The sequence below is a fragment of the Ictidomys tridecemlineatus genome, chromosome 3 (assembly GCF_052094955.1).
Source record: "Ictidomys tridecemlineatus isolate mIctTri1 chromosome 3, mIctTri1.hap1, whole genome shotgun sequence".
Lineage (NCBI taxonomy): Eukaryota > Metazoa > Chordata > Mammalia > Rodentia > Sciuridae > Ictidomys > Ictidomys tridecemlineatus.
Window position 1 is genome coordinate 113,036,612 of NC_135479.1, and position 121,896 is coordinate 113,158,507.

General features: G+C 38.3%; 1 protein-coding gene and 1 pseudogene across 5 annotated transcripts; both read right to left on the bottom strand.

Annotated features, from left to right (window-relative positions):
- Positions 1 to 44,625: 44,625 nt before the first annotated feature.
- Positions 44,626 to 121,575, bottom strand: Golim4 (golgi integral membrane protein 4). 5 transcript variants are annotated; one of them, XM_005332507.5, is made up of 17 exons: positions 121,504 to 121,575; positions 120,693 to 121,010; positions 79,894 to 79,968; positions 78,587 to 78,636; positions 76,926 to 76,979; positions 74,846 to 74,996; positions 70,208 to 70,290; positions 69,622 to 69,705; positions 66,137 to 66,301; positions 63,704 to 64,033; positions 61,298 to 61,551; positions 60,760 to 60,842; positions 58,673 to 58,782; positions 55,470 to 55,637; positions 55,079 to 55,147; positions 46,730 to 46,810; positions 44,626 to 46,397 (listed from the first exon to the last, which is right to left on the bottom strand). In XM_005332507.5, the coding sequence occupies exons 2-17, from the start codon at positions 120,877 to 120,879 to the stop codon at positions 46,248 to 46,250; spliced, it is 2,094 nt and encodes a 697-aa protein (XP_005332564.2). In that variant the 5' UTR covers positions 120,880 to 121,010; positions 121,504 to 121,575; the 3' UTR covers positions 44,626 to 46,247. The 5 variants fall into 5 exon arrangements, with proteins under 5 accessions (XP_005332564.2, XP_077899730.1, XP_077899731.1 ...); XM_078043604.1 differs by having other exon boundaries at positions 60,763 to 60,842; positions 120,693 to 121,531; XM_078043605.1 differs by lacking the exon at positions 46,730 to 46,810 and having other exon boundaries at positions 120,693 to 121,532.
- On the bottom strand, positions 109,711 to 109,913 carry LOC120884692 (U2 spliceosomal RNA; annotated as a pseudogene).
- Positions 121,576 to 121,896: the final 321 nt, after the last annotated feature.

Sequence of the window (121,896 nt, forward strand, 5' to 3'; positions counted from 1 at the left end):
TAGACTTCTGATGCTAAACTCAGGGATTCTTAACCACTAAACTACATCCCTAACATTTTTTATTTTGAGGCAGGGTGTGAGGCTGGCTTGGAACTTGTCATCCTCCTATCTCAACCTCCTGAGCTGCTAGGATTACAGGTGTACACCACCACATCCGGCTCTGAAGGAATTTTTAATTCAAGACAACATATATCTGCTGCCTCCAGCAACTATCCCACTCCACCTCCTGGGGGGTAAGAAGTGTACTCATCTCTACTTAAGTTTTGATAAAGTTGCCTTCCAATATGAAGGAGAGAATAGTTTAAATATAAATATGTAGTGGTACAGTGGTGATCTGTATGATCCACAGTAGTAAAAACTCAATTCTTAACTGATTGTTAGAAATCTTACAAGCACTTGAAGAAGTCATGAACAAAGTTCTTTATAAGGTGGGAAGATCTCTGTTGCTATGTTTGCAACTTAGACACCAAAGAAGAAAATATTGACATATTGTCTTCATAAAACATTGACTATCTATACACTGCAACATATATCCAAGTATTTATCTATTTATTCAATTGTTTAACACATATTACTGAATCTCTACTGTTTTAGGGTTTGTGCTAGCTACAGAGTCAGTTCATCTTTGGATGGACTAGCAAGATAAGGAGACTGGCAATCTTTATCCCAATCAGTAGTAATTTGCTCTGGATTGCTCCAGCGTTTGAGGATTAAGTGTAACCTCCTGGACAATAGGCACCTGTTTTTCTAAGGTCATTATTTAGACAAGGCTGCAGCTGTGACCTCTTAAGAGCCAACATTTACAACAGCTGGGGTATGGGTCATCTGGAACACTACAAGGTATAAATTAATCTTGTATAACAAATATAGTACAACTCTGGGGTAAGCAAGGGTCTGATTAGCATAATTATTGTGTGAGTGGACAAGGATACACTATATTGCAAAACACTAATTTCAACACTAGTTAACTTGTGGCAACAGAAGCTACAGCCCCAACTACAGTCAAATGGGTTGGTCACTTTCAAATGTTTTTTCTATTGAGCCTTCAGAAGCAAGAGTGGCTTCTTTGGATTGAGTGAGCTCTTAGGGTTCTGGATTGATTTGTGGAATAGAAAGGGATATTGAATCTGTTGGAAATCCATTACATGAGGCATGCAGAGGAATAAAACACTAATAAAACTGAGAGACCTCACCATGCTTGTACCATTAAGCTAGCAAGAAGCCCCACCAAGTATAGGTTGAAGAGGAGGAAATCATGCTTGGAAAGACCCCCTGAATATGCTTTTTACCCCTGTATGTGGGGATGAGAATCAATAACTTTGGAAATGGTGAAAGTACATAGTTTTACTACGTAAAACTAGTAGTCAAGTTTTACATAGTGCCAATCTTCAGGCCTGAAAAAGGAAAGAAAAAGCAGATGAAAGGATTCCTTATTGATTGACCTACTAAGATAATTTTCTGTATTTGTGCAGTGATTGTTTAAAATGTCAAACACTGGTGAAACCAGAATCCTCACAAACTTTCCAAAAGTATGATGATTTTATTTATTTATTTATTTTTGGTATTTTGGGTAGCACTAGTAGTAACAGTTAATGTTGAGCAAAATGATACTTATTTTTTCCTAAGTCTGTTTCTTGATGCCTACTAAGATGCCTTGGTTTTAAACTTTAAAATCTCTGGTTATTAAATTGCAAATAGTTGAGCATGATCATATATTTTGTGTTTTACATATTTTTTTAAATGACTAATACATTCACATAGCTCAAAATCCAACATCTGTGACATGGTAAATGGAGACAGAGAGTTTTGCTAGAGCTGGATTGCACAGGCTCATAAGAGCCACTGTGCACAGCTTCTCCCAACTCTGCTTTCAGTGGCATCACACTGGTATCTTGAAAATAGACATTGTGGCATATTTACACCACAGAGATTGGCAGGTGCTACAAATCAAGTCTCCCCTCACTCCAGCTAGTTATTAAACATCTACCAGAACCCTATGGTTCTTATCCCCATTTCTTACCCCTGGCGTCCTAATTTTGCCCCCCACTAGCAACTACTATTATTTGGGATTACTGAGATACATTTACAAACATATTTTGAGCATAAATAAGCAATATATAAATATATACTTATATATTTATCCTTCTATGATACAAATAGTAACTTTCTTTTTTTTTTTTTTTGATATTGGAAATTAAACCCAGGGGCATTTAACCACTGAGCCACATGCCTAGAGTCTCACTAAGCTCCTTAGGACTTCACTAAGTTGCTGAGGCTGGCTTTGAACTCCTGATCCTCCTGCCTCAACCTCCCAAGCTGCTAGCATTACAGGCATGTGCCACCATGCCCAGCAATAGTAACATTTTATACAGGCTGTTCTACTCTTCGGTTTTTCATTTAGATCACTTCATCATTGGTGCATACAGCATTTCCTCATCTAGTTTTAAGTGGCTGCAAGGACATCTTTTAAATGTGTACACCATATTTTTAAAATTTAAGCCAACATATGAACATGTAGATTGTTTTCCAACCTGATGGAGAGACAGCATTCAGCAATTACTCTGTTCATTGGTCATGTTGCACATGAAGCACATATACACAGAGTAAATTTCTACAAGTGGAATTGTTGCATATAAAACAAAAAAAATTAAATTTTAGTGAAGAATATCATATTATCCTCCAATTGAAAGTGTTCCAATTTGCATTCCATCAGTGGTATATAAAATAAACATTTATAATTAAGGGATAGCCATTTTATCATTCAGCTAATATAAAGTCTGTGTTACTGAGAGATTTGTTTTTCTATTATTCTTCAATAAACTAGGGTAGACACAGAATAGCATCAGATCATTAAGTGAAAGCCTTCTTCAACTACAAGTCTCTTCTGCAACTTTATTCTCACTTGTAGTGCTCTGTATAAAATGGTTTCTCTTGAAACTCTTAAGGAGAAAAATCATAAGACTTGACATGAGAAATATTTTTATATTCACTTTTCCAAATTTATATCTTATTATTACCACAGTCAGAAAAAAAAATGTATGAAATGATGTGGAGAACTTAAATCAGGCATTGATTTATCAGAAAGAGCAGGAGCATGCATTTAAAATGTTCATCTTTAAGGAAAAAGAAGGAACAAGTTTTTAAAAATTACTTTGCTGTAGTGCTAACAAAAGAATCAATATCTGGATTTTGCAGGAGCAATCCTATAGAGAAAACAAAATCATTCACCCTTGTAGCTTTAAACAATAAGCTTCTGTGCCTAAGGAGAAAAGGGCATCTTCTAGCGAAGCTTTAAAAAATAATGAGAAGCAGAAATTACTCATGGTCCATTCTTTTAAAAGACTTGTTTCATGAACATGAAATAATTAATGCACCACTCCTACTGCCCAAAAGCCTTAAAGTAATTCCTCACAAAGTTTACCAAGTAGATTTTTAAAAGCACATTTTAGCCAAGAAAACTTAAAAAGCAGAGAGTGTGTGTCTTCCTTTCATAAACTATTATTTTACTTGAAGACTTTAACAGGCAAAATGCCAACAGAGTTGTCAGATAGAATAAGCTTTTCAAAAGCTACAGGAAAGAGACTAAAGAAAAGGCACTCAGTTTACCCTTCAAGGAAATAAAGTGAAATGCAAAGGGGACAAAGCATTTTACAACCACTAGTGGCCTTTAGGCTGTGTGCTCCAAGTCTCTGAACCCTCTTGGTGTCTTGAAAGACTATAATATTTATTATAATGAAAAAGTCAAAGCTAACACAATGTTCTATGTTTATCCTTCATCTAAAACACTTCCATATATGCTTAAAGTCCTCTCTGTTGGTGTTTGCTGTTGTTTTTTGTAGTAGTGGGGATTGAACCCTGGGTGCTTTACCACTGAGCTATTTCCCTGGTCCTTTTGAGACAGGGTGTCTCTAAGTTGAATGCACAATCCTCCTGCCTCAGCCTTCTGAGTTGCTGGAATTACAGGAGTGTACTCCACCATGCCTGGCTGTTGGTTCTGATAACCACATTTTTGGCACATTGAAAATCTGCTGTCCAGCCCTCAGGACAGAGTTCTCTTTAACTCACATATCTTACGAGTTTCCTTTTACTGCAGGAAACTATAGAACAAGAGGTAAAGTTATATGACAAACCATGAAATGACTGATAGAATGAGACTATGAACAGGGAATTCTGGAAATGTGGTCAGATCTGGCGAGAACCATTGCTGGGAATGCTATCAAAACTTTCAGGTCAAATCACCTACGCAGAAACACCACAGCAAGAAATAAATAAGTCTTTGTTTAGTGGGAAGTTTTTGAGTGAAATAAGTCATATGCAGAGTGTTAGTCATATTTTCATCGTCTAGACGAAAATATTTGACAAGAACAACTTAAAAGAGCAACAGTTTATTTTGGCTCATGATTTCAGAGGGTCATTCCATGGTCAGCCAACTCTATTGCTCTAGGCCCAAGATGTGGCACAATATCCTGGTGGGCGAAGGGCTCGGCAAAGGAAAGCTGTTAGGTCATGGCAACCAGATGCAGAGAGAGCAAGAGACGACAAAAAATAAAAGCCCCAAGGGCACACTCTCAGTGACTGGTTTCCTCTAGTTACACCCCACCTGCCTACAATTATCACCTGTGGATTAATCCATTTGAATTGTTAATCCATCAAGTGGATTAATCTACCAATCAGGTCACAGCTCTTATGATCTAATCATTTCATCTCTGAACATTCCTGCATTGTCTGACATGAACTTTTGGGTGACGTCTCACATCTGAACTATGACAGAGAGAAAAATTATCTTGCTTTCTTTCATATGTGGAAGCTAGATTGAAAACAGAGAAGAAGGAGAAAGAGAAAGAGACAGGGAAGGAGAAAAGAGCCATGAAATTGGAAGTGAGACCACTTGGGTATAGAATGAGGATTAGGGGAGGGAGAGGGTATCGGGTAGTGAAATTGGTCAAATTACATTTTTATGTACATAGGGACATCCCACAAAGAAACCCACCATTCTATATAAGTAGTATGCAGGAAAAAAAACCTAAATGATTAATTAATTATGTTTAGTGTGTTAGATCAGAATCAGAACATCTTATCTTTTAAAATAATTGTTTTTTAAAAACCCATTTCCAAGTGAAACATGATAGCCATGTTGTTGTCTCAGGAGACCTGTTGAAAACAAAAACTCAGAAAACAAGGTGGTGAGAACATGTCCCAAGAGACCTTATCTAAAGATGCTAAATATAGGTGACAAGGTTAGCTTTAAGATAAAGAATCACTTAAAAAAAAGAATTGCATCACCTTAGATTGGGTAGAGAGAAGTGATGGGAGGGGAGGGGAAGGGAGGAAAGGAAGGACAGTAGAATGAAATAGACATTATTATTCTGTGTGTATATAGTGACTGCATGACCAATGTGATTCTGCAACCTGTACACTCAGAATAATGAGAAATTATACCCCATCTGATTCAAATGTATGAAATGTCAAGGCCATTGTACTGTCATGTGTAACTAATTAAAACAAATAATTTTTTTTTTTTAAAAATCCCCTTATTTTTACATCAGAAAGAAGTGTTGCTTCTGCACTGGAAACAAGTCTTTTTCTCAGCCAGGAAGTTTAAAATGCAGATCTGACATTCAAATGCATGTAAATATGAAACTCTTCAACATAAAGATCAGGGTTGAAAGATGGGGTGAGGTAGATGCAATCACTGGGTTCATGCAACACCCACTTCAACACCTATTTGCTTGTCTTCTTGTACTGTGGCTCAGGAACTCTACCAAAGTTCCCTGGTGTGTGGCCCCATTCCAACAAGATTTGGAGGTTAAAGTGGGCAACAAGAGGCAGCTGCCAGTCATTTTCACACAGGCAGGTGGAGTGGCAGAGGTGCTTGGGTCTTCTAGAACAGCTGTCAGGGAGCTCCTAGCATGCTTTCCCAGCATCAGGAACTCCGTGGTGATCAGTCCTGACTGTTCTCTTCTGGGCTTTTCTGCTGGCTGTGTCCCTGCTGGTTTTACATTTTAGCTTAGGGCTCAGGAAACTTGGAGTTCCTCTGAGTTTCCTTATGCAGTTTTGTGAGCCTTTTTATGTTTACATTTACTGAAGTAGGTTTTGTGATGTGCAAATAGGAATAAATTACCTAAGAAAGAAATATCTGAGAAATATCTGTAGTACTCCTACATCAGTGTGATGGAAGTTTATGTACTATTCTGTCATAATGGATGTTAGGTCTCTGCCTAAGAATCTTCTCCTGCTACATCCTCTGTCTTCCTCACTTGGCCCAGGAGAATACATTCTACACAGCCACCTTTCAGGTCCCGTCAAGTCTTGTGGTGTCCCTAGTATCTGCAGACCTGACTATCACTGCTGATTAAGGGTTTCTGTCTTCTATGGCCCTCCTGGTCCCAAATCCAGTCCTCTTCTCTTCCACTGTCCTCTCAGTATTACCAAAGTTTAAGGGGGTTCCATAAACCCTCATGTGCTTCTTTCTCCCTTCAAAGTTGCCCTCCGACCCATGGAAAGATTCTATAATCTTTCCCTGACCCTGCCACTAATGCCATGTAGAATGCTAATCCACTTCCAGCTGGGTACTCTGGAGCCTTGTCACCTCAGCAGGAAATGCCGGGCAAGGGAACATCAGTCTCTAGGCCTTATTTCAGTGATCATTCCGTTGTACCCGCCCCACTCTTTTTCAAAATTTTCAAAGTTGGGGAAGCCCCCAGACTGATGTTTGCTGTAGATTTATTTTAAACATCTGTTTGGAAGAATTCTCATATATTTCCAGTTGGAGTTTAAATTAGTAACACCTCTATGGGGGGTAATTTTGCAATATTTAATAAGTTTTAAATATACTTGAACTTGAGCAGCAATTCTACCTTTAGAAATTGATACTCTAGCAACAATCATGCTCTCACAGAATGCCCTTTTTAAGAGGTTATTCATTGTGGGACTGAAGGAGTAAAAGATTGAATACTACATTCATGCCCATTAATAAAAGACTAGCTAATAAAAATTATCCTAAATCCACATGATGGAATATTATAAAGGTATGAAAATAATGAAGTGGCTCTTTGTGCATTGATTTGTAAAATCTCCAATATATACCTGGAAGGTTAGACCAAAACCTGAAACACTGGTTGTCAGAATGGAAAGAAAAAAAGTAGGTATGGGTAGGAAATAGATGGATTTGGAAAAGAAGAGGCAGAGAGAATTTCCACCAGATATCTTTAATACTTCTTGAATTTTGGGCCTTGTGACTGCAGAACCTATACATACCCAAAATGTACTTTTTAATCTTGAAATACATTTGTTTTATGTTTTAAATCTATCCTGTTCCTTAAAATTATAAAACAAAAAACTTTTATAATAATATAATTTTTTTTCTAAGCTGAGAAATTACTTCTTTGTTCACTGGATTTTCTTTCTTCTCCCTAAAAATACAATTGCTTCAGTTTTAATGAGAGAAGAGTCTTAAGGCAAAAAGGAAGCAATTCTTAGTTCGCTAGAAAAAGCAATTACTGATAACTAGGATTAAATGATATCAATTTAACTTTTTCAAAACTACCATCTCTATACGTGGATAATAACTGAGATTTGCATTGTTCCTCATTTTGATTGTTGTGGGTTGGGTATCTATTTTCAGTTCATTCAGTATTTACAACAAAACTCATTCTAAACCTGACTTTCTAAGGTTTTATAGATTCCATAAAATTATATCACTGGGAGGGAAAATGACGAAACAACTTTTTGGTGGTTTTTAGATAATAGGTACTTGTTTTAGAGTGCTTAGTACATATCAAGCATGTCCTAAGTTAATTATTTGTTTATTCATTTGCTGATTTAATAACTCTGTTAAGCTGATATTTTTTATTATCAGCATTATACACATGGGGTAACTGAGGCACAGAGAAGTTCATCAGAGTCACACAGATAAGGTGAAAGGAAAGGGAAGATTCAAACCCTAGATCCTGCCTCATTAAATAAAGGATGATGGTTCTAGTATGTTCAGTCACCATCATAAACACTTCTATTGATCAATCTTTCTTGGAGGGCTTAACCAATTAAATCCTTACAACAATTCCATGAGTAGATACTGTTACTTTCCTATGAGAAATAAGCACAGAACATTTAGGAATTTTACAGTGAGAACTGGGAATGTAGCTCAATCACTTGTACAGTACTTCCCTAGAGTGCATGTGACACAGGGTTCACCAAAAAACAAAAAACAAAAACACCAAGAACTTCATCATGTTCTTAACTACTATTCTATAGTATTTCATCCCCCCAAAAAACTTATGGGACAAATAAACTTATCTCTGTCTTTAAAGAGATGACTCCAACTCAGTGCAGTTCCCTAGTTCATATAGTAATAAGTATACAGACAGGGTTTGAACCAAGCCCTGCCTGCCTTCCACAATCTAGGCTCTTCTCAGTGATAATGCTCTACATCTCCCTCAAAAAAGATACCTGGACCACTTAGCAGGAAGAGTAGGGTCTGGGCTTAGCTTGGTTACTAACTCTCTATTGCTATTGATAAACTTGTCTAACCTCTCTGAACTTTAATTTGAACATATTTGGTTTTGGGTTTGTTTTTTTTTTGTTTTGTTTCTGTACTCAGGATTGAACCCAGAAGTGCTTAAACACTGAGCCACATCTCCAGCACTTCTTTATATTTTATTTAGAAACGGGGCCTTGCTGAGTTGCTTAGGACCTTGCCAAGTTGCTGAGGCTGACTTTGAACCACAATACTCCTGCCTCAGCCTCCAGAGCTGCTGGGATTACAGACATGCACCACCATACCCAGCTAACTGACACACTTTAAAAAGAGGTGTGGGGTGGGGTAGATGGGATGGGGATATAGCTCAGTTGGAAGAGTGCTTGCCTTGCATGCACAAGGCCCTGGGTTCAATCCCCAGCAGACTGAATAAATAAATAAAATAAAAGGAAGTGGGGGGAATGATTTCTAATACAAATGATTTCTAAATACAGTTACATCCCTGAGAAGCTCTACCATCAGCTTTCCATCTCTATCTTTTCTATCCATTTAGAAAGTCTATACAAAGAAATTTCTATTTAGCCTTCATATTTTGATTTTAAAGGCCCAGGAAAACCACATAGTTCATGTATAGGCAGCTAAGGGCAAAGTTTGATGTTTTAAAAGAGAAAAGAGATTCCTCTAACAAAACTTAGGTTCAAATTCAGACCTGGGTTCAAATCTTGACTCTCTTAAGGATCAGTTGCTCCTGATTCAAACCTGTACCATTGCTCCTGCAGATCCTTATTCCTCCAATGCTTTCTCTTTTCTCTTCTTCTCCTTTGAAATCCCAAACCCATAGTACTCTTCAAATCCCATTTTAATGCTCCTTCTCTATGAATCCTTCCTGTTCCCCGTGCTCCCCACATATGAAACAACTCCTCTAGCATCCAGTCCATTCCTTTTCCTAAATAATTTACAGGATACTGTAAATGGGGTAGTTTTCTTCATTTCCCTTTCAGAGCACAAAGACATTTTGTTTATTTTGTTATATTTTAGCAATTTCTCTGTATCTTAGATCAATTTTGCCTCAATACTGGAACCCCATCTTTTACTTTCACTTGTTTTTTTTACATGTGAAACCTATAACACATGGTTATTTCTTCAAATAACAAAATAATACAACACTTTGATCTTTTCTAAAATAACATTCCCCTCTCTATTAAATATTTTCATTACTTTCCTCTGCCTTTCTGAACCCCCTCTCTCTTTTTCCATTCTTCCTTTTTTAAAATTTATGCTAATTTGTTGTATCTGACAGCAGAATGCATTCCAATTCATATTACACATATATAGCACAATTTTTCATATCTGGTTGTACACAACATAGAGTCACACCATTCATGTCTTCATATATAGAGAGTGATGATGTCCATCTCATTTCACTGCCTTTCCTACCCTCATGGCCCACTTCCCTTCCCCTCCTCCCTTGTGCCCTATCTAGATTTCGTCTATTCCTCCTATGCTCACCACAATCCCCATTATGAATCAGCATCCATATATCAGAGAAAACACTTGGCATTTGATTTTTTGAGATTGCCTTACTTCACTTAGCATTGTACTCTTCAACTCCATCCATTTACCTGCAAATGCCATGATTATATGCTCTTCTAATGCTGAGTAATATTCCAGTGTGTGTGTGTGTGTGTGTGTGTGTGTGTGTGTGTATCTCACATTTTCTTTATCCATTCATCTACTGAAGGATATCTAGGTTGGTTCCACAGTTTAGCAATTATGAATTGTGCTGATATAAACACTGATGTGGCTGTGTCCCTATAACATGCTATTTTTAAGTCCTTTGGGTATACACCAAGGAGTAGGATAGCTGGGTCAAATGGTGATTCAATTCCCAATTTTCTAAAGAGTCTCCATAGTGCTTTCCAGATTGGCTGCATCAATTTGCAGTCCCATCAGGAATGTATGAGTGTGACTTTTTCTCCACATCCTTGCCAACACTTATTGTTGTTTGTATTCTTCATAACTTCCATTCTGACTGGAGTAAGATGAAATCTTAAGAGTGGTTTTGATTTGCATTTCTCTAATTGCTAGAGATGTTGAACATTTTTTCATACATTTGTTGATTGATTTTTTATCGCCTTCTGAAAAGTGTCTATTCTGTTCCTTGGCCCATTTATTGATTGGGTTATTTGGTTTTTTGGTGTTAAGGTTTTTGAGATCTTTATATATCCTAGAAATTAGTGCTTTATCTGATATGCATTTGCAAAAAACAAAAATTGCGCTCATTCTGTAGGCTCTCTATTCACCTCCCTGATTGTGTCTTTTGCTGAGAAGAAGCCTTTTTTTAATCCATCTCATTTATTGATTCTTGATTTTAATTCTTGAACTATAGGAGTCTTATTAAGGAAGTCAGGGCCTAATCTAAACAAGAGCACAGAGTCTCTAGTTTAATTCCTAGGTCCTTCATCCACTTTGAGTTGAGTTTTGTGTATGGTGAGAGGTAGGGATTTAATTTTATTTTGTTGTATATGGATTTCCAGTTTTCCCAGGACCATTTGTTGAAAAGGCTATCTTTACTCCAATATATGTTTTTGGCACCTTTGTCTAATATAACTGTGATTATGTGGGTTTGTCTCTGTGTCCTCTATTCTGTATCATTGGTCTACAAGTCTATTTTGGTGCCAATACCATGATGTTTTTGTTACTATTACTCTGTAGTATGATTTAAGTTCTGGTATTGTGATGCCACCTGCTTCACTCTTCTTGCAAAGGATTGCTTTAACTGTTCTGGGTTTCTTATTTTTCCAGATGAATTTCATGATGACTTTTTCTATATCTATGAGGAATGTCATTTTGATTGGAATTGCATTAAATCTGTACAGTGCTTTTGGTTGTATGACCTATTTGATAATATTAATTCTGCCTATCCAAGAACAAGGGAGATCTTTCCATCTTCTAAGGTCTTCTTTAATTTCTTTCTTTAGGGTTCTGTAATTTTCATTGTAATTTCATTTCACCTTTTTTGTTGATTTCCAAGTATTTTATTTTATTTTATGATACTGTAAATGGAGTAGTGTTCCTCATTTGTCACTGATGTACAGAGAATTTGTCACTGATGTACAGAAATGCCTTTGATTTATGAGTGTTGATTTTATATCCAGCTACCTTGCTGAATTCATTTACTAGTTATAGAAGTTCTCTGATAGATTTTTGGGGGGTCTTCTAGATATAGAATCATATCATCGGCAAATAGTGCTAATTTGAGTTCTTCTTTTCCTATCTATATCCCTTTAATTTGTTTCATCTGTCTAATTGCTGTAGCTAGTGTTTAAGAACACTAGAAGGGTGAAAGAGGGATCCTTGTCTTGTTCCCACTTTTAGAGGGAATGCTTTCAATTTTTCTTCATTTAGAATGATGTTGGCCCAGGACTTAGCATAAATAGCTTTCACAATGTTGAGATATATTGTTATCCCTAGTTTTTCTAGTGTTTTGAACATGAAGGAGTACTGTATTTTGTCAAATGTTTTCTCTGCATCTATTGAGATGATCATATGATTCTTATCTTTAAGTCTGTTGATGTAATGAATTACATTTTTTTTGATCTCCATATGTAGAACCAACCTTACATCCCTTGAATGAACCCCACTTGCTCGTGGTGCACTATCTTTTTGATATTTTTTGTACTCAATTTCCCAGAATTTTATTGAGAATTTTTGCATCTATGTTCATTAGAGATATTGAGGGTTTTTTTTTTCATTGATGTGTCTTTGCCTGGTTTTAAAATCAGAATGATATTGACCTCATAGAATAAGTTTGGAGTGTTCCCTCTTTTCCTATTTCATAAAATAATTTTAAGAGTATTGGTATTAGTTCTTCTTTAAAGGTCTTGTAGAACTCAGCTGTGTATCCATCCGGTCCCGGGCTTTTATTGCTTGGTAGGCTTCTGATGGAGTCTTCTATTTCATTACTTGAAATTGATTTGTTTAAATTGTGTACATCACCCTGATTCAGTTTTGGCCAATTGATTGAATCTAGAAATTTGTCAATGCCTTCAATATTTTCTATTTTATTGGAGTACAAATTTTCAAAATATTTTCTAATAATCATCTGTATCTCTGCAGTGTCTGTTGTGATATTTCTTTTTCTATTACATGTGATAGTAATTTGAGTTTTCTCTCTCTTTCTCTTTGTTAGCATGGCTAAGGGTTTATCAATTTTAGTTTTTTCAACAAACCAACTTTTTGTTTTGTCAATTTCTTCAATTGTTTCTTTTGTTTTGATTTCATTGATTTCAGCTCTGATTTTAATTATTTCCTGTCTCCTACTGTTTGGGGTGTTGATTTCTTCTTCTTTTTCTAGGGCTTTGAGATGTAATGTTATCATTTATTATTTATTTATTTGTTGACTTTTTCTTCTTTTAAAGAATGAACACCATGCAATGAACTTACCTCTTAGTCCTGCCTTCATAGTGTCCCAGAAATGTTAATATATTATATCAGTGTTCTCATTTACCTCTAAGAACTTTTCAATCTCTTATTTGTTGTCCTCTGCAACCCTTTCTTCATTCAATAGTATATTATTTAGTCTTCAAGTGTTGGAGTAGCTTTTATTTTTTATTTCATCATTAATTTTTAATTTCATTCCATTATGATCTGATAGAATGCAAGGTAATAGCTCTAATTTTTTTGTATTTGCTAAGAGTTACTTTGTGGCATAATATATGGTCTATTTTAGAGAAGGATCCATGTGCTGCTGAGAATAAAGTATATTTACTCATTGAAGGATGAAATATTCTATCTATGTTAGTTAAGTCTAAGTTATTGATTGTATTATTGAGTTCTATAATTTCTTTGTTCATCTTTTGTTTGGAAACTCTATCCAGTGGTAAAAGTATTGTGTTAAAGTCAACCAGAATTATTGTGTTGTGGTCTATTTGACTATTAAACTTGAGAAGAGTTTGATGAATGTAAATGCTCCATTGTTTGGGGCATATATAACTGTTATGTCTTGTTGGTGTATGATTCCCTTGAGCAGTATGTAGTGTCCTTCTTTATCCTTTTTGATTGACTTTAGTTTGAAGTCTACTTTATTTGATATGTGGATGGAAACCCCTGCTTGCTTCCGCAGTTCATGTGAGTGGTATGATTGTTCCCCATCCTTTCACCTTCAGTTTGTGGGTGTCTTTTCCTATGAGATGAGTCATATTGTTGAGCCTTTTATAAAATCCAATCTGATAGTCTATGTCTTTTTATTGGTGAGTTTAGGTCACTAACTTTCAGGGTTATTACTGAGACATGATTTGTATTCCCAAGTAATTTTTGTTTATTTTTGTATTTAACTTGACTTTCTTTCTACTTTGATTAGTTTTTTTAGGGTAATACCTTCCTATGCTCATTTTAATTGTTGTTTTTCATTTCCTCCTCCTGGAATATTTCGTTGAGGATGTTCTATAGTGCAGGCTTCCTATTTGTAAATTCTTTTAACATTTGTTTATCAGGGAAGGTTTTTATTTCATCATCAAATGTCAAGCTTAATTTTGCTGGATATAAGATTCTTGGTTGGCATCCATTTGCTTTTAGAGGTTGGTATATGTTGTTCTTGGATCTTTTAGCTTTCAGGGTCTGGGTTAAGAAATCGGCAGATATTCTAATTGGTTTCCCCATATATGTAATCTGATTCCTTTCTCTTGTGGCTTTTAAAATTCTCTCCTTATTTTGTATGCTAGGAATTTTCATTATAATGTGCCTTGGTGTGGATCTGTTGTGATTTTGTACATTTGGTGTCCTGTAAGCCTGTTATAGTTGGTTTTCCAATTCATTACTTATGTTGAAAATTTTTCTGATATTATTTCAGGGAATAGATTGTTCATTCCTTTGATTTGGAATTCTATGCCTTCCTCTATCCCAATAACTTAAATTTTGGTGTGTGCGTGTGTGAGGTTTTTTTTTTATCCCATATTTCATGAATGTTCTGCTCAAGGTTTCCTACTATCTTTATTACGTGGTCTACATTCTTTTCAAGAATATATATTTTGTCTTCATTGTCTGAGGTCCTGTCTTCCAAGTAGTCTAATCTGTTGATAATGCTTTCAATTGAGCTTTTAATTTGATTTATTGTTTCCTTCATTTCAAGGATTTGGTTTTTTTCCCAAAATCTCCCTCTCCTTATTGAAGTAATATTTTGCTTTCTTTATTTGCTTATGAAGTTCTTTCTCAAAATGATCTTTTGTTGCCCATATTTGCTCTCTTTTATCATTTTTTAATTCACAGAACATCCTGAACTCCTTCTCTGTATTTTTTTCTGCTGTGCCGGCAATAGACTCTAATAATGTAGCATCATGGGGTTTTTTTGTGGGGGGGGGCACTTTCTTCCCTTGTTTTTTTCATGTTGGCTGTTTGTCTTCCTTTCTAGCACTGTGGATCTGAGGAATTACCATTTTTACCCTCTAGGCTTATAGTGTCCCTGCAGGGTTCCAATATCTCCTTTGATGGGAAGAACAATGTTAACAGATCCCAATACAAACAATATACAACCTTAAACCAAATAGTTGCTATTAAGACATTTATAGTTTGGTCACAATATACAGAAATGGTGAGTTCAGTTATTATCTACAATAATCAGTAGGTTTGCAAAAGAGTTTGCTGTTTCTTATGGTGGACAAAAAACTGGGGATGAAGTATAGGATGAGATGTTGAGGGGGTAGGAGCTGGGGATATAGACTTAGTAGATCTTAGGAAGTGTGAACGAGGAATCTAAAGAAGATGGTTAGTAGAAGGAGAAAAGAGAGAAAATGATTTGGGTTAAACAACTAAGTGGGAAGACAGTAGAGTTCATAAAACAAACACATAAATATTGAGAAAAATTTTACAAATGTAAAAGAATGAGAAAAGAGATTACACAACACAACTGTAATATACTATTCTGACATTCCAGTCCTCATATCCTAATTCATGCAAAGCACTTGGTTTCATATATGTTGTGGATGTGAGGGTGGGAGAATATAGAGGGGGGAAAAAAGATGAAAACAAAACAAAACAAAAGCCTCAAATGAAGAAACAAGGATTGTTTTGGTTGGAGATCAGTATCTTTCCTGCTTCCCTTCTCATCCAATAGGTGGGGTCATCTGTTGTTAGCTGGTATCTCCACCCTCAGGATGGTGAAGGTAACCAGGGTGGGAGGGTTGGTCTTGGGTGCAGGGTATTTGGAAGTTGGGTATGGCATTTGCTGGTCCCTGATGGGAGACTGCACCCCAAGGATCTCCTTTGGGGCCCACTAATGTGATACAGGCTCCTGGTCTGATCTCCTTATATCACTTGTAAACCTCACAATTCCTGGTCTCTAAATTAGTCTCTAAACTGTATCTCACTCACCCTCTCCCTTTCTACTTCCAAATGGGAACCTTTCTCTCTAGAAGGCTTGTGGGTTGTGCTCTGAGGGAGGCGCCCCTGTCTTGGAGAGCTGTTTTGTATTGGGAAGTCTGTGTGTGGGGTTAGCAGCTTCGAGGAGAGGAGGGTGTTGTGGATTTTAGGTACCTGCCCAGCAGGTGTTCCAAACTGGGAGTTGCCCCAAGTAAAGATGATGAGGATAGTGATCTAAAGTGGAGGTGACTGCTTTCAGCAATGGGGAGTCGAATCCGGTGGGGAAGGGGCCAGGCGGTGGAGTTAGGAAATGTGTTCAGAGATGCAGCTGTATGGTGGGTAGTACTGTGGCTTCAGAGCCTGTAGGATGTCTCCAGGCGCAGACAGGCGCATAGGGGACTATGGCAGTGGCTGCAGTCTCAAGATGGTGGCGACCGGGGAGCCCCACATTGGTAGATGGGAGTTCATATGGGAGTGGCATGAGTAGTGGACAGGTGTCCTGTGCAGCAATGGCCTCTGGGAATACTGTGCAGGCAGACAGCCAGGAGTCCTATAGGGTGCTGATGTCAGTGGTCCCCCTTGGGCACCTGGAAACTTTGTGTGGGTGAGTAGTCGGGGTCCTGCAGGGATACTGAGGCCTGGAGCCCTGAGCGGGCACAGAGGCTGCGATTCCTATGTGGGAGTCTTCTATCACTCCCATTAAAGCATTATTCCCACTACTTGAGTCACAGGTCATGGAATTACACAGAATGCTGCTTCCCTCTAGCATACCCTCATGGATCTCCTCTAGTCCTTTCTTTCTTTTTAAATATGTAAATTTAATTAATTTAACAAAGGTTTTTTTGAAGTCCAGCTTCAAAATGTTCAGGACTCTATCCCTGTAGGACAGAGGTTGAAATTCTCAGAAATAATCTCTCCCCTCAAGGAATTCATAATCTACTCAGAAAGAATATGCAACACAACACAGTTTAAGAAATATAATTGCAACACAACACAGTTTAAGAAATGCTTGAAGAATAGGAGATTAATCTTAATTTAAAACAAATAATGCAATACACACATACACAAAAGCTATCTTGAAAGCAAACTAACAAAACTTATAACACATTTTTAAGACAGTGTTTTTAACTTTACTAAAAGAGAACCCAAGGTGCAAATTAATTATAATTTGAAAGTTCTTCCAATTTTAATAAAACAGGAAACAAGGTATTTATTACTGTTAGTTTGATAACTAATCAGATAAATTTATATCTAAATATCAAGGGACTTTATTCAATATTTATTTAAGAAAAAATTTCATTATAGCATAAAACTTCTTTTTGTTTTGTTTTTAAGACAGGTTAAGCATTAAGCTGTTTTTAATGGACACCCAAGTCCATTATCTTATTTATAAGATAATGTTAACTTTATGTGGAAAATTTTCAAAGGAGTCCACTTCAGTTAAATGATCAGAAGCTATTTATCATCCTAAGCAATCAGTGGATACTTTAGACTCAAACAGATAAAAGACTGCTTTCACCTGGCTAGTATTCCTATGGTTTCAGAACAAGTGGCTTTAAAATCTTTGGCATCTAAACTCTGGTGAATAATGAATGATCCAACTTGGCCAGAGCTACCTTTCTAGCCCACAAGAGGCTACAGCCTCTTTCCCTGGAAGAGCCAAAAAGCAATTTAATTAATTTCGTCATTAGTCTCAAAAGAGCTGCTATATATTTTATAAGCACAACCATAAAAATAGTTGTTCATAGTCCCATTAACATATTAGGTTGAAGATATAATCAATGCATTAATTTACTCTTCTATTGAAGAAATAGAAATAGTGTAGAGGGCAATGCCTAAGTAATATAGTGCAATTCCAGCAGATGGCATATATAACATTTTTTGTTAGTGAGATTAGAATAAATTAAATTAATTCAAACCTTGCACCAGTCACACACATACAAACAAACATGAATAACTATATACATACTGGAGTATAGAGAAATGAATCAGAGAGGCTGTTGTTCCATGACCCTTTGCAAAATTTTACACATTAGCTGACATATTTTTCTTAACCAAAAGCCAACGTATTAAAATATCTCACACATTGAAAAGTAACTTACTACAAAGCTCAGTGAACAACTGCTTTACTGAAAACCATTTTAGGACTAAGTGTCACTATACTAGAGTTATTTATCCATAAAGCCAGTCAGATGCATATTTATCATGTTCTAATTCATCAGCATTAAAAACTCAGACAGTATATAAGTGAAGCACACTAGAGCTTTCCCATTATTAACAACAACAAGGAAACATAAATACCACCTCCTGTTTCATCCAGGGTATGCTTAGCAAGATTTGTAATGCATTTTATTATTATATTCACATAAACTATGCAAAAGGAAATTTAAAGTAGAACATAAAGTTTTTATTTATTCCTATTCATTTTCAACATTTCTTCTGATATGGCTTTGAAATAATGATAACATTTTATTTTAGTCAATAAAACCAATATTCTGTTTTTAAGAAAGGAATTATTTAAAAAATTAAAATAATAGAAAATAATGCATTGGTTGAGTTCTTTGTATTTTAAAAATTTTGTATCTACAGCACAAACATATTTTAAAACTATGACATAAAAAGAACTGCTTGGCCTGTGAATATATTGTAATCTCTATAAATCCTATTTTGAGGAATACTGAAAGAAAGTTTGCTTTAACCAGGAATGTCTTTTAAAAAGGAAACAAACAAAAAAGTTTTGGTTTTCTTTCTTTCTTTCTTTCTTTCTTTCTTTCTTTCTTTCTTTCTTTCTTTCTTTCTTTCTTTCTTTCTTCCTTTCTTTCTTTCGTCTTTATAAATGTTAGCTGTAAGAATTTTGTGTAGTTATGTAGTATTAAAAAGTAGAAAGAAAACAGATCAGCTATAATACCACTATTAGTAATATATTAGTGTAATTTCTTTTAGGTTTTTAAAAAATTTTTTTAAAAAAATTTTTAGTTGTAGTTGGACACAATACCTTAATTTGTTTGTTTGTTTATACATGGTGCTGAGGATCCAACCCAGCACCCTGCACATGCTGGGTGAGCACTCTACCGATGAGCCACAATCTCAGCCCATTCTTTTAGGTTTTTTAATGCACAATTTTTGGTTTGGTGCTGTTTTTCTCCCATGGTTATTTTGTTGGTTTTTTTTAGCCTGCTTTAAATTCAGGGAAAGGAATGTTAGAATGATACCCAGATTTCCATCCTGGTTCTACCTCTAACTAGTTTTTGACATTTTTTTTCTCTAAACTATAAGTTACTCATCTATAAAATGGAGATGATATTGATATTTCTCTGTTGCAATCTGACTTAAGCATATATGGTTCTCACAATTGTCATATTCTTTAGGTGGAAGATGGTACCTGCCATAATCAGGACTCTTTTTAAACTCTCTCTTTGCTAGAGAACCTGCTGCCATGAAAGATAGCAAGGCTTAAGCTGATTTCTACCATCGTACAAACATTCCATTGGTGTCAAGAATGCTAACTCAATATCTTCAGATAACTTCACAGCAATATTCTTCAAAATTCTCACTCAGAAGCAAAGATATTAGCAATATTTTAAGATCCTTCTAAGAGGATCCTTCTAGCTAGAATAGATGATGAAATCTTATGTACAAACTCAGAGCTATTAGGCCACGGGGTTTTCCAGATCCAAATATAACACTCAAGCAAGTTTGCAGGTATCTATGAAGTATTTCTAGCTGATCAACATATTTGGAACATCACTTATTTCACCAATAAGAAATCACAACTAAATGTTTCTTATGCTAATAATTAGTGAAAAACCACATAGTGATATTTGAAACACTGATATAAACCCTCTGGCATATGGATTCCTGATGGATGACTTTCGAATTTCAACTAATCATCTCCAAAATGAGTATTTCTTCATTAGAATACTTGAATTGTTGATGAAATGTCTTTGTATTATAAATAAAAACTAGCATACAAATATCTATGATAAAATATTTTAAAGATGACTAGGAATAATTAAAAACTATCTCATATGCTATTGCAAAAATTTAATGATTAATAATTTTTATTGAAATACAAAACTGTAAGAATTATTCTAGGTTTGAGGAATATGGAAATGAACAAGAAAAATCCCTGCTCTCTTGGACACCATATCAACATTGTTAGCATCCAGGTACTGTGCTCTCAGTAAATTATCTATTAGAATGAATAGATGGTTGATATTTCTGCTATTATCATGAATAGATGATGATGTTGACAATTTGCTTTGTTCCTATTGACATGCTCTCATACACACATGAACATTTTCTCTGAATACTGTCAGTTTGCAATAGTGTTCCAGAGTCTGAATATGCTGCAATTTGCTTAACTACTCTTTTCAATGGCATTTAAACTGCTTTAAAGTTGTTTTAAATAGTTAAGATAATACTGTGAGAACCATCTAAGTGCAAGGAAGCTCTTTAAATCTTCTTCTTTTATTCCTCCCCCTGATCTTATTCTCCCTCCTACTATTCTTTTTTATTTGTTTGTTTTTCCTTCTTCTTTTAAGAAGTTTTTCCCTAGAGAAGGTTCCCAGAAACTCATGCATTCTTCCCCCCCACCCCCCAATGATACTTACAGGATGTCAAAGAGGTTTCTGGGCCTCGTCATTCAAGCAGCAGAGCTCCTTGTACCACAGGTTTATATTGCAGAAAACTTTTCTGTGCCACGTTTCACTCAGTGAGGGCAACCTTTGGTGTCCCCTGGTAAACGAGTGAGAATCATTTTCCAACTGTGGAAAGTACTTCCTCCAGAACACGAAGTGGCACCCCACCAACCCCTAACAAGGGACATGTTCTAGTCAGCTTTTTCCCTGCTGTAACTTAAAGACTCAACCAGAACAACTATAGAGGAGGAAAAGCTTATTTGCAGACTCACAGTTTCAGGAGTCTTGTCCATAGAAGGCCGGCTCCATTCCTCAGGGCTTGAGGTGAGGCTGAACATCCTGATGGAAGAGGGAGGCGGAGAGAAGCAGCTCACTCCGACATTCAGAAGCTCAGAGACTCCACCTGCTAGATGCAAATATATACCCGTAGCCACGGCCCCATGAACCATTTCCTCCAGCCACGCCCCACCAGCCTCCAGTCACCACTCAGTTAATCCCATCAGGGATTTGTTCACTGATAAAGTTAACCAGTGAATCATGTCTCCTCCAAACCTTGCATTTTCTCACAGGTGAGCTCTTGGGGGACCCCATATCAAATCACAACAGGACATTATATTGCTACTTTACATGTGCCTTTGCGAAAGGACTGGTAATTGTTACTATGTCCTTCTTTGCCTTTTCTTAAGGGAATTCAACTTTCCTTCATTAAGCGGATTCTAGGTTATAAAATTAGCTAATTTCTGGAAACTAGGGAAAGAATCATGAATTTTTGAGGGGAAGCTGACCCAAGTGTTTGGACTATCTTTGATTTATTTTAGCTGTTTATGTTGAAAATGTCTATGTTGACTTCCATCCATCTTAATTCTTAAAATACTGTGTTCTAGTAATCATCTTTATAGATTGCTGTATTCCTAAATTAGCAAAATTTAAAAAAGGTTATTTAAATGAATTATTGATTGACATGAACTGTAAAAGGTCTAAGATTTTAATTTATTCACAAGCTAACAAGTTATAACACCAACATTTCATGAATGCCTGTAGAAGATGCAAGACTTATGGATCAGAGACACAGCATAGTTTATTGATCAGAGCAATAGAGGTACTAACCAGAGTACTGATATATTTTGTGCTGGTTCCTCAAACTCCAGTTCCCAAAAGCCAATGCAAAGATGAGATGATACCTGAACATGCAGCTGGTTATATTATAGGAAACCACAGGAGATACACTCTTGAGATTAGGAAATGAGTCTTTCATAATGGCCAATAAGCATGCCTGCCCCTTACTTTACAGGAAACATTATTTCCATCTTTCAAGACTGTTTGCAAAACCGACACCCTTATAAAGATGGCTGAAACAAAGGGCAGTCAGTGTGCCAATTCTCAAAATGTGGAGAAATATGAGAGATTCATGGAGAATTGTGTCCAAAATGTATAACAACCATTTTAAAAATTCACAGTGTTTGTTTAACAAAATATGTAGGATCTACAGAGGGGCTACAATGTTGGTTTGGGAATGTAAGACCTGGTAAATAATCCCTTAATGACTGCTTTGTTAGCTGAAATTTTTAACTTTGGATTATTTGACTTGATATTTTGTTGATTGTGAAGAGTTGATTTCCTTGACTTTATCTGGTGCTTCATTGAATTTAAAATATAGATTATAAGATGCAGCATTATTTTGTTTACAGTTAAGAAAAAAACATAATAACTATGTTACAGTGTTTCTTATCGCATCCACTGTAAAATGTGTGTAAAATATTAGAGATATTTAATCATGGAAAATGTGTGTCTTAAGATCAATAAGATATAAAAGAAGAAATACAAATAGCAAATAGGCATCTAAAAAAATACTCAGTCTCATTAGTCATCAGTGAAATGCAAATTAAAAACACAATGAGATATCATATCACCCTTGTCAGTATGTCTACTACCAGTATGTGCAGAAGAATGAACTCCTGCACACTGATGGTGGTAATGGAAATAAATATATTCCTGATGGAAAATAATCTGGAAGTTCCTAATAGATAAAATAGAACCAGCAGGTAATCCATCAATTCCACTTCTGGGTATATATCCAAAGGAAATGATACCGGTGTGTCAAAGACATATCTGAACTCCTATGTTCTTTGCATTGCAATTCACAATAGACAAAAATGAAACCAACTGAAGTGTCAACCAATGAATAAATGGATAAAGATAACATAATGTATATATTTGTACATGTACAAGGTAATATATAAATAAATATATAATGATTTATGTATAAATTTATACATAATAGTATTGATAATATAAACTACACATTTAGTCAACCACAGAAGGTGAATGAAGCCCAACACAGAAAGACATGCTCTCACTTCTATAGGAAATCCAAAGAATTTAAACTCATATAAGCAGGGAATAGAATGGCTTTTGCCATTCAATGGTGAGATGTTGGTCAAAGGCTATAAAGTTTTAGTTACATAAGAGCAATAAGTTCTGAAGATCTATTGTATAGCTTGATGGCTACAGGTAATGGGTGATATAGTTGAATATTGCTTTGCAGATCATAAATGTTCTTAGCCCAACAAAGGGTAAGTATGTGAGATGCTGACTCTGTTACTTCATTTAATCAGTGCCCGGTGTGTGTGTGTGTTTGTGTGTGTGTGTGTGTGTGTGTGTGTGTGTATACATATATCAAAACATTATGTTGTATATCATAAATATATGTGATTTTTGTATTTTAAATCTTAAAAAACCTGAAAATCAGTGAGATATGTATGTTTTTATTGTCTGCCTTTCTAAATAAATTACAAACTCAAGAAGGTAGAGACTTTCTATATTGATCATAAATATGTATCCAGTGCCCAGAACAGTGCCTGGCATATAATAGACATTAGGTAAATAATTGATAAATTAATATAGAAAAAAATTGTGTGCTCTAGCTTCCTCCTTCTTTCTTTTTTTGCTTCTCCCCACACCCAACTTTGTCTTACAATAGAATTCAGTTCCACTTACGTATAGAATCGTCTGGGGAGCATTAAAAACATACAAAATGCATTGGCCTCATCCATACTAATTAAATAAGAATTTCTTGGAGCAAGGCAGAGACATGGATGTGTTATAAAAACTGCCTAGGTGAATCTAAAGCACATTGAGAAAGTCTGAACCACTGATCCATGCTATGTATTAATTGCATATATACATGCAGCAGCCATGCATCTCTGCATTACAGATTCTCTGTCTATAGATACTTGATGCAAAGGAAATCATTGATATTCCCTTAGAGAGAAATAATCCAGAATGCTTGCTTAATACATTCATATCAGTTATATCATTTTATTCTTAAATAGTCGGTTGAGAAAGGTAAACCAAATGTTACATCAAATTGGAAAGAATTTGAATCTCAATTATTTACTCAAGTGAAAAGTGAAGGATAAGCACAATTTTTCCTCCTCTGTTTCATGATTTCGAAAGAATCAGAAACATGGTTCTAAATTATCCTTAAATCTCTATATTCAAATGACTTTTTAACACAGGTATTAGCATTAACACTGAGAAAGACCTAATTCCTGTGAGCCGTTCATTCATTTAACAAATATTCACTGAATGCTTAATCTCTTTGTTGAGTGTGTACAATATTCCAGATGTTATTCTAAGGCAAGCTGAGCTTCCCCTGTTACTGTTACTCCTCACAAGCAACCAGTACATTTTTCCACCTTACTGATTCTTAGCACTCTCTGGACCTTCCTTTACCTTCCTGGTTTAACCCAGTTCTCTAGGGTTAAACCAGGTTACCGAACAACACAAGTCCATTCATACTGTTCCTTTGTTTGAAAGACTGGTTAAATTTTATTTTAAACTATAGTGCCCTGCCTTCTTCACACTTCAAACAGTGATTCTTTCCTCTTTTCTTCCTCCAGTTAATTTTAATCACTTAGTTTGGGACCCCCTGAAAACAGATTGAAACATGCTAAGAAATAATGTCCAATTAACCATTGGAGAATTTAAACTTGAGAACTAAGTTCGTGTTTCTTTTTTTCTTTCTTTCTTTTTTTCAGGGAAAGTAAGTCTTTATCTCTAATGTGCTAGAAACCATTTTTCCTTGAGGGTAAAGATAATCATTAAACTCTCATTATCATTTTATAAAGTTGAAAACATTTTCTAGAATTATAAGAGAGAGAGTTTCAACAACAAGGAATCTGCACTTAAATGATCTTATGTCCATAAACGAAAAGGACTTAAAATAAGGCATTTCCTGAAACAACTGTTAATGACTCTTTTAAAATCAAAAGTCACCATGATGAAAGTTTAGGCAAAGTAGATACACTGTTCTAAGGATCTTAGGGACAGACCAATTTCCTCCTGGGGATTTATTACATTATTAGAAAACTAATAAGATATCAACCATCCTTAGAAATCTTTAATCCCAAGGATTTATATTACACAATTAAAGACCTCATTAAGGAATTTCATCCATAGGCATTTAAACTGATATGAAAATGATAATGCCCTCTTTTTGTTTTATTTCTTTTTGAATTTGAAGTGAGAGTGTGAAGAATCTATTGCTTCTAAATACAACCAACATTCACAAACTGTTCAGCCCAGACCTTAACATGATCCAAACATAGTTTTGGGAAATGCTATATACTATTTCTTTCCTAAGCAATCATTTGCTAATCATCCTGAAGATTCTCAAGTGACATGCAATAAATTGGGTAACTATATATTTGTATTTGCCCAATTTTTTATTTACTTTTAACCTTTGTTCCATGTAATTATCAATAGTGTTCCCTTTCTCTCTCACATGTATTCTACTTTTGACCATAAGTTATATGGAACTGTAACAATTTTAGCTTTCCATAGTGTAACCTAATGTTCTCAACCTTATTTTACCAAGGAAGCTATTTATCCTGTAGCACTTATCAACCTCCTTGGGAAATTCTATTTTATAGCTTTTCTAATTAATACTTAAGATAATATCTGTCATTAGTTTAATTTTATGAGAATTTATTCCTGTCCTTCTTTTAGCAGTAACCATAAAATTCAGTTGCAGGAAACAGATGTGGTAGAAGAAATGAAGGCACATTGAGGCTTGTGAGAGAAGGTTGCAATCCACAGCTTCTTTTTCAGGTAGAACATTTGCTAAATTGTAGCTGGAGGACATCTGGTCTGTCCTTCTTCTTAGCAGGGTAGTACCAACTCAGCTGTACCACAGTAAGTGGATTATAGCTAGGATTTGTAGCAGCAGGTGTTGCATGTCCCTTGTTAGTCCCCAAACTCTCTCCTTCCCACCACCTGTCACCAATTATCCCTCTTGAATATTGGTGATCAAAACAAATGAACCAACAAAAATACACTGCCCAGTGGCCAGGGTAGAGTTGAACTCCTAGGAGCTTTGTGATCACTCAGTGTCCATTCAATGTCCACACCAGCTTTGACTGAGTTTGGGGGAAGAAACAATCAATATCAGAGGAATCTAGCTGCTCTGGGGAGGTAGCTTTTTGTCTGGGACAGCAAATATTGAAAGAAATATGGCTGACCTGAGAGGTCCATAGCAGAAGAGGAATCCTCTTTAGAAGCAGAAACCTATAACTAAGGTGCATTCAAAGTGACTATGTCATTTTGTTTGGAACAGTATTAGTTTTTATGGGATATGAGAGGGAGTTCAGACTTTTATTATGACCATTGTTATAGGACTTCACAAAGGAGATCATTCAAATCTACGTATATCAAAAACACACCCACGCCTTTAATTTTCTTCAAATATATACTTTTTCCACTTGACTCCCTTTTAACAGCAAATTCACATAAAAATAAATCATTATACTATCCAGGCAAAAAATACTCATTACATTGAAATAGACACAGGATTCCTGCCAATAAGAAAATCAATTGCAATTTCAAAAAATTTGTTTCTAACTACCAACATACCCAGTGTTCTATGGAAGCCATTTTCTGGGGACTATTGGGGTCCCCAAAAGACTTTGCAATACTCTCCCACACCATTTTTAAATATTCATATGCAGTATTTTTCTTATAAAAATAGCTAACATCTATACATATATTTCATGTGTTCAGGCACCATTCTAAGCACTTTCCATGGATCTGTTCACTTAATCCTTGTACGGTTTAGATATGAGGTGTTCCCTCAAAGTTCATTTGTAACACAATGCAAAAAAAATGTTCAGAGGTAAAAATTATCAGATTATGAGAGCTGTAACCTACTGGTGAATTAATGGATTGACTATATGACAGGAGAGTTAGGTCACTTTGGATGTGCCTCATTCTCCTTCTCACTCCCTCGCTCTTAGGGTCTCTCACTTTTCCCCTGGCTATTGTGAACTACTTTCCTCCACCACACCCTTCCGTCATGATGTTCTGTCTCATCTCAATCCCAGAGTTATGGAGTTGATTGACCATGGACTGAACCTCATGAAATCATGAGCCAAAATAAACTTTTCCTTATCTATGTTGTTCTTTTGGATATTTTGATCACAGTGAAAAAAAGCTAATTAATAAAATCCTCACAATGATCTTCTGAGATAGATACAAATATTACCAACCCCATTTACACATGAGGAAACAGACTCGGAGTTTACTAACCTACCCATGATTACCTCTCTGGTAAGTAGCAGCTAGTAATGTCCTCACCAACTACCTCTCTCTCTTTTTATAATATACTGTATCTTTATGTGAAAGCTTTTGAGGAGAAGTACTGTCTTTTATGTTTATTTCCAATATCTTATGGCTTTCTTTAGATGCTGCAAGAAGTGAAGGATATGATAAATATTTTAATCACTAGTAATTATGTTTCAGATAAATGAAAGACCAATGTTCTATGCATATGTGTCAGACAGATTAAGGATTTACTAAATATTTGGTGAATTTTTTTCTGCTAAAGTATATAAAGACTATACCAACATTTCCTAAAAATAGTAAATACTGAGTTATTTTCTAATTCTGTAGTCTATAAAATTAAATAGCAATTAAGCAACTGAAATTATATTCAATACATGTGTGGTTATGTCCAAATGAACTCCATTATCAATGTATAACTATAATGCACTAATAAAAACATTAAAAAATTAAACATTTCTTCCTAAATAAATATATATGAACACTAAAAAGTATATTTTGATATATTAAAAACAACATTAAACAACATTTCTCCCTAAATAAATATATATATAAACACTAAAAGTATATTTTGAACAGCTTTTTTTTTGGGGGGGGGGGGAGTGGAAAGGGAGTACCAGGGATGGAACTCAGGGGTACTTGAACACTGAGCTACATCTCCAGCCCTATTTTGTATTTTATTAGAGACAAGGTCTCACTGAGTTGCAAAGGGCCTTGCTAAATTGCTGAGGCTTTCTTTGAACTCGTGATCCTCCTGTCTCAGCCTCCTGAGCCACTGGGATTACAGGTGTGTGACATTGCACCCGGTTTGAGCAGCTTTTTTGAACTCTCAATTCTCTCCTTGCACATATAAAGACACTGTATTAGGTTTAAATAGTTTTCACTTAAAATTTACGTCTCACTAGATACCTGGAATATAACCTTACTTAGAAATAGGGTCTTTTATGTGAATGAGTCACATAGATGTTGGCTATGGTTCTTGTGAAAATTAAATGGTTGTATCACATTTAAAAAAATAAAAATTTGGCCTGAATGAAAAAAAAAAAAAAAGAAATAGGGTCTTTGCACAAGTAAATGATTAAGTTAAGATAAAGTCATATTGGGTTAAATTAAGCTCTATATCTATATCTTCAGTCTTTTTTTCTTTTTCTTTTAAATTTTATTTATTTATTTTTGTAAATACCAATGTGATTTAGCTTTTAATGGCTTTTACATATATATAAGAGTGGAATGCATTACAATTCATATTACACATGCACAGCACATTTTTTCATATCTCTGGCTGTAAATAAAGATATTCACATTAATTTGTGGCTTCATATGTATACTTTGGATAATGATGGTCATTGCATTCAACCGTCATTTCTATCCCCTGCCCCCTCCCTTCCCCTCCCACTCCTCTACCCTATCTAGAGTTCCTCTATTCCTCCCATGCTCCCCCTCCCTATCCCACTATGAATCAGTCTCCTTATATTGTTTTTTGGGGATTGGCTAACTTCACTTAGCATTATATTCTCCAACTTCATCCACTTACCTGCAAATGCCATGATTTTATTCTCTTTTATTGCTGAGTAATATTCCATTGTGTATATATGCCACATTTTTTTTATCCATTCATCTTTTGAAGGGCATCTAGGTTGGCTCTACAGTTTAGCTATTGTGAACTGTGCTGCTGTAAATATTGATGTGGCTGTGTCCCTGTAGTATGCTGTTTTTAAGTCCTTTGGATATAGAGCAAGGAGAGGGATAGCTGGGTCAAATGGTGGTTCCATTCCCAGTTTTCCAAAGAATCTCCATACAGTAGACCATTGGTACAAAATAGAAGACACAGAGACGAACCCACAAAATTACAATTATCTTATAAAAGACAAAGGTGCCAAAAACATACGTTGGAGAAAAGATAGCTTCTTTAACAAATGGTGCTGGAAAACCGGAAATTCAAATGAAACAAAATGAAATTAAACCCCTATCTCTAACTATGCACAAAACTCAACTCAAAGTGGATCAAGGACCTAGGAATTAAACAAGAGACCCTGAGTCTAATAGAAGAAAAAGTAGGCCATAATCTTCATCATGTGGGATTAGGCCCCAACTTCTTTAATAAGACTCCTATAGCACAAGAATTAAAATCAAGAATCAATAAATGGGATGTTTCAAACCAAAAGGTTTCTTCTCAGCAAAAGTAACAATCTGTGAAGTGAACAGAGAGCATACATCTTGGGAACAAATCTTTACCCCTCACACATCAGATAGAGCACTAAACTCTAGGGTTTATAAAGGACTCAAAAAGCTAAGCACCAAAAAAACAAATAACCCAATCAATAAATGGGTCAAGGACCTGAACAAACACTTCTAAGAAGAAGATATACAATTAATTAACAAATTTATGAAAAAAATGTTCATCATCTCTAGCAATTAGAGAAATGCAAATTGAAACTACTCTAAGATTTCATCCCACTCCAGTCAGATTGGCAGCTATCAAGAATACAAACTGCGAAACTGATGTGACTCCATTTTTGAAAATAAATAAATAACACCAGCTCCTACCTCAAGGCCTGTCCTAAGGAATGGGGCTTGACCCTTGTCTTTGGAAAAACCCACAGAGCCTTTCTAGGCACATACCCAACCTGCTGAGTTGTCTGCAAATAACAGAAGAGATCTGCTGCACCAGGTGTCCCTGACTCAGTTAGGTTAGGTGAAGACCCATAGCAATGCCCTAGCAACCACCAATCAGCATGAGACAGGGAAAATACCTGGGTTGCCAGATGACCCCCCAGTAGTTTATGGTGGTTGGGAAACCATGTAGTTTAGCACGTACACCCCCCGTGGCTTAAACCAATCAATTCAAAGAAATCCCCCCTTGTACTAACCAATCACCCCTACCAACTTATTCCTGTCAGTGAATGTGCTAATCAATGTTAAGAGTTGTTGTTTTATTTTCCTGCGGTATGGAATGATTTGCTGTGTGATGTTGTGATGCATAGATATCCCCCCAAACCTATAAAATCTCACTGAACAAAGGACCAGGACTCACTCCCTGGGACCGCTGCGTCAGGAACGGTGTGAGTCCAGGCTCAAACTTGCAATAAAGACTCTTGTGTGATTGCATCAGATTTGGCTCCTGGAGGTCTCTTGGTGTCCCACGAATCTGGCATTACAAAACAACAATAAGTGTTGGCGAGGATGTGGGGGAAAAGGCACACTCATACATTGCTGGTGGGACTGCAAATGACTGCAGTTTTATTAAAAAAAAAAACTATCCGGAAGTCATGGCACATGCCTGTAATCTCAGTGTCTCAGGAGGCTGAGGCAGAAGGATGGTGAGTTCAAAGCCAGCCTCAGCAAAAGCAATGTGCTAAGCAGCTGAGTGAGACCCTGTATCTAAATAAAACATAAAATAGGGCTTAGGATGTGGCTCAGTAGTGGAGTGCCCCTGAGTTTAATCCCAGAACCCCTCCCCCCCAAAAAAGACTATGTGCCACCAGAGAGACACAGAAACAGAGACTGAGACAATGCAGCTACAAGCCAAGGAGCATCAGGTGCTGCCAGTAACCTCCAGGAGAGGTGTGCCGCAGATCTTCCCATCAAATCTCTGCAGGGAAGAAGCTTGCTGACACCTAGATTTCAGACCTCTATCCTCCATCACTGTTCGGGGATTATTTCTATTTTTTAAGACCCCCAGTTTGCATTGTTGCATGGCAGCTCTAGGAAAGGAATATAGACACAAATGTTAATTTTTAAAATTTGTTCTTTCTTAGAAATTTTCTAATACATCAGTTGTTTGGACATTAGCAAGAAAAAAATGATAAACATCACTATTCCTATTTTAAACAAATATGGTCTTAATTTATCTAAAATGGCCACTTTTTGAAGCAATATTTAAATATTTCAGCCTTTGAGTAAGCTTAATCTCTGCAGTTATTTGTCACTATAAAGTGATGTGAAGCTAGTATTGTATTTTCTCCAATAGCATCAGTATGAATTGTTTCATTCCTATCTGACATATAATGCTTCTCATATTGTACAATTAATTTCATAGGACTTTTGGTTAAGGGCAAGTCAGACCTATTACCATTGTCTTTTCAAAACAATGACCTTGCCTTCATAGAAGGTAAAGATCAGACAAGAGTTTTGAAAATAATTCCAAGTATCATAAATGGTTTTGGAAGTAATATGTTATATTTAATCCATTAATTAAATTTGAAATTACTGGACAATAAATCTGGTAATTATTTTTTAAGTAGCCAAAATTTAAAAACCTGCTCAAGTCAGTTCTGATTCTATGAAGCTATTTTGTAAATTCTACAAAAATGTTTTAATCCTTTGTTTTATTTCCTCATGTAAGTCCCTCCCTTTTTACAGTAGGATCTTCAGTTTGAAATAAAAGGAATGAGAAAAATTTCATGTTTATAATTTGCCTTTGGTGCCACTTGGCAACTATATTAAACTCCGAAAATATAACTCAATTAATTATACTTAAAATATAATGGTGATGTTAATTGGAACCTAGTGCTACCAAGTTTTTTCTTACTTTAACAGTTTCTTGATTTTCTAATAAGACTTAAGAGACTAAGTGTATTTCCCAGCATCAGGAGGGAGACGTATGTGACTTTAATTTGTTATAAAAGTAATATTTACAGTTTGAACTTTTTTCAAATTTTACATTGGGGACTTAAGTACTTGAATCACTGGAAGAGTTTGGTTGCTACAGCCTTTAAGTAGCTCTGGAATTGTATCCTTGGAGAAACAACTAGAGAAAGAAATGAGAGAAGAGTGTGAGGTGAAGGTGCTGACTAGTTCTTTATTCTAGCCATGAAAATATAATTGACAGCACATTAATTTTTCATATGTAAGATAAACATATGACTATAGTTTCTCAGTAGAGAAAAAGGCACTTGGAGAGGCAGTATAATAATCAAATGATTTCCCTTCAAACTTTAGGCTGGTGCATATATACAAATAGATGTTGCACTCCAACTTCATTCATCAAAGATACAAAGATGCTGAGTTACCTTTTCATTTAAACAGATCCTGAGTTCATATGGGGTCCTCAGCTACATGCCAAGTCAATACAGTACTATTTAGTTCTCATGGAATATATTTATTAATGTCTATGGCAATCTTGAATGGTAATTGAAATTTCTATATAAGGTAATTCTCAATAACAAAGATTACTAGTGGCATCAAGCCATACAATGTTTGCTTTTCTAAGCTATCTAAAAACAGAAAAAGAAGTCAGTCCCTGGCTTAGTGTTAGACTTTTCTTTATTTGGTACTCTTATGATATCAATTAAAAAAAAAAAAGTCAGGAAACCATGGGATGTTGACCTGTGGCCAGCTGGTCCTCCACCCTGAGTCTTGGTTCACAATATCTTGAATCCAGCCTGGTAAACTGGCCTAATAGTGTTAAGAGAAGGGATGGTCAGGTGGAGAAGCAGGTGGCCAAAGCCAAGCCTGACTATATGGAGGGAGTATATGTCACTTTAAGAGCTGAGAATAAAAAACAGAGGAATACCAAAAAGGATTAAAACTCACATGCACCTTGTTCCATGTGCAGATACAAAGGTATTTATTAATTTAGGTCTTCTGTCCCCCAAAACCAGGGACATTTGTAGACATGGAGCTGAAGGAGGAAAATGGAGACAAAATCATTGGCATCACGGTCTCCATTCCATTACCCTTGATGTGCCTGGGTGCCTTCTTCAGTGATCAGGAAATGGAAGCCAAGAGGCTGTGAACTGGGAGGACAGAGAGGCTTTAGGAACTGCTCTATCCGCTCCAAAGTAGAGGTGCAGAATAAAACTACCTAAGCATTTAATAAATCAGGATCAGCCTGGTGTGGTGGCACATACCTGTAATCCCAGCAGCTTGAGAAACTGAGGCAGGAGGATTGCAGGTTCAAGACCTTGCAACATAGCGAGGTCCTAAGCAACTTAGTGAAACACTGTCTCAAAATAAAAAACAAAGGGCTAAATAAATAAATAAATAAAAGGCTGGGGATGTGGCTCAGTGATTGAACACCCCTAGGCTCAATTCCTGGCCAAAAAAAAAAATATATATATAAAAAGAAAAGGGATCAGCAATCTGTTGGGATGAAAGCAACTATACTTTGCAAAGGACCATAATCTTTGAACTTTAGTATAAAATATTTTTATTACACTATTCAGATCTAAATACAAACAGGGTGGGGAGGCTTTAGACAAGTTGTTCTGCATTTCTCCATTTGCATTCTGCCTCTTATGGGCAATCAGAACCCTCTGGATTTTACCTAGTGATGCCCCAGCCCCAAATCACCAGGATTTAGCAATAGTCATTTTAGCTACCCCAGACTTTGGAGGTGGGTAACCTACCTCATTCATACAAAACCTGTACCAACCTACTCATCTCCAATTGAGGATTTCAAGTCTTCAGGTCTTAGTTAAGGAAAATCTCAAATATTGTTAGGGAAAAGGAAAAAAAATGAGTAGTGTGTTATTATAATTCATCGGTATTTATTACAACCTTGTGGATAGAGCATGCAGGGCCAGGAAAAGGTTCCCAGGGCATTCAGATATAGGTGCTTCTGATCCTGGCTATCCTATTGTGTAACTAACTGGTGTTTCAAAAAAAAAAAAAAAAAAAGGACAAAGTAATGTGTGTGTGTGCATTAAATACAAATGCATTTTCTAGGTGAGAAGCCCATATTTTCATTTTGCAGTTCATTCCATTGTCCCCAGGTAGATTAAATGTATTGTTTTCAGTGCTGAGGTTGTGGCTCAGTGATAGAGCACTTGCCTAGCATGTGTGAGACACTGGGTTCGATCCTCAGCATCACATAAAAATAAATAAATAAAATAAAGTCATTGTGTCCATCTACAACAAAAAAATATTTTTAAAAAGTATTATTTTCAGGTTAGATACTGACATTTTTTCCTTTCTAAGTTTATGCTATAGGTGATTTTTCTTCCAAACTAGTTTTGTTCTTATTAAATATTTATGAATGAGTGCTCTTTAGCCATCTCAACAAAGCAGCTTCTTCACTAGCTTTTGCAACCTAGAAACCATCACAGAGTTTCCAATTATGGAAAGACCCAAACTTAACCACAAACTTTGCATGAAGCATATAATGTGTTCCTCTGTGTCTCACAAAAAGTGTCTGGTCTTCAATAGACACTTGGCTTAATAGCACATTTGTGATTTTGAACTGTATTGTCCACACTATGAGCAAATAGCAGACATAGCTGCTGTGGGACAACATCTTTTCCCTGACTCTGCCCAGGATAGCAGAAACAATAAATAATAACTAAATAAATACCAGAAACCAAAGCCTGAACGAAGTGGCTGCTTTTACATTACCATGATACTTCTTGGTTTCACCTGCATTTTGCATGGTTTATATTTATGTAAGTAGAACATAGTTTTTCCATGCCTCTATTAATTTTCATGAAGTGCCCTAGTGAAAAATCAATAATTGCTGAGTTCTTAGGTCCAGATTTGCCTGGGATACCTTGGATGTGAGTGAGCAGTCGAGAATTCAACCAGGGCTGTGCGGACATGTCCTTCTATAGAGAGTGTTTGCATGACACTTTATTTACCTTGGATGGTCATTTTATTTTCCCTAATATGCTATTTATTTTCTCTAAGTGGAATCTATGAAAGCGAAATCTGCTTGATTATTTAAAAGTAAGTGGTAGATGAGGCAGATCAACTTAGATTATTATTCTATTTTTTTTTTGGCTAGACTAATTAATTTATTCTTCTGCCTCTAGTTGGTGTGTTTCAAATCAATGGAGATTAAAGAATTTATACTGCTCTGGAGATCATTAAATATTTCGTTTATTTAAAGCTCTGATAAGGCCCTGCTTATCAGAGCTTTAAATACATAATATCATTCAAAGGAAGAAGATGGCTAGGTGTGGTGGCCCATGCCTATAACCCCAGCTAATCAGGAGGCTCAGACAGGAGGATTGCAATTTTGAGGCCAGCCTCAACAACATAATGAGATTCTGTCTCAAAATAAAAATTTAAAAAATTGATAAAAGTATTGGGAATGTAGCTCAGTGGTAAAGTAATACTGGATTCAATCCTCAGTCCTGCAAGAAGAAAAAAAGGCGGCGGGCGGAGGTGGGGGGGAGATGATGACGAAACCTGGCTGTCTTCTGGCCTCTAAGCTAAGAAATAGTTTATGGCTTCTGTTCCACACCCATCCTCTTGCTCAATGAGACTTGATGTGGAAAGAGGGAAGAGAAACCTGGGAGTCCAATGAGTCAGATGAAGATTCAGGGACCCCAGCTCTAGCATGAACATTGCTTAGGTTATTCCCATTTTACTAGAGAACACAGAGGGGCATCTTCAGACTAAGATATTTGGAAAGCTAGTGCATGCATGGTGTTGCCAGGGATCCAAAGGTGTCTCCTTGCCACACCAGGAAGAAACACAGATGCCTGATACTACTATTAGAGCACAACAACCATGATTTGTTTACCCTAGTGCATCGCCATATTCTGACCCATGACTGAGCATTGTTTCTTGAAATTTTGGTTAATTTATATAATATATATACGTATTCTTATACACTGAATCATGGTATATTTATTTCTTCCTGTAGTTCTAGTCACAATCGCAACTAATTAAACTGCCAAAATGCTCTCCTTTGGGGATTCTTTGTTATTCTATAAAAGCCAGAGTGTATAGGTTCTAGAAACATTGTTTAGAGGCAAAGCAATCCCATTATGATTTTTTTTTCTCAAAGAGCAAGAGATTAATAGAACTATTGACTCGTGCAATTCCCCACTGCAATATTCTGAAATCCCCAGTGAGAATGTATGAAAGACAGCAATATCTCACTTTTACAGCATTTGTAATTTATTTTAAGATACTTTGCATAGACTGAGTATTATATACAAGGATGTGGGTGTCGGTGTGGATACAGGAGGTTAGTTCACTCAGGAAGTTGACATGGAAAGTACCTTAATTATGAATTCACCCCTAGGGATGGTTGATTAATCCTTGATGGAGCAAATCAGTGACTCAACCCTGGCAGAACACTAAAATCATCTGAGGGCTTTTATAAAAAATTTAATGGTTATATTATTTTACTTTTCAAATTATCATACAATAAAATGAACCCTTTATTCTCATTTACTGTGCAGTTGTGTGAGTCTTAATAGATGCATAGATTTATATAAGTACCCTCACAATCAGAAAGTAGTTCCCCCAAACTCCTTTGTGTGTTCTACCCTTTCCAAATCAAAATGTCCCCATAACCCCTTCCCTTGGCAAGCATGATTTTGGGGGAAGCTTTTGAAAAATGTCCGTGCCCAAAATTCTGCCCTTAGAGCTTCTTAGATAAACTGGAACGGAGGCTGGGATCTTTTGCAAAAGTTTTCCCAGTGATTCTGATATGCAAGCAGGATTGAGAAACTGGGGCTCTCACCAGAGTTCAGATTCAAGAAGCAGCTGCCACAGGCACTTCCCCACTCTCCATCTCAAATTAGCATTGTCTCACTGGACATGGACATTGTCTTATAGGCCTGGGGCAGGGAGGATTGTGTTCAACATTGAGCTGGAGGGAGCATTGTACAGGTACCACCACCCTCTCACCAAGTGGAATGAGGATCTAGTGTGTCCATCACTCTTGCAGAAGGGCAGACAAAGGCATAGGGTATGACCAGAAGTCTTGCAGAACTTTGTTCCTGGAATATTATAGGATCTGTCCTGAGCAAATCCTTCATGACTAATGATTTCTAGAATGCCCCCCCAAAACAAGGTGTTGTGACTTCAGTGAGCTTTTATAAGAGTTTAGATGTCTTTTTCCACTGGCCTGTGAATATTTTCTTTGCAGATTTGGCTTGAGATTTGGTTTTATTTAATGACCATCTGATGGAGAGATGGTGAGGTGGGAACATTAGTCCTTTCAACTTCTTATAAAGCAGTAGCTCCCAGCCTTGGCCATACCTTAGAGTCATCTAAGGAAATTTAAAATTCCTAATGTCCAGACTGCACCCCCAAAGCAATTGATCCAGCAACTCTGGGATTGAGTCCTAGGCATCCCTATTTTAAACCTTTTCACATGAATAACCAAGGTAGAGAGTGTACTAATAATATCTTTTAAAAATCATCTAAAATCTTAACAAATAAATTGGCTTATTCATTTCATTAGGTTGAATTCTGTCTTCCCTCACCAACACATCCAAGCCTGGCTTCCAGCAGAGCAGCTGGCCAGATGCCCAGGTACACCAGGCAGCTGCACATCATCTTTATAGCTGACATCTCCCTTTTAAGTCATAAGCACTGCTAAGAAGATGTTGTAGTTATCTATTGCTGCATATCCAATTATTGCAACACTTAAAAAAGTAAACTTTATCATCTGGTGTTTTGTGTGGGTCAGGAATCTGGGATGACTTATCTAAGTAGTTCTTGCTCAGAGTTTTTCATGAGACTACAATCAGGTTGTAATCATCTGAAGGCTTGCTCCAGGATCACTCCTACTAGCAGGAGGCTTCAGTTCCTCCCTGGTTGCTGGACAGAGTCCTCAATTCCTTGCTGCATAGATGTTGGTATCATCATAAGGCTGTTGGAATATTCTCATGACATGGTCCCTGACTTCTTCCAGAGTGAGTGATCCAAGAGACACAGCGCAGAAGACACAATTTTATTATACAATCAAATCTCTGAGTCCCACAATTACTTTGATTAAATTTATTTGTTGGAGGTCAGTGACTTAGTCCACACTCAACGGAAGGGGAATAGTCTCAACCTCTTAAAGGGAAGACTATGAAAACCATCATAAATGATAAGTAGCAAGGGTAAGGGAACATAAAAGGTGTTTTGGTCATCTTTGTGGGAAAAAAAAAGAGTAAATCTGCTGGGGTGTATGAATTTAAAAGGAATCCGATACTTACAAAAAAAAAAAAAAAACGCAAGAAAAAAACTAACAAAAAAACCTCTTAAAGCCGAGACTACAAATTTGACTCTAATATATTGTAATCGGATCTTAAAAGAAGAAAGAACACAGCAGATCAAAAGATGTCATCTCATCTTGTTCAAGCCCATGTTTTCCAATGAACCAGTTCTTTAGAAGACATGTACTTTATGGGAAATGCTATGTATGTGTTAATGGATAAACAGAAATGTGTTAACAGATAAACAGAAATGACATTTAATTTCAAGCTCCATTAGTAACATACAGAGAATGGAGAGAACAAGGTCAGACAAGATGGTAAAGGACAAAAGTATTTCATTTCCAATTACTTAAAATAGTGTACAAATGTAGAAGCTAAGATAATCTTGAGGGCTTGCCAAATGAAAATAGAAGGGATCAGAGCAAAGAACCAGAAAGCTTTAATACCTGAATGTCTCAAAATCCTCTATATTCTATTGAAATAATTGTTTTTACAGCAAGCATTTGGACCATGTAGTCTGCAGGCCAAATCCAGTTTTTTATTTTTTTCTGTTTATAAAATAAAGTTTTATTGGAACATAGCCACGCTCACTCCCTTGCGTGTTGTTTTGGGTAGTTTTCATTGTACAACAGTAGATCTGAATAAGTTCAAGAGAAGACCTATGGCCTGAACAGACTAACAGAGTTACTACCTGGTCCCCCCAAATTGTCAATCTTTGGTATAGATTAGTGAATGGGGATACATGAGTATTCCTAACTTCATTAGGATAATTCCTAAGCTTTTATTACATATTCTCTGGGCCTCAAAGGCAGATCAAAGAGGAAAACCGTGTTTGTTTGTTTTTAAGGCTTGCAATCATTTACTTAAATTTGCTATGTTTGGGTTGATATGACTAAAAGTTGGTCAAAAGTATTTCCTTTGTGCCGCAGTCTGGCTGGGCACAAAATCACAAGCCACTCACAGCCTTGTAGATTCAAACAGCAGCTCTTTATTCCCGAACTGTCACCGGCATTCTACACGCACGTTCTGGGGAAAATCCACCAATCCACTGGGCTCTGCATCCCAAAATACTCTCTGAATCCTGCGAGAACTCAGTGGAAACTCAAGGAGCGGTCAGGCGCCTGAGGCAGCAGGATATGCCCTATTCCCAGCAGCTTAAACCTGGAACCACCCTAAACCCAAGGAGCCGGATACTCCCTATTCCCAGCAGGATCCTCCCTAAACCTGGATCCACCCTGGTCCTTGAGCAGGGTCACCTTACTCAAGCATACATGCAATGTCACTGCAAATGACCTGGGTCCAAGGCGATGCCCATTTCCACAATGGAGAGTCCTCCCTCTAAACAACATGGGGTAGGCTGACAAGGAAATTGCCATGCGTCATTCTTACTTAGCTATGGCTCTCAGCATCTCTCCCCTTCTGATTAATTAAACAACAAGCAATGTGGCTTAGGGACCATGCCTGGTAGGTTGTCCAATTCAACACATGGTTCTTACCTGTCATGGGATGAACTGACCTCTAGGCCTCTAGGCGTCAGCCTCCTGTCGTAGGTTGATACCACTGCAATTGGATCATACCCGTCACTGACTACTGATCCAGCATACAGCCATGCTTGTGGATAGGCCTATGCGCCAGTGGGGGAGTGAGGTTCTTTGCCTCACCTCTGTTGGCCCCCAAATTTGGCCTTGGTGCCAGTGGGGGGTGAGGTTCTTTGCCTCACCTCTGTTGGCCCCCAAATTTTAGACCATCACTAGCAGAAGGGAGGAGGATACAGAAATGCCACGACACCAAGCCAATTGACGGCTCCTTTGGAAAAACTGCATCACTGGTGATACCATCAGCAAAGATATGCCAGCAGTACCACAATTCGCTGCACCAAACAATAGTTCACAATGCATACAAGTGATACATAGTCCAGGCAAGTTCTGCAAGCAGTTCAAAGCAGAGGAGTCTATCAATATGTCCATTTCCTCCCAAAGTAAGTTGACTCTTTGATTGAGCATTACTTGTTGAGTTATACTCATTGATGCATCAGTTTATACAGTTTACTATGATAGCTATCATAGAAGCTGTAGTTTGGTTTATCTTTGTCTTCACCGGCACTGGGATGAAGATAGGAATTCTGGCAATGATGCTAAAGAGACATTATCCTGAACAGAATTATTAAATATAATGAAAAGGAAAGGTGAAAGTAACAAACAGATCTGTTAACCTCCTTTAAAAACAATCCTTAACAGCTGTTTATCTAATTTAAATTAAACCATTTAAATCACTTGAATAAAAAAATTCAGATCCATTTTTTCACGAGCACTTCTCATATATGATCTATGGACATATGCACATATACACATACAACACAAAACACAAGAGTGCACACAAACGTACAACACATAAGACAATAGTAAAGGCCTTGTAGCTTTACACAGGTGAAATCTCCATTGCAATGTTTAAAAACTCCACAGTCAAAAAATAAAACTGATCAGAAAAACAGGCTGTGAGTGGCTCGTGATTTTGTGCCCAGCCAGACTGTGGCACCTTTGTCAGGCTAATATGATTCTTCCTCATAAAAAAATAGTGCTGAACTCAATTTTCTTTAGTCTGTTTAAGAATCTCAAACTAGCTTAAGAAAAAAAGGGGTGGGGTGGGGAGGGGGAGCTGGGAATTTATTGGCAAATAGTCAAATGGCATCAGACTCTGGGAATCTGAACATGATTCGCTTTCTTGTGTCTCTTGTTTCTCATTTTCCTACTATGTTTTTCTCCTCCTCCTTTTCCACATTCCTGCTCCTTTTTCTGTGCTGGCCTAATGTTTTCCTGCTGCAATTGGGTTTTCTCTATGAGAATAAAAGTATGGACTCTTGACAGCTCCGGATGTGTTTGCTTCATGCCACAATCCAAGCAGCCGGAGGCTATTTCTCTCATCCAGGTTTATGAAGAAATCCCAAAGCAAGAGGCTGCAAGGCTATTTAGGGATTTATCCCTCCTTTCCTATGACCTCATATAAGGGGTGCAAAAGTTTGATCTAGCTCAGGTCTTGGGCCCACTCCTGTGGTACCAGGATCTGCTACAAATAAAGAACAGAAAAGCAGGTGGTGTGCAGACAAAAGCGCAGAGCTCACTCCCCATATCCAACGGCCTTTTCATAGCACAAGAGTCAAAGGGAGACTCGGAAAGTCAAAGGTTAAATGTCTTCTCTCATATATGGAAGTTAAAGAGTACAAAGAAATAATAAAAAAGACAGAGATCTTGAGAAAATAGAACAGTAGATTAGGAGCAGAGGACAAAGGTGAAGGGAGGAGGGGAGACAACTGGGAAGAAACGGGCAATAAAGTTGACCAAATTATTCTATGCGTATGTATGAATATATGGCAATGCACTCCAGTTGTACATATATAACTGTAATACATCAGTTAAAAATAAATTAATAAAAAATAAATTAATAAATAAAAAGTATGGACTTTTGACAGCTCAGGATGTGTTTCCTTCATGTCACAATCCAAGCAGCCAGAGGGCATTTCTCTCATCCAGATCAGTGGAGTAGAAGAAGGGAATCAGGTGGAGGGAGGAGTGGAAGGAAGGAGCTATTACTAGGAAATAGAGAAGATTGTTCTATGTGTATGAATGTTATAATGAACCCCACTTTTATGTGTAACCATAATGCACCAAAAAGAGTCAAAGGAATTTCAAAGAGGATGTTGCACCTGTTCTTCAACTTTGGCAGGCCTCTCCTGACACATAATTGATTATTAAATATATTCTGATTTGAAAACCTATCTTGATTTCATAGCTTCATCATCTGTTTCTCAAGGAATAATTTATTTTTCGTCCTTCAATTGAGCTTCAAGGACAGACATACAATGCTACAAATTGCTCTGATTTTCCCTTTCTCTGATCAGCTTATTCCAGTTTCTTAGTTCCTCCTCAAGACTCTGTGGTTGAGATTTCACTTATTTTTGACTCTCTAAAGATTTGTTACTGTAAAATTTAACGCACACCTTCTTAACACATGAATCTCAGAATGTAACACAGAACAATAATCCAAATGACCCTGCATATATTTGGAATTAAAGGCAGAATCAGATTTACCTGGAAAGAATTCTTAGCTCTGCCACTAATTTGTTGTATGCTATTGAAGCAATCAAGATTGTACTTAGAGAAGAAGTATAAGACATTCAATTAAATAAACATTTATTGAAGATCTGCTGTACATCAGTAGTTAGAATACAGCAATGAACAGTATGTCTTGACCCTCTCAAATCATATATGGCTTGGAGAAAATAGACAAGTTTATAGGCTGCTTTCGTACCCTGTGATATGAAATGGATGTGCAAATACTATGGGAAGACAGAGCAGGGATTCAACCTGGACATCCAAGTGAGTTGAATTTCCCTCTTACCAGAGGAATCACTATATGAAACCAAAGCAATCAGCCAGGCAAAGCAACAAAGAGTGAATAAAGGGATCAACAGTGTTTCTGGGGGACATTATTTTGCAGATGTACCATGATACAAATGAGCATGATTTGAAGGAGCTAAATATTATCTGCTATCAGTCAGGAATCTTCAGGTAGCAAGTAACAGAAATTCATTTGTAACTGGTCAAAGTATGAAGTAAAGTTTTTTGCTCATCAACTGTTTTAGTTTTTTCATCACCAAGACCAAAATGCCTGACAAGAACAACTTAGAAGAGGTGAAGTTTATTTGGGGCTCATGGTATTAGAGGTCTTAGTTCATAAATGGCCAACCCCATTATGAACTGGGCCCAAAGTGAGGCAGCACATCCCGAGGGTTAGGGCCCACAGAGGAAAGTCTCTCACCTCATGGCGGGGTTAGGAAGCAGAGAAAGAAATGGGGAAGGGGCTGCCAGGAAGATGAACCTTCCAGAGCAAACACCTAGTGACCCTCCTTTTCCAGTTATGCCCCACCTGTCTACACTTATGTCCCAATTCGTCCATTCAAATGAGAACGGAATTATTAGTTTACAGGTGTCATAATCTAATAATTTTACCATTGAATTTCCTGCATGAACAGGAGCTTTGGTTGGGATACCTCAAATTCAGACCATAACATAAAACAACCTATAAGTAGCCTGGGATGGCGTTAGTTATAGAGAGATCTGGGATTGGAAAAATGCCGCAGCTCTTTTATCTCTGCTTCTACCTTTTGCTTCTTTTCATGGGTTAGATTTTTTTCACTACTTCACTTGTTGACTGTTTTCTCCATACAATTAAGTAAATGAGCACTGGAAGCTAGATTCATGAAACAAAAGCTTTTCCATTGGAGAGGAAATATGAGGGGCTATTTTCTATTTGTTCTAGCCTGTAAGAATACAAAGCATTGTGAGGGTAATGTTTTACCCACATAGCAATTGAATGAGTTAGCCTGTTAGTTTCCAAATGTTAGCAGAAGGACTAGTCTGTTCAGGCAGAAACAAAGGATTTGTTGCTCAAGATACAGCAGGTAGCATAGGCTTTGTGTTCACATCAGTTCCTTTGGTTTACAAGTGTCATGGGGATAAGTGAATGTTCACAATGGGCTTGTGTCATAGCGGAGGATCCCAGATCTCAGGAAACCTTCATTTCATAAAGTGAAATGCTAGCAAACCTATTCAGGTTTTGTACTGAAGGGAGACATCGTCTTCTTTATCCAAATCAGAGAATCAATCTGCTCTTTGACACAGAGGGAAATATCTCTAGCTTCCAAGGAGGATTGCTATGCAAGGGTCCTTTCAGGTAGTCCAGGATAAGAATTGTCCTACAGTGTGTAGGAATACTATAGATTGCCTTCCAGCAAAACAATCCCAGAGAAGGAAATCAAATTGATATGACTGGGGGTCAAGTGCCTAAACTGATCATGTACTTCTTTTCAGAGAGATGAAGTCCAATGATTGGCTCTGGTTAAGTCAATTTTTCCAACCAGAGGCTAGGGTCAAGGTTGTTTACCAAGATGTTAGGATGTGCTTGACAAAGATGATCCAGTAAAAGGGTTTATATTATCAGCCTGGTTCGCTAGCACTTCATACACTCCTTGTACTCTGAAGACTTTCAACGCATTCAAATAATTTTCCTTCATAAGAATGAGTCACTGGTATCCGTGGCTAAGATAATGGTTATTATGTTTGAATAGAGGTTGATGTTGTTTTTCCCCCTTCTGCTGATTGTCACTGATACCAAATCTTTTGACTTCCAGTTGCACCAAAGTCACAGATTAATTGGCAGGATAAATACAAGTGGTATTATCAGCCATTAATACAGGTCAGCTCAGTCTTAGTTCTCCTGTAAACATTGGTTACAAGGGCCCCCAACATGGTGCCATACATTGACCAGAAAGGTTCTGACTGCTACTTCCTTGAGGGATTTAATATTTTTTTTTAATTGTGTGTGTATACGTGACACTACCATATATTTTCTGTCCATTTCTTTTTTTTTCCTCCCAGAACTAACTTGATACAATAAAATTTGAGCTCTATTTTTAATGTAAGGGGGGAAAAATCCAACTGTCAATCCAAGTAGAAAAAGATAAGGAAAATAGAAATGGGGGGAGGAAGGCATTTTATAACTCATTAATTCATATCAGTATCTCTAAAAATATTTTTTATGAAAAAGTGAAAAATGATAGATCAGAAACTAATAAGAAATCACACATTTTAAAAGATTTAGCACTTGCTTTTTAGAGCTTTATTGACTATTACCTGTTTCAATATGTTTCAAATAATTAAATACTGCAACTGGGACATTAAAAATACAAACTAATTTACCAAAATAATTGTATTCTGAATATTATGTACAATATTATACATTTTACATTACATAAAAGGGTTTCTATACATAAAGGTAAGATTTGATTCATCATCATTGGAAATCCAAAATACATTTGAACAAAACATTCCTATGCATACATACACAATTGCTCAGCTGGGATAATCAAAACCATACATGAGTGTGGTTATTAAAAAATAAAATTACATTCATATAATAGTGGTAGAAAATGAAATTTGTTTTTATTACTTTGAAAGTATTATTTTAAAAACCACACACATGAATTATATGACCTAGTTCTATACATTTAAAAATATTTATGCTTGTAACTGAAATATGTTATTTCAGGGGAAGTTTTTGACTTTTAATTTCCTTATTTTATGGGATTTTTTATAATTCATAGTCATTAAACTAGCAAAAAGCATGCTGGTGCCCAGCAAGTAGAAAAGCCACAAGGGCCTATCTTATCACTGTGTATATATTTCACCACATAATTTTGAAAAATAATCCTATGAAGTTGTACAGTTTGGTATGCCTTCATATTCATAATTGGCATCAAAGTGATTGTATATTGAGGCACAGAGCTTAAGGGAGAAATACATACTGTGGTGAGGAACTAGATATTGAAAGACAGATATCATTAGGTGACTTCAGAAAAAAATATCGTGAACAGGTGCTTATGTATAAAACAACACACACACACACACATCAATTTTCTTTTTAGGCAAGTTTTGTCTTTCAAAATTGTGGATACAATGATGTGTCTGTTACACCTTGTTTGAACACTGAAATACCAAATTAAGTACATGATACTGCCATACAAGTCTTAATAGCATCTCACTTTGAAGCTTGATTTCCCTCAAGCAGAACAGTTGTGATTTGAAGTAACACCAAACATTTTCTTAACTGATCAGAAATGCTTGAAAAATGGTACATTTACCCTGCAACAACAACAACAACAACAACAACAAAAATGGCTTTCCATTTTGAAATCTGTATGTCACTCTGTATAGAGCTCTCATTCCAGAGATACACAGACTGATGAAAACTCTACCAGAATTATACACAAGAGCCTCAGAAGAGCAGCAATCAGTAAAACTAGCCATCCGCCTTAGAGTTTGCACAGCACTTTGCAATATGTCTTGTTTTTTCAATCCTGTATTATATGAAAGGCAAATGAAAGAACACCTTGAAACTAGTAGACAGGAAGGTAACAAGTTGAAACATACACCAAAGCAGTGCTCTTTCCAACATCACAGATTTGAGAGAAATGAGATTCAGAGCCTAAGGTACGCTTTACTGTTTTTCTTCTTGGTCATGATTAGCCTGTATATAAAAGTTCTACCCTACGTTATCAAAATATATTCATATAAATGTATGAGCATTTCTAATACAAAAGTTAAAAAAAGTCTAAATTCTTTATTTTTTGTAATTAAATATCCTAGAGTTCAGTAGGCAGATTCTGAAGCAGCTTGAAAAAAATTTGTTGGCTGAGCACTGTCCGGAAGTTGGGCACAGCTACATTTCAGCTCTGCGATGGGATTTCTCAGCAACGGCAGCCCCATCTTCCTCCTCCTCCTCCTCCTCCTCATAGTGTTCCTCTCTACCTTTGCGGCGGTTGTCCTCTCTAACTTCTTGCTCTTCTCCATCGTTGTTCTTATCATCAGCCTTAACATTAAAAGAAAAAAGAAAAACTAAGAAATAGGGAATAGAGCAAGTGATCGACAATTTCTCCCTAAAACAAACAAGGTGCAAATAATTCATTCACTTTGGGAGAAAGGGAAGAAAAATGATCGTAGAGGCAACAGTGCTACAGCCTCTCCTCATTGGCATGTGGTCAGTCTCCTAATTCTAGGTGGACCTCTTCAATTCAGGGGCACCTTACAGGTATCCTCCACTGGTGCCTGTCCCAACTACACATATGTACATCCTACCTAGTGCATGCGTGTACATACACACACTCATATACACTCAGTAGAAATATATTATCCTGAACATACGTTTTCATCATTTTCACCATAGGTCTCCTCAGCATTACGCTCCAGTTCCCTTTTTTTCTCTTCGGTCAAATCTTCCTGAACCTAAAGCAAACCACAAAGAATATGTAATGCTTTCATCGTTTCAACACCTGAAGCGACATGTTTTGATTTCCAAAAAGTTCATTTGAAATAGCAGGAACAAAATTACACTAGAAGTAAATTTGAAAAAAAAAATAAGTCACAAGTCTGACTTGTCTATTAAGGATGAGGAAATGTTTAATACACCTATCACGAAGATCAATGTGACAGATTCTCGGTCTGACCTTTTGTTTGAGTTTCTGATTTCTCTGAATAAGAGTTAACTCTGCAAGGATAACACCTGAAGAAATTCCAGCTTATAAAAGTATAGGTCCCTCTTTGAAAAATGAGAGAACTGTTCAGAACTCTGAAAGCTCTGACAGAAAGTAAGTTGTATGAAGGCAGGAACCTTCTAATAGAATGCATGGTCTTCAGTAATCAGATGCACAAAAGGCACATTGAAATGCTTAATAAATATCGTTGAATGAATGAGTTACTGAATAAACCAATGTAAAAAGTATCCCCATAAAAGCACAAAAAAAGATACCACTGTCTATATTCAAAGTAATAGAAAATTGATGGGTCTGTTCTCTGGGTATATCAGTGACAGAACATGGGACATAGTGCCCTGGGTTCAGCTTTCTTTTTTTTTTTTTATATTTCAATGTATTCCAATTTGAAAATAAGTTCACCCTTTTGGCTAATGGGGATGACATATAGAAGTCAGGTTCTCTTGAGATGCTTGAGTTATTCATGGACAAAAATTCTGTTCTCTTCATGTAATTTGTCAGATACTAATAAAAATGGCAAATATACCCCAAAAAAAAGAACAAACCTCTCACGTTTAAATACCCAGAAAAAAGAACACAATCATTTCAATTTCTGTATGAAGTAGTCTAATAAACTAGTTTAAATCCCTATCTCCATTTAGTGTTTTAACACAGCATCCATTTTTAAATAGTTTTCCTTTATGCATACCACTATTACTGTTTCATTGATCCCAACTGCTTATCTCAAAATGCAAATCAAAAAAAGGATCTAAATTTTTACTGAATAATCTCTCTTTAATAACTATATATCACAGAAATACAAGATAAAGTATTTTCTAACTTGCTAACTAGTTTGAAAACCACACATACACCAAAAGGTCCAGGTCATTCTAATGTTTTTTTTTAAAAAAACTGCTGAACACAGTTAGGCATAAAGTAGTGTCCTGGTACAGACCAGGATCATGGTATGGGAGTAAAAGTCCTCTGGGGTAAAAAAAAAAAAATACACATTTTTTTGGAAAGAGTTGAGTAGTGGTTGTTGAAAATCTGAGAAACGGGCAAGGGATGGAAAGTAAGCAGATACTATAATTAAGCAGGAGCAAATCAAGTGCTGCCTCAAGGTAGCTGGACTTCCAGATCTTTGGATACAGTGTGGACTTTTGGGAGCCTACAAAGGTGACTCTTCAAAGATGCCTTAGACAGAGCCAACTCTTCGTGAATCTCTTCTAATCAGCCCCCAGTACTGATTAGAAGACATTTGGCTAATGGGGATGACATATAGAAGTCATCCCCTAAATGAAACTGGTTTCAAATAATACAGTTTGAAGAAAGAGGCAGAGAGCATCTCTATATTGACATTTCCTGATGAAGTAAGCTGGGGATACCCTTGTTTCACCCTATGGCTCAATCAGTAGTCCAATGACTTCTCTTCTGCCATTTGTCACAGAACTTCACAGCAATGTCCCACAGGACATTGGAATGAAGACAATGAAGCACCTATTTCAGACCTCATTAAGGTCTAATTGAAACGTTAAATTGCTTAAGCATCCTTGTGTATTTTGATGAACAAAGATGTCTTCCATGTGGGTAATAATGAAAGTTCAATTTGTGAACACTAAACATGGTGTAGTTGAGAGTAGGAAAGAATTGCCTCAAAATTATGCAGTATGGTGGAAAGAGTACATAAATCTGGGGCAGCGAAGTCCAGACAGTAATTATTTAGTCTTTCTGGGCCATAAGTTCTGTCACAACTGCACAACTCCACCAGTATAGCACAAAAACAGCTATAAACAAGGTGTCAACAAAGAGGCAAGGCTGTGCTCCATAAAACTTTATTTACAAAATAGGCTGCAGCTTGCATTTGCTACCTCCTAACATACTCTGTGGAGACAGACCTGCACCAAAGCCTCAGCCCTGCAGCTTTCTGTCTATATAAACAATAATGTTGGGCTGGGGTTGTGGCTCAGTGGTAGAGCGCTTGCCTAGCACGGGTGAGGCACTGGGTTCGATCCTTAGCACCACATAAAAATAAATGAATAAAAAAAAGGTATTGTGTCTATATACAACAATTTAAAAAAATAACAATTAAAAAACCCCCAGTAAGTTCAACTTTCTATTATGAAAATCTTCAAGTGTGTGCAAATAATCATTCAATAAAAGTTTTATAAATACTTCCAAGGCTCCAACTGTCTCAATATTGCCACACTTCCACTGTCTATCACTTTTCTATTTTTTCAATTATTTATTCTTAAGATTTCTAGATATCATGTAATTTTACCCTTACATGTCAAGGTATGCACCTTTAAAAGAAATGGACTCCTTTTTATATAAACATAATGCTAAAAGCACATGATAAAGTCAATAATTCTGTGGCATCATCTGATGACACTCTTCTGATTGTCTCAATAATGCATATTTACATTTGATTTGTTCTAATCATGATCCAAAGTCCACGCATAACATGGGCTTCCCTCCATTATTTTTATCTTGATGCTACTGACTTATTCTATAGAAGCACCCACATTTTGGATTCATTTGCTTCTGTATGGTATCACTTCACTCATTTCTCTAGTCCTCATATTTTCTATAAATCAAACTTAACTTGAATATGAGTTAGTCAGAATTCAAGATGCTGAATATTTCACATTTTCATCACATCAGGAAACACATAATGTCTGTCCTACTTTTAGTAAGGCTAAGGTCAGTCAGTGAGCTCACATGGTGATAGTCTGATCTGTCCCTGATAAAGTACCTTGTTTATATAGTAACACCATTGATGATTAATGATTAAATCAATGGCTTTAATTAGGAGTTACAAAAATACCAAGTTTCTAATTTCATCCTTCTTTCTGCATCTACCAATTTCTATACAGAACTCTCCCACATTAACTATACACTTATCACGCCTGGTGCACTTAAAAATGACATCCCTTGAAGTCAGACCTGTGGGGGCGGGGGGCTTCAAGTATGATTCTAACAACAAAATAACAAGCTATGGGACCTTGAAAAATTCAACTAACTTCTCTGAAGATTAAAATATCTTATGTATAAAATAAAAGGGTTGGGTATAGGGTTTAAGAATCTTAGTGATATAGGCAATGACCAAACAGACTCTATTTTACCCTGAGACCCCATATCATGTAAGAAATGCTTTTCCTGTGGGAAAGCCCCACCTCTGTACCCATTAATAGTTACCTAGCATAACATACTTGGCAACACAAAATAATAATTTTTATACAATGTAAAATTGTTCTCTTTGTTTTCCATTTTTCTTGGGCAATGTACCTAGAAGTTAGTAACCATTCTCTAACTTGTACTGAATTAGGGTCATTTTGTCCCACTTCCATTCTGCTTGCTTGCTGCTATGCCAACCTGGAAAGTCCAGTGGAAAATACCAATGTATCCATTGCATTGTCTTGCTACTTGCCCAATCCAGCTTCTGTATGTGTTTGCTTATAGCTACGTCAACCCAGATATAGTTTTTGCCTTTAAATATCCTAAAATGCTCAGGCTTGGGGCTGTTCCTTGCAGAGAAACAGCAATGGGTCCTGCAGGGAGCAGTCGCTGGTTGGCTAGCTATATAAAGACTCTTCAATTTGGACAAAACTGGGACTTGGTATGTTTTCTGAGTGACCTGCCCCACAACAATAGATGCTTTTAAGACTGAAACAAAAAATGCTTTAGCAAATGTGCTTGGACACAGCATTCTGCATAAATGTTCAGGGGGTTACACTTCCCCAAGTCCTCCACCATTGTCTACCTCTAAATAAGGTGTTCCTGAAATATGAGCATCATCTTGGGGATGGAGAAGGGGCTTCTGAAGAACTGATTCCAAGCCCCACAACAGAGAAGATCCAAAATTTCCTAGAGCAGGGTTTAATCCAGGGATTTGTATTTTTCACAAACTCTTCACTAAGATTCTTGGGTTAGGCACCATAGCATACACCTATAATCCCAGCAGCAGCTCAAGAGCCTGAGGCAGGAGGATGGTGAGTTCAAAGCCAGCCTCAGAAATTTAGCAAGGTCCTAAGCAACTTAGCAAGATCCTGTCTCAAAATAAAAAAGTTAAAAAGACGGGATGTGGCTCAGTGGCAAAGCAACTCTGGGTTCAAACCTTGGTACCAAAAAAAAAAAAAAAAGTGGTTCTTGGTCATAGTAAAAGACAGAGAACTATTTCCTTAAGATGCTGGGTTAAGAATGTCTCCAGCTTGGGGAATAATCTTCCTTCTCTGAAGCCTGTTTTCTCATTCTTGGCACCTATTATAAAACACTTAGCTTGTTTACCAGTTATCAGTATATTCTTGAGAACCACTGATTTAATTTACTCTTTAATTTAGGGAATCCATCCACAAATGAACACTGTAATTTTCCAGCCATATACAAGTATATAAAAACAGAGTCTTATATTCACATTATTTTAATAAGATATTCTAAATGTTTGGGGTAAAAGTAATTCAAACTCATCTTAAAGGCATCACTGAAAAGAATGGTGTGGCATTTCTAATTGACCTTTAAAATACCCTTTGACAAAAGCAGAGGCACCCTGTGTTACTGTCTGATAGCGCAGATGCAGCAATGACGTCTGCTATACCGAACCCTCTTTAGAATCCTGATGAGGCTGAGGCAGCGACTCTGTTGAAGATTTCCCATAGGGGTCCTCATTACTCATGTTCCTCCACTGGAATCTAACGTTTCAGGCATTTGAGAAATGAACCTTATGTGATAAGGAAAAGTTTAGTAAATGGCCAAAACAAAACAAACCAAATCACTAAATCTAAAATGTGCTTTCACTAGCTACTGGGTCCCAGCCAAGTGTGCTGACACCTTTGTTTACACACAGAAGACACTGTGGGATGAGCCAGGCACTAGCTGGCTAAACTCTGAGCAGTCAAGAATGCTAGGATCCAATGAGGCAGACGGCCGGCATGTGACAAGGAAGTCGTTGGCAAAGTCGGCTAGAATGAAGGACACCACTGCCTGAGAGGCCATGCTAAATGGAAGAGTTTCCACCCATCAGAAGCTTCTTAACTTAGGGAGTCCCAGGCCATGGTCTGGGTTGGTAAGTATACATAGCTGGTCACTGAAGGTGAGCAAATAACTTTGGACTTGCTCTTTCCTGAGTGTTCAGATTAATCTGTTTTCTGCTACGTTTGAGCAATGAAAGCATTCCAAGTTTTCAAGCATTCACTCTATCTATATATATGTATTTTAGCATTCAGATAATTCTGAAGTATAACACAGCACTTTTTGCCTATGTGATAACTTGTCCTATTTGCTGAAAAGTAGATAAAATATGCAGGACGTAAGCAATATGAAGAGGACATTATGGTGCCCTTTATCCTGACATTAAACAAATAAATCAGGATTGCTGGTCAATAATCATAATTTTTATGTCTTAGACGATGCTGCTGCACTAAGATTTAAATACCAACAACAACAGCAACAACCAAAGAAACAAAACCAAACAAGGATAGAGCAAATTTCCTAAAAGCACACTTGTTTTGGGTGACCTGCTCGTCGTTCAGATTTGTGAGTCTGATGGCTCCTCCTCTGAACAGGTTCTCCACTGGCAAGATACAGTTCCTCCTGAGGAGCAAATGCTGGCAGCTAGAGTTTGGCTGCAGGCTGGGAGGGAAGGAAACTGAAGGCCGCTGCAGCCCTACAGCCCTGTGGCCAGGTTTACTGGAGATGAGAACCATGCAGTCACTCAGCATTAAATGGCTTTCAAAGTGCTTCCAAAAATATTGTCTCAGATTCACATACAATTATAAACAATACCATGGGTGCTTCTAATTAATTTTTCTCATTTTAACCACAGTTTGCTGAGTGCTTCAGCTATGAATTATCACTAGGGCTCAATTGGTATTTGGCAACCATCTTTCTCCCCCCTCTACAGAATATGATCTAGGAATGATGGAAAGATGCAAAAACTAATCATCTCAGGAAAGACCACAAAAATACAACTCCTCCTGAACAAGGGATGTTCAGGGGACAGGAGGAAAGTGACACTGGGAAGTAGAAAGGTTCACAGGGCCTCCTTGGAACATTCACCTGGGAATAGTCTTGAATGAAGGGTGGCAACCTGCAGCCTATGCAAGAAGGCTTAGAAAGCTGGGACAAACACTATTATAAGAATTCTGGGCAGGGAATAAACAAAGCAAAAGAATTAGAACCTGGGGCTGGTGTAACAAGGGGAAAACAGCCCTGTCAATTCAGCTGACCTGGTGGGAGGGGCTGCTGAACCTCAGGGTGCACTGGGTAGGCACAGCCTCCTTTGCCTTGTCACTCTCTCCTGCCCCTTGCCTTGGTGATTCCTGTTTTTCTACCCTGCTCCCTACGGGATCTCCGGATTTCTCTCTTCCACCTTACCTGATCATAATACAAAAGTGAAAAAGAATCAGTAAATACTGATTAAATTTTTATGTTTACCCTTCTGAATTTTTAAAAAGAAGCCAAGGTGAACCCTTTTCTCTTAATCCCTCAAAGATTCCTGGTATCTGACATAATGAAACAAAGTAATATTAGTCTAGACATCCTGTTACCAGAGAAGCCCAGATGAATATCTTCTTCTTGCTAAATGTCTTAATATTCAAGGCTGCGGCTTCTCTAATGTTCTCTTTCTGATAAGACAGCTCAGAGTCTTGATTAAGATGAACAGCAGGATGAAAAAAGATAGAGAATAGAAAGATCAAGCCTGTTAGACAGAACATAACTTGAGATGTTGCCACTGGCCATTAAAGGGCAACACTCTTTTCTGTCTTCCTGGCATAAGCACAGATTTTAGCATTAGTTCCGTGAAGCTGCAAATAGTAAAAATAAGAACGCAGACCCAGGCCAGGGAACTGAGTGCATGCTGAGCACATGCTTCCTGAACAGGATGTCCAGTGGTGGGCGTGTTTCTTCAGTGGGTCATGGTCAACCTCCCCAGAGGTTCCCTTAGGGATAAAGCCATGCATTTGCAAGACACCTGGCTGATGAGTGGCTCTGAACCAGGCATTTCATCCAGGAATTACTTACTGGTCCTGAGTGAGACTAAACGTGGGGTCAAGGCCTGATCCATATCATGTTCCATCATATTCCCAAGTACTGCAAGTGTCCAGGTAGGAGAAAGCCATGGCAAAAAAGGCTGCAGCAAATAGCCTTCGCCAGTTGATTGAGCACAGGAATGTGGCATCACCATAGATGCTAACTAATGATAATATGCCAGAAGTTTACAAGCTAAAATGAAATTATTAAGAAATCCTACCTAAAAGCATTTTATTCAAAACAGTTCCAATACTTCCCCTTCTCTTCACTGTTTTTGTGGTGCTGGAAATTGAATCCAGGCCCCCATGTATACTAGATAAGTATTCTGTCCCGGAGAACGGTGATAAATGCTCCTCCATGTCTGTGCTCTCTGGCTTTCTATTGCTTAGTCTTGGCTCTCCTTTTTCATCTGGCAAATTTTCTTCTCTCACTTGTTCGGCTTCCTGAAGGTCTGGTTGCCTTCTTAGACCTTGTTTTGGTTGAACTTAATTAAGATACTAAAGTCTTATGAGGGAAGGGGTCAGAGGGAAAGATTATAAAACTAATAAAAATGTCTGGCAGGTGTTAACATGGATTCCAGCTGACATTGTGGGGTATCCCTGTGAGGCAGACTCAGGGGACATGTCCCCCAGAGAAAGTGACAGGGTCAATCCATACTCCCTCAAAGGTGCAGAGCTTTGTGATGGAAAGAGACATGAGAAAATGTTCTCATGAAGATCACATAAATCTGTCTGCTGTTCCTGGAAAGTCAGCTTTATTTGAAATTTCTGGTGAGAATCAGAGATTGATTCTATCATCCCGGCTTTGTTACCTTCCAACCAAAAGTCTCCACTGTCATGGTTCATTTCCTCTTAAGCCACCCTTTCGTAGTACCCTGCCTAAGTCTTTCTGAACATTTCTCTGGAAGGAATGTCAGAGTCAATACTGCCAGGGTTTGTTTACGGTTGGTGTGACAGACCAAACAACTTGATCAGCCTCCTGCATTCAATCTTCCTACCTCCTCCTCTCCCTCTTCCTGGTACTGTTCATCAACATTATCCTCCTGCTGGTCTGGATTTCCTGCCATCTGTTGAAACAAAAGGGGAGGCTCATGTTACTGTACATTGGAGATGCCTTCTATAATACTCGGGGACAAAGAAGGAGCATGCCACCATGAACAGTGCACTCACAATGCACTGGTGGCCAGGAAATGATGAATAATCATTGCTAACACAAAGCACAGGGTGTCTGTTACCCTGAGTGCAGGCATGTCGTTTCACATAATGGCCTTGAAACCACTAGAGTGGCAAACCTTCTCTCAGCGCAGATTAGGACTAACCTTTTACATAAACCAGGCATTTACTAAAGTGCTCAGGTTAAATCCACCCTTGGTAGTGGCATCTGCTTACCACCAAATGCTCCTCCATGTCTGCGTTCCCTGGCTTTCGATCGCTTTGTTTTGGCTCTTCGTTTTCATCTGGCAAATTTTCTTCTCTCACTTGTTCTGCTTCCTCAAATTCATCTTCGCCTTGATTATTGGGGTCATCTGCTGGGTTTATATCCTCTACAGCTGCCCGCTGTAAAATTTTAATAAAAACCAACCGCCACTTCAAAACAGAGGATCAAGTTTAATTTCATTTGAAAGGCCACACACTGGCAGAAAATGAAATCACCCTTCACTGCATCGTTCATCCCTGTCCCTGCCAGCGCTCACAAGTACCAAGCACCCCACTGTCACAAGGTAGAACTCCTGCTTCACTTGTGAGACGCTGAGGAATCAGAAGGAAGGATAAACGGTGCTTCCTTTCTGCCAAGTTATTCCAACAGTCTTCCAAACGCTAGCAAACCAAGAAATGTGAACAAAACTACACAGACAACCAGCAAAACAGCTAATAAGTTGGAAAACCAAGTGGGAGGAAAAAAAATCAATGCTAATGTATACAGGAGACTTACATAGGTGAAGTGGTAATTCTTTTCATGGTGATGTTGATTTTTATACAAAACTCTCTTTCAAGCGATTTTAAACATGTAAGTAAGTGCAAAGCAGCTGATGGGGAGGAAGATCTCTACCTCTGAGAAGAAGGGGAGGAAGATCTCTACCTCTGAGAAGACCCAAGCCAAGAAAAGTACTAACTCTACAGAAAATGGTGTATTTGTAGTATGGACCATGTTCCTTCCTTCCTTCTTTCTCATTCATTTTTTATATTTTTGGTACTGGGGATCGAACCCTAGAGTGCTCTACCACTAAGCTATATATCCCCAGCCCTTTTCATCTTGTATTTTGAGACAGGTTCTCACCAAGTTGCCAAGGGTGACCTCAACTTTGTGATCCTCCTGCCTCAGCTCCCTAAATCACTGGGATTACAGGTGCGCTCCACAGCACCTGGCTGAACTATTTCTTCCTTAGGAAACACCACTATGAAACTGAGAGAGACTACACTGGCAAGGGATAGGAGAAAATCTTTGGCAACATATTACAAAAAAATATACCTCCAGACCCACCTTTGAGTGGTTCTCAGTTACTGTGGGACAACAAATGTCCTTCAAACAATCAACTTTAGAATTATTTCAATTTCCCACTTAAGTTCCCAAGGCACCTTCCAAATAACACACATCATAACAAAAATTCAGCTTTTAGGAACAGAGAAGGGCAGAAATGATGATGCTTGCTTTGAGTGTCCCCAATCCCTCTCAGGTCATCTATAGGACACTTACTGAAGTGGCAATTGCTTTGGAGAGACACTGAAGCTATGCAGTAAGATTCAGTCTCTCCTGGTGTTCTCCAGACAAGATTGTACTTCACTTTGCTGAAGAACCTTGAACGTGTTCAAGAACTCATTGCTCTCAGCTGATCTATTATCTGTACACCCCTGGCCATAAACTTCATTCAAGTGCAAATAACACTCTTCTCAGGAATACAGTGACAAATCCTCACCTTTACACTAATTTCTAATTACTCCATAAGCTCCTGTCATACAGATTTCCTTCATTTATGGCAATAATCTGTATGGGAACAGAGGAAAACAGCAGCACCCTCTCTTCAGAAAAAAAAAAAATCACTAAGTATGTCTTAGTATAGTTCTTAAAAATGTGCACAATGGTTCCAAGACTGACCAAGTAATAAGTGAGGGCTCACAGGCACAAACAGTTAAATTCAAATAAAACAGCTAAGACAAAGAGGGACAAATGGGCTGACAACTTCTAATTAAAAGAAGGCATGACAGAAAGACCAGTGTTCCCAGTATGTCTCCAAAATGTGGAGAGATAAGAAGAGTAAAGGGTCACTGGCAAGTAGTCAGCCTCCAGCCACTCCCAGCAAAGTGACTGTCCTTCACTCTCTATGCACACTTGCTTCCTTGCTCTCATGGGACAGCCTCTCACTCTCTCATTCTCTAACCCTTGCTCTATCATGACAATATTTCAGGGCTGTGTCTCTGCTGCATGCTTTCCTATATACCAGTGAGGGTACAGCAGAAAAACCTGCTCTGTGAGTCAAGTGGAAAAGCCATTTCCATAAAAGGGCTGAAAGTGGCCAGCAGAAGGACTCTCTCAGTGATTATCAAGGAAGGACATGGATCTTCTTTTCAATTCCCTGGATCAATATAAACTGGATCCATATGGCAGTAGGGATTGAATATTATAAGCACAGGGGGCTGCTTTACTAGAACAAAAGATGATAGCAAAAGGTGATAAGAAGCCAGGAGCAGTGGTGCATGCCTATAATTCCAGAAGTTCAGGACGCTAAGGCAGAAGGATCACACAGTTCAAGGCCAACCTCAGCAACTCAGTGAGGCCCTAAGCAACTTAGTGAGACTCTGTCTCAAAATCAAATACAAAAAGATCTGGGGATTCGGCTCAGTGATCAAGAGCTTTTGGGTCCAATCCCTAACAACAACAACAACAACAACAAAGGTGATAGGAAATTAAAATAAGTTGTGAACGTCATCTACACACAACACATGATCACTCACTCAATGTTGGCTTATCTCCCTTATAAGCAAGGTCAAAGCCCTAGACAATCCAAGTGAATCAGGGGTCTCATTCCTTTTTTGGAAAACACAGAATAATGCCAGTTGTTAGATGTCTACTTAAATGTTCTCCTCCCTTGTGGTACTTGAGCACTTCTTTTCATGAGTGAAACCACATATTTCACCAACATATTTATTAAAATAGTCCCTGGACTATTGGGAGGTGACAGAGTCACATGCCACATACCCTGGCAGGCCACTGGACAGGCTCAGGAAAGGGTAACTTCTCCAACTTCTTTGCTGGCCTGCCCCGTCCCCTCCCATCTTTTCAGCATTACCTCATATTTCAATGCCTCTAAATTTTACTTTTCTAGGTTTTAATTTTATTAAGTTAAAAAGTGTCAAAGGGAAAACCTTTCAACATTATTTTTTCCCAAAACAGCCTTTAACCCCGTCTCATCTCACATCCCCTACATCCTGGTTGAGGGTGAACTGTGCTGCTTATAGGTAATTATGCAAAGCCCTCTGTGTGCTGACGAAATGACATGCACATCTGGGGCTGGACATCGGAGTCAGACAAATGCTTAAGGTTTCTTTCTGCCTGTGCCTTTCCAAGTGGCAGATCCAGGAGTGAGGATACTTACATCTGCCTCTGATTCCAGGTCAGCTTCTGGGGGCCCTTGTCCATGAGGCTCCTGTCCATTTCCTGGGTCTCCTTCTGCTTCGTCCTGGTGCTGGTTGTCTCTTTCATAGGCTAGCAAATCAAAGGAACTACAATCAGCTGAAAGAATCAAGCAGGATTCCTCCCTTTCAACTCAAAGGAGAGCCTCCAGGAGGCCTCTGGAGACCAGTCTAAGTCACCCACTCTTTCCCATGACTCGGTTAACTCAACAGCTTTCCTGCATGGTTTTGTCCTTTTCCCAGACTGTGTCTAAGGGTTGGGTGGGGGTGTGGGGGGGAAGTGTTGCTGTTCTAACTTCCCAAAGCAATTTTTTTTATTTGTTCTAATCAGTTACACACGACAGCATAATGTTTCTAACAAGCTACATTTCCCCCTTCGGCAGGAAAAGGACCACAAATCAAACTTCCTTCATAAAAGAAAAGTCCAGACCGTTGGACATTGCTAAAATAATCAATTAATTTTTGGATAATATTAAAGGTAATGGAAAATTTCCAGTGAGGGTATGCTGGGGGGTGTCATTAGGAAATGAAAGACAAAACAATCTCAACTGTGTAATTCAAAAACAAACAGGGCTTGTCACGGACGCTACTATGGCAACAAGGACACCACAACAATACAGGCCATCACACGGTTATGCTCACACATAAAACTGGAAAGTTTTTAAAAAAATACTTAGATGAAGAGAATTTTAAGAGCACACAGGAGAAGAGCGGATCACTTTTTTAAAGTCAGATACAAGAGGAAAGGTTTAAATGACAAAATCATGGAATTTGCAGGGAAATGGATGGCACTAGAGCAGATTATGCTAAGTGAAGCTAGCCAATCCCCAAAAAACAAATGCCAAATGTCATCTTTGATATAAGGAGAGCAACTAAGAACAGAGCAGGGAGGAAGAGCATGAGAAGAAGATCACCATTAAACAGGGTAGAGAGGGGGGAGGGAAAGAGAGAGAGAAGGGAAATTGCATGGTAAAGGAAGGAGACCTCATTGTTATACAAAATTATATATAAGAGGAAGTGAAGGGAAAGGGGAAAAAAACAAGAGAGAGAATTGAATTACAGTAGATGTGGTAGAGAGAGAAGATGGGAGGAGAGGGGAGAGGAGAGGAGGGGGGATAGTAGAGGATAGGAAGGGCAGCAGAATACAACAGACACTAGGATGGCAGTAGGTAAAAAAGTGGATGTGGAACCGATGTGAATCTGCAATATGTATACGGGGTAAAAATGGGAGTTCATAATCTGCTTGAATCAAATGTATGAAATATGATATGTCAAGAGCTTTGTAATGTTTTGAACAACTAATAATAAAATAAAAAGAATCAAAAAAAGAGTATGGAGAGCATTTAATTTAATATAAAGACAATAGTTACTGATAGCTCACTATTAGGCTACAAGTTCATAAAGGGGTTAATTAAATAAAGAAGGGGAAAAACTGTTGCTCAACAGTTTTACTGATAACAGAAACAAAAAGCTCAAAGTCACCACAGGGGACAAAAGGGAATGGGCTCTTGACTCTCAGGGCAACTAAGTGCACAACAAGCTGTTGAGTGGGGTGTTGTCATCTTACTTTTAGACTCTCTCTAGAAAAGGAGAGTTAACTTCCAATTCTATCTTCACAGCAAGGAATGCATGACTAGGCGCTTATCATGAGAGAAAGCCACTGCTGATTTAATCTGAAAAACTTTTAAGGCAATGACTTCCAAGGTCAGGAGAAAATGTAGAATTAATTCCTCAAAGCATAATAATCCTGTGATAATTTGTCAGAAATAACTATTTGATATGCAAGAAGCTTAAATGATGGGGAGAATAGTGGAGACGAGAGATTATCTTGACCAGTTCTCTTTTCTTTTTGTGGTACTGCGGACCAAACCCAGACAACTATGGAGCACTACGGCAAGGAAGACTCAAGAAGTGACAACAAAGGCATGACTTCTTTACCCTCACTCAAGTATGCATTTGGCTTGTTGATATTAGGGAACACTGGCTCACTGATATTGTTTGATATAACCAGGTAATGTTATTAAAACATTCATCATCTGAGAAGTCTTACCACCTCCTTCCTCTTCCTGGATTCCCTGGTCCTCTGCTCCCTGAACGATATCATTATCCATAGCATTATAATGAGCTTGCTGCCTGCCCGGGACACAAACATTATATATTCAGGGATACAAATTAAGTGGCACAGTTTGACACAAAGTCATTTATCTTTTAAGGTAGTAATAAACAAGATTTTTCAACATCTTTTAAAAAGCCATAAATTTTTTTTTGAACTTTTAGGTACATGATAAAGTATGATGAAAGTTCTAGATATGCTTCCAACAGATACATTAAAAAGGTAAAGCATCGTTCAATGATAAAATTAAAAAGTTAGTACAAAGTCTTCTAAGCTACTTTGAGACTTACTCTATCGCTTTAGAGAAGAAAAAAAACCTGATTATTTTTAAAATTAAATATTTGCCCTTTAATTCTCAATTCCTCCTGGACTACATGAGCAACATGAGCCCCTCCTGTTCCTGGATCACAAATACACAAAACTGCTTGCAGTGGGAGAGGGGCTTCTATGCCCATCGAGAGAAGGGACAGGCTACCGTAGCTGCTCCTGGCGCCGCTGCTGGTCCTCCTCCTGCTGGTCTTGCCTCTGCTGGGCCATCTCTTGGGCCAGAAGCTGCTGCTGCTGCTGCTGCCGTAACAAGTGTCCCTGCAGCCTCTGGTGGTGCAAAGCTTCCTGCTGTTCTCGTAGCCGCTGGGCCTCCTCATCCCTCCTTGCCGCCAATCTCTGCTGTTCCAACTGCTCCTCATATGGGGTACGGACCCTGGTGCCCGGCTTGGCTGAAGGGTACACCTGGGGCAAAGACAGTTGATGCTGAACAAGAGGGCTCGGCTCCCCAGGGGTTTCTCTCCCTTTGTTCCCATGACAAACTCAGGAGACAGGCTGGTTTATTAACCTATTTGTCATGTGAACTGTGATTACAAATAAAGCCCAGAAACTCCTATTTTTCTGCTATCTCTGAATTGCCCTTGGCTTTGTCTAGTGACTGTTCTTCCCAATTTGCTGGCACTAAGGCAGACTTTCAATATGTTCCCTGCTCAAATGGAACACAGGGCACAACACAAGAAATCAGTTTTGGACCATAATTAAATTTGTGTTTACAAGGCTCTGACGCAAGCAGGCACGCGGTAACCTCACCCTAATTGGCCAATATGTGAAGCTGAGGGTTTCTCTATAAAGAGTTAAAAGATCTAGGGTCACTAACTTCAGCAATGTATATGCCCATCACAGGCTAAGCACAGCCAAAATAATAATGTCAAATTCCAGATTACTGTGAAAAAACAGGAATTGAGTTCCTTCAAAGAAACTAAGAATAGGTGAAGAGACAGTATTGTCTGATTAAAGAAAAATCAGATCCAGCAATTTTTTTTTTTTTTTTTTTTGGGACCAGGGATTAAACCCAGGGACACTTAGCTACTAAGCCACATCTCCAGCCTTTTTTAATATTTTATTTAGAGACAGAGTCTTACTGAGTTGCTTAGGGCCTCTCTAAGTTGCTAAGGTTGGCTTTAAACTCTTGATCCTCCTGCTTCAGCCTCCCCAGCTGATTGGATTACAGGCACATGCAACTGCACCTGGCAGATCCAGCAATATTTAAAACTCCTCTTCCATCAAAATTTTCCCCATCTTCCCCTCCCCTCCTTGACTAACATAAAAATAAAGTCTCTGCTACAGAAAGGAAGCAAAGTATGGAGGGGAACTGAACCAAGTGGAGAACTCTTGCAGAAGGGCACAGAGTGGCAGAGTTTCTCAGGCTAAGGCCACATTTACAAAGGCCACCACACCTACCCAGCCTGAAGCCTCAAGCAGCCTCAAGTTTCAGCCTGAAGCTTCTGAGTTATAAACAGGTGATCAGCTGGGTACAGTGGTGACCACCTATAATCACAGAGAGGCTTGGGAGGCTGAGGCAGGAGGATCACGAGTTCAAAGCCAGCCCAGCAACCTGGCAAGGCCCTGTTTCAAAATAAAAATAAAAAGGGCTGGAGATGTGGCTAAGTGGTTAAGAGCCCCTGCCTTCAATCCCTGGTACAAAATGAAAACAAAAGAATAAACAGGTAATTGCATTCAGGTAAAGGCCAGAGGCCCTGCGGCTGGGTATCGGTGTAGAGCTAGCAGAAGAAAGGTGCCTAGTTGCCCTCAATGTGGATAGATTTCAAGTTCTTTTCAAGTTTTATTTACAATAATGGCTGTTTTATTAAGAAAGGGAAAAGTGTACTTATGTAGAGGAGCATGGGCAGGAAGCAGGGTCTGAGAAAAAACTTGTTCAACACACTCACCTAGTGCACTGTCCCTAAGTAGTAAAGCAGCTTGTTATAGAAGTTTTTTGATTCATTCCTGACAGAGAACACGCAAAAGCCAACCCACCAACTGGCGAAACTGAACAGAAGGAGGGGGACTATGGATCACAGAAAAATGAAGCCTTTGTCTGCCTCAAGCTGCTCAAGACAGGACTTGACCCCATCTTGGGAAGGTGTCCATCAGGTGCTCCCGTATCCACCATGTCGATATTGTGAGGATGAGTCTCTTACTTGCACCACTAACAACAAGGACACATCTACACGCCAGCAGCAATTGCTCCTGTCACCAGCCATCTTTCTTAGCTAGGTAAGAGCTGTGCTATTAATATTACAAGACAACTTAAATATGTGCACATGATGGTTAGTGAAATCACCTAACTATTTTTGTAGAGATTTTTCTTTTATATATATATATATATTTTTTAAAAAAAAAATTCTTTCTGTACTTGTAGATGGGCAGAATGCCTTTATTTTATTTATTTTTATGTGGTGCTGAGGATCATACCCAGTGCCTTAGGCATGCTAGGCAAGTGCTCTGCCACCGAGCTACAGCCCCAGTCTGGCCCTTTTTAAAAAAAAAAAAAAAAAACTTAAGATCCACTTTATTTTTGTTCCCCATCCCAGTGAACGTGGGTGGGTGACCACACCTCAGCCTGAGCATGCCCCTCCAGGAGGTTGGCTGCCTGATTTCGTTCCTGCTGTTCCTTCCACTCTCGGTCCTGCTCCTCTGGTGAGGGATCATGTTCTTCCTCCAGATGTTCTGCCTGCCCAACCTGCTCCATCTCCTCCTCTTCCAGGGCTTTTCTGTGCTCCTCTTCCACCTGATGTGCCTCTGGCTCTGGGGGTATCAGTTGTTGGTTAGGCTGGGCCACAGTCTGAAAATGTGCCTCTTTCTGGGTGGGGAAATAAGGTTTTGCGTCTTCTGTTCTTCTCGGCATTGCTTCATGTTTCTGCCACACATTGCTATATCGAGACACCTAGGCAAGCAAACCATAGGAAATGTTGCTCATCCTTTTCAAAAGCAATGATATCATTCATTAGCATGTCCTTGGAGGTACAATATAAGCAAAATTCTGGAGTCTTGAAATATACATAGTCTCCTGACTTAAAAAGATACGAGCAACGGAGCTACTTAAATTCCACTGTATATTCTCAGCTACAAGATGGAGAGAATACAGGCAAAATTTCATCTCCAAAGAATACAGTCAATAACCAGGGCAGTGAATCCTCTAAGCAGCCACACCTCAGAAGTAAACCTTTCCCAAAAAAGCAACCTAATTCTCCTACTTTCCCTCAGAATAAAAAAGGAAAAAACCTTGAAGTGATGAAATGTTTTCACAATTTTTTCTATGTAAATTTGATTTGCAATTAATTACTTGAAAAGAGAAGAATAAAGATGCAAATGAAGAAGAATTGGGTTTATTTTTTATTAGTTTGGTTTACTGGTAATTAAAAGAGATTGCCATTACTAATGGGTATCTCTGTTGTTTTAAAAATGCCTGTTAAACAAGATACAATAAAATATTCTTAATGCATTTTAAAAAATTGTAACCACAAAGGGTCTTTTGTACATATTTTGTATTGTCAACATAGAAAACTCAGAATAGAAAGAAATAAAAATAATTTTTTTTTTTCGGAAGAATACTTCTCACTGATTGGTTCAAATCAGTTTTTACTTTAACTTTCAGACATCTCTATGTGATTTGAGTAATAGGAAGCTGTGGGGAAAGTGATACAGCATTGATAGGAGAGTATGTCATGCCCTTTACCCTCAATCTTTTTCATCAGGAAATACATAACTTCTTCAAGTGAGATTACTCTCTCAAATTGAAATGATTGTGAAAACACTATTCACAGACAAGCAGAGATATAATTACCAAGCTTGAGAAGCTGGGCTACATAAATAATACACAGGAGAGAAAAACCCTTTCTTAGGCAACTTTCATAGGTGTACATTTTACCAAGGCCCTTAACTATCTGGAAAGTTTGACATAACACTGCCCTGGCTTTATTGCAAATACTTCTCTCAAGGGCTCTAAGTGCTTTGAAACACTGGTCATTTATCTTTGCAATATCCCTGTGAAGGTGGTGAGAGCAAATAACTACCATCTCCAATGTACAGATGGACAAACTAAAACTCTGAAGTATCAGAATATGAATCCAAGAAACTAGAACAGAGTCACCCTAGGAAAGAACAGAATCAAATGCCAGGCCAGTGATCTGGACACACTCTCTTAAGTTAGCAGCTAACATAGGGTTCAGGGAGAACAAGAATCGTGAGGACACTGAGCCTGCCTATTAACCAGTCACATCAACTCCATTATTTCCACAAGCAGGAAGGTCTTCTCAAACATTTATTGTTGAAAATAACTTTGTCAGGGGGAAGATAACAATATTTCTCATTTTTTCATTAAATACATGATTGAAAAACAACTATGTAAGAATTAATGATAAGGAGGACAATACTTTTGATGTCCCCCTTATGAAATATTCTTAATCCAGGTTTAATTTTCATTAAAAATAAGAATAAAGTGCATTATGGGACCAGCACTCATACATCAGGCAGTGTTTTAATGCAAATTTTGACCAGCTTTGTATGGACCCAGTACTGCACTAAGGTCAAATATATTAACTTTAATACCTGGGTGGGCTGTCACATAATATCCTCATGATCATTTGACCTTCTCACACTATCTTAAAGAGGGAAAAATATCCACTGACCTTGAAAAACTCAGACACTACAATTCCTTTAAGACAAATCCACATGAAAAAGACAAAGCCAGGAAAATCTTTTCCAGAAAACACTACAATAGCAGCTCTCAAACTTCTCCCCAGACCAGCTGAATCTGAATTAGAAATGCAAATCCTCAGGCCTCACCCCAAAATAACTCAATTTGTAAGTTAAGGAAACTGTGGGGCTGGGGCTCAGCAGTCTGAGCTTTAACAATCCCTATGGAGAATTCTGATATACACTAAAACTTCTCTGAACACTTCTCTATAGTGGGCGATATTGAGAGTGGTTCACCCCGTGACAGCCTGACAAGGAAAGTGATCTAGTTATCACGAGTTTTGCCTCTCACCTCTTGTGGCTCTCTGGTTGGCTGCTCCCTTGCTGCATTGTAACCTCGTGGAGAACGTGCCACCTGGGTAAGGGTAGCATTCTGCGGCTCTGCTATTTCAGGATTTCGAAAGCTTGGGATTCTATTCAGAGTATCTTTCAGTTGCTTATATTCTGCAACTTGAGTCTGCATATAAATTGCACAATTGAATGTAAATTGCACAATTTGAGGAGGGAAAAAATATCAATCATAGATGAGCATTTAGGTTCACTGGAGGACTAGACAAAAATATTATACCTAAATACAAATATGTGGATTATTTTCATGCATTACTATTCTTCCTTAGACATGCTTAACCATTTTTGAGCACATGCAAATTAGAGTTAAAGGAAACAGAAAAAGTATCCAAGATAAATGTTAGTTTTATGCTACATGAAACAAAGAGAGAACTTCTGTAAATAACTTTCCTCTATAATTATGAAAAGTAAGACAGCTATGCAATCCAAGTTTTATCACATTCAAACATCTATTAAAAATTGACAGTTATACAAATACAGGTGCATATATCTTTTACCAATATGGTCTGAGTAACATTTTTCAGTGAAAAGAAATATCTGCATGTGTATGTGTGTGTAACATAATTGTTCAAGCAAGCTTCTCTCACTACCCAAGTTGCTAGATAGTTTGGGCTCAAACAGGGTTCCTGCCTTGCTAAAACACTTCTGATGCTGTGTTCTGTTTTTTAGTTAGTTTGTTTGTTTTGTTTTTGAAAGCGGAGAGAAATAGGCAAGAAATAAAGCTGGATTTTTGTTCCCCAATTCTGAATGTCCTTTTCTTTCAAAGTGACAAAGGTAGTGATGCAGCTGTAGAATAGAACTGGAATACACTCATATAGGAAAACCTGTGTGATTTAGGCTGTGGGAATTGTTGGAGGGATACATGTGTGTGTGTGTGGCTATAATGTTTTTAATACTAGGAGCTGGAAAGGTAGAAAATAAATCAACAGACACTGTGTATATATAACTCATCATATACACCCACTCTGTTATCATGCAAGCAGAAATGCTGTGTGTGTAAACACGCACTGACATAAACACATACAAAGAACACAGAAATCTTAAACAAAATCCCCAGGCAAGGCTGCTTCCCTCATTGGAGAGTGCAGAGCAGATACATGGAGCCACGGCCAGCCAGACCTCTGTGGCCACAGCCCTGCACACTGCCCACAGTTTTCTTCCCCTAGGAAGAGGTGTCTTTCTGCTTTTTTAAAAACTTTACATAAAAGTAAAGAAGTTAGCTTGCTAAATCTATGTCAAAGGAGCACCATCATAAAATTTGTATAACAGTGCACCACCACCTGGCCAGTGGACATCCCTGGACTCTCACCCTAGAAATAATGATTTGAAGGGGCTGATGGAGGCTGGGGTCTCACTTCAATACCAGGAAGACCTGAGCTTCAAGTCTGACTCCTGGTCACTAATCTTGGGTCAGCCACTTGACTTCCCTTTTGGCCTCAGTTTTTTAGTTATAAAATGTTACATGCCTCACTGGATTATGAAGAATAAATAAAATTCTTTTTTAAATATATTTTAGTTTTAATTGAACACATATCTTTATTTTCTTTTATGTGGTGCTGAGGATCGAACCTAGTGCCTCACACATGCCAGGAGAGGCCACATCTGGAGCCCCTAAAATTCTTAACTATACTTTACAATCAAGTTATCAAGACAGAATCTCCTGAGATGATTTACATGAGAAATGCACATGCCTGAAACAGTATATTTCCAGCCCCCTCTGAAGAGATTTGAGGAAAGTTCTAACATAGTTATGGACTGATTCTTTGGACTGATTATGGACTGATTCTTTGTATCTTTCCAAAATGCACATACTGAAATCCTAACCCCACATGTGAGGGTATCAGAAGGTGGGGATTTTGGAAGTCAATTAGGTCATGAGGACAGAGCCCTCACCAATGGATTAGTGCCTATGATCGGGGTTCTGATAGCTCTTTCAGTCTCTTTCTGCTTTGTGAGGATGCACAGAGAAGTCAAGTGTCTACAACCTGGAAGATGACTTCATAAGAATCTGATCATGCTGGCATCCCCACCTAGGACTTCCAGCCTCCAGAACTATGAGAAATAAATTTATGTTGTTTATAAGCCACAGTCTATGGTGTTTCATGGCAGCAGCTCAAACTAAGACATATGGCTTTAATTAACTATTGTACCTAGTTATATAACTATTTAAAAAAGAATAGGAAAAACTTGGAGCACCCTCCCAACAAAGGAAAATAGACAACTACACATAAAATATTTCTTCTCTTACAAAAAATACAAAGTTAATACAGACAGTGTATATATTATAGAATTTGTTTTTGGCTATTAAATCAACGGTTTCACTTATATTTGCATGGATTTTCAGATTTGTGGCTTAGTCTAATATTTTACACACAGTGTTCAAATCTGTTTGCCACATTTTACAGTATAAAGAACTGCTTCACATAAAATAGCACTTGATAAAAGTTTACAAAGAAGGCTTGGAAAGAAATAATCTCCTCTAAAGTCAATTTAATTTACATACATGTAAAAAAATTACCACACAGCCACAGTTTAGTAGAGATAACCAGTTAATAATGACCATCTTTTAAAAAACAAAAGATAGAAGCTACAGCCTCTGAGCTGGGTCAGGGTCTAATATAGTATACTGCTTAAAAATTTTATAAAGACAAAAATAATGCATGGCCTCTTGATAAGCACATACGTGGTTTCCTTTTGCCCTTTTCTTGTGACTCCTTCAATTGGAAGAAAAGTGAAGACCTGGCTGAACACAGTGACTAAACTAGCCATTCCTGTTTCTTTGCTTCTACCAGGAGCACTCCACACAGCAGCACTTTAATAAGCTCTGCAACAATTGTATTTGTTCTTGTTCATTCAGTAAATATATACCGAGGGCCTGCCTGCCTGTACCAGGAGTTGTTCCAGGCTTTGAACAAATGGAGATTATGACTCTTTGTTTTTCTTTCTCTATTGACCCTTCTGCTTTTCTGCACTTTGACCAATACCACATAAGCCTTGTCCCATAAGGAGTGTGTGCAAGATGGAATGAGGAAGGGATAGAAGAAAGTCCAACAATGATTTATTTAGGTGGCTAGCATCATAAAATCCTACAGATTCTATGCCAAGAGTTGACACAGATCAGATTAGTTGTGAAAGGCCATATGTACAGGACAAAAATCTGTGACTTAAATAAATATTAGATAACTGCATGTAGGATCCGATAGAGGTAGAAATAGTCAGATGTACCATATCACCAGTGCAAAAAAAAGAATCATCAAGAATTTATTTAATATTCTCTAGAGTGAATTTTAAAAGCATGCAATATGCTCAGGATTAGGATAGCTCTGTCCTAAGTAACTCACTGGCTTGTCAGAGTCCACATGCATAAAGGAATTCAGAAATATTAAGCAGACTGTAAAAAGAACCCACAGAGGCTGCTACCCTTCTAACCTGTGCAGCAGCTAGTGCACTCTTGTGGTCTTCCAAAGTCACTACAAGTTGTTCATGCTCGGAGAGTAAATTCTTATGCTGTTGCTATACAAAAGAGAATTTTACACGTTGAACTTTATATTATAAGACAAGTTCTTCTTTGGTATGACCATCCCAATGTTACTTGCTTGTTTTTTTGTTGTGGCAGCAATTGTTGCCTTTAAAAATTATTGGAGAGAGAAGACTATGATTTATGTGGTATTCCAAAATCTCAAATGTGCTACCCAACTATAACCATTTACAATGAAATCAAAACCAAAGCAACAAATCTCTCTTTATTTTTAAGCCTTTGCCAATAAAAATCTTGTTAATATGCAACCATCTGACCAAAAGAATAATTTCAGTATTAATTAAAATATTTAAATTTTCGGACCACCTTTAGCTTACAATACTAAAGGGCGAACGTATCAGGTACATTCCAGTTATGCAAAGCCCACAGTCACAGTCTGGATTTGTAAAGCAGGTCAATTAGGGGATGACTTTTAAAGTCATTCTACACAGTATAGCAGGCAAGCACCCAAAAGGCAAATGTCTGGTTAAATTTTACCTTGACATCTTGAAGCTGTGTATGTATGTCTTGGTGAGCTTTCCTTAGTTGTCTATTCTCTTCTCTCAAGTGGTACACAGTTTCTATTTTAGAAAAAGGAAAAGAAAAACCACACACACACACAAAAGCCTTGAAATTCTCAGGTTTTTGCTTTTATTAAACCTGAAGCCTCTATCTTCCCTCCACCTCCTACACACACACATACACACACACACACACACACACACACACACACACACACACACACACACACACTCTGTCCCAGTACTGGAAACTGAACCCAGGGGTGCTGCATCTCCAGCCCTTTATATTCTTTTTATTTTTGAGACAAAGTCCCACTAAAATTGTGGAGGCTAGCCTCAAAATTATAATTCTCCTGCTTCAGCCTCCCAAGTGGCTGAGATTACAGGCATATACCACCATGTCTGGCCTTATATAACTTATTTTTAGGATTTGCTTTGAATTTTGATAGGATAACAATTCAAATCAACAAAAACTACAAGATGTTGGGATATAACGGGGATTTGTCTGGACCTAGCTCAGTGGTTTACTTTTATACAAGCTATGTGTTGTAGATGAAAATTAAAAATTTTTTTAACTAAACATGAATTAAAAATGAAATATTTATGTTAATAAGCAAGCCCTTAGGAATAAAATGTAAAGCACAGGAATGGTCTCAGATTTGAGTCTTTTCACAAATTAAAGTTATCAGCAAGTACAGATTCTATTTCTCACGGTGTAATTTGCATAGTCCTCTAAAGGTACTTCAATTACAAAGGCAGCTCACAAAATTACAGACAGACAAGGAGAAATCCTACTTATCTGTGAAAAAACTAAACGTTTTCTTTTTCTTACCATTGAATTCTTAATTAATCCAAGCTCAACTTCTAATAGCTATATGACAGTTATTTCTGTTTGTTTGTTTGTTTTCAGAGCAACAATGTAAGACTGTAGCAGTCAGAATGAAGTCCTCTTCTCCCAAGCACTACTGTTCAGGGAAAACTTTTCACTTAAAGATTCTAGATCCATCTCTTTTATCACCTTGGTGGATTTTCATCACTTCCTGTATCTGGGCATTGCAGATGAAGAACTGACAGTTGCTGAGCCAAATTCAACCCACAAATATCATCTGACCCCTGAAATGCTGGCCTATATAGTATCTCTGACACCACCACCATTTCAAAATAAAGAAACTGATTCTGACAAAATCCAGCAACACGGGACCAATTCTCATGTTCAAAACACTGTGCAGAAACTGAGTGTTAGTATGGTGGCTATATAATCATTTTCCAATGAGAGATGCTTTGGAGATGTAAAGTGGGTTCTATGATCACCTAGTTGGGACAGCAGGTATGAACCTGGACTGTCCTGGGGCAAACTGTCGCTAATAACAGCCATCTCCTTCAGCCAAGGCTCTAACTCGCCAGGTATGCTTCGTACGGAAGGAAAGTATTAATCACCAGCTTTCATAAAGCTCTGATCATTTTTACTCCCTTACAGTCCCTTCCTGATCCCTGGACATTGGATTCGTGATTGGGTTTGGGGGAGAGATCAGGAATCAGGTGGGAAGTGTGGCTAGTAACTGGGTAGCACACCTACATGTAAAAATGGATTTTCTCAAGAGTAAAAACCGGATACCACTGGCAATCTAAGAGGACTCTATGATGTGTGCCATCGGATGGTGGCCTTCAGTCTAACACAACACACATTTGAAATACCAAAACTGTGCTAGTGTTTGAAGAAATTTCAGGCTATAAACTTAATGGTGGTGGCCCCTGGGCCTTTGCTGGGCTTCCCTAAGCTAGCTGTTTAACTAGAGCAGGCCTCTACGTCTTAATTTGTTGAATGAGGCTGAGCAACACACACCTCAGTTATGTTAAATGAGATCATCCACATGAAGAGGTTCGCTTGGTTCCGTGCTGGTGATGAGAATGATGATAATGAAGGGTGATTATCTTAGCTTTGTGCTACAGGCTCTCCTTGCTAGGAGTCCCAAGTTCTCTCCTTGTATCACATCCAACTACCAGAGATTGCTTGGACTCTACAACTTAGTTGGCCACCACTGACCTGCACTGATCACAAGGTGCTTTAACTTACTGTCCTGTGGTTTTGTCAAGTCATAATCAAACAAAGGTGCTAGTGTGAACAGTGTCTGTGAAAGTGTCAAAGTCACTGTACACACTCGGTTGTTTCAGGTCTCCAGAAAACTTTTCTTTTAAAATTGGTATCAGAAGTACTGCTGTCTTTGTTCTCCTAACTCACCGGTATGTTCTCTTTCTGATGACTGAACCCCCAATACTTACTGTATTTCCCCTTTTGTCCTGGGTGCCAGGAAGTTCAGATCAGATTATGAGGCTCAGTTCTCAGAACCCACCTACATGTCCTACTATTTTCCCCAGTTCTGCTTTCTGCTCTGTGTAAGTGGTATGGTTTAGATGAAGTGTCCCCCAAAAGCTCATGTGTGAGACAATGCAAGAGAGTTTAGAGGTAAAATGACTGGGTTATGAAAGCCATAACCTAACCAGTGCATTAATTCACTGATAGGAACAAACTGGGTGGAGATGGTAGGAAGGCAGGGTGTGGCTAGAGGAGGTGGGTTACTGGGGGTACATGCCTTTGGGGTTTATATTTTGTCCATGGTGAGGAAAGCTCTCTCAGTCTCTCCACTTCCTGGTCTCATGTCCTAAGTCACTATCCTCCACCACATTCTTCTGCCATGATGTCCTTCCTCATCTCAGGCCCAGAGCAGTGGAGTCAGCTGTCTACATATTGAGACCTCTGAAATCATGACCCCAAATAGACTTTTCCTCTTCTAAAATTGTTCTTGACAGGTATTTTGGTCATAGTGACAAAAAGCACAACTAAAACAATAAAGTTAAGAAATTCAGTAGTTTAGACAAAGGGGAATGAAGGGAAGGGAGGGGTTGGGAAATAGGAAAGGATTAAGGTGGTTAAACAAGAAAGACTAAACACTGGAAGCATTCACAGAAGGTGGCATAAAGGAAATGAATCTGACATAATTTTCCTATGAACATATATTACTATACCACAGTGAATCTCCACATCATGTACATCCACAAGACAGGGATCCTAATTAGAATAAGATATACTCCATGTGTGTATAAATATGTCAAAGTAGACTGTCAAGTATAACTAAAAAGAATTTTAAGAGTAAGGGGTAAAAAGACCTAAAAAAAACCTGTCTTTCAGTGTTATTGCTGAAGTTGAATGTACCGAAGTATAAATCAGGCCTCTAGAAAATTTTATTTCTCATTTCTTATTGGATCTATGTATTATCCATATATTTTAATGAATTTACATAAGTTAGCAAACACTAAACAGTGTATCCACAAGCTAATATCTCTTGCCCCTCCACACAAAGCTGTGACTTTCCCAGACACTAGAATCCTCTGGTTTTCTCTTCCTTTATGCCACCTTTTGTAATGCTTCCAGTGTTTAGTCTTTCTTGTTTTCCGTATCCAATAATCCCTCACCACCTGCCCACTATGATAGACATGCCAAGGACACATTCACTGTCTTGGGTACCACCTGCTAACACTGGCCCAACTAGCAAGAATACCTTAACCCTTCCTACGATTGCCTCAGTCATAGCTTACCTATTTCTACAGGGCTTTTGTTATAGTTTGTTCTTTTTTTTTTGGGGGGGGGGATATTTATAGACAAAATAAAAGTATAGAGAGGCCATATGTGCCCATCACCCAGCTTTCCTCCATGAATCTTCATAAATGTGGCCTACTTCTCACACATGAGCTTTTGGGGGATACTTCATCTAAACCATACCACTTGTTTGCATAGTACAAATGATTATAGCCTTATTCAGATTTCACAACTGGTTTTGCATATACCAAGTATCTTTTAAAACCACTATTCACACTCCGAACTTACTTAGTGCTAATGTATTGGACTGCAGAATGCACTTGTTTCCTGAACTCATTCATACTCAAAGAAGTAATGCCTTTTTTCCCTATTACTATGAAAACATCTGCCCCTGGTGTTAGCGAAGTGAATGCACTGTCTGCTAATCACTATTCTACCTGCTCACACCATACCCTACTAGGTGGATACATTTATGGTCATCCTTATTTAACAGATAAGGACAATGAAGTCTTTGGTGATAACACAACTTGCCCATTATCACATTAGTCTTTGAAAAAGCCCAGGTTCACAGCAGTCTGCAACTAGAGACTGAATTTTTTGTAGCTCCTCTCAGTTGTCAACCAGAGGTCTCCCTGCAAACCCTGGGGAGTTTTGGAACTATATGGAGCAATTTTTGATCATGACAGTAACTAAGGAACACAGAAGACATGTAGCAGGTAGAGAATCTAAGATGCTAAATGTTTCAAAACACACATTCAGAGAACTGTCTTGCCCAAATTGGCCATATGCCCCACTGAAATAGAATAGACTAGGCCGAGTCATTTATTTTGCTTCCCTGTACAAATCCATTAAGATAAATACGAAAAGTTACAAAGAAGCAAGTAGCTGGTAAAGGCACACAAGATACATGGAAATCAATCACCACACAAAAACAAACAAGATGAAAATGTATTATTCTACAGAAACATTCACATGACTACTTATTTACATATCATCTACCTAATTTGATTTTCAAAATACCTTTTAGCTTAGAAAGTTCTTGTTCCTTTTCTTCCTGAAGTTGCAAGTATTTCTGCTTGTGGTCATTGAATGTTCTACTGAAGTCTTCTCCTTGTTTACGATGTTCCTCTTCCAAGTCACTGTGCTGTTTCTTCAGCTCCTCATGTTGACTCTGCAAGACAAAAACTTGAGCAGAGATATACATTCTCTAAATCATATAACACCCTTTTTTCTTTTCTTTCTTTTTTTTATCGTGGTACTGGGGACTGAACCTGGGACACCTGAACACGATGGAGATATATCCCCTTCACTTTTTAAGACAGGGTCTTGCTACATTGCCCAGGCTGGTCTTGAACTTGTGATCCTCCCCAGTCCCTGGAATTACAGGCATGCACAACCACACCTAGCTTAACAACCCATTTCCTGACTTTTTCTTGAATGAAGTGAGAACAAATGCAGACATTGGCTTTGTTCTCCTCAGCTTGGTGATCCTTTGTGTAGCAATCCCCCATTTCCTCCATATTTCAAATGAATAATTTAGATCAAGGCCAAAAATAATTTTTCCCTTAATTTTTAGCATCATTGGAAAAAACAAGAAATTAGCATGATAGATGGAAAAGGGAGGGATTTAGAGAAAGTCTGAGGGACTCAAATTACTGTGGAAATGAGATAAAGCTAATTAATTACCCTCCACAAATATTATAACTTTCTTCTTTTCAATCTGTTAGTTTCCCAGCAACACCCTCAGTATTCATGGAGGATTGGATCCAGGACACCCCTTGGATTGCAAAAGCCACAGACACTCAAGTCTCTTAATAGCACAGTATTTGTATATAACTTCTGCAGAGTCCTCCCACCCCATATTTTAAATCATCTCTAGATTGCTTATTATACTTAATACAAGGTAAATGCTATTTAAATCCCTACTATATTATAAAGGGAATAATGCTAAGGAAAACAGCTGTATGTGTTCACTACAGATTCAATTTTCCCCAAATATTCCAGAAACATGCAGGCTGGTTAAATACATGGATGCAGAACCCACAGATACACAGGGCCAAATTTCTCTTCTTTGGTTTTCAGCCTTTCAAGTAAATCAGTTTAATAAAGAGAAAAAAATAAACAAATCAGACTCTTTTCCTTTTTCAGGAGGTAATAAGTCAATTATTTCTAGAATTGATTTCTATTTACCCTCTTTTTATTATAACCCAATATGAAATCATAGTTCAGTTAAATGCCACAGCCTCCAAATGATTATTGAGAAATGACAGTCAACTTTAAGTTATGTACTGCACTCACGATAATGGGAAAGGTTCTGGTTTCAATAAAAAGCCTGTGCCCTACTGATATGGGGAAAAGAAAACACAAAACAAAGAGCTGGCAGGAAGGAGTGGATGGCAGGATTTGTACACGCCCGTGGAATGACGGACGTGATGCTCATCTCTTCTAGCTTGACAGAAACAATGAGGTTTTTCCTTTGGTCTTCCTGACCCACAGTAATGAGTTTTACCCGAGGACCAAGGAAGGAGAATGTTTAAATAATAAACTGTGTTCCTGTGGTAGGTAAAAGTACATTTATTAAATATTGGTAGCACAAAGGAAGCATTTTTAAGAGTTCTACAGTCTCCAGGCTGTCTTAGATAAAAGAAAATGCCTGAGGAAAATCACTGAGAAAGTAAATAAACAATTTTAACAATAAGAGCAGCAAAATAGGACTGGAGTTGTGGCTCAGTGGTACAGTGCTTGCCTCGCATGCGTGAGGCACTGGGTTCGATCCTCAGCACCTTGTAAAAATAAATAAATAAAATAAAGGTTGTGTCCATCTACAACTAAAAAAATATTTTTAAAAACCCAGCAAAATAGGAAATGAGGGGCCCAAAGAGCCTATTGTAAAAGAAATCAGGTGATCCATCAAACATGTTCTTCGTGAATAGTATGTTGGGATACTACGACTATATATAATTTTTAACTGAATATGTCTTTAACATACTATAACACAACCAACCCTCTGTAAACTTTCTTTGATCACTTTAAAGATCATTAGTCCAAATATTAACTAATCCTTTCATTTATTCATGAAGAACAACTTTAAATTACTCACTTTCAACATCTGATGTTGGACATTCAATGCACTGTATCTGCTATTGGAATCTTGCTGTAAATTGGAAAAAAAAAAAAGTCAACAAAAGGAAACTAATCTGGTTCTCTTGCTAAAGACAGCTTCAAGGTCCTAATAAAAGATTTTCATTTATTTCACATGTATAAGATAAAAGTGGAATTCTATGCTTGAAACCGGATGTCTCTAAGGGCTACCTCTCTATTTAATAGCAGAAATAAAATTTTTATATTCTCATAGGTTTGCTAGATTTTAGAGAAGAAAATGTGGGACATTGAATCATAAAATGAAAGGATGGCAGGGCCCTTAAAGAGATAATTGAGCTCTGCCTCTCATAGTCTGAAGAACCAAGCAAGGCCCAGACACAGGGAGGAACTGGCGAGACACATGATCACGGCACATGGCTAATACCTTGCTCTGGGTGCTCCAGGCAAGGGGGGAAAGGGGACATGTCAACTGCACCCCAGGTGTCACAAGCTCAGCACGACTTAAGGGAGGGAAGAGAACAGATAGGTTCCTTCTCTCATTTTTGATGGGTAAGAAACTCAACATAGATGGATCTTACCACAGAATGGGAAATGGAGATAGGCCAAGGACCAGGCCCAGGGCAAATGCTTCATTAAGCAACAGAGCCAGGGCCAGAACCTGAGCTTAAGCCTGTGGCTCATCTGCATGTTCTGGTCCATGTTTCAGGGGTGCAGATCTCGGGTCCAGTGGAGCATCTGCATGTAGGGGCCTCACACACTGCCACTATCCTGGGCAGCCACATCTAGTCAATATACAAAAGACACCTGGAATGTTCCCTCCCTTCGCTATTATGATTTACCTACACCCAACACACCCCTGCTTTTCTTCATCACCAACACAAGTATATTTTTAAGTCTGTTTTTTCTTATGCTCACAGCTTCTAAAATAAGCTACATTTTTGCTTTATCATTTTATTTCACTGCCTTATGACTTTAACTTATAAAGAAAATCACATTACAAAATGCAGAATAGATTGCATGCACATGGTTTTGGCTAAGGCTTTAAAATCAAGTAAGAATTGAAAGCTGAAGGTCTCCTAGGCATTTCAAAGAACTGACTTTTCTCAGTTTTAATACCCCCAAACACTAGCATTTTATTCAACTAAGGCTTGAATATTTTTCTAGGAGTGAGAGAATGACTTGCTTTTCTCTAGTAAATTTGGACTTAACAAATATTTTTAAATGCCAATATCATTCCTTCCTTCCCTTATTCATTGCACAATTGTGTTTAAATGCCAACTCTAGGCCAGGTCTTGTGTCAAGATTACACTTGCAAAACCTAAGCAAAGTATGACATCCTATAACAAGAAATTCAGTAAACAAATAAATGAGTGAATAAAAATAATCTTCTCTGCATTGTTAAACATTGAAGCTATTCTCAGTTTAACACTATCATCAATAATGTGATAAGTAAAGGTAGATTTTAAAAAAACAACGTATTTTAAGAACTTCCTCTTAGAGCTTTTTGGATAGCAAAAGAAAAAACAATTTCTGTCAGTCCTACAGTCCTAGTGATCAACAGAATGAAATATTTTGCAATTGTATTTCTCTTTCCTTCAAGTTTCATGAAAACAAATTAAGGGGAGAAAAAACAAAAGCAAACAAACAAAAAACACTTACTCTTCCTTTATTTAGTGTTTCTTGTGCTTCTAATTTATAAACAAGGAAATCTAGGAGACAAAATGGAGAAAATAGAGTATAAGCTCATTCACTGTGGAACTGTAAAACATCTAGAAGAATAAAGGCAAACTACTCAGACTTGCAAAAAAATGTTTTAGGTTTAAATCAATCTACTTGATGATTTACATGCTTTATACTACCTCTGAATGCTTTAGAAAATTTTGAAGAAAACATTACAGTCTTCTTCCTTACCTTGTAGTTGTAAATCCTGCATCAACAAAATTCACATTAAAACCAATTGATTAAAAGTGCACTTAGAATCTCTCTGTGGTTAATTTGTTTTGAAATTGAGGGGGGAAATACTTGCACATCTGAAGACAAGGGTGATTTATGGCTATCCACTAGATGGCATACTAAAATTCTTCAGGCCCTAAAAAGAGAAATCAAGCCATCCAAGCCATCTTTAGTGCTCTGAAAACTTTATTATCCACTAGATGGCTCTATAAAATCACTCTGCATTTGAAGACAAGAAGACTCACATCCTCTCAGAGCACTGTAATGATGTTAACTTCTGTTCTTCACACAGGCCCAACTGAAAGGTCAGCCAAGCTCCCAACCAATATAAACCTCCCCACTTGCCTTTCTACCCTACCAAGGGTTCAGGCAGAATATTGACTCTGTTTTCAAGACTTATAACAAAACATGAATAACTAAAAATAAGACTGTACTTTAACTTCAAACCATGAGCTGGATGAGGGTTGTACATTATAGGAAAATCCTAACAAAAATCAACAGCATTGCCTAAAACCTGCATACAACGTTACTTTTTCAAACCGAACCAATCAGCTGTGCCAATAAAGGGTTTCAGGGATTAAAAAGAAATATTTAATTCAAAAGACAGCAGATAGTGTGATCTATTCATTGTATTATACATGGGTATCTATATGTCTCTCAAAAGTGTCATCTACTGAATAAGGCTTGCTATCTCCCACCATCTGGGACAGAAGTTCCAGATGTTAATAATTAATATATATAACATTCAGATAAAAAGTAATTTACTTCTGAAATAATACACATAACCAATATATAAATTACCTTGAGGTGGTACAAACAAGATTCCAAATGTAATCTCAAGCAGGAATAGCTGCACAATGCTTAGCATATCTCTTTCTCTATCTAGAACACTGATTTCAAGTTGATTTGAAAATATTTCAGCCAAAAAATAAATAAATAAAAGTCATAATCAAGCCCATGATGCTTTAAAATTGTACAAAAAGTACAGAAGACACATGGCACAATTTACTTACCCTCCTTTGCTTTCTTATGTTCAAGTCTTTCCTTCTGCAAGGATTTCTCTAATCTTGATCTATGTTCGTACACAACTGTAAAGAGAAGAGTTAAAAGTTTTTCTTCAAAGAATTAGAAATTCTACCATAATAATGACATCTGTTCAAAACAGGAAGAAAGCAGTGTAGGGCCCTTACACAATTATAATAAAAACAAATGCATTATACGTTCTATTTTCTTGATAAGGGATAAGCATATTAAGATACATAATTATTGGCTGACTCCCAGACAGTGTCCCCTTTTCTAGAGTTAATACTCTAGATACATCTGCTTTCTTTGCCAGAAACTGTTTCTTCCCCTGTCTTCAAATGCAGGTTATCTCTGTGAGGTTCACTATCTCTTTCTGGCCAACAATGTCCACCTTCTTACCCTCAACTACCACCTGCAGATCAGCTGTCCCCACATTTTTACTTCCTGCTCTCACCTGTGTTAGCCACTATATTTCCACCCAGATCTCTCCTCAGTACTACAAAACCAACATGATCTTCATCTGAGCAAAGACTGCCTGGACCAACCTCGTCAGGAAACCTTGGCAGCACACCACTAGGATGAAAGAGAAGGTGCAATCCCATCCTGGCCTAAGTCAAGGCAAACAGGTAAGAGAAGTACAGAGCTGGAGGGGGATGAGACTCTCCAAAGAATCCATAAAAGAGCCCACAAAAGAATGAGGCAAGTCTACCAGCTGCCAAGGCCCAAAGAAGTCAATGGCAACAGATGTCAGTTCTGTAAGACCCTCTGTCCTCCCCGCCCACCCATCTACTCTGCAGAGGCCAGGGATGCTGGTGAGCACAGGCAGTATGTTGGGGGAACCAGGGAGAAACTGAACCCAGCTCTCTTCCCTGCTGCAGGCTTCACACCTGTAGGAAGTAGAAGCTGCGAGGGGGAGAAAAGCCCAACTTTGAATGAACCAAGTGTTTTTAATGACATGGGACCAGACAGAAAAACTGCCAAACGAACACTGTGTGGGTATAAGCCACTGAATGTTATGTTTTGTTTTTTCAAATCTGAGAAAAAGCAGAAGAAGCAGCTAAGTCTGTCTTAGGCTTCACCCATGAACAGAAAACTTGGCAGCCTGAGTGGCTGGAACAGGCAATGAGGGGACATGGGGAGAGGATGGATTACATTTCTGATGTACCCTTTGGATCCTGTTTGTTCAGCATTGTGTAAGTATGATCTCATCCCCTGGCATGTGAGGCCAAACCCTTTACTCCATTCTTTTACCAGACCCGAGCTCCATGGCATTCCATGATTTCACCATCAATCACCAGCTGACAGGTATGATACACACAACTTCCCCAATGCTACCGGCTGCTGCCAAAGTCATCATGGTCCCAGCAATTCGCCTCCCCAGCCCTACTATCTGCTTGTGCTGCTAAAGGGATTCTCCTGCCCTTTTCCCTCCATCTCAGCTGCCATTTTCCAGCAACTGCCACTCTTTTTCCACCACAGCCACTATCTCCTGGATCCTCCACCTTCTCCCACACTACATCTCGTCCTGTCGTCCCACATAAGCCTCCCTTTCCTGGGATTCCACATGCAGCTGTCACAGACCCTGTGCCTTCTAGCACCCCTGCTAACATCTCTGCCAAAACACCTGGGACTCCTGTGACCACACAAACTGACCTGATGCAGTCCTCTGATGGCATGGATCCTCAGTCAATCACCAAAATAAGTCCTGTCCCATTTCCGTCCTTTACCAGGCTGCCTATTTGATTCACAAGACATCCTTTTCCCTCATTATTACTACAAAGGGATTCAATACAACCCCACATGTATGGGTCACTACCTGGACTAAAATTCCTGTGTTGGGAAACTACATTTTTTTTCAAACATTTATATGTGTGGTCCTGGGTCAACTCCAAAAGCCTGTTGAAATAAAAAGATTTCCTGGATTGCTACTAATATCCTCATCTTGAATGATTTGGTGGATAAACAGACAAAGGATAAAGATTAACACTGTATAGGTTCAGTAAGCCAAGCCCTAAACTGTGCGCTCATTCCACGACAGGGAACATAAGGGAAATTAAATACTAAATTAAAATACTATCATGATACAACAGAGGCAAGAATAGGGTGTTTCAGGAACACCTAAGCTGCCCTGCTGGGCACAAAAACACGGCGTCTCTCCTAATCCACTGGCCAAAAGTCTTATGGTCTGGGTAGAAGGCTGTAGGAACATAAGCATGAAGGTGAAAAGGGAATCTGAAGCCAAGCACTGAGGCACCCCCATCTAAGTCCAGCTACTGGGAGGCTGAGGCAGGAATGTCAGAAGTTCAAGACCAACCCGGGCAACTTAGCAAGACCTTATCTCAAAATAAATAAAATGGGCTGGGGATGTTGCTCAGTGGTAGAGCATTTGCCTAGTATGTGCCAGGACCTGAGTTCTAGCCCTAGTTCTGGAAACAAAAAAAGGAAACAAAAGGGAATCTGGGTATAGTAGGTGACATTACAGACTGGACTTCAGCAAGCATGTGCTTCATTTTTAAAGGAAGGAACAGGCAAGATCTTGCTGAAACCATTGAAGCAGAGGCAGTGAGTCCTAAGCCTAGGGGCTTCTGAATGGGGGTCACCCACTAAGGGGGAAACAGCCCCAGCACAGCAACACCATGATGATGGTGATGATGATAAAGAGCAGGACAGTCAAGAGGCATATGCGAGGGCTGGGGTGCTCATCACCCACCCCCAGCAACCTCGGGTTCTAAATGTTAAATATTATTATGAAAAGCTAAGGATAGAGAAAAAATTGAATTTAAAATCTGGTGAAGTTATTTACTTAGTAAAATAAGGCAGCAATCACTATCAAGTCTCTTGCAAAGTGTGGTTCCAGGAAATCAGGTAGTGATGATTTTTGACTGAGGAAGCAGACAACTCATCAGTGTGATTTCATTGTCAAAGAGAATAGAGTCCACCAGATTGGATCAAGCAGAGAGGGAGCACGGGGGATCCAGGTGGAGTGTGCTGCAGAGAGGTAGGAGATGGTGTTTCAGTCTATATTCTCTTCCCTGGAATTCAGTCAAAAAGATAATGTGCAACCTAGGTCCAAAGGACCCATTTATCAAGCTGAACCATACAACTGTCTCTGACAGTCTCATTCTCAATGGGAATTTACACATTCGACATATTAGCAGCAGTATGTCTGGAGAGCCAGGAGACCCTAGGATACTTACTTAAAAACTGTCATAAATAACTCATATAAAGCCTGTGCAATGCCCCCCACCCCCCCATGGAGGCATGTTTGTGCACTCTGGTAAAGATTCAAAGATCCTGGGAAATCTGAAACACATGCATGACTACACAGTCACATCACTAATTATAAGGTCTAAGGCCAGACAAATGTGATTTTGCAAATATGGTAGGAAAAAAAAAGATATGGTAAACAGGAATGAAGAATATATGAAGAAACCATGAGGTAATTGCACTATTAATAATGTCTTGCTCGGAACTGGCCAAGCCATTATTTCAGCAGCAGCTTCTGGTCCTGATGTAATATAACTTAAGAAGTCAGACTTGGCTTGAGGGTTGGAGGATATCACAATGCAGGAAGAGGAAAGAGCAGAGCAGCAAAGAGTGATGGAAATGTGGAGACACACTGTTCTTCATCACTCTCAGGAGAAAGAGAAATAGAAAAAGAAGCCTTAAACTATAAGCTGAGGAAGGCATATTAGGTAAAGGGCAGCAGAGTGGAAACCAACCCCAGGTTAAAAAGTCTAGAAAGAAGGGGGAAGCAGAGCACAGAGGGGAGAGGAAGGTGGTAATGTAATGGCTAAGAGCACAGACCTGTGTCTGAGTTCAAATCCCAGATTCATTTTTTATGGGGTGAGCTGCTGAATTTCTTAGCATCCGAGTTTCCTTTTAGGGTCTATAGGGATAATAACATTACCTGTTTCTTCAAATGCATACCAGAGTTAAATAAGTGAATATGCAAGAAGTCCTCAACTTCTGATTCTTTGACCTCATAATGGTACAAAGAAATATACACTTAGTGCAGACAGTACTTTGCATTTTTATTTATATAGTGACTGGTGATAGGTGACTGAACATTCTCTTGCAATGCTGGGCAGAGTTGGAAAGTGGCAGCTCAGCCAGCCAAGTGACTGAACAACCCACACTCTGCAGTGTACCCTGCTGCCAATTTATGATGCTCAGAAGGTTAGCTGTATGAAATGCATTTTCAACTTATAATACTTTCAACTTATTAGTTTATCAGGACATAACCCTATCATACATGGGGGAACACTCATATATTAAGTGCTCAGAACATTGCCTGACACACAGTGAACAATATAAAATGCTGAAGTTTTTTTAACCTATCTATTGGCTTAAAAGTGCAAGAGGAGGCAGGTCACAATGGTACTCTGGAGGCTGGGGCAGGACAATTGCAAGTTTGAGGCCAGCCTCAGCAACTCAGCAAGGCCCTCAACAACACAAACCCTGTCTCAAAATAAAAAAAATAAAAAGGGATGGGGATGTAGCTCAATGGTAGGGGTCCCCTGGGTTAAATCTTGGGTACCAAAAAAAAAAAAAATAAGAAAGAAAAGAAAAGAAAAAATGTACAAGAGAAGGAATCAAACGATCTCTCATAAGTCCTTCCCATCTTATATTTAAAGTTTAATAAAAAACAAAGAACACACACATATTACCATATATACACTGACTTGAATGGCAATAATATGGTTTTGTTTTCTTTTACTTACAAAAATTCCCTGTAAACAGAGAAGCAAATAAACATCCCCATGGCTCATTAACCCTGTAAGCCTTTTTTTTTTAAAATAAAAACTGGAGAGTAAAACATACCAAATAGAATCTTTGTGTCCTTATAGTACTTCCAGAAAATTTCACTATTTAAACACACACGCTCACATGCACACCCTTAATTTCTTTTACTAACATTTTTCAGGCTTTTAGAGTGGCAATTTATCTAGCTAGGTTTACTGTTGCTCTTAGAAGGAGGATTGCTAATCAATCCTTGTCACGGATCTCTGTTTTTCTATTTATACTATGGAATCAAGGGCATCAGTCAAGATGAACTAATGCTGCTAGATACTCTACGACAAAAAAAAAAAAAAATGGTATATAATGAGTATTCTCACAGCATGGAACGAGCCTAAGGAAAAATAAGTATAAAAACAATGGCTCAATCTCAGTGTTCAAGTTATTTAATGCAAAGTTAGACTGCAACAGGAACAGGATCTGAAACACAAGCATTCATAAGAAAAATATGAAAATCCATAATATACTCATTTCCTCCCCTGCTTACTGAAAAATGAATATAATTTTTTCCATGCAGTGAAGAATGGAAAGAGGTTTTATTTCCTCTTAAAAAACACTCAGGAGTTTTAAAAACATGCCAGCTTCCTGCAGCAATTTTCCATTTTAGCTCTGACTTCCATCTGAAAGCCACAAAAGAAATTAGCTGTATATATTCACTTGCGGGCAAAATAGGCATTTATGCCCAGTTCAGAGCAAAGTGCTCCAATTCAGAATTAGAAAGTGACATTCCAAAATTAGGCAGAAATCACTGCTAAGTCCCTTAACACCTGAAGCCAAGGGACCGCAAATGTTTCTTTGGCGGCAGTGACAACCCATGGAACTTTGCTTTCAGTTCAGACTATAATCTGATGTTTTTATCTTTACAAAGCAAACAAGTGACCCAGGCTTGGCATCAAAGTCACATCAAGATCTGGAAGCAACTTTATCATCTCTGTGTGATCAAAGTTAAAACAAACCCATCTGTGCTTTGGAGAACTCTGGCTGAGGAAAGTACCAGAGCAAGAAGGACGACCCCCCTCCCTCCCAAACTAAAATGAAAAAAAATTTAAAAAGGCACATAAAGGAAATCAATGCACACAGTTCCCAGAACCCAACAATTTTAGGTTTTGGAGGTTTATTAGGCCTAAAGGCCTAGATATTTGTTATAGTCTTTAAGAAAAACTTTGGGTTATGGTTCTGGTAGCCAGAAGTAGGGTGGAAGCCAGGCACGGGCCCACCCCTCCTCCACAGAACAGTGTGCTGGTGTTTCAACATGAAGACAACACAACAGATACGTTTTTTCCAACTATCTTTTCTTCCTTTCATAATTTTACTTCAAGTCTAAGAAAGAAGACAGGAGATTGCCTTAGAAAAAAATAAAACAAATAAATAAATGAAAAAAGGAAGCAGACAAGTATTGCCATTCCAAAGCTCATACTAGATTCTTCCTGCAGCCCCCAGAGGTAGGGAAGGAAGGGGATCCTAAGGCACAGCCTTCTCTGCACCCTGTTCATGCTCACTGTGGTCCTTCACAGATGACTCCAAACTTTATTAAGTCCAGCTTTTACTTCTCACTCAGTCCAGTCTCACAATGCTATACCTTGGATCTGGAATGTACCCTAAAGGTTATGTGAAAGGCTTAGTTCCCAGGGTGGTGCTACTTGGAGGTGGAACCACTAGAAGGCAAGGCCTAGCAAGAGCTTCTCAGGTCATTGGCGGTAAGCCTTCAAAGAAGATTTTGGGACCCCACCCACCATCCTTTCCCTCTTTTTCTGCTGTTCTCTGTCTCATGATGTAAGCAATTTTCTTCTGCCATGCCCTGCCACCACAATGGCTGTCACATACCCAGAGAAATGGAACCAAAGAATGGATTAGGAATGGGAACCTCCAAGACTGTGAACCAAAATAACCTTACCTCAAGTACTTTGTTGTAGTGACAGTTAAGTGACACACACAACCTTTCCAATCTCCTTCACAATTTATAGCTGAATTCAATTATTAACAACACTACATGTTCAAGGCCAGGATGGGGCAACCCCTCCCAATTCATATGCTGAGTGAAACCAAAAACCTTCACAAGGCTTTACCCACTGTTCATGACCTGTTCTGGCTCCACGGCCTCCTTACTCCCTGAACATGCCAATGTGCTATCACCTTAGCTGCCCATACTGCCTTTTCCTTGGGTTTCCACTGCGTCTTCTCCAGGTATCTAAAAGACTAGATTCCTCACTTCTGTCAAATTTTTACTAAAAAGACATCTTCCTGCTAAGGACCACCTCTCCAACCTGTCTCCCACCTTCCAAATTTCCAATCTCTTTTCCTACTTAATTTTTCTAACACTGATTACTATCTACTACATATTTTGTTGTATGCTTATCCCACTGGAACAAAAGCTTCTCATTTGCTCAATTTCATTTTGATATCCCTGATGCACTACTAGATCACAGGCATTCTATAGATGTTGGGTGGATGAATGAATGAGAGAGAGAATAAGTGAACAAACTACCAGCCTTGTAGCCTGTGACTGGATGATTCCTTTTTCTTCTCCTTTGTATGTCAGGTCCCCATTACTGCATCAGTCTCCATCCCTCAGTTCTTAATAGCTAATGGTATTCAATAATATTTACTCAATGAACAAATGTATTTTGAAGACTGTTCGTTCTTTCCTTCCTGTGTCTGCCATCCTTTATGCCCCAGCATTCCTAACTGAATTCCTACACTGCCTGGCTCATTAGTACTCACACATCCCAGAGAACAGACAGATAACAAAATAGAGATTAAATATAAATTCATCTGTTGATGTATAGGCTCATAAGATTAGCATTACTTAAATCACAGCCCTGAAATATAGATGCTTTCAGAATGCTGAAAGAAAAAAAAAAAAAAAGAACAGTCTGATTAGATACTTCTCTACTGCATGGCAATTGCAGTATTTTTTTTAACTGCACAATAAAGTTCCTATAATAGTTCACACAAATGTCTATTTTTAAGTTTGCTAATGCATACAGTCTATGAACTAGTTTAAGGGGAAATTTTAACCATGATTTGAATTGGTGCTTAACTGCCTCTTCTATTTTAAATAAAAATATACTTGGGCTTTTCCCCCATGCACTCTCTAATTGAGATTCGGATTTTTCCAGCAAGGGCTGTACTAGCTGACTTAGGATATATTTGTGTGCACTAGTTTTCTTTCTGGCATTCTTTCAAGTGTTAAGCCACTAATAATCATTCTGATTTTCAGACGCAATCTATTCACTCTGGGGAAAGGATTCTTCTTTCAACAGCACAGAGCTACTGTATTACAGCCCAACATGTTCCAGACACCCTGGGAAACACCAAGGTGTAGGAGTTACTCTTACAAAGGCTTACAATCAATCAATTTAAGTTGTCAGAAGAGGCTAAGACAGGTAAGACAGAAGATGATTATAGAGATCACCAAAGGTTAGGCAGGCTGGGACGAAGCAATGGTTGGCTGAGCCAGCACATTTTACTAACTGAATCTGTTAGAGTGCTGAGGGGAAAATATGCTCCTATCCCATGACAATGCTTCACTCTAGAAAGCAAAGCTATATTCTTAAAGACGTGCAGGACTGCATAGGTATATACAGGTTAGGAAGGCAGGGATACAGAGTAATAGCAACCAGTTATTCTAAGGTTAGATATTATCAATAGACCTGTGTGGCAGAGGTCAGATTTTATCTGAAGAGCCTATAGTATTTCAGGAACGAATGCAGGAGAGAAAGGAGAGGAAATGGAGAGGGGGAAGAGACAGAAGGAAGTTTTCTGGTCCCACAGACTGACACAAAGGTGTGTTAAGAATACCCTTAGGGTGAGCTAAATATGCAAAGGCACACTGTCTTTACAATGCATCTATGAATTTATGCATATACTCTTCAAAACTGATGTGCTTGAATCAAACAAAAAAGGACATTTAATTTTCATTAGTTATCTGATATTTCTCCCCCCATGGAAACCTACCTCTAAGAATACTTTAAGAAATGCTAGCAAGGAGGGAACATCCTAAAATTTAGTGCTCAAACATCAACCCTTAAATGATTTTTCTGTTGTATTGCAGAGAACACCCACATGCAGGTCAGAATGAACCTGGCTACCCCTGGCTTTTCCATCAAATCAATGCAGCAGTAAACAAGCATTCCCACCTTCATCGCCTTCATCACCTTCAATTTCAAGTTTTTACTTCAACATGTGAAAACGGGCAACATATCTTAGAAAAGGTTTTCATAAAATTCTGGCTTATAAAGAGATACTAGCTAAAGTCTTTTATCTCTATTACATCCTGAATATTTCATTTAACAAATCAAATATTTAAGTGAATACTCAGTATGTCAAGGCATTTAAAAAAAAAAAAAGCTGTTTTTGAGGAGTTTATATACTGACAGAGAGATACAGATGATAACTAATAAACAACAAATAATATATAAGAATGTAATTGGTGCCACGGGTAGTGGGGGAGAAAAGAATATAAAAGAGACAGAAGGAGACGGGAGGTATGGAGAGGGTGAACCAGGTTTCATTTTTAAATAGATGGCGAGCGCAGGTCTCACTGAAGAGACATTTGAGCCAAACCTGAAAAAGTGAAGCAGCTGGTTTCACAGGCAGCAAGGAGACAAGTGCTCCAGGGAGAGGGAGCAGCCCACGCAGAGGCCCTACAGCACCAGCATTCCTGGGATGTTCCAAGAGAAGCAGTGAGGTCGGTGGGGTCAGTGTGCCTGGGGAAGAGCCACCTTCCAAAGCACAGGGTGAAAGCGGGGAAAAGGCAGGTATCTGTGGGTCTCGCAGGGCTTGTGATGACTTGGGCTCTGCCTTGCAGAGAAATGGAGAACTCTTGCAGAGTCCTGAGCAGATACGCAATGCTGACTTCACAGTGATCAGTTCGACTGAATGGGTCCAAGGTGCTAACAGGGAAAGTAATTAGGAGGGGCCCTCTACAAGGGTCCAGCCTGAGGAAAGGGCGCAGCAAGACCAGCGGGGAGGTGGTGACAAGCTCAGGTTCTACACGGGCGCTGAAGAGCAGTCACTGAGCATTCTCAGCTGACATGGAGAAGGTGGCTGGTACCACAGGTTTGTGAGGAAGATCAGGAATAAGAATTTATTCATTATTCAGTGATGGACTCAGTCTGGAAATGTCAAGTTAGACTCCCAGAGAAAGGATGACACTGGAGGAAGGACAGAAAAACCTAGACAGCGGAGAAAATGTGTGAGAGCACCAAGACCAAAACAAAATTCTTCAGACCTTCCTGAAGATGAGTATAATCTGCAGTATCTGCTGAAATCATAAGCTCCTGGGCCTCAACCCAAATCAACTGCTTCCAAATTTCCAGAAAGAAGGCCCAGCAACCTGAGTATTTAGCAAGTGTGCTGCACCCACTGCTGTGGACATTTACAGGGGAATTCTGCCAACGCTGGAGTCAGCACAGAGTTTACCACAGAGCCGACAGGAAGGTGGGATACAGGCAAGGGCAGAACCAATGAGCTGGTGCTAAAGATGATTTAACTGGATCGGTGTGATTATAAAAAAGAGCTCTAAGTGTGTGGAAGACAGAGAAGAGAATCCAAGAGAGAACACAGTTTCACAAAATAATTAGGAGGTTGCCACAATGCAAAAGATAAAATAAAAATAAGCCCAAAGGAAGGTTAAATTTCCTTTTGTCCAAATATAAGAAGATCTTCAGTTTTGCCAACATGCCAATGACACAATCTTGTAAAAATGTTGATTTTTTTTTTCTAAATGGAATATACAAAACTTTAGGGAAGTGAAAAAAAAAAGTGGGACACAGAAGATGAACAGGCATATTTTAATAAATGTTTTTAAAACATATTTTAATGGCCATCAAATGTATGAAAGTTTCAATTAGTCATCAGAGAAATTCCGACTGCAATCGCAGTGCAATACCACTATTTTCTCATCAAAATATAAAAGTGACAGAAAACAAACTGAGAGCAAGAACGTGCAGGAGGAAGCTCATGCTTTGCTGACGGATGTAAACTGCTCTCACCGTTACAGAAAACTGTTTACAAGTGTTTCTCAGACCTGCTGAGGGCACACCTTGACTCATAAATCCCACTCCCAGGCATCCACTCAACCGAACACTTGACATTGAATCATCAAAAGTCACATAGGAGAGTTTTAATAGCAGCAGTGTTTACAACAGTCCCCAACTGGAACCACCCCAAGTACCTATCACAGTATAATGAATCCGTTGAAGCTGTTCAAAACCTGAACCACCACCCACCCAGGTGAACAGATGCACTGTAACCACCTAGATGAATCCCACCAACGAAACCTCAAGGAGAAAAGCCAGACAGCAGAGTGCGACTTACTCAAGGATTCTATTCATGAAAAGTTAGAAAACAAGCAAACCTCATCTATGGTGACAGAAGACAGGCTACTGTTTATGCTGTGCATGTGGCAGGGGCCCAGGCAATGACGGGAAGACAGCAAGAGGGAACATTTTGGGGCAGTGTGGTGTTTTGGTTCTTGGTGTGAGCGCTGGCTATGCTGTCTGCCTTGTAAAAACTCACTGAGTTGTACGCTGCTGACTTATGTACTTCTATGAATGTATGATTTGATAATTTGCCAAAAATTCAAGAGATTTATGATATAGCTACCTGTCTATATAAAGTCATGGCATTTGTTATTTTTAGTTAAATAAATAAAATTATCTGTGAAATGTAATATAAAACACATTTAGATATTTTTAAAATTCTTCATATGGTTAATATCAATGTACACATCAACTTAAGTCATTTTTTTTTCCTTCTTCTGACCATTTTCCAGAGCACACTTCTCAATGCTTGAGATAAGGCATTTGGGGGATTTCTGCCTGATGCCGGCCCTGGAGACATCATCCTAAGTCACAGGGATGATGTGATGAAAACCGGGATGATTGCCATTTCCATTTGTTCCATGGGGGCATATTCATGCTTTTTCTATCACCAGCTCCTGAACATATTGATTTTGTTTTTGGTTTGCTTGTTGTTATAAAAAGCCTTGCTTACAAAGACATTTTGCATTTGCAATTGTGAGGACACAATCTTGGGAATAAATACCCACATTATTTTAAACAATACTGCAGTCTTTAAAAAAAGATTTTGTCAGGTGCCCTCCAGAAATATCTAACCACATTAAACAAGGTCATTTTGGGCTAATGTGTCTTCCTCACACAGTGCTCTGCTGTTTGAAATAAAGCAGTGAAGAAAGCAGCCAGTAATAGCGGAGGCTTTGTACTGATTCCAGTACGAGATGTCTTCTTTTTTGAGGGGGGGATTTTGCAAAGAGAAAGGAAACTCACTTGTATGTGCACATATACAGTAATCACTGACAGAGGGAGGGGAATGAACAGGAGCAAAATATGTTTAGGGTACTGATTCAAAACGCAAAAGTGACTGATTCAAAGTATACTACAAAAACAGATTCAAGGATGGGTGAAATGTGGACCAAAGATCAAGGGAGATGAGGAGAAAGTACATCGTTCGTTCCATTTTTCGATGTGTTTCATGTTGAATGGGGATATCGAGGTAGCACAGAGGAGCATGGACACTAATCCAAGTAATGTACATGCTATTGGCAGCTGAAAGGCCACTATGAGGAAAGTCTATGTTTCCCACCACTAACATGACTAAAACCCACATCGGACCCCCTGGAGTATATCCCTGTTTCCTCCACAGCCACCTTGAAACATCCTGGCATCCGATGTGGATGTCCACCACTACCAGCTGCTCAACTACTTCTGTTTACCACTGAGGAATCTTAGAACTGAGTTATAAGAAACTACAAAAAATCTTCACTGGTGAGACAAAGTTGCCAGTGTATATCTAAAATCTGCTTCACCAGTTTGATTGGGATTCTCAGTGAAAATCCTGTAATCTCATTTTTGGCAACTTGAAGCTCTCCTTTAGGACAACAATCTAAAAATTTGCAGACTTCAAAAAAAAAAAAGTTTTAGGTTCACAACAAAATTGAAATAAAAGGTCAGAGATTTCCTTATGCCACCCTTCCCATTTCATTTTTTCCTTTTCTCATATTTGCTACAGAAAATGAATACTTTCCTGAGGGTTTAAAAACACATGTGGCCCTGAACATGGGTATCTTTTGTCCTAAGATACTGGGCACTGCTACATGAGGGGAAAGGGGTGGACACTTCATTATTTACTTTATTTTTTAATATTTTTTTAGTTGTAGACAAATACAATATCTTCATTTATTTATTTATTTTATATAGTACTGAAGATCAAACCCAGTGCCTCAGGCGTGTGAGGCAAGTGCTTAATCACTGAGCTACAACCCCAGCCTTGGGGTAGGAATTTTAATCAGTAATCACTGCACAGTGTGTAAAAGAGTTATTCCTCCTTCATTCTTTAGGAGAGGACACAGTATTTAAAGAAGATGTGGGTTTTAGGGTAGATAATGGGAAACATTTGATGAGGGCGGGAGGATGTAGAAGGTTTTTGTAATAAAAGCTTTACTGGTGGGCAGGTCTGTCCTGCATCATGTGAAGAGTCAACTGAGTTGGTAAAGGCAAGACCTCAGAGGCCTCCCTGGGCTGATGATATCCATCCTCTTCTCCCCTAGTACCTTTTAATCTATAGTCTTGTTTTTTTTTGTTTAGTTTTGTTTTTTTGGTACTGGGGATTGAACCCAGGGTCACTCAACCACTGAGCCACACCCCCAGTCCTATTTTGTATTTTATTTACAGACAAGGACTCACTGAGTTGCTTAGTGCCTCAGTTTTGCTGAGGCTGGCTTTGAACTCGCCATCCTCTTGTCTCAGCCTTCCAAGCCACTGGGATTATAGGCATGTGCTACCGCACCCAGTAGTCCTTAGTCTCTTTAAAATGTTTTATGTGTACATCTTTCATTCCCACTGCATTGTGGGATTACTTATGAGAAAACTGACCTCTTTATAAACCTGTGTCCTAGCCTTGAGTCTGGTACAAGACCACTACATGCTATTCGTTAAAGGACTGATTTTTGCAAACAAAAGAATAAATGCATCTAAGGCCGAACGTGATGTTACCACTGTAGTCTTTCTATCAAATGTTATTTCACAAAAAATACATGAATATAAATATTTACATGAAAAATGTAAATGGTTACATTTGAGACAAGACTGCTAAGAGGCCAGTTTTAAGAAACTTTAATTTCAATACAGCTGATTTGTACCATTATAAGCACAGGAATTCACTGGCAACCTCTAAAGTTTTTATATGAAAGGTAGAAAATATATCTACATTTAACAAAGCATATTGAGAGTTTTGGAAGCACAGTAAAAAAAAAAAAATCAATCAATAGCCAGGCTGTATGGAGAGGGAGAGAACCAGATGCTAAAAGCAAGAAAAAAATATTTGATATCAGCATTTTGATTAGACTTTGAATTTTTCTATTCCACCCCATACCATAATCAGAATTCAGATAAAATCTACTGAAAAATAACTTAAATGAGACTGGGATAAATTAGCTTGGGAGGAAAAAAAAGATAAAGGAAAAATAAACAGAAAAACAAACAGAAGCAGATAATGCCAAGAGATAACTTAATGAGGACTTTCAAGTAGTTTGAGGAAAATAATGCTAGCCAGAGCCAAGATTCCTCAGCAACTATCTGACTGACAAATCCGGTTCTGTCCCCTGAGTCAGAATCTTCACTTTTTTGATTCATCAGCAGTAGAATGAAGTAGCTGAAGAGCTGAGTCATCAAGATCCTACCCATGTGTCAATTCTGTGATTTTAAAGATGCACATTTATAGTAAAGGGAAAATGTACAGAGGGTCCTCGACTTCAACACATCCATCCACTTGCAGTTGTTCAACTTCATAACTGTGTGGAAGTGTTGTGTGTTTAGCAGAAACCAAAATGAAACTTTGAATGTTTCATTTTGATTTTTTTTCCTCAGGATAGAAATAAGCCGTACAATACTCTCTGGAGGCAGAGAGCTGAAGCACCCAGTCAGCCATGGGATCAGAGGAGAAGCAACTGGTCTTTAAGCGTGCTATTGTGCTAAGCCAGGATGGTGCATAGGTTAGGTGCACTCAATGCATTTCCAACTTGGCTGTGAGTCAAGTCAATTTCAACTCATGGTGAGTTTACTGGGATATAACCCCACAGTGAGTCGAGAAGCATCTAGTAGTATCCGCAATATATGATTCATTTCAAATTGCTTTTGAATACTCTGAATGACTTAAATTTGAATAAGAAAGAAAAAGATTCAGTTTAGCAAAATGCTGGTAAAGGCTCTAATTTTTAAGGAAAAGGATTTTACAAAAGACGACTCTGTCACTTAAAATTTTCAATGACTTGAAAACTATTACATGTGAACTAAGATCCTATAACATGCTTAAGTTGTCCAAGAGAGGGACATTCCTTTTCTATATGACTGACAAATGCAATCACATTATCTTATTCTGACACAGAATGAACAATAAAAGCAGCAGATGCACACAAACACAACTGCTCTGACTGCGAGGGGATCTAAAATGTGAGGCTGCTTAGATTTCCCCCATTTTATGTATGAGTTTCTATTTAATCCTCCAGTAAAAACTTTTATGTGTCCTGGGAGATAACCGAGTATGTGTGGAGACCACCTTGGCTCAGGTAGGAGAATGTTAGGTTCCTCCACGGAATACGCAGGGCTCTGCACACATCTGCTTATGTGTTTCTGCAGGCCACCTGTCATGGTGAAATGGGCCAGGGGTTAGAAGCCCAGAAATTTGATTTAATTTTTAATCTGAAGAGTATTTAATGCCTCAGACTTCATTTAGCAAATGATTTACAAACAAGGCCTCTTCATTCTTTAACATTCTCTGGTTCTCCAATCTGGTTTTAGTAGGCAAGGACATACAATCAGAATTATGAAATGACCTGGATAAATGTTTAAGATCTGAGAGCCTAAGAATGGTGTGTGTTCAAAAAGAACACTGTCCTAACAGAAAGAGGACCCAGTGAGAATATAAAAAAAGACAAGAACACAAGGAACAACATCTTTTGAGCTGAAAGGCTAAAACTGGAGCTGATGGGCTTATGGCCCTTTTTCTTCTGCAAAGTATCTGAAAATGATTAAAATTGTTTTGACAGCTGCAAGTAATTTGGAGGTAGGTGAAAACAGGAAGTTCAAGCACAGAATAACCTCAGTAGTTCCAGATTGTACCAATTCAATAATCATTTTGGACATGAATAGCTGATATTCATTATTATACTACATATTCATTTTCAAGCAATAAGAGTTAAAGTAATTATAATCATAGTACTTAAACCAAGACTCATTAGCATACTAGACATTTCACCTTCATGTTATTTTCCCATTGAAAAAATGTAAATTAGAATTTCTCAGGAAGAACAGTCATTCCATTAAATATCAGGGTTCTATCCTTTATCACCTTGTAGATAAACCTGTCACTAAGAGGTTAAATGGATTTGAGAATGAGTGTTTATATATTGAGGAAAAGAAGTCCTTTAAAATACACTTTAGTAGCAGTCATGATAAACGATGCTTTTATGGTCCTTTACAGGTTATATACTAAGAGGTTTTATATCCAATTTATATATAACCTGTGGGTGAACAAGTAAGGTACTAATTAGAAATCACTTCTGTCTAGTCATCAGGGATAGAGTGACCTTTCTTTCACCAATAGCTCATCTTTTGTGTACAGTACTGAAAAATGCATTTACTTAAAATGCATTACACATTTTGGTGATGTAGTATGATCTGTAGTATGATCTTTCATTTTTCTGAATCCTGAAGAGTTACTTCATAAGAAAAGGAAAGGAAACTACTTAATATGGTAATTTTGTGTCATTCATGAATCTGTGAGAAAGAAAAGAGACTCTTCTAATTTACCTTCACATGTCCATGCAACATATGCTCCCGCTCAGATCTGCATGAATACAAGGAAGTAAGAGAATTAGGGCAAATTTTAGTTAATATTCATGCTTCATTCTTTTTTTTTTTTTTGTACTGGGATTGAACTCAGGAGCACTCAACCACTGACCCACATCCCAGCCCTATCTTGTATTTTATTTAGAAACAGGGTCTCACTAAGTTGCTTAATGCCTCGCTTTTGCTGAGGCTGGCCTTGAACTTGCAATCCTCCTCCCTAGCCGCTGGGATTACAGGTGTGCACCCACTATGTCCAGCAATGCTTCATTCTTTCATCTTTGTTTACTAATACTAAGAAAATTTTTGGTTTGACATTCTAAAAGATCCACTAATAATCCATTCATGAGGGTTGAGACCTCGTAGTCTAATCACTCCCCCATGAATGGATTAATACTGATTATAAAAGAGTTTGAGGCTTTCAGTTCAATCTCTTTCTCTTACACTCTGGTAAGTTCTTTCTCACTCTCTCAACATTCTTGCCAGTCTGTCTTCCACCATGGGACAAAGCAGCAAAAGGGTCCACACTAGAAGTGAGCCCTTCAACCTGGAGTTCCCAGGTCCAGAACAGAAATAAATTTGTGTTCTTTACAAATTCTCCACTTTCATGAACCCTGTCATAGTAGCACAAAATATATGGAAGACACCTTCTGATTTGAAAGTAGTTGCTAAAATACTGACTGAACTCAGTAAATCACACTCGTCAATCGCACTGGAAAATATAACACAGACATTTGAAAAATAAAAAAGCCAAGACTTATATTTCCTGAAAGGCAAAAGAACAAATTCTAAATTATCAATGTGCAGAGTGCGTGTGTGTGTGTGTGTGTGTGTGTGTGTGTGTGTGTGTAACATGTATGGGATAGAAATCAAGTATTTACAACATCCTTTTAAAAGTTTTGTGGCTCTGAAAAGAATATAAATAAAATCTAACAAGAATAAATTATAAATTAATATTTTCTAGCCTGGTGTTTCTCTGGTTTCATAAAAAAATAATTTTATAGTTCTTTTAACTTCAGAACTCAGAAATAAAGGACATTATGAGTTTAATTTCTCATTCTTTTTTAAATTTTTTTTTGTAGTTGTAGATGGAAAGCATGCCTTTATTTTATTTATTTATTTTTATGTGGTGCTGAGGAGTGAACCCAGTGCCTCACAAGTGCAAGGCAAGTGCTCTGCCACTGAGCCACAGTCCCAGTCCTAATTTCTCATTTTTTTAAAAAAATATTTAGTTGTTAGTTGTAGTTGGACACAAATCTTTATTTATTTGTTTGTTTTTATGTGGTGCTGAGGATTGAACTCAGGGCCTCGCACGCACCAGGCGAGTGCTCTACCGCTGAGCCATAACCCCAGCCCCCTAATTTCTCATTCTTAACTTTAATATATTTATAAAATATCACTATCTGGTGAAAATATGTGTCCAATATACTACACTATACAATGAAAATAACTTTCACAGATTTTCCTTAGAATGTTAATGAGTAAGAATTAATTAATCTATGCAAGATAAAACAAATGCTAATATTATGGGTGCATTTTTCTGTCAGATTTTCTTTCCTTGCCGTGATGAAAAAAATGAAACCAACAACTACAACAAAATGACTATGATTAGAAACTGATCATTTAACACTCTAAGGAAAAAAGCAAAAGAATATATATGTTTTTTTCTTAATATTTGGCCTCTAAGTAGTTACATTTTCAGAGCAATTTTTCCCCTGAGTCCTGAAAGCAAGTATGTAATTTTTTTTACATATCAACTTCTTACAGAATAAAAAGTTTTTAAAAACAATGTTCATTTTCCTCTATACCAAACAAAACATTATAGTATTAAGTATAGATATTATAAACCATGAAGAGACGCTTCAGTTGGTTTTTTTCATCTATTTTTTCCTTATCATTCCCTAAAATTCCAATTGGAAATAAGAATACATAAAGCAAAACACCAACTTATATTTAGAAAAAGAACTGTGCTTCCATTTGCTTTGACTTGGTAAATAAAGATGAAAGTAAAATTTTACAGATGTTTCCTTTGATGAGGAACATCACTATGAATGTAGGCATCTTTCGTTTCTCAAAATTTCTGCACTTTTCAACACTGACACAATCATAAACTGGTATTTTCACTTCATATTAATGAATTATGATAATGCTTGTTTTACTCTAACTCCACATAGTAGGATTTTTTTCTTTATGCGCTCAATTTTTAGAAGGGAAAAAACAGGAGCTGGGGATGTAGCTCAGTGGTAAAGCACCTGCATAGCATTTAGGAGGCCCTGGATTTGATCCCCAGCACTATCAAATGAGAAAACTAAACTAAATAAATAAATAGGTAAAAATATAGATGAGAAAGATCAAACTCTATCATAAGGACAGCTGGTTCTTTAGCCAAGGACTGATTCTTCATATCTGATCTATGTCACCAATAGAGAATGATAACTGATATTTTGGTGATCCTCATTCTTACTTCTGAAATAAAGCAAGTAATTGTTTGGAATGCTTTTCAATAATATAACCTGAAACTAAAAGGATTTTCTTTTAACTGATTTCTCTTCCTTTTCGAGAAGAAAAAATACAAACTCAAATGCAATAGAATGATTTTATATAGAGGCCAGAATCTATACAAGTAGAGAAGATAATGTTTTCTATTTAACACTGACAACTAAATTCACCAGAATATTCCATTTCCTGACTATTCCACCTAATTGAGTTTTGCTGCTTTGATGTTCATAGTCTGAATAAAATGAATGAACAATGGTAACGACAGCCTTTCAAAGATATATAGTGTGAGAGAAATAAAAATGCCTGCTAAAAATAGCATGTATTATAATATGCTCCACTTACATTCCTTACTAGAGACCTTATAGTGGGTCATCAGAGCTTTATGTGATCTCTATTTTTATTTTCTAAGTTAGTGTCACTTTAGATCTTTGGTCTGATGTGGTTTGTTTTCAACTCTGGAGCCTTTGTATATAGGAAGATGAAGTTGCTAACTCCCCATTAGGTAAGTACTTGTTTTTTCAGATGCTGTAGTGTGTTACCTATAAATGGTGGGTGGGACTGACTCACTTTTTCAAGATGCTTACCATGACTAGGCACATGTCAATGCTCTCACAACCCTGATAACCAGAATACTCTTTATTTTAACAGGCAATGGTACAGGAAAGTGGCTATGTAACTTACCAAAGGTTATTCAGGTATTTAACTGGAGTTCAAATTTGAACTTGGGTCTACACTCATTCCAAATTTGGGCAAGTACACAGCTATTTCATCAGTTTCTGAGCAGAATACTCACACTGTGGCCTCCATAAAGTCTCGGAAATATTGTCTACCTCATCAAACAGATTTGGAAGCAAAGTAGTATAAAAATTCATGATGAAGTGGGGCACAGTAGTGCCCACCTGTAAGCCCAGCAACTGCAGATATAGCTCAGTGATAAAGCATACCTGGGTTCAATCCCTAAAACCAAAAGAAAAATGATAAATCCAAAATAAATTATTTTTACTATTCTCCAATTAATAGATCATTAATTAACCAATAATTGTCTTTTGTTTTTCAACCCAGGGAAACCACATTAATTTTTATTAACAGGTTCTTAAATGAGTTACTTAAAACCATTCATTTCTGGGACTTGCCAAGATGAGGCACATGGCTTTATACCCTGACGGGAAAGCTTATTGATTCAATTAACACTTTTCAGATTAGAAATGAAATCCTATATTCTGAAAAAAAACTGAAGTCAGACAGAAGTTCCCCAATTTATTCTTTTTTAGAGTAAGTTCAGTTTTCTCAGTGAGCGGTCATTTTCTATCCTAAGGTGTTAAATCTATTCCAAACCTAGTCCTTTTGAAGTCCACAGTGAAGGTGACAGCTTTCTCCCTATCCCAACAGACCAGGGCTCTCCTCACAGAGCCAGAGTGGACCAGAAACAGGTGCCTGGGGCACACTGCATAGGGCAGCCACTGGAGCCAGCAGAAGACTCAAGCACTCCTGGAGGAAAGGGGAGTTGTACTAACTTGGAAAGAAAAAACTGCATCTGGTATCAGCCGACTTGCATTGAACTTCCTTCTATATTTCATTCCCTTTGTCATTTGGACACATAACCTTTCTGAGCCTCATTCATTAAATCCATAATGTCAAGGATAAGGGCCTAATTCAGTGTATGGCACATAACAAGTACTCAGTGAAATTCAGCTGACTTTAAAATAAGACAAGAGCAGAGTCCCAGCACTTGTCCCAAGGCTGGATGATGAATGGATACAAGACAGGCAAAATTCTGGAGTTAGCAACCCAGAGTGAAGGAGCTGGTGGAAGCCAGGAGCCGGCCCAAGGGGGAAAACAAGGCAATGAGCAGCAGGAAGAAGTCAGAACTCAAATGAGATGTTCTGGGGCAGAGAAGATAGTCCATGAGGCCAAGCTGATGACCCGGTTTCGCTTGATGACAAAGAGAATGCTGACTTCACTGGTTCTGCTACTGAATAAATCACAAGGGTGGGTAACCTCAGAAAATATGTGAAGGAGTGGGAAAACACAGGTAATTAATGGAGGTTGTAGAATTTTAATTTAAAAATTCCTCTCTCTGAAAGTTATTCTAACTTTGGGTATTTACAGTGACTGGTACATCCTCCCGTGAAACATAGTGGCTGAGATGCCTGTGACTGAATTCCATGGTTTTAAGCCCCAGGGAGGGCGTGAAATACCACGCAGCAGTAAAAACTGCTTCTGGGTATCAAATCTCTTGAAGGATATCTAGAAAACAAGTAAAATTTTGAAGCCAGTACTAGATTCTGGGTTTTCTTTGGGCCAAATTCCCAGTAGCCCTCTGCAGTGAAACTCAACTAGCATCACCCCAAGTTGCATTTAGGATCTTTGGAAAGAAAGGTGTCTGAATGACTGGTCTTCCTGGTAGGCCCTACCCTACAGGACATAAACCTTGTTTATGGGCAGGCAATGTGGATGCTGCTTACCAAGGTGTCTGTCACTGTCACAAAGTAACAGAGCTTGAATCTAGTTCAACCTCATTGAGCAATGACGGGAAGGAAACACTGTTAAGGAGTAACATTCTGCCCTTAACGTACTCATTTACCACTTAACACCAACTCTGTAAGGAAAATGTGTTTGTTTTCAATGAGGCTCAGAAAGACTCAACCCTTGCTTCATGACCAAAAACTAAAACTTGGCCGAGTTATGGGGCAGTCTTACTTCAAATCCAGCTAAGATACATTAATCACTGTCAAAAAGTTAAATAGAAAACCCTAAGTAAAATATAAGAAGTTTTAAAAAAATAAAAAAATAGGTGAGTCCCAGACATACACAAAAGTGGGCCAAAAAGAGCTAAACTAAAAATAAAATCTCACTTAACACTTAATTCCTTGAAAAAAAATTGGGGATATGTAGCCTTAAGTCCTTATATATAATTCTATATAGTCCTACCAGGATTGGTTATTTGCATTTCAAGCCCACAGCAAAGTCAGATGAAACAAATTTAAAGAGGGAGATTCAATAACTACCCTAAGAAGCCGACAACAGCAAGGAGTACTATTAAAAAAAAAAAAATCACGACTCAGAACTAATACTAAAGGTGCCCTGATCCAGGACTATTTTTTTTAAGTTGTAAGATAATTTTATTTCCGTATATACTACTAAATGTATAGTTTTTTTTTTTTACATTTTTTCCAACTTCACTGAAATATAACTGAGCAATAAAAACTGTACATATTTAAAGTTCTATACTTTAAATATATATATATATACACATACACAAATGTATATATGCATGCTTTGTAAAATTATTGCCATAATCGACCTAATTAATATACCTATCCCCATTCATAACATATTTCCTTTTTATCAATTTTTTAAAATATAAATGATAGCGGGATGCATTACAATTCTTATTACACATATACAGCACAGGACTATTTAACACATGAGCAAACTGTTCTTTGTACGATGAGCATGAATAGTGAAACAGACTTTTCATGTATTTTTAGTCATGAATAACATACTGAGGTTTTCTTAACTTTTTTTTAACTTAACTTTTCTAATTTTTTTTGTTCTGATGGTATAGTCTGTTTCTTTCTTATATTCTGAGGATGTTAAAAAGAAACACAGTATTAATAACAGAGCAAAATAATACCCATAGAGACATCAAGAGGGTGCTCCATCTCAGAGCCACCTCCAACTCTTACTTCCTCCAGTTCTGAATTTTTTTCTCTCTTCATTTTATTTGTCCTCATGTGACCCATATCATTGTGTGCCTTTCTCTACTAACAGGACTGCTTGAGAGTAGGGACCACGTTTTATTTGTGTTGGCAACTTCACAGTATCTAGCACAGTACCTTCTACATACACAGAGTAAATATTAGTTAAGGCCATTAAATTTTTTTCACATATTCAATGTTGCCATACAGGCATGCATGCAGAAATGATTTCATATAAATGGTTAAAATAAAACCTCCAGGGCTTGAAAAAGCAAACTTACTTATCCATATATAAACAAGTGATTACGTACTGTAGTTCAGACCTTGTCCTCAGCTCAAAGACTGTAACAGTGGACAGAAGATACTAGTTCTCTGCATGGGAAGTCCTTATAATCTTATAGTAGAAAGACAGACAAACAAAGTAGGCAACATCCAAGGTGACATACAAATGAGATTTCAGGTCATTATAATTTCTTTTTTTTTTTTTTAAATATTTATTTATTTATTTATTTTTTAGTTGGCGGACACAACATCTTTGTTGGTATGTGGTGCTGAGGATCGAACCCGGGCCGCACGCATGCTAGGCGAGCGCGCTACCACTTGAGCCACATCCCCAGCCCCTAGGTCATTATAATTTCAAATAAGAAACTAATGTAGGCTGATAGGTTAGGAAGAATTTGGAGAGGTGATGAAGATAGACCTCTGTAAGCATTTCTCTTATGGCTTATATAGGTCTTCCTCTTAACATGTCAAAGAAGAGATGTAGTTATGACCTCTACAGAATCCTCAGAGGTAAAACCACAAATGTGCAGCTTCAAAAGCACAGTAAAATCTCCATGGACAGCATGCCAGCCTCCAACATTGTCCCCAGTGATCCCCACCTCTTGGTACTTGAACACATCTTGTACACTTCCCTCCCACACAATACAGGGTTGATCTGTGTGACAACTAGCACACAGCACAAGAGATGGTTATAAGAGACTGTGGTTTCCACATTAGGCTCCTTCTCTGTTGGATCCCTTACTCTGTGGGAAGCCAGCTGCCATGTCACGAGGACAAGCAGACACTCTATGGAAGGGCACACGTGGTAAGAAACTGAGGTCCCTGGCCAACAGTGAGGAAGAGCCACATGAGTCAAACGTGGATTCTCCCCGAAGACTGCAGCCCCTGTTAACAGCATGATTACAACCTTAAGAAAAGCTCTTGAGGCAGAACCAACCACCCAGCTGAGCACCCTCAGGAAACCACATGAAATAACAAATCTCCAAGGTTTTGTTGCTTAAGGGTATTACATCTTAGAGCAATTTGTTATTCTTTTTCAGGAAGAGGCCTAAGTAGCTGAAGTCTGAGCAGAGACCTGAATTAAGAATAACTAGTGATTAATAGATCTTAGGAAGAACATTCCAGATGGAATAGTAGCATGAAGATGCTAAGACAGATGTGAACTTGGAATGTTCCTGAAACAGCTAAAATGCCCTCATGGCATTAGGTATGTTAGTGGTATACAAGAAAGCTGGAAGAAAAGGGCTAAAACATCCTTCAAAGATATGGAAAGCAACATTACCTAATCTACATTTTATAAATGATAATCTTTGTAAAATACTGGGCTACCTTGTGGGAATGAAGACTGCCAGCAAGAAAACCAAGTGGAAGCCTTCTACTTGTCCAGTCAAGTGGTGATGCTTATCATTTCCAGTAACTCAGAGTAGGATGTTAGAAATAAAAACATGGCTTGGTTAGATGAAGAACACATCCATATTTTAAAAGTAGAGTGAACACAACTGAATGAAAAACATATCCATGTAAACTATAGCATTCCAACAGGTTCTGGTTTTTGAGTGACACAGCACCCAAATAGATTTAGACAGTGGCAACATTAAATGTGATCTAGTGATCTAGGGTAACTCAAAATTAAAAAAAAAAAATCATCTGTACGGTCATTAAAAATCATTATCTTGCCTGGGGTTATAGCTCAGCAGTAGTGTGCTTGCCTAGCACGTGCAAGGCCCTGGATTCAATCCTTAGTACCACATAAAAAATAAATAAATAAATAAATAAAGGTATTTTTAAAAAATCATTATCTCTTGTTATCAAAACTATGGGGCCTATGGGCTGGGGTTGTGGCTCAGGGGTAGAGTGCTTACCTAGCTCGTGCGAGGCTGTGGGTTCAACCTCAGCACCACATAAAAATAAATAAATAAAATAAATGTATTGTGTCCTACTGCAACTAAAAAAATAAATATTAAAAAAATACAAAAAAATCTATGGGGCCTAGAAACAAAGACCTTTCCAATTATAAAAGAACTAAGTAATCAGTAGAACTTTTGGTGTCTGTTTTGACTGGTGCCAACCAGACTGTTTAAGCAACAACTAGTGAAGGAAAAAAGAATTAAGTAACAAAACAGAGATGAGGAAAACCAAAAATAAAGCCAATTTTTTTTTCACATCAACATATTTCCAAAGGAATGACGTTAATAACAAGAAGTATTTCTTTAAGTTAGAGAATAAATATACTGGGAACTGGCAGACTATTCACTAGTTTCATAAAGCATTTAGAGTTTCAATTATCAGGGCTTAACAAGAATCTACATGTCCTCACTGAAAATTTTCTAAGGAGGCACTATTCACAAAAAGTACACAAATGATCCTGTCAAAAAAGGTCTGCCTCTTCTTACTGCTTCTTCTATTATATGTACAAAAAAGCATGTCAAGATGACTCACAAGAAATATCCATTTATAAATCACGTCTACATTTTTTTTACCTAGAGACGAATTTTCAGCTCCTGACATTATTAGACTGACAGACATGAAAAAAAGTCAAGATTTAAAATGCAAAACACAAACTGTTATTAAGGTTATTTTACAGAGGGGCTGGGGTTGTAGCTCAGAGGTAAAGCACATGTGAGGCACTGGATTTGAGTCTCAGCACTACATTAATAAATAAATAAATAAATAAACAAACAAACAAAGAAAATAAAAGTACTGTGTCCATATGCAACTAAAAAAAAAATGAAAGATTATCTTATGAGAGCTCTACCTCTGAGCTATAATCTCAGCCCAAACAAAGGAGCTTTATGATTCCTCATTGTACTCTATCTTGAAACAGACTGTGGTACATGGGGCCATCATTCCAAATGCTTCCCCCCCTCATGCTGGAGTTACACATCCACATCCTACCATGCACTCTGTAGTGCTCATCACTATACGCAGAGTGCTCTTCACCTTCCCATTTATGTTGAGCTTGTCTGTGAGATCTGTTTGATCCACAGAATGTAAATGGAACTGACAGTGAGCCACCTGCAAGGTGTTAACACTCACCCTCTTCTGCTCCTGTGATCTCCCATGAGAAGATCATCCCCAGGTCACAATCCTTTCAGCTCCAGGTATAGATTAGAGGTATGAGGAGACAACCTGAAATCCAACAAAAAGCCTGTTGTTCAGGCCCAGTCCCAACCCAGCCCATAATGGCCAAATCACAGACCTGGAACATGATTATGTTTATTATTATAACTTTGCTACTATAAGTCACTAAGATCTCAAATTTTAATGTAATGGTCTGTGTTATCTACAATGAAAAAAAAGGATTAAAAAGTAGTGTCTGAATGTCACAATACTAATTTCAAAATTGTTAATATTGAACTTATCATTGTTGATAATACACATTCTAAATTTTCACTACAAGTACCAGGTAAAATAAAGTTATATTTAACAACAACAACAAAAAAATCCACAGTGCTCTTTTTATATTTTATATAAAATCACTTTTATATTGCATACCATGTAAAAATGAGGAAAACCAAATCACTGGTGAGATTAGATGTCATAATGAAAATGTTTTGAGAAGTAGAAGAAAAGTCACGCAGTACTTTAGTAGTAAAAGAAACACATGGCAGGTAGAGATCTGTGACAATCCCAGGCCTGCCATCCACAAGCTGTGTGGCCCCCGTCAGGTCAGCACTATTCATAGGAAATGCTCTTTGAAGCAATTATGATTTTTAAAATTTCCAGTAGCCACATGTGAAAACATAGAAAGCATATGTGCAGTATAAGACTGCAATAATAATCTGTTCGTCACAACAGTTAAACCGAAATGCAGTCCCACAAAAACAAGAAAGTTATGCTTTACAGAAGCTGGGTGTGGTGGCACCTGCCTATAATCCCAGCTAATTCAGCAGGAAGATTACAAATTCAAGGACATCTTAGGCAATTTAGGGAGACCCTGTATCAAAATGAAAAATAAAACGACACTATAGATATAGGTCAGTGATAAAGCACCACCAGTACCAAGTAAAATAAAGTTATATTTAACAAAAAAAATTCACAATGCTCTCCTTTTAAAATTTAAACTTAAATTTAACAAAATTTGAGATTCAATTCCTTGGTCACACTAATACTTCTAGTGCTATCGCCACACTGATACTACTCTATTGGGCAGCACAACTGTCAAGTCATTCCATTTATCTGAGGGTAACTTTCTTCATGGATAGACTTCATGGATACAAATAAAACAGTTATTTGAGATAAAGAATTTCAAACATAAGTGCTTACAGAGGCTGGGCTAGTAATATGAATGCTCAAGGCAATTAAAGTAGTATTTTGGCCAACTAACGCCCCCTCGTATCCCATTCCAAACAGGAATTCTGGTCGCATCTTATGGGACCTCATGACTTTTCCAACAAAGCTGGAAATCTGGATGTTTACCTAAAACTGCTTTTCTTTTTTATTTTTCCATGTAGACACTACTATGAAATTTTTCAGAGTACTGCATGGGCAAAACCAAAACATGTCCATATGCTGATATTTGCAACAGGGGCTCTTACTTTTCCTGCTCTACCAATCTGTGATTTATTTAGAGGAGTGGTATGACTTCCACATCTAGAAGCTAAAACACACAGCTGGATAATTGGTTGAGTGGTGAGCTTGAAAGCCCCTCTGTGAAGTCAAGGTAAAGACTGAGTTGCCTGGTAGCCTACGGTGAATGTCTGAACTCTAGGGTGAGCTTAAGCTCTTTCCACGCACCAGGATGCAGAGGAGTCTGAAATGGAATCATGCTAAAGCAGACAGCCTAAGTCTCCAATTCTGGATAAAAAACAATGTGCCAGAAACAGAAAAGGTGGTAGAGCCAAGTTCCCCACAGTGACTATCTCCCTCCAAACCCTGAAACCCAGATCCTAGGGAGCCTGCCTGGATCCTGAAGGAACAAGGTGAGCTGAGAGTGGAAAGCAGAGGGGCAAGAGGGATTAGTAGTTTGGGGAGCCATCAGGACTTTCCGTGTACACAGAGGGCAGAGATGGTAAGAGGGGTGACAAGTGGCAGTTGAACTCTGAGGCCACCAGTTCTTAAAGTCCAGGTGAGTCACCACCTGGGAGTATTCTCAACAGGAAGAATCCGAATTCATAGCTTCAAAGGAGATAAAGTGGAAAGTTTTTGTGAATACTATAACACCTCATTTTAGTTCCAGGGTAAGGAAGCCTTGAAAACTGGGGATAATAGCAAAAGCCCTGAGTTAGGATTCAAGCAACTTGAGCATTAATTCCAAAACATGCCACTGTCTTTCTGGTGACTTGTTTCTCAAAATTATAATAGTAATAATGAAGCATATTGCTTTACTCTATAATACAGGGTTGTTTTCAGACCAAATGATATAAATATTAAGCAATCTGGAAGTATAAATTTCTCATAATTTCAAGACTTTTTATTAAATTTACTAAGCAACTGCTAGTGGATTCTAGGAATGCAATTTTTTAAATGCCATTTAAGTCTCTGATTACAGACTTATTCCAATTGGAGGCAGGGAACAGTGGTTATGGATTCAGGAGAAGAGTGACAAGCACTGACAACCCCATTTCACACTCAGGTACCTTGCGGCCAAGTCTAAAGGTTCATGGGGTGAGACCAGAGGAGCTCACATTCCAATATGAACTTAAAAGGACCTCAAAAGGAAGAATGTACCCTGAAGCAGTGGTTCCTAACCTTTTTCAGGTCACTGATGCTTTGAGAATCTGATTAAAACTAGGTTTCCATCTTGGAAAAAGACACATATACAGAAATGACATGTTTTTAGGAAATTGGTTTATGGACCCCCATGGATCCCAAACTGAAAATGTTACCTGTAAGAAAGAGAGTGTCACAGACAAAACTCTCAATATGGTCTTAGGCAAAGAGTAGCTGCTAAATAGGAAGCTGTCTTGGAAACAGCTGGAGGCCAAGAATAAGAAAAAGAACAGACTTTATAAATGTTCTGCCCTATTCAAAGTATTGCTACTGTAGGCCCCTCCGGAGAGTTCTTAAACCCTATACAAAGGGTCTTAGACAGACTCACAAATACTATCATTCTAGCTAACTAGCAGCCACTGATTCCTTGGCTAGTGTCAACAGGAGGAAGTATCCTCCAGTTCAGCCCCTAGGAATCTTAGCCAAACTCAGAAAACAAAAGGAAAATCATATAAGAAAAATATAATATGTAAGTCTCCTTAAGAACCATATGCACATCATCAATACATTTCAGAACAGGTGGGGATTGTATTCATTTTGGCTTTTGGAACAGAGAATAGAAAAGAGATCATGTCATAAGGGTCTTAAGGTATCCATGGAAATACCACCATGAGCAGAAGGCCACAGGCCCCACAGTGCCAGTGAGTATCGCAGCAGCAACCTGGCAGCCACACACACAGCAATGATGGGGGGGTGTGTCGGGGGGAGATGGTTGGGGAGATGGCTGATGCTATAGAAACTCAACAGCAACTTCTCAGTGACAAGAGCAGACCTTGCCTCAAAGCTCAAATGGAGCATGGATGAAAACGAATGTTTTTTTTTTTTTTTTTTTTTTTTAAAGAGAGAGTGAGAGGAGAGGAGGGAGAGAGAGAGAGAATTTCCAACATTTTTTATTTCTTAGTTCTCGGCGGACACAACATCTTTGTTGGTATGTGGTGCTGGGGATCGAACCCGGGCCGCACGCATGCCAGGCCAGCGCGCTACCGCTTGAGCCACATCCCCAGCCCCTGAAAACGAATGTTGATAAGATATTCTCATTTCCAAATCCAATCTCACATGAAAATATATATGTTTCAGATAGAAGATGTATCAGATATTAAGCTGATGACAGATATTATACTTGATCTTAGCCAAAGACTGAAAAGCAATGAAATACATTTCAGAAAGTTCAAAGAAAGTCAAATTTAAAATAGATATGCTTATCTTATGTATTTCTAATGACTAAAACATGTTTAAGAGAATGAGGACATACTCTGAACTTAGAATTACAACTGTCCAGACATACTTAATGACTTTTTCATAATGTGCTCTTATACTTTACTTTTGATTTTATTTTATTAATACTACATAATACTATTCATATATCATAATTTTTTTAATCTTGACTTTCAAAGTAGGGGTCAATGAAAAAAATTAAAATTACCAGTCATGCAATTAATGCTTCAAAAGTATCCAAGATCAGTAAAACTTTGTGGGGGGAAAAAAAAGTAAAAAACAAGGACTTGGAGCTGTGGCTTTAGATCAATGGCAAAGCACTTGCCTGGCTTGTGTGAGGCACTGGGTTTGATCCTTATGACCACATAAAAATAAACAAACAAAATTAAGGCATTCTGTCCATCTACAACTACAAGGAAAAAAAAAAAACAAGGTGAAAAATGTTGCTTGAAGAGACACACTGTTCTCCCTTTCTATTTACTTGCCAAGGAAATGCAGTCCCTGTTAGGAGGAGGAAATTTTAACCTATTATCTACGGGTTTAGAAACTCCCGCAATGACAGGATACCTTCCACTTTGTTATTTCTGTCAACAGTCTACTAGCTGCTTTATATTTCAGAGAGTCATATGGAATTTTAATTTTTCCAGGTCAGACAGTTAAGCACCAGATGATTTTCCTTCCAAGTGCCATGATTTCAAATGCCACTTCTTGCTAATATACTATGAACTTTATAGCAAATCACATTTTAATATGTATTTTTTTCAAAAGTATTAAGTAAATAATCCAAGAAAATAACTGAGAACACAGCCTGCACATAGCAAGTACCACCTGGATGCAATGACTTTGGTAATGATGATGTGGCTACAGTGACAACATAACATTCAAATAGGGATTCTTGCCTCATGGTAGGCAGGGACTGAGGTAGTCCCCAATGGTTCCAACCTTCTGTTCTTCATATCCTCACAAACCCTTTTCCTTTGCGTCTGGGTTGAACTTGGTGATTCGATGCTAAGGAACCAAACATGGCGGAAGTGATGGAATATCACTTCCAAGGTTATTAAAATACTTTCACTTTCTTTCAGTGCTTGCATCCCTCTTGCTTTCTTGGATCTCTTGCCCTAAGCACAGCCACACACCATGTTGTGAGGCATTCCTGTGAAGGGCCCTGTAGAGCTGAAGCAAGTTAGAGGTGGATCTTCCCAGACCTGCCAACAACCCCAGGAGTGAACTCTGAATCAGTCCCTTCAATTCCAGTCAAGTGCTGAGAGGAATTCAACTCTGGTCAGAAGCTTGACTGCAACTTCATGAGAGACTTTGAGTCACCCAGCTAAGCCCAGATTTCTTTCCCAAAGATGTTAGGAGATAATGTTTGTTGATCTAAGTCAATTCATTTTGAGATAACATAGCTTTTAGAGAAGTAGAAGTAGATTTGGAATTGTGTAGTGGACTGTAAGAAGAGTATTTTGAGAATGTAAGAATTTGGGAACATAGCACACACAAGTTTGGACTTCAAGAAAACAGATGGAAGGATTTAAGCAAACATGAGAAAAATTTATCAGAAAGCAAAAAAGTATGGAATACCCAAAAGTTTAGTAATACACACCATTATGTGTAGTTATGTGACCCAGTCATCTGCACTTATATAGGAAGTAAAAATTGACAGATAAACAGTTAAGATTTCCTAGAAAAATGTTACACATGTCATTTTGGTTTCTTCTTGCCATTTAATACCAAACTACAGAGAAAAGGTCAAATGAGGGGAAAAGGGCTAAACAAAAAATAAAGCCAGAAGCCAGAATTCGATGGTTTCAGAAATTCCCAGCCTCTCTAGACAGAAAATCATGCTAAAATTAAGAAAGGCACCACAGGTAAATAGGCACTCCCAGGACACTATCATAGAAACATGATCTCAGGACAAAAGCTGAGAGTATGGTCATAACTCTCTTTATTACAAATTTGGAGGATTAAAAGGAACGTCTTGAGGTACATTCAGTCCCACCACCGGACCTCCAAAGAGTGTCTCAGATCCTCTAAACAGATCTTCAGGAAGTTTAAGGGCCTTGTCCCTCACCAGTCTCAGCATACACCAAAGTAGAGAAGGACAAATCTCCAAGAGAAAGGTGGGTGTGGCTTCTGTCTAATGGGGAAAAAAAAAAAAAAAACTTCAAGAAGTTTTGCAGGGAGCCCACAAAATTTTTGAGAGGGCTGTATCAGGAGAAACAATGTCAATATGAGTCTGAAGTGAAAAAAGAAGCCACAGATCTCCAAAATTCTACTGGCAGAAAATCTGAAAAAATACTCAGCTGCAAACATATTCGACCTTTCATTTAAAAAGGCAGAATTACTCAAAGGTTAGCACTCTTTGCCCAAAGGTAGTGTCAAGAGACATTGAAAATTATTGCCAAGCCTCAAGACCTAATCAAGAGCAGTTGCCAGCTTGGATTTTAGAATTGCTAAGGACCAGTGACTCCTACCCTACTTGACATTTTCTGCCTTTTTTGAACAGAAAAGCAGCATAGGTAGTCTATGTTAAGGGCAGATAATTGGACGATTTAGTTTCACAGAGAAAGAGAAATTGTATTTGAAGAATTATACGTAAGGAATTATATCCAAGAAAGCTCACCACACTTGGATCAAACCTGGATGACTTTCAGATTTTGAGCTGATATAGTAAAGAGGATTTAGTTTTCATGTTCTAACAGAAGTGATGTTTGGGGCTGGGGTTGTAGCTCAGTAGTAGAGCATTTGCCTAGCACTTGTGAGGCACTGGGTTTGATCCTCAGCACCACATTAAAAAAGAAAAAAACAGCTAATTAATTAATTAACTAAAGGCATTGTGTCCATCTACAACTAAAAAAAATAATTAAAAAGTGATGTTTGACAGTATTATTTAACTTGTTTTAGAGCATCCAAACCTCTGAACAGAATGCAAAGTCCTTCTAAAAATTCCCTCTCAGCTTATTAAAAGGTTGTGATATTGAGACAGTATGACAAAAATTACAGATTTATAACATTAAATCTGGCGAATGTAAAACTTGATTAATTACTCTATGTAAACCAAATTAAGTAATTGAATAATTATCACCTAGCCAATTTTAACCTGTTTATCATTAATTTTAGCATTACAGCTATTGTCAAGACAGCACATAAGCAATGTCAAAGCCCTCTCAAATATCTTCATTTGAAATTTTTGTTGTTTCTTACAAAATTTTCAATTAAGGAAGAAATTTTGAATTAAATGTGAACTGAAAAATGGAATGTTTGATTCCCCTAAAATGATTATAATATTAATTCACTTACTCTCAAAAAAAAGCAAATGATATCATTCAAATGTTCCACAATACCTATCCTTCAGAATGACAGCACGTCTTTTACTTCTCTGTTCGCTATCTATCATATTGTGACATTTCATATATGAGAAATAGTTAAAGCAATATTTTTTAAATGTCAGACTCTTAGAACAATTTATTTCATACCCATGTCCCCCTAGGCCATGGGCCTGTTTAGTGAAGCTTATTAGTGAAGGCAATGACTGACAGACATGTCCTCAGTGTAAGCACTCATGCGCCAATAAAAACAAAGAACACAAATAACACAAATACGCCATTCAGAAATACACAGCATTGTTTAAAAATAGCTGTGCCTATTGCTATTCAAACTGAGGAAAGGGTGTTTTTGGGTCTGTAAAGACAGAACAGGGAAGTGAAGGAACAGTATCTTGTTTGCGAGTCTGGGCTTAGCTTTCAGACACATGGCAAATGACTTACCCATCTCAGAATTTAGTTTAAAATTCAGTATTTGTGTAAGGTTGGATCAGTTAGTACATTTCTAAACTTCAGACCTCTCATATGGGTTCTTTTTTAAAAATTTTCTTATTTGTTCCTTTTAGTGATATATGATGGTAGAATGTATTTTGAAATATAAATACATGGAGTATAACTTCCCATTCTTGTGGTTGTACATAAGGAGGTGGAGTTACACTGATCATGTATTCATATATGAACATAGGAGAGTAATATCCAATTCATTCTACTGTCTTTCCTTGCCCATTCCCCTTCCCTTCCTTATATGAGTTTTTCTCACACCGATGCAAAACCTATAGGATACTTAGTTAACAAAGATTCACTTTCCCCTAAAATAAACTTCTGGAAAGAAAACTTGACACCACTGCCTCATCAATTAAAAATCTGATTTAAACAGCATTAATGGATGGTTATCAATAGATCATTTAACTTAAAATTATATAACATAAGATAAAACAATTATTAAGTTCTAGCTGTCAGTCTGTTGGCTACCCACAATCTATTTTCTTTGGAAAAACAGGTGAGCAGTCATATCTAGCAGAGACATTCTAGCATCAAACTGAGTTTATCCTTGTCAAGAAAGTACTAAAATGGAATTGTAAGTTTTTCATCATATGATTCAATTTCAGGAAATATCTGCATCCACCTGAAATCGATTCCACTGCCACCAAAATCATCTTCCACAGCAGCAGCAAATATCCTACACCCTGGAGATGCTGCCTCAGATAATCACACCTGTTACTTCCAACTCTTAATTTTATCTTGAATTCTCAGATGACCCACTTAACCTACTTTCTCCAGCCATTAATATCATCATGAGAGATACTAAAATAATTTTGAGGGCAATGGTTTGTCATGGAAAAAACACAGGCTATAAAGTCACATTAGGGTTCTAAGCTCAGTTTCATTAGATCACATCTCTTCACTGCAAGGTTAATTAACCTAAGCCACAGACTGGTCAGTCACATGAAAGTGTCACCGATTAACAGTATCATGCATGTAACATGCTTAGCAGAGTAACCTGAACATGGTAGACACTCAATAAATGTGCATTAAAAATAATTCAATCTCTTCAGATAAATCTTCTAAATCCTACCATGAAAAAATTTACTCCACATATCACTGAATCCAAAGAGAAATACATATTACCATTTTTCTTTCACAGTAAGCTACATTCAAATACCTTTCATTCCTAAATAAAGCTAGAAAATTCACAAATCACCTACTGCCCAACACATTTTGTCCTTCATGATAAAACAGGAACATTTGGTTGCCAAACTGAAAAACAGCAACTCTTATCTGCTGTTCTGTAAAGTGTTTTCAGGTTTTCTTCTCCCAGCTCCCCCGCCCACAAAAAAAAAAAAAAAAAAACATAAAAAGGGTAGAAGAGACAGAGAATGTGTGCCTTAAAGTTTCATGGGCACATAGCTCTGAAAACAGCCACATTTAGGCCACAACTAATAACACCAGTACCTACTACATATAGTAAAGGATAGGCCCAATACAAGCAAGCCCAATACTAACCCAGCAGCAGCAGCAGCAGCAGCAGTCCTGATCATCTTATACACGGTAGGAGTAATGTGCTCCAGGACTCATGCTAGTCACTTTAGATAAAGTATTTGTAATTCCTACAAAAGTACAAAACAGACCTCCTCCTTAGTCCTAATTCAAATGTGAAGAAACTGAAATTCACAGAGGTCCCCTACTTGAGATCAACCTATTGGTAAACACCACCACCTTTGATGCCCAAAGGTAGCTCTCCCTTCACTATTCTCTACTGTCTTTTTTAGAAGATGTGAACAAGAACCTTCCTCAGTGCTTGAAAAGTCATCAGTTGATATCAACCCCCTTTTTTCTCCCTCCCCTCTTCTGGTTCCTCTCTATTGTTTTGCTTTTGGGTGCTCCATCTTCAGTCTTCATTTTTCCAACTTCAATTCACTTATTCCTTCAGCCACTGAAATGCAGTCTTATATCCCAACCCTACAGGAAACTGTCCTTGCCGAGTCAGGAAAAAAATTTAAAAAGTGGAGGTAAGGTTTTGGAATGCACACTAAAAGTGCTTTCATAATACACAATTCTCTTACATGGTCAACCAGTTATTCTCATTACAGAGTTGGCATGTTCCATTTTACAGGGATGACTAAGACACACATCATGTATAAAACTGGTTATATATTTTTGTATGAATCATATGCAAAGTGAATCAGTTTTTAAAAGTAACTAGAGCTTTTTATCTTTCAATCGGGGAATGAATGTATATGTAAAAACCTACTGAATTTAAAGAGCATTCTTTTAAATAACAACTTGATAAAAACCTACTTTTAAACTGTATGATGCGTATTAGTGAAGCTATTTCACCAACAATGTCTAATTGATATTAATAAATCCCAACTTTGCACTTGGTTTCAACTACATCTACCATAACATTGCCCAGACTTGACACCTATATTAGAGGTCTGTGAACCACTCTGTAGCACTTGAGTCTCCCCAATAGACCAAATGCAAGTTCAAACACTAATGATCATGATAGCCTATTATAAATCCTATTATCCCAATTATTACACATGAAGAAACTGAGTCACAGGGAAGTTTACTCACTTGCCAAACATCACAGTAAAAAGGATAGCAGAGAGTTAAGCCTATGTGCTCAGACCTGAGCTACTACATCTACTACACCTCACTTCCCTCCATAAATAAGCACATTCAGAGGCAGAGAGAAGACTAGATAGATACAGACCTACTATTTACTGAGTACCTACTGACAAGGCAATGGAAGATGAAGGAACTAAAAAAAACAAAACAAAACAAAAAACAAAAAACCTTGATCCTGACTGAAGAGATTTCTCTGTTTTGAAAGAAGATTCAGCCAAAGTGGAAAATCAACATGTATCCAATTTCAACAAGAAGTCTTCATGTTTAGACTAGTGGGCCACAGTCAGTGTAAGAGAGCATAACACAAAGGACAATAAACTTAAACAAATGTGACTCTCAAAAGCACCCAATTCTTTTATTTTAATTATCCATAATACACTTTTCTGAAATAGGAACATTTAAAACATTATGTAAACCTTTTCCAATGTTTTTTTGATCATCATATGGAAGATAAAAGGCACCATAGTACTGTAACCCAGTGTTTTAGGAACATGGGGCTCCTTGCCACTAAAGACTATTTATAAAACTGTTTCACAGTTATCATCTTAATGCACATGGTATTTCACTTAAAGTTGCACCCCTCTCCTAATCTGGGATGATCTAGAAGAGAGTCCATCAGTGACCATACTCTTCATTCTATATTTAAACATCAAGGAAGAATCCTTTTCCAGAGTAAAGTCCCTGGATTTATGCCTATCTGTCTATTCTCCTTGATGTTCATTTAGAAATATCCAAAGTACGTGGCTAACTACAAAAACAAATTCTGTCAATTTCAAAATTTGTACAAACCTGAGAAGAGAAAAAGAGACAAACCAATTCAAACTCTGATAATAATAACAGCTGGTCTTTAAAGAGCAGCTGTGTGCCAGGTATGCGCTAAGAGTTCTATGTGAATTATTTTATTTAATCCCCAAAACACCCCTGCAAAATGAGTCATCCTAACTTCCATTTTATAAATAAGAAAAATGAGGCCAAAGTTCATACAAAAAGTCGCAGAACTAGAATTTGAATCATAATCCAAAAACCTGTCTGGCTTTAAATCACATGCTCAGGATAAGATGCAAATGTCTCTGGGGCCTAACCAAGTAAAATAAATGTATGAAGTGGCTCAGTTTTAAGATTATAAAGCTGTGTTCCTCAACCATGGCTGCACACTGGAATTACCTGGGGAGCTTTAAAGACTACTGGGGCTTGGGTTCCACCCCTTGCAGATTGTGATTTAATTGGTCTGGGAGCTGCTAAGTAATTCTAACGGGCAGTCAAGCCCAAGAAACACCACTGATAGGTACACAGAATGGTGCACTTGAAAAGCAGTGGGAAAAAAATTAAGTGTAAAGTAAATACTGTGCTGTTCAAAGGTTGTCACTACTCTGCTACCAGCATGTGACCTATGCACTACTCCTCAGTGTAACTAAGGTGCCAGTATGGGAGCTAGAAACATTGATGACTGATGACGGATGGATGGATGGATGGATGGATAGATGGATGGATGGAAGGATAGACAGATGATTGATTGTTTGAATGAATGACAGAGTCAGACACAGACATGGTTTTTAGTGGAGAGGGTAGGCTAGTCTCTCAACTTTTCCCATATCACCTCTCACTGTCTCCTGTTTATGGGACTATTCCACCACAAAATGTACTCAGGGTAAAAAGTAACCTACTTTCAAAGGAATCTCTAGAGTATAGCCTACTCTTCATGTGAAGATGAGCTAACTATGCTCATTTTAAAAATGTATATTATCAGAACCAAAGTACTTGAATTTTTTCAAGAGTCAGGTTTTAAAAGAAGGCCGCTCAGAATTAACTCTGATTCTAATCCAAGCCAGGTCAAGAGATCTTACTTCACTAACAAGTCTTAAGAAGGGAGAGTCTGATGCTCTAAAAACACATCATTGCAGGTAGTACATGAAAATGCTAAGTAAAATATTATCTGTCATCGCAAAAAAGAAAGAAAAAGTTGCATGCCATCAGAAAATGTTCATTAAATGGCCTGCAAACGTGAAATTCAAAATGTTACAGAAGAGTGAATCCATTAAAAAAAGAAGAAACTTTAATCTGCTTGTGAAACAATTCTTCCTACATAGTCATATTTTAAGTGTTTTATCACTATACTCCAAGAGGAAGTGGCAAAAGAGTAAATTAGGAAATGAACTTTAAAGCCACCCATTCAAACTAGGTAGAAATATTTTCATCTCCTGCTACAAAGCAAAAGTTGTGCATGTTAATAATCTCCTATTACCATTTTCCACCCCTCTCCCTACAACCACCACAGAAGGAAGACAAATTAAAAAAGAAAAGAAATTGAGTTTGATTTTCAAGTGGAATAGTGCAAAAAAAAAAAGCTGTGATTTAGAAACCAGGGCCTCTGTCAACAAGTTCCAGCTTTGGCAGTTAAGGCAAGAGAGCTACTTGGGCACAATATTTTGTTGTTTAGTTTGATTTTTCAAAAAGCAGAGACACAGAAGCAAAGCCTAATAAAGCAGACAGAAGTGCCTGGGATCAACTTCTCACCACAGTTCAGAATAATTCCTGTTTGTTGTTTAATACATATGGATTCTCCTTTTGAGCATCAGGTACTACACAGTGCCAAGGATGTAATGGAGAAAATGAAGCCCTGCCTTCCTGGGTCTCCTAAATAAGAAACTAAGGCACACAACCTCACTATGCATGCCCCTGCCACAACTCTGTGAAAATCCAGTCGTCATCGTCCAGTCCCTGTGTCTCCCCTCAACCCCATGAACTAGCAGACAGCAAGTTCTTCTGTTGGTCCTGGTGCACTGAAATTCACAGGGAAACTGCTGGTAATTTCTAAATAAATAAGGCCCACCTGCCTTACCCTCGTCATACCAACAACTCATGGGTAAATGTGAACATACTTAAAGAAAAATTTTTAACCTAAGAGTATGTCAAAACAGGTTTTCCTTTTGAGCCAAGCCCAGCCACATATTTTCATTGCCTGTGGCTATGAAAGCTCAGTGGGCTAAAAATACTTTTCTTTTTCTAAGTTGGGAAGAACAAATGAGTCCAAGCAATCAGCTGTGTATCATTTTCTCTCATCTTAAACTTTTTACTAGAAAACACCCCGAATAGCTGGAGCAAAGAAAAGGCATCTGTTTCATATTTGTATTCACACACAAAAACAAAAAGGACCCTCCAGCTTGCTTCTGCCTAATACTATAAAATAAGCTATATTTGCATTATCAGCTAAGACTGTTAGCATTTCACTATTTATCACTTGGGGGTGTTGGAGGACCACATATGTGTTGAAAACAAACCACAAGTAGAGGTAAAAGCTAAAAGCTTTCAAAAAATATATACATATATGTGATGACTATGTCCTTAACAAGACCACATGGTATAGTCATGCATCATTTATGTTTCTTAAATTTACATTAAATGATATTCCAAACTAGAAGGACACAAGCTTTAATTCTTTCTACAGATTTTGCACATTATGTTTGCTGTGCCTGACAACTTTAAAAACTGTTTCTGGCCTTTGACTTCCCAAGGCTATCTGTAAGACAGACAGACACACAGACACACACACACACACACACACACACACACACACACACACAGTTGTCTGATGAATTAAATGCTCAGGAAGACAAATCTTTTTTTAAAAAGACAAAATAACTGCAGCATAGTGAACAGTTAGGTAGTGTGGGCTTTTCCCACACACCCAACACCTCCAAATCACCCTATTGAGGTAACAATTAAAAAAAAAAACTAGCAGGTTTTGGTCCCATTCAACTGATACTAGTTGGGGCTATTATTTTTCCTTGAAAAACATCAGTTTGAGAAATCTCTGCCCAACTCCTCATTCCTTAGGCGACTGGTAAAGTCAACTGGAAAGCAAACACCTAGAAACCAGGGAACCAAACCTCTCAGGGACAGGCTGGCAGAAGCGGCTGGAGAGTTACCAGTATGCCTGCTTGGACTGTAGCTGGGCCTCTGACAAGTGCTGGGTTAAAGTACTCCCTGATCACCCGCCCACCAAACGCCCCGCTGGAAGATGGACTGGTGCTACAGATTTCAAAGGAAACCGCTGAAAGGAAGGAAGAGAATGGGGATGTCATCTCCCCTGACACTTGGGCGGGGGATGGGGGGGGGCGGGAGCCCTGCACCGCTCATTCTGATGTCCCTGAAGGTCAGAGGTGACAGCCACTGTGTCAAAGGCTAATAAACGTCACTTTTCCAGCCCTGGTGAAAGCACAGGGCAAAGTTGGCCAAGGGCCGCGCGCGTCCACTGTACCTTGTAACTGGGCAGAGAGGGACTCCTGGTGCTGCTGGTACTTGAGCGCCACCGCCTCGGCTTTCCGCAGCTGTGTCTGCAGCTCGTAATAGAGCATCGCGCCATACAGAAAGCCAAATACCACGGTCAGCAGCAGCAGCGTCTGGAAGATCCGCTTCTGTTTTCGGGAGCACATCCCGTTTCCCATAGTCCCGCCTAAACCCTGCGCTGCGGCGGTAGCGGTCGCCTCCTCTCCACCGCCCGAGCGTGCGTTCAGCAGCGGCCACCGCAGGAGGTGGCCGGGCGCCGCATACGGAGACGCGAGACACAAAAGCGGGGCTGGAGGGGAAGTGGCGCCCGCTCAGCCCCCGCGCGCCGCGGGGCGCACAGCCATCAACGCCGCCAGGGCAGGGGCCGCCAAACTTCTGCAAGGCTCGCTCTCAGCGAGTGCCCGGGCCCAGGAGGGGGCCCTCCGCATACTTTAGAACCGGCTGCCCTAGCGCCAGTCCCCAGACACCGCCTGCTTTTTTCCTCCTCCCCACTTTTTGGCCTCGCTGTCCCCGGCGGCTCTCGGGAGTCCCGCCCCGGCTGCTCCCCGCCCCCTCGCGCCGGCTCCCACTGCACGACTTTGTTGCCACTAAAAGAGAGGGTGCTAGCCCAACAAAGGGAGCGGGCTCCGGGCGGCGCCCCCGCGCTTGGCTAGCCGGGTGGGTGGATAGGTGTGTGTGTGGGGGGGGGGCAGGTTGCTTTGGCCGGGTTTGGGGAACGGTGGTACAGTGTCACTGACCCGGCTGCTGGAGCCTCGGCCGCCGCCACCTCCCACCCAACTTACGTGTCACCCACGGCCCCGCTATTCTGGCCAACGGGATTCCGGGAGGAAGTCCCACTCGGGCTCCCAGCTCATTGGGCCGGTCCGAGCCGCCGCTCCCTCCCTTCGGGGAGGCAGTGCTAGGCTCGATTGGACACACGCTTTGTCCGTCCGACCCCGGGCCGCGCCTTCCCTCCCAGATCGGGGCCGACTCAGGGCTCCGTGGGCCGCGCGATTGCCTGGCGCCGGGGTGCGCCCACGTGGAGCCCGGGAGGGTGGGGGAGAGGTGGAGGAGCGGGAGACTCTGGGTGGGCGGGGGACAAGTCTGAGCCTGAAACTGGGTGAGGTTCCGGGTGCACGTGTGTGTATATATGCAGGGAGGGGGGCGCTCTTGGAAGGCACGTGGGGAGTAGTACA

Bases quoted from the DNA above. Each gene is read 5' to 3' on its own strand.
- Golim4 (XM_005332507.5), bottom strand. From the start codon at position 120,879: ATGGGAAACGGGATGTGCTCCCGAAAACAGAAGCGGATCTTCCAGACG. The intron at 55,638-58,672 runs GTAAGTATCCTC...AAAATTTTACAG, and splicing joins ACCTGGAATCAGAGGCAGAT to CGGGCAGCTGTAGAGGATAT. The intron at 46,398-46,729 runs GTATGTTCAGGA...TTTAATGTTAAG, and splicing joins ATGGTGAAAATGATGAAAAC to GCTGATGATAAGAACAACGA.